At 41.7% G+C, this 113927-nt stretch overlaps 6 protein-coding genes and 1 pseudogene across 6 annotated transcripts; all 7 read right to left on the reverse strand.

Moving 5' to 3' along the window:
- Nucleotides 1-2423: 2423 nt before the first annotated feature.
- On the reverse strand, nucleotides 2424-10501 carry LOC106909708 (claudin domain-containing protein 1). The gene is made up of 4 exons (XM_014976144.2): nucleotides 9760-10501; nucleotides 8535-8642; nucleotides 8260-8397; nucleotides 2424-6850 (listed from the first exon to the last, which is right to left on the reverse strand). The coding sequence occupies exons 1-4, from the start codon at nucleotides 10049-10051 to the stop codon at nucleotides 6630-6632; spliced, it is 759 nt and encodes a 252-aa protein (XP_014831630.2). The 5' UTR covers nucleotides 10052-10501; the 3' UTR covers nucleotides 2424-6629.
- An 8823-nt stretch (nucleotides 10502-19324) lies between these two features.
- On the reverse strand, nucleotides 19325-21042 carry LOC106909707 (scavenger receptor cysteine-rich domain-containing group B protein pseudogene; annotated as a pseudogene).
- A 6041-nt stretch (nucleotides 21043-27083) lies between these two features.
- Nucleotides 27084-31582, reverse strand: LOC148154075 (uncharacterized). Its single transcript, XM_088016030.1, has 6 exons — nucleotides 31540-31582; nucleotides 31000-31174; nucleotides 28842-28968; nucleotides 27819-27880; nucleotides 27592-27740; nucleotides 27084-27160 (listed from the first exon to the last, which is right to left on the reverse strand). The coding sequence occupies exons 1-6, from the start codon at nucleotides 31580-31582 to the stop codon at nucleotides 27084-27086; spliced, it is 633 nt and encodes a 210-aa protein (XP_087872156.1).
- Nucleotides 31583-50463: 18881 nt separating this feature from the next.
- On the reverse strand, nucleotides 50464-52915 carry LOC106912076 (uncharacterized). The gene is made up of 2 exons (XM_088015400.1): nucleotides 52703-52915; nucleotides 50464-52586 (listed from the first exon to the last, which is right to left on the reverse strand). Exons 1-2 carry the CDS (start codon nucleotides 52705-52707, stop codon nucleotides 50534-50536), a joined length of 2058 nt encoding a protein of 685 aa, XP_087871526.1. The 5' UTR covers nucleotides 52708-52915; the 3' UTR covers nucleotides 50464-50533.
- A 2551-nt stretch (nucleotides 52916-55466) lies between these two features.
- On the reverse strand, nucleotides 55467-82054 carry LOC148154076 (uncharacterized). The gene is made up of 2 exons (XM_088016032.1): nucleotides 82047-82054; nucleotides 55467-59644 (listed from the first exon to the last, which is right to left on the reverse strand). The coding sequence occupies exons 1-2, from the start codon at nucleotides 82052-82054 to the stop codon at nucleotides 55486-55488; spliced, it is 4167 nt and encodes a 1388-aa protein (XP_087872158.1). The 3' UTR covers nucleotides 55467-55485.
- Nucleotides 82055-95559: 13505 nt separating this feature from the next.
- LOC106911154 (uncharacterized) lies at nucleotides 95560-102104 on the reverse strand. Its single transcript, XM_088015399.1, has 9 exons — nucleotides 101418-102104; nucleotides 100262-100318; nucleotides 98067-100159; nucleotides 97887-97951; nucleotides 97542-97723; nucleotides 96914-97368; nucleotides 96479-96540; nucleotides 96252-96400; nucleotides 95560-96129 (listed from the first exon to the last, which is right to left on the reverse strand). The coding sequence occupies exons 2-9, from the start codon at nucleotides 100302-100304 to the stop codon at nucleotides 96041-96043; spliced, it is 3138 nt and encodes a 1045-aa protein (XP_087871525.1). The 5' UTR covers nucleotides 100305-100318; nucleotides 101418-102104; the 3' UTR covers nucleotides 95560-96040.
- Nucleotides 102105-109386: 7282 nt separating this feature from the next.
- LOC148154077 (uncharacterized) lies at nucleotides 109387-111768 on the reverse strand. The gene is made up of 7 exons (XM_088015401.1): nucleotides 111698-111768; nucleotides 111518-111582; nucleotides 111173-111354; nucleotides 110686-110999; nucleotides 110230-110291; nucleotides 110006-110151; nucleotides 109387-109883 (listed from the first exon to the last, which is right to left on the reverse strand). The coding sequence occupies exons 3-7, from the start codon at nucleotides 111327-111329 to the stop codon at nucleotides 109795-109797; spliced, it is 768 nt and encodes a 255-aa protein (XP_087871527.1). The 5' UTR covers nucleotides 111330-111354; nucleotides 111518-111582; nucleotides 111698-111768; the 3' UTR covers nucleotides 109387-109794.
- Nucleotides 111769-113927: the final 2159 nt, after the last annotated feature.

The raw sequence follows: 113927 nt of genomic DNA on the forward strand, positions 1-113927 counted from the left end.
GCACAAACGAAAATTTTTGCTGCACAAACCAACACAAACGTAGCTGAGTTGATTGCCACCCATTTTGTCTGATTTGAAGAAGGTGGTTAACCTTGGATGACCTCTGGAAACATTTCTTTATATCTTTAAAATGATAGCCACAAACGAAAATTTTTGCTGCACAAGCCAGCACAAACGTAGCACAAACGTTTGACACCCATTTTGTCTGATTTGAAGAAGGTGGGGGGTTGGTTAACCTTGGATGACCTCTGGAAACATTTCTTTATATCTTTAAAATGATAGCCACAAACGAAAATTTTTGCTGCACAAGCCAGCACAAACGTAGCACAAACGTTTGACACCAATTTTGTCTGATTTGAAGAAGGTGGGGGGGCCAACCTCACTCAGGTGGGTAAAGTCGGGCTCCCTTAATGACAGCTGTTGGCACGGCTTTCATTCAAAGTTTCAGGTTTCAGCTGTTTCCAGTGAGAAGTGAAAGTGGAAACGAGCCTGTTGTTGTTGCTTCTCAGGTGGTGCTGGGCCAGGAAAAGGTGAGGCGAGCGATGAGGACGATGATAACGAGTTTTTTGATGCCCCTGAGTTTATAACCATACCTGCAGACCCACAGTTCCACAAGTCAGTGTCACTGTCTCTTTAAGAGCCTATATATTCATTTCACATATTTACTCATTTGCATACTGGCTTCTTTGTGTTTTTCCTGCTTGTTAACATAATTGCTGTATGACAGGAAAGATGAGATTTCATGGTATGACAAGGTAAGCAAAAATACGGCGCTGCTGCATTCATACAAATGTTTGACAAAATGGCTGACAGCATTTAAACTCTTACCTTAATCAATAACTCTTCATAACTAATCATAATTCCTCACAGGGGGTTTATGGGTTGATGTAAATATCCATAGCGGTCAGTGTCCAGTTCGAGTGAAAGGAGGCGCGCGGGATCCGCGCTGAGGTAAACTTTAGATATCCAGCTGCTGCAGAGCACGAGGCAACGCGCAGAGGCCAGCGATGTGATTGGTCCGGCTTTAAATGCTAAACTGTAAACATTTATTCTATAAACATATCTTTTAGGAATAAATCTGCTCTGATAGTGAAACTCTCGGAGCAACAGAAACACTTGCAGTCCGGCTTAAAAATTTATTTTATTTTCCTAAAAAAACAAAAAAAAAAACAAGAAAGGCTTAGCCTGGCGGTGGCGCTAGTAAAGCATGGCGGCCGCCAGGCCTACAATGCACTGGGGGAAACCCTGAAATTTAATAAAATCTTGGTAGCTTCAAGCAACGAGAATGGAAAACATCAACAGTAAAAACATTAAATTGCTTTCATTTGACGTATGAAGCCTAATATTGATGCAGACTTTGAGGCGAGTCAAAGTTCAGCCTCTTCCTGACTGAGTGAAAGCATTTCTCAGTTGGTTGACAAAAATGACATAAAAACGTGATTTAACTCTACTAACATTTCTGAACATGTTGCAGGCATTAAATTCAGGTTTAACAACTTTTATTCTCTTTCAAAATACATGTCCAACTTTAAATTGTCACCATGTTTTGGTTGAGATTAGTCTCAACTCAGGCCTCTAGCTCATTGTAACAACCTAAATAAATGTTTATGCTGTTGGATTCACTTTTAGTAAATGAAGTGATATTACTTTGTAAAAAGGCAAAGATTTTTATTTTTGTAGAAAATTTCTGAGTTTTGAAGCTCTGCACACAGCTGCTTCACCTGAATGACATGTGCTCTTGTCTTTCCCATTTTAAGAAGAAATTACCGTTTTGTGACACAGCATATTCCTGCACCAGGAGTTCATAGACTATTTTTTAAAAGTTTCTGCCGAATTTTATCTTCCAGAAATGGAAATTTCTTGGATTGTGTAACAGTTCTCTGCTTTTGATTTTCCAACTGCTGACTAAATGTCTCTCATCTAAAGGTTGGATTTTTCTACATGATTTTATGTCAGGTTTTTGCTGTTGCAACAAAACCAGGAATTTGTTTCAGGAAATGTGGGTTAATTCATTTATGAATGACCCCAGTTGACATTTTCATACTTCACCTGAACGCTTCAACTGTTTTAAGCTTTGAACATTTCCATTTTCATGTTTGGTTTCACTTTACTCAGGTTTTAAAACCTCAAAGTGCTTTCTCTCACAGGACCGAGACTTTTGCCTGCTCCGCCCCGGAGAGCCCCTCTTCCAGACGTTCTCAGGAGAAACAGTGAAATACCAGGGCGACGAAGCGCTCTACGCTTTCTTCATCAACGAATGCGCTTATTACGAGAAAGGCATCGCGCTGTCTCTGGCCAGGAAGAGGCGTGTGACCGTCCCTTCTATCCGTGTGCAAACGGACGAGGAAGAACGAGCGAGCGAGCAGAGTTTTGCATCAGAGGAAGAGGAGTGAAGACGTTCTTCATAAGAGACTCGTGTGAAATTATTTTTAGCAACAATTTTTATTTATTTATTTGTTTTTATTGAAATGACAACACGTACAAGCCTTGCATATGCGCACACACATTTACACACATAGAAAAAGTTTCACTTTAGGTTCACAAACATGTTTCAACAAATCATTCAGGGATAGAAGAGCCGTTTGTGTTTGATGCTTGGATGAGTAAAATACAATCCAACTCAGCAGAACTTTTATCAAATCATTCGGAAATGTCATGAAACTTTGGAAAACGATGCTCATCTGTTACCATCCAGCAAGTGTGTCTATTTCCTCCAGATATATTTATATTTATCTATCAATGCAAAATTACATGAATATTCAGGATATGATTAAAGTAATGTAAAATTGCAGAACAAATTCAGCAGTTTTTCCACATATGGCCTTAAAGTATATTCATAATTAAAAAGGGGCAGACATACTCTCCCTTATTTCTGATGACTTTCTTTCACAGCAGCGATTTTTAGCGATCAAAGAAACATCAAACACAAAGCAGGAAACAAAACCACAAAAACAGCCAGATGGACAAAACAGAAGGTTTTAAATGAAATGTTTCCCCCTACAAAATCAGATCAAATGTTACAAATGTGCATGAAAAGTAACAAAATGACATACTTTGTATATATAAAGAATAAATAAACCAGTTAAATAATAATAAAAAAAAGCCATCAATGTGGACATTTTGTCAGGACTAACATGGACGCAGTAATAATCTTTCACTTCTCAGTGACAAAGCATTCTGCGTCAAAAGCCTCTGAAGAAGATTACACAAATGTTTTTTGTGTTTTGCTTGAAACATTCAGTACATAAGGTGTGTCTGTCACACAGGTGTGGTCTCATAACTCTGAGACAGTCACTGAATTGTCATTCTTCACTGTAACTTTGAATAAGATCATAGGAGCAATTGTGAAATAGCAGAAATTATTCAAAGTTCATGACCTTTTTTTGCTTTAAGAACATACCGCTAAAACACCGTGTACTGATGTACATAAAATCCGATTCAAAACGGATTTTATGTACATCAGTACACGGTGTTTTAGCGGTATGTTCTTAAAGCAAAAAAAGGTCATGAACTTTGAATAATTTCTGCTATTTCACAATTGCTCCTATGATCTTATTCAAAGTTACAGTGAAGAATGACTGTAACTTATAAGGTTATAACGTCGTTATAACCTTATAACGACGTCTTATAAGGTCGTTATAAGACCTTATAACGACCTTATAAGGTCGTTATGAATATTAGGTTCCAGATTGGAAAGATTGAAATGTATGTATTTTATACGTTTTAAAAATCGCCTTCAAAATAAACATTAATTTGCTTATGTGTTGCTTCAGTAGCTGAACATCAACCACAAGCTTTTTGAAGCTTCAACAAGTTTCCACTATAACTCTACCTGGATGTTTGACAGCTCCTTTCCAAAGATTCGATGCTGCTTTTAGGCGTAACTCACAGGTTTCCTTCATAGCTGAGGTTGGAACTTTTAGTAGATTTGTAGCTATTGTTTGTTTTGGATCTTCATTTCGCATTACCTAACTGTGCCAAGTCTCACCCGTTCAACCTAATCTGCTCCTCTCAGAAAAATGAAAGCTGATGAGGATGTTCAAGCTGTTTCAGGAAACTACGTCCACAGTGAACCACGTTTTGAGATGGTGACTGTCCAGATAAAATTGAAGCTTCATCGAAATTTGTCTTCACCCACATTGAAAAGCAAAGTGTCTTCTGAAATTTTAAAAAATTAAGATCAGAGAAGCAGGGTTTCCCCCAGTGTGTTATAAGCCTGGCAGGACACCAGGGCTTTACTTGGCCCCCCACCAGGCTTAGCATTGCTTATTTATTTATTTTTTAATGTTTGCATTTTTTTAAGACTTTATACTTGGTGTTCAGATATTAAACTTCCAATAAAACGTAATTATCAAATTAAATTTTCTAATTTCCTGTCAACTTTAAATATCTTTTAACTCAAAAACATGACGGGTCGCTGGATGAGTGACTGCCGAGCTTAGCACGTTTTCTGGAGGAAACCTTGAGAGAAGACTAAAATCTCAATCCATGTACAAGTAGTGCATATCTGACTGCTACAGGCAGTCACTGCCATTGTTTCTGGTGTATTAAACAAAGTGATTGGAATGATGGAGGAAGAAAATGAAATCCAATTCCTTTAACTTAAATCAACAGTTAGATGATTTTGTTTGCTTTGTCGTTTCAAAGCAAACGACCAAACTGGGTAGCATTAAACTATATAGACGGCCTTCCTCAGCTTGATTGATAATTTGTGCGCTACGCCTAAAAGCTTGGAATATGGTGGAGGTGATGACTGCAAAAAGTGTAAGGTTAAAGGTCAGTCTGCCAGGTGACCTTTTACCAAATATTCCAGGGGACAGTATACGTTTGAGACTGTGAATATAGTTTTTTTTCCGTGGGTGGATTACAGAAAAATTCACAATAATTTCAAACCTGAGCTTCCAAATCTTGTTTTTACTTATTGACATTCTTTGTTGTATAATCATTCCAACTTGGAAACAAGAAAAGCTGTTAAATTAATAGTTAAATCCCAAAACGACATTCATGGCAAGGAGTGTGCTGTATGTAAACTTCTGACCAAAACTGCTCCCTCCAGTTGGAGGTTTCTCAAAGCTTTAAAATCCTCCTTGATTCACTACTACAATTCACCTTATCCTGTTTGATATGCACAATATTTATACAAATAAATAATAAAAAAAACACACACAAAGCAATTTAAAGCACACCTGCTTAGATGGATGACTGTGTCTTAAGTGACGTCTGTTGTTTTTTCCTGAAATCGTTACAACCTCTTGGCTCAGATAAGTGAACAGGCAGCATTCTGCTCAGCTCCTTATCAGATGAGGATCGTTCGAGGCGTGCAGCGTGCATCAACAGCGTACAAAGATCACAAGGAAGGAAGCAGCCGGCTTACAAAATACTTAAGTATCAAAATTATTTGAAAGAAGGTGCATGAAGGTCAAATCCTTCTCTGTATCTCAACCAAATTAATGCGTCCAAACTAAAACAGGCAGATGAATTTTCACTTTATAATTTAAGCTACACGATGGCTTCACTTTGCTGCTGCTAGTGGTTGGGGCTGCCTGTTCTTTTCCACTTCAGCAAGATACGAGGGATTGCTGCAAAGTAAAAGTCAATGTCCCACTTTCTTGGCCTGGAGGAGGGATTGCTGCAAAGTCAGTGACTTGATGCAATCAATAGTGATTTCTCAATAGTTTGCCAATTAGTGTTATAAACTGAACCCGACTGCAATCCATTATAACTACAATTTTTGCTTAGAAATTAGATCGGCATGTTTCATAAAGGGCTTTGAGATGATAATTATTGTAAATCGCTGAAATATAAATACATTGATTTGAAGATCAAAAGCAACTAATCCAAGACTGAAGACAGGGCACACTCCCTGCTGATTAACTCCATAAACGTCCTCAACAGGAACAACCTGCCAATAGCATCTGGCATCCAAGTCCTGATTTATGGCACCCTTCCACTATGAGGTATGAGGATGTTTTATGTCTTGTGGCGACATGGATCATTTAATAACTTAAAAGGTTCAACTTGGTTCAGGACAGTTCACATGCCAACTTTAAAAAAAAAAAACCTTTTCATTTCGTGCCTTTGTTTTGGGGGGTGTTTGCCTCAGAAACCTCCTCCCATGGCCTAGTTTCACATGACAGTGGGTGGTGCACTTGGGTCTAACATGTTTTTGATCTTCATTATTTTTTCAGCAGATTAAGTGACACACACAGCCAAACCACAGCATAACAAACCTCCACCTTGCTTTGCTATAGCCTGACTGTAGCAAACCAGTGAACTACTCTTGTGGAGTTTGGTGTCGTCGTTTTCAGAAGACATAAAAGAAAAGGTGTCGCTTTTAAAAGCGTTGAGGAAACCTTGTTTTTACTCCTGTGGAAGTAAATTATATTAAAGCTTAACCAGACATCCAGGCAGGTATTTTTTAATATTGTTGATTTCGAGGTTTTACCAACAAATCTAAATTTAAAAAAATCAGCTAATTTTCTGTATTTCTGACCTGGACTTTGTGCCACACTCAACTTTATCTTTCCACATCAGCAGCCCTATAGAAAAATAAAAATGAAATGAATGCAGCATACTGTAGGGTTTTTACTCTAGACTTTAAAACATAAGGTGGGATAAAAACCACATATTCACGCCACCCGGTAGGCAGTCATGCGGTAGTAGTTCTGGCTGTGACTGCGCGCCGCCCACACCAGCAGCGCGGCAGCCATCATGTGCAGGGGCGAGGAGATGAGGGCCAGGTAAAGGGACCAACCGAGGGAGCCGTCCACCTTGTCGGGAAGCATCGACACCCTGTGGAGCAGGTCCATCCCAGCCAGGTAGCAGCACACTGTGGCCAGGGTGCACAGACCTGGAAAATGCATGACGACACAGACACCTGTCAAAAGTTTGCCTTGCTAATCCGGTTTCTGACGTGAATCCTGAGGAAAAAGTATGCTGCGGTTAACTGAAACGTGAAAATATAAATTGACGTACAGGGGTAAAACCGTTTACGTTTGTCTCAACGATCCTGTTTTCTGGGTTTGCTTTTTGTTCTGTTCTTTGTCAAGACGATTCCACGGTATTTCACTGTCTGTGACTGAACTCGAATCAGTCAGTCCTGCTCCAACCCATGATGTTGCGTTCTTGGTATGCTTGTACAGAAATGGAAAGTTGATCACTTCCTAGATGAAAATCTGAAGAGGCTCTGATAAGAACTGCAACGTCGCTCATCGAATCAAACTACCAAACCACGACTTTTCACTGTAGCCAATCAATGAACTTTCTGCTCAGCATCTCATTACTCTGTTTTATGCTCCTTTGCGCTGACTTTGGGTTAGATGTTCTCCATTTCTTTATCTGTTTTACATATACAATCACTGGCCACCTTACTAGATACACATTTCTAATTGGCTATTATAAAACTAGTGAATCAAGCAGTCAAAGGGCCTGAAACTTAATGAATTAGGCATTGAGATGAGGTGAAGCCAACCCGTTGAAGTTCAAACTAAGCGCCAGAATCTGGAATAAATTGGATTAAAGTGTCTTTGCATGTAGGTCCTACTTTCTGAGAGGGATATTTATGCCCACTCAGGGGAGGAAATGAACCGAAGTACAGACGATTAGTGAGCAACAGTTTTTTGTGGCCTAAAACGCCTTGTCGATGTCAAAGGAGTACAGAAACATTAGCTTAAGAAGACAGACAGGCAGCAGAAGCTCAACTAAAACTCTTTAGTGTTAATGTCTGGAGAACACCATATCAGAAAGCTAACTTTGAGCCGATGCGCTAGCAGAAGAGCCCACCAGATGCCAGTCCTGACAGCTAAAATTAGGAAAACTAAACGTACAATTCGCACAGGCTCATCAAAACTGGACAGTAACGTAACAGAAAAACGTTTCCAGGTTGATTCGAGTTGCTCCGTTCAGGGTGTCAGTGGGGTTCTTGTGTGGCATATATTTTGTCAATGCATTTTGAGTCCCCAGCAAAAATGATGTCCAAACTTGGACTAGAAAAGTTAACTATATACTGTACTTATATGAGAGCCATTTAGATAATTTTACTGTACTGGAAGTTCTGATTTTGTGGATGTGAATTAAAGCAGAAATGCTTTCATTTTATTTGATTTTTTTTTTACAGTACTGTACATCCTGGCACATGGAGGACAGAAAACATTGACAAGTAGGTCACCCTTTGAAGAGTCTGTGCTGACATCTTAATTAGAGTTGTAAATGACAGACTGCATTGCTTGCTACCTTGAGATGCAGAAAAACCGGTCTTACCAGCCAAGAGATGAAGAACTCCAATGCCCAATGTGGGAGTGAGGCTTCTGCAAAGGCAGGCGCAAAACCCAATCAGGCCCGCCAGCACAACCAGACCGAGAGACGACAGTGGCAGCAGAAACTGGCACCTCCACAGATCTTTTCACAGGAGACACATCAAAACATGTCACTGGTAAACCACACTGTGACGAAGAAGTTACATGTTCGTTGTCATGCAAATTTCGGTCACGTAACAGAGGGTGGATTTTTGTCGTGTGTGTGTCTTCTGAACGTACAGGTGCGGAGCATGTCCTCTCCGCTGTTGTGGTTCCCTGGCTCCTTGTATTTAGGGGTGAACTGCTCCAGCAGAGTGAAGTTTCGACACTCCAGCAACATCTTCGAATCTGAAAGAGGCAGTCGCCATAGATTTAGTTGTTTACTTTGGGTACGAGTCGGAAAATTCAGTTAACAAAAACTGGAGCAAAACTGGGTGTAGTGTGTAAAAAAAAATCCCAACAATGTCACACACACACACACACAAAAACTGCCGTATCTGTAGCATCAATCCATCAATTTGCTAATCAGTGGAATAACTGTACTTATGCTTCAGTGACTAGAAAACACAAACTGCAGCCACTTCAGATGTTAATCAAATTCAGTTGAGTTATTTGTTCAAAGCTCATAAACCAATGGTATGTACCACTTCAGTAAATAAAAAGTTTCCAATAACATCATGCTCAGCCAGACTTTTTCACTTTATTGTGGTGTAAAGACCCCTGTGGCTAGGTTGGGCTTTCTCCTTATGTGCAACACTGATTACTGATATGAGACACCTGGGAACCTGGTGTTTTTTTTGTTAAACCTTGAGTGCCAACTCTGCTCTCCTCCACAGGTATGCTGCTCCCTTTCGCTTTGCAAATTAACTTAATTGCACATCACTACCATAGATTTAATTAATGGAAAACTTTGATTTTTACCTGTAGTTTGTGTTGAATGTTTTTACTCCAAAAACTCTTACACATGTGCAGATTGTGGCCTTTGAGTCTGGTCTGGTGATTTGGAACTATTTGATGCTTATTGCTTTTCTCGTAGGGTAACAATTGGAGCTCATGTTATTTTGTCGTGGTTGTGAGTCTTTGGCTGCTGTCCTGGTACCGGTGCTGCGTGCCGACGGCCACCGACAGATACAGGATGCTTGGCACGCAGGCGATAACCACAGCAGTGGCGTAGCGGTTGCGTAATAAAAACAAAACAAATAAAAAAAAAAAAAAGGCACCTCGTTAAAAGTGCTTGGGAGAAGAAACAATTGAACTGATACTAAAACGAAAAGAATGTGGCCTAACCCAATATAACCTTCATCAAGCTGCAGTGACTCACGGTTTTTGGCACATGCAATTCAGTTCATTAGAATAGATGATAGTCCAACCACTATGAGTAACACCTGCGGCGACAGGTGAAAGGTGTGCAAGCTGGGTATGTCTGCAGGTGTGCCTCGGGGCACTGGGGGTCACTGCCACATACCTGGCTCCCTGCTCCAGTGAGCAGAGGGTGGGACGAGCACGCACCGCCACCACAGCCCCACGGTCCCGTTGAGGCGGAACAGCGTGTCGCTGTAGGTCTTCTCGTCGAACTCCCCGGTCATGAACTCGTCGTAGAGGGAGCGCAGCTCGGACACGTTGGCCTCGCCGCGCACGGTGGGGCTGCTGTACTGGTACCAGTGCTGCGTGCCGATGGCCACCGACAGATACACGGTGGCCAGGATGCTCAGCACGCAGGCGATGACCAGAGCGGTGGCGTAGCGGTTGTCGACCATTGTTCACCCAGACGGACTTAAAGGGGGATTAAGTCGGCGGGGGTTGGTCTCGGCTCAGGCGGTACAGGGACGCGTTTCGGACATCCAGTCACGCCAACATGGCTGATTACGGTGGAGGAGAAAGTCGCGCAAAAAAAAAAAAAAAATTTAAAATAAAACAAACAGTAAAGGCGGGCTATTTTAATGACGGCACCTTGTCTCTTGTGCTGGACAAAGCCCCGCGGCTCGGCTTGGACACGCCATCTGTTCCGCTGTCCCACTTCCACAGATGGTGGGTGGCCTGCTGCAGCTACAGTCCGCAACAGCAGCCCCTCCTCAGCGGAAACAATGCATCAGTCCTCGGTAATAAAATGCGTTATGCCCCCAAAAAAGAATAATCAAGGCAGATTTATTTAGAGTTTATTTTTAGGATGCTCGGTGCACCCAGGATGCTGGGTACACACTATAATCCCTGCGTTTTCCTCTTCCGGTTAACCTTTCATTGCATAGGCAACGGTAATACCAAAATAAAATCCCCACTTCCTACAGAATCCAGTTATTGCTTTCATTTTTAACTGTTTTAATTTTCAGTGAACTGAGCTGCTGTAGTTTTACTTTAGTTTTCTTTTAAATTGGGAACTCTGTTGTTTATTCAGATGCTGTTATGTGACAAGAAGTATTCCACAACAATTTTAACTGACTGATTTAAGAGTTAAATGAGCAAGGGAAAAGTTCTCTGGATGAAAAATCTCCCAAACCCGAACCCCTCATATTAACTGTGATTTTGAAATTGCTGGGCTTCATTGCATTCCTGAAGATCTTTCACAGTGAGATCAGTCTTGATTGTATCTGCTGTCTTGTTTTTATATTTTTTTCTGAAACATCAGCTTTTGTTCTCAGATGGATTTTTCTCACTACCATTGTTGTTCCTATTAGTCATTCCCATTTCAATATCTGGACCGCAGAAAATCCCTTTTGTGCTTTAGGCCATTATGGAAAGTAAGTCCTGGCCTTTCTTTGTGCTACCAAAGGCAATGTCTGGTAAATAGGATTTAATAGTGGCAGAGGAACAATGACTAACAAAGAGACTCTTCACCTAAATAAACTGAAAGCCTTTCCCAGACTTACGAATGTGTCCAAACCTGATCCACTTTTGAGAAAGGTGAAACTCGTACAGTATAGTTGATCACCTGTACGTCTAGTTTCCACTACCAGATTCATTTTAGCTACGAAAACCTAAATGAGAGAACACACCTGAGTTTTGCAATCACTTTTATTTTCTAATTTTAAAGACTTAAAATGAAAATGAAACATACCAACACCATTTTAAACACACTTTGAATACATCTTTATAAATATTATAAGCTTAACAGCAGTTAGTCAAGGCTTAGAAGCATCTCAAGAAATAAGTTGCGTCCTTATTCAAAATTGATTTTTTTTCTTTTTTTTACTCATAAAAGACCATAAAATCACACAAACAGTTAATGTTCGACAAGAACATAAATGTCTTAAAGTATGCCTTCCAGGTGAATCCCTCAGCAACAAGTAAAAATAATTATTACATGTTTAAATCAAATTATTACAGCACAGTAATTATATTGTTATAGACATTAAGCTTTTATACAAGGAGTAATATGTAATAACATGCATTGTGTAATTAAGATCTTGATGTTTGTTCACATGTAGTGGACACCAGTGTACATTTGCAAACCCTGGATGATGTAGACCTGGAACCTGTCAAAACAAGTATGGGAGAAAATACGTCAGAAATGTAGCAAAATTTAAACAAACATGGACGTAAAAAAAATTGTAAATTTTGGTTAATTAAAGTAAGTAATTTTGTGAATAAATGCCAATAAATCTACACTGTTAGATCTCTAGTAATTAGTCAATGCAGGAAAAAGCAAAAGGTATAAAATAAATATTTCAGGACTTCAAACGAAAAAAAAATGTGATGGTAATAAGACATTACCTTATTTTAAACTTCATTAGGACATTAAAAATGTTTTCTTGTAGAAGGAGAAGCTTAGATTCAACTAGCTTGGAATCATTTTCTTTTCAAGAAGAAATAAAGATAAACTAGAACTGCAAGCAGTTAACGGATACGAAGCCCATCCAATAAAGTCTAGAAACAGATGTTTCTCTTTTTCGTTAAATTGCACAGCAAATATGTATCAATGCATTTCTATATATTTTCATAGAATATCTTTAGGACTTTTTAAAGATTCCTTCTTTGTGGTATAATAATGAAGAACATCTTACTTGTAGATGCAGTAACGTTGATTCCACTGCTCCTGATATCGTTAAACTCAGAGAAGAGAGTGAATGTGTATTTGGTTCCAGCACTGAGAGATGACACTGTGTGGCTAACTGGTTCATCTCCATCTGGTGCTCTGATGAATGTCTCTCTGCCATTAAACTGGAGAACAAAGCTGGTATAGTTGTTTATTTTATTCCACTGCAGAGTGATGCTGCTCTCATCTTGACTGGATGCTATGAAGCCGTCGGGATTTCCAGGAGCTAAAAACACAACATGATGGGAAGTTCATTCATGCCACTAAATCTAATTCTCCATGGAAAAGCTTTAACAATTATCCTTCACTCTAATCCAAACAGCTTCATCTCCATTAGCAGGACCCACTACAGAGGAAGGGCAAGAAGTGCCAAACTCGGCATGTTTCCATTATGATTTATTCAACTGCAATGAAAAAGCAAGAAATGGTGCAGCTCCAATACTCAATATTTGTAGTAGTACTTTGGGTTTGGGTTTTTCTTTTCAGGAATGTAATGTGTGAATTTTGGTGTACATCTTTTGACTGCATCATCTAAATCCAAAAGGTTACACAAGTAGAAAAATAGTTTTAGCAATTTAATACCAGAATGAGCTATATATATATATATATATATATATATATATATATATATATATATATATATATATATATATATATATATATATATATATATATATAAGCTGCTATCACAACTTGAGATTGACGAGGTACAACACAAATGCTACGGCATAAGGGAGGAGCCCAAAGGTAAGGTCAGGGGGGAGTTAACTACTCCCCACCCCGAGACTGGGTATGCAGCCCCAGTAATTAACGAACTATCAAAGCTGAACGAGACAGCAACTGACCTGAGAGAGAGAATCGTGGCCCGAATGAACACCAGGCAACCCCGACGCCAATTACAACGGCTGAGTGAAGTACCATCAGAAAGTCTCATTGAAGATGTGAATGCAGCATTGAGAACAATCCCTACCAACACCATAACAGAAACCAATGAGCTGATATACAACTCAGCATCAGTGATCCTTGAAATGCTCGGCTATAAGAGCAACCATGAGACCCAATATCCATCATGGAAAAGACGGTTAGAGGCTAAGATCAAGATAACAAGGAGGGAAGTGAGCCAGCTGTCAGAGCTCCTAAGGGGTGCAATGAAAAGATCAGTACCCAAGAAGTACAGCCAGATGCCCATACCTGAAGCACTCGAAACTGCCAAACAAAGGCTCCAAGCCTTGGCCAGCCGCCTAAAGAGATACACAAGAGAGAATGAAGCCAGGAGGATCAACCGGCTCTTCTCCACCCAACCAGCTAAAGTGTACTCTCAATGGCAGGGTACTAACAACAGAGCAGACCCACCAAGGCTGGAGACTGAACAATACTGGAAAGGCATATGGGAAAGGGAGGCGTCCCACAACAGCAAGGCACAGTGGCTAACCTCTCTACGAGAGGACCACAGCAACCTCCCTGAACAAGCCCCGGTAACCATCACTGTGGCAGATGTCCAAGAAAGAGTCTCGGGTATGAAAAACTGGACAGCACCAGGGCCTGACATGATCCATGCCTACTGGCTAAAGAAACTCACTGCCCTCCATGAGCGACTGGCAGCTCAACTGAACCAGCTGCTACAGAATGGGACTCACCCTGAATGGTTAACTGAAGGGCGCACAATCCTGATCCAGAAGGATCCCTCAAAGGGTTCAGTCCCATCCAACTATCGGCCAATAACCTGTCTCTCTACAACATGGAAGCTCATGTCAGGCATCATAGCGGCTAAGATAAGCGGACACATGGATAAATACATGAGCACGGCACAGAAGGGCATCGGCATAAATAGTAGAGGAGCCAAACACCAACTCCTTGTAGACCACACAGTCGCCCGAGACTGCAAAACCCGACACACCAACCTGTGCACCGCTTGGATTGATTACAAGAAAGCCTATGACTCAATGCCACACACCTGGATCATTGAATGCTTAGAGATGTACAACATCAATAGGACTCTAAGAGCCTTCATTGCAAACTCGATGGGGCTGTGGAAAACCACCCTTGAAGCCAACTGCAAACCACTTGCACAAGTGTCCATCAAATGTGGCATATACCAAGGAGATGCTCTGTCCCCACTGCTGTTCTGCATAGGCCTGAACCCCCTCAGCCAAATCATCAACAAGACTGGCTACGGATACCGACTTAAGAATGGGGCCACAATCAGTCACCTCCTCTACATGGATGACATCAAGCTGTACGCCAAGAGCGAGCGAGACATCGACTCACTGATCCACACCACCAGGATCTACAGCACTGACATTGGGATGTCATTCGGACTAGAGAAGTGTGGCCGGATGGTTACAAAGAGAGGGAAGGTCGTCCGCACAGAAGGGGTCTCACTCCCAGAGGGAACGATAGCAGACATAGAGCACAGCTACAAGTACCTGGGAATACCACAAGCAAATGGCAACCTCGATGAGGTCACAAGGAAAGGAGCCACAGCCAAATACCTCCAACGAATAAGGCAAGTCCTGAGAAGCCAGCTCAATGGCAAGAACAAGATCCGTGCAATAAACAGCTATGCCTTACCAGTAATCAGATACCCTGCCGGAATAATTAGCTGGCCAATGGAAGAGATGAAGGCCACGGATGTTAAGACTCGGAAGCTACTAACCATGCATGGAGGGTTCCACCCCAAATCCAGCACCCTGAGACTGTACACGAGCCGTAAGGAAGGAGGCAGAGGACTAGTGAGTGTGAGAGCCACTGTCCAGGATGAAACATCTAAGATCCATAAATACATCAAGGACAAAGCCTCAACGGACGATGTGCTCAGCGAATGTCTCAGGCAATGGGGAACAGAGGACGAGGTGCTGGAGGAACCATCATGGGAAGACAAGCCCCTACATGGGATGTACCACCGACAAATAACTGAAGTGGCTGATATCAGGAAATCCTACCAATGGCTGGAGAAAGCTGGACTCAAGGACAGCACGGAGGCCCTCATCCTGGCCGCCCAGGAACAGGCCCTAAACACCAGAGCAATAGAGGCTCAGATCTACCACACCAGACAAGACCCAAGGTGTAGGTTGTGCAAGGAGGCCTCTGAGACAGTCCAGCACATAACAGCAGGGTGCAAGATGCTGGCAGGGAAAGCGTACATGGAACGACATAACCAAGTGGCGGGCATAGTGTACAGGAACATCTGTGCAGAATATGGACTGGAAGCCCCGAGGTCAAAATGGGGGACACCCCCAAAGGTGGTGGAGAATGACCGAGCTAAGATCCTGTGGGACTTCCAGATCCAGACAGACAAGATGGTAATGTCGAACCAACCGGACATTGTGGTGGTGGATAAAGAACAGAGGAAAGCCGTTGTGGTGGATGTAGCAATACCAAGTGACCACAACATCAGGAAAAAGGAGCATGAGAAACTGGAGAAATACCAGGGCCTCAGAGAGGAACTGGAGAAGGCCTGGAAGGTGAAGACCACAGTGGTGCCTGTGGTCATCGGGGCCCTCGGGGCAGTCACCCCCAAACTGGAGCAGTGGCTCAAACAGATCCCAGGAACAACATCAGACATCTCAGTCCAGAAATGTGCAGTTCTAGGCACAGCCAAGATACTGCGCAGAACCCTCAAGCTCCCAGGCCTCTGGTAGAGGACCCGAGCTCAGAGGATGAAAGAGACCACCCACGGAGGGTGAGAGGGGAATTTTTTTTATACATATATCAATAGGACTCTAAGAGCCTTCATTGCAAACTCGATGGGGCTGTGGAAAACCACCCTTGAAGCCAACTGCAAACCACTTGCACAAGTGTCCATCAAATGTGGCATATACCAAGGAGATGCTCTGTCCCCACTGCTGTTCTGCATAGGCCTGAACCCCCTCAGCCAAATCATCAACAAGACTGGCTACGGATACCGACTTAAGAATGGGGCCACAATCAGTCACCTCCTCTACATGGATGACATCAAGCTGTACGCCAAGAGCGAGCGAGACATCGACTCACTGATCCACACCACCAGGATCTACAGCACTGACATTGGGATGTCATTCGGACTAGAGAAATGTGGCCGGATGGTTACAAAGAGAGGGAAGGTCGTCCACACAGAAGGGGTATCACTCCCAGAAGGAACAATAGCAGACATAGAGGACAGCTACAAGTACCTGGGAATACAGCAAGCAAATGGCAACATCGATGAGGTCACAAGGAAAGGAGCCACAGCCAAATACCTCCAACGAATAAGGCAAGTCCTGAGAAGCCAGCTCAATGGCGAGAACAAGATCCGTGCAATAAACAGCTATGCCTTGCCAGTAATCAGATACCCTGCCGGAATAATTAGCTGGCCAATGGAAGAGATGAAGGCTACGGATGTTAAGACTCGGAAGCTACTAACCATGCATGGAGGGTTCCACCCCAAATCCAGCACCCTGAGACTGTACACGAGCCGTAAGGAAGGAGGCAGAGGACTAGTGAGTGTGAGAGCCACTGTCCAGGATGAAACATCCAAGATCCATAAATACACAAAGGACAAAGCCTCAACGGACGATGTGCTCAGCGAATGTCTCAGGCAATGGGGAACAGAGGACAAGGTGCTGGAGGAACCATCATGGGAGGACAAGCCCCTACATGGGATGTACCACTGACAAATAACTGAAGTGGCTGATATCAGGAAATCCTACCAATGGCTGGAGAAAGCTGGACTCAAGGACAGCACGGAGGCCCTCATCCTGGCTACCCAGGAACAGGCCCTAAACACCAGAGCAATAGAGGCTCAGATCTACCACACCAGACAAGCCCCAAGGTGTAGGTTGTGCAAGGAGGCCTCTGAGACAGTCCAGCACATAACAGCAGGGTGCAAAATGCTGGCAGGGAAAGCGTACATGGAACGACATAACCAAGTGGTGGGCATAGTGTACAGGAACATCTGTGCAGAATATGGACTGGAAGCCCCGAGGTCAAAATGGGGGACACCCCCAAAGGTGGTGGAGAATGACCGAGCTAAGATCCTGTGGGACTTCCAGATCCAGACAGACAAGATGGTAATGGCGAACCAACCGGACATTGTGGTGGTGGACAAAGAACAGAGGAAAGCCGTTGTGGTGGATGTAGCAATACCAAGTGACCACAACATCAGGAAAAAGGAGCATGAGAAACTGGAGAAATACCAGGGCCTAAGAGAGGAACTGGAGAAGGCCTGGAAGGTGAAGACCACAGTGGTGCCTGTGGTCATCGGGGCCCTCGGGGCAGTCACCCCCAAACTGGAGCAGTGGCTCAAACAGATCCCAGGAACAACATCAGACAGCTCAGTCCAGAAATGTGCAGTTCTAGGCACAGCCAAGATACTGCGCAGAACCCTCAAGCTCCCAGGCCTCTGGTAGAGGACCCGAGCTCAGAGGATGAAAGAGAGAGAGAGACCACCCACGGAGGGTGAGAGGGGAATTTTTATATGTATATATATATATATATATATATATATATATATATATATATATATATACATTTTTTGTCTTGAAAACAGAGGTTTATATAAACTTCTTTAATACTTGGTTGAAATCCCTTTGAACTATTGAAACTTGCTTAAATCATCTTGACTAATACAATCATGCTTTTACTCATTAACTAATCTTGATAATAGTGAAATAGTTAATGTTTTTTAATGTTAAATGTATAACAATGGGAAAATGAAACTATACAAAAATGCATTGTTAGGGATTATGTTAAAAATCTTACCAGTGGCTGCTGTGAGCTGTACTCCGCTACTTCTAACGTTCTCAAACTCAGAGAAGAGAGTGAATGTGTATTTGGTTCCAGCAGTGAGAGATGACACTGTGTGGTTAACTGGTCCATCTCCATCTGGAGCTCTGATGAATGTCTCTCTGCCATTAAACTGGAGAACAAAGCTGATGTTGTTGTTTATTTTATTCCACTGCAGAGTGATGCTGCTCTCATCTTGACTAGATGCTCTGAAGCCGTATTCAGAATCTAAAAATACAATGATATGAGAAGAAAAGGATAAAACTTGGCATGCCTGACATTGTACATTGGTCATTTAGTATTGCCAAAATATTTTTAGCCATTTAACATCAGATTGAGCAAGACTGTTTTGTTTTTAGCTTCCTTTGAGCCATAGAGGTAAATACACTTCCTTAAAGGTGGCCTATTATGCTTCCTTGAACAGGTTAGAACATGTCCATGGCTGTACACAACATGCTCATTCAATTTTTTTTGCACAAAATCCTTCTTGGATCATAAGATTTCAGTTTGGTCAGTTCTGCTCCTTTCAGAATAAGTTGTTTTAGGGCCTCTTGTAACTTTAAATCAATCGGTTGCTGCTGGCCCCCAACTCAACATTTACACTCGCATGTAAAAATGGCTGCAAACAGAAGCTCAGTTATACAAACATATATATACAGTGGTTGTATATATCAATTATACAACCACTTCTGTTTATGAATAACAGAAGTGGAGACTGCTGCACAACTAACCAGGAACTGTTCACTGTGGAACATGGGAATTAAACACTACATTTAAAACAATTGGTTTGAAATTAGTGTTTAAATTGTCAAATTGAGCTGTTGCTTCCCCTGGAGACTTTATATAAATGTTTTCTCCTACAAAAAATGAACCCAACTAGTTTCTAATGTTCTATTCAACAATATTCTGTGACAGACTGGCGACCTGTCCAGGGTGACCTCGTCTCTCGCCCAGAACGTTAACTGGAGATCGGTACCAGCACCCATCCTGACCCCACTAAGGACAAGGGTGTAAGAAAATGGATGGATGGATATTCAACAATATTAAGAAATTGTACTTATTTAAGTCCTTCATAAAATCCTACTTGATGTAATAGAAATAAATGTATCATTACTCCAGTAGAGTAACTGAGCCAGTGAGTTGTGTTTTATAGTACGCTGAAGTAACTACTGAGTTTTCAAAAAACATATTTCCTTTTGTTAGTTTTTTATATATAAACAGTAATAAAATTATTTCATAAAAAGAATGTTGCATTTTTTCAGAAGTAGAAGTAATTTTTACCTGAACAGATGACACCAGCATCCTCCCAGTGTTCACAGTCGTGTGTCCCAAATCCTATGTGCCCACACTGTGTAAGTGAAGCTTCATTGCCAGAACACGACACGTCATCAAGCCAGATCTGTCCTGTTCCTTGACCAAAGAAGGCTTCACTTGTAGCTTTCAGTGCCGTTCCACAGTTCAACTCTCTACAGACCACATTGGCATCGTTTAAATCCCAAGAATCATCACAGACTGTTCCCCAGATATTGTTGTGGTAGACTTCAACTCTTCCAGAACATCGAGGTGATCCAGCACCGGCTAACCTGATCTGACCTTGAAGAAGAAACACTGTATTATTTGGCTTGAATTTAAACAATATTGCATCATCTAAAACACAAGAAAATCCAGTTACTTTCAGCAAATGTATTTTCACAAATTCCACTCATAGTTTTTATTTGCAAATCAGACTGTGCAGTTTTGAATTGAGTTTTATAACCTTGTAAAATTAAATGGCTGGGAATTTATACCTTTTGCATGTGTATGTGTACAAGTCAAAAATCCATGTTATGTATTATTCTTGCAAATTGAATGTGTAATTCATGAATTTTGCCATCTTGTAAACTAAAAAGGTTTAATCTTCCCACGGTCTTAGAGCAACACTCAGGAGCAAGCGGAAGTGTTGTCCTGTCAGACCAAATCTTGCAAAAGCACACGCAGGGTCAGAGAAACTGTGCTGGACTGTGCACTGAGGTAAAATAAACAAAAAAAAAAAAAACAAAACCTCTTAGGAGACCTCTTCTCTTAAGACCGCAAGAGGATTTAAGATCTCAAGATGAACTTAAAGCTTGAAATGAAGATTTCTTGCAAGAGTCAAAACTGGCAAGTTGCATGGAGGTCGACCAACTCAACACACAGGTCATCCTTTGCAATCGACTCTAAACTGGACCAAGAAAAAATCTCTTTAATTCTCCACAATTAACACATTACTTCACTTGAACAAGCCACCGAAGACCTCTGCCTCAGTCTTTAACCAGGTAATAAGCATACTTATTATCAGGCCCGCATTTTGTATTAAGGTTTTTTTGTAATTGATCTTATGCCATATTGTCATCATCATAAGAAATAGTGAATAACCTTTAACATTTAGAGAAAATATCAGTCTGTGGGTAATTCTTCTTCATAAAATGGCACTCTGGAAATGGAGTTACTGAAATAAATGTTGTAATGTTATAACACATTGAATAGCTTCTACTTTTCAAAACCAATCCATTTATTTCTTTGTGTTCATTGGAAGTTTTTTATAAATAAAAATGAAATAACTTGAACAAAACACTGGTTTTTTCCTGAAATAAGTTGTTTTTACCTGAACAGATGACACCCGCATCCTCATTGTGTCCACAGTCGTGTATCCCAAATCCTCTGTGCCCACACTGTGTAAGTGAAGTTTCATTGCCAGAACACGACACGTCATCAAGCCAGATCTGTCCAGTTCCTTGACCAAAGAAGGCTCTACTGGTAGCCTTCACTGCCGTTCCACAGTTCAACTCTCTACAGACCACATTGGCATCGTTTAAACCCCAATAATCATCACAGACTGTTCCCCAGGTGCTGTTGTGGTAGACTTCAACTCTTCCAGAACATCGAGAAAATCCAGCACCAGTTAACTTGATCTGACCTTGAAGCAGAAGAAGAAACATATATTAATATTCAACTTTAATTTAAAGACTTTTGCTTCTTCTAAAACACACAAGAAAACAGTCGCCTTCTGTGAATGTACATTTACAGATTCCACTCGTTTCATTCTTGTAAATCAGACTGCATTAGTTTCCTTGTCATATGTACAAATAGACTTCAAATCATAAATTGTATTACTATGCTGGACCAACATTGTTTTTAGCAATGTTGGTTAATGTCCAAATGAGAAACTTTAATACCTATGAAAGTTTTATGCCAAGAAGGACATGGATAGAGAGTCAAGATAGAGAAGTGACTTGAACACAGTTTCCTTATTTGTTCTGGAGTGAACCTTCATGTAAAGTCCATATCGTTTGTTAGATATTTTTTGGTATTATCATTTTGTTATTACTTTAGTTCATATTCAGTCTAATGTTCATCAGTATTATTGTGATTTTTAGTTTAAAGTGTTCTCTTCCTTATGTGTGTATAAACTGACCTGGAGGTTACGACTGACTGTTTCATCTTCATGTGAGACAGTTAACTCTGTGTTTCCCAGACCTTAATTCTTATCAACTAGAATACCTCCTAACTGCCTGTGAGCAGTCGTATTTTGTCTCTTGTTTATCCTCCCTCTTTGTTGACAGTTTGACCGAGATTTGAACTGAGCTCAGACCTTAGATCAGATATCACACCTGGCTGGTTTGTTTAGGTTAGAAGTTTTACGACCTTTGTTGTTCTTCCTGACTGCCCCTTTTGGTTGTTCTGCTGGACAATAAAACAGGGGCTCGCGTGGAAGGAGATCAGAATTCTCTGTGAACGGCCTGGAGAGGCCGTGGCGGAGAGTTCTCCTTTTGCAAAAGCTTTGTCTATAAAATTCATATACGTTGTCTGTGGTCTTTTATATAGGTTCGAGAAAAATACCTATCATCGTTCATTGTTAACGTCAACATTAGAAAGCTTTTTATGTTCTCTATTCTGCTGCTGAAGTTATACCCCAAAGGTAAGGTAAGGCCAGGTAAGGTATCTTACCTTACCTCACCTTACCTTACCTCACCTTACCTTACCTTACCCCAAATGTGTGCTTGCTGTGGAACAAGCTTCACTTCACAGTAGAAAAGATATATGTATAATTTTGACAGAAGGTGTGCAGCATAGCATCTCCCATTATGCAGATTATCTCCTGGTTTATATCTCCAACCAAAATCACTTCCTTCTACTCTAGTGTTGGTTAATCATTTCTACAGTTTTTTAGGCTATCAGTTATACACCAATAAGAGCGAGCCTGAGACCTAGCTAACCTCACTTTTAAAAGTATCAACAATTTTACACATCTAGAGGTTAAAGTTATCAGAAAATATTAGAATCTTTCTTATGGAGGTCTCTCTCTGTACCTTATGTTTTTCTCATGTCCTCTTATTAGCAACTGTTGGAAGGAAATATTTGGCACATTATGAGTAAAGGGTAAAACCAAGTCCTTGTATCAGGACAGGAAAAGTCACAAACTGGATCCTGTACAGTTGGGTACAAGAGTGTCAGTGATGCCAGGTTGCTAAAAATGTAACTTCAAACACATTCATGAGTCATCTATTGGCATCATGGCCAACTGAGATTGTTGCCATGGATTTGACCACATTGGAAAAAGAGTAGGGAAAACGTCTTATAATTACTGATGTACTTGGTGAAGACACAGTTGCTGTATCAACCTGGGACTTAAAAGCATCCACTGTTGCCTAGCTGTTGCTGACTGAGTGGTTCTTCATGTTTGGTAATCAAAGCCTCATTATTTTGGATTTGGATTTGAGAGCATGTGAATTCAACAGCTGTGTGACCTGTTAGACTTGAGAAAGCTACATATAATTGACATCCTGCTGGAAATGAGCAGTGTGAGCAGTTCAGCAAAGCTATTCATGACCTCCTGTGCACCTTACCAATGTTTAGGGAATCAGTGTTGTGCGTCCTGTCTCCCACAAGTGCTTTTCTCTTGCAATACTACCCTCTGAACAAAGTGCTGTCAAGCCTGTGATTTCTCTTCTGTTTGATTGTGAACCTCTATGGCCTGTAAACGTTTTATTGGTTGTTAATGGTTGTGAGGTGGAGTGCTGGTTGATTGATCATCAGACTAGATTATAACAGGAGCATTTCCAAAAGCACCTCTTTACATATTTAGGACTTTTTAAAGATTCTTTGTGCTATAATAATGAAGAACATCTTACTTGTAGATGCAGTAACGTTGACTCCACTGCTCCTGATATTGTTAAACACGGAGAAGAGAGTGAATGTGTATTTGGTTCCAGCACTGAGAGATGACACTGTGTGGCTAACTGGTTCGTCTCCCTCTGGAGCTCTGATGAATGTCTCTGTGCCATTAAACTGGAGAACAAAGCTGATATTGTTGTTTATTTTATTCCACTGCAGAGTGATACTGCTCTCATCTTGACTGGATTCTCTGAAGCCGTCGGGATTTCCAGGAGCTAAAAACACAACATGATGGGAAGTTCATTCATGCCACTAAAGCTAATTGTCCATGGAAAAGCTTTAACAATTATCCTTCACTCTAATCCAAACAGCTTCATCTCCATTAGCAGGACCCACTACAGAGGAAGGGCAAGACGTGCCAAACCCGGCATGTTTCCATTATGATTCATTCAACTGCAATGAAAAAGCAAGAAATGGTGCAGCTCCAATACTCAATATTTGTAGTCGTACTTTGGGTTTGGGTTTTTCTTTTCAGGAATGTAATGTGTGAATTTTGGTGTACATCTTTTGACTGCATCATCTAAATCCAAAAGGTTACACAAGTAGAAAAATAATTTTAGCAATTTAATACCAGAATGAGCTGATATATAAAAAAATAAAAATTCCCTTCTCACCCTCCGTGGGTGGTCTCTCTCTCTCTCTTTCATCCTCTGAGCTCGGGTCCTCTACCAGAGGCCTGGGAGCTTGAGGGTTCTGCGCAGTATCTTGGCTGTGCCTAGAACTGCACATTTCTGGACTGAGATGTCTGATGTTGTTCCTGGGATCTGTTTGAGCCGCTGCTCCAGTTTGGGGGTGACTGCCCCGAGGGCCCCGATGACCACAGGCACCACTGTGGTCTTCACCTTCCAGGCCTTCTCCAGTTCCTCTCTGAGGCCCTGGTATTTCTCCAGTTTCTCATGCTCCTTTTTCCTGATGTTGTGGTCACTTGGTATTGCTACATCCACCACAACGGCTTTCCTCTGTTCTTTATCCACCACCACAATGTCCGGTTGGTTCGCCATTACCATCTTGTCTGTCTGGATCTGGAAGTCCCACAGGATCTTAGCTCGGTCATTCTCCACCACCTTTGGGGGTGTTCCCCACTTCGATCTCGGGGCTTCCAGTCCATATTCGGCACAGATGTTCCTGTACACTATGCCCGCCACTTGGTTATGTCGTTCCATGTACGCTTTCCCTGCCAGCATCTTACACCTGCTGTTATGTGCTGGACTGTCTCAGAGGCCTCCTTGCACAACCTACACCTTGGGTCTTGTCTGGTGTGGTAGATCTGAGCTTCTATTGCTCTGGTGTTTAGGGCCTGTTCCTGTGCAGCCAGGATGAGGGCCTCCGTGCTGTCCTTGAGTCCAGCTTTTTCCAGCCATTGGTAGGATTTCCTGATATCAGCCACTTCAGTTATTTGATCCCATGTAGGGGCTTGTCTTCCCATGATGGTTCCTCCAGCAACTCGTCTTCTGTTCCCCATTGCCTGAGACATTCGCTGAGAACATCGTCCGTTGAGGATTTCTCCTTGATGTATTTATGGATCTACAGGATAAACAGCTATGCCTTGCCAGTAATCATATATATATATATATATATATATATATATATATATATATATATATATATATATATATATATATATATATATAAAACCCTCAAGCTCCCAGGCCTCTGGTAGAGGACCCGAGCTCAGAGGATGAAAGAGACCACCCGCGGAGGGTGAGAAGGGAATTTTTTATATATATATATATATATATATATATATATATATATATATATATATATATATATATATATATATATATATATCCATAAATACATCAAGGACAAAGCCTCAACTGACGATGTTCTCAGCGAATGTCTCAGGCAATGGAGAACAGAAGTTGAGGTGCTGGAGGAACCATCATGGGAGGACAAGCCCCTACATGGGATGTACCACCGACAAATAATAACTGAACTGGCTGATATCAGGAAATCCTCCAGTTTCCTGATCAGGAAACTGGAGAAATACCAGGGCCTCAGAGAGGAACTGGAAAAGACCTGGAAGGTGAAGACCACAGTGGTGCCTGTGGTCATCGGGGCCCTCGGGGCAGTCACCCCCAAACTGGAGCAGTGGCTCAAACAGATCCCAGGAACAACATCAGACAGCTCAGTCCAGAAATGTGCAGTTCTAGGCACAGCCAAGATACTGCGCAGAACCCTCAAGCTCCCAGGCCTCTGGTAGAGGACCCGAGCTCAGAGGATGAAAAAGAGAGACCACCCACGGAGGGTGAGAAGGGAATATATATATATATATATATATATATATATATATATATATATATATATATATATATATATATATATATATATATATAAAAATCCCCTCTCACCCTCCATGGGTGGTCTCTCTCTCTCTTTCATCCTCTGAGCTCGGGTCCTCTACCAGAGGCCTGGGAGCTTGAGGGTTCTGCGCAGTATCAGTCATTTCTGGACTGAGCTGTCTGATGTTGTTCCTGGGATCTGTTTGAGCCGCTGCTCCAGTTTGGGGGTGACTGCCCCGAGGGCCCTGATGACCACAGGCACCACTGTGGTCTTCACCTTCCAGACCTTCTCCAGTTCCTCTCTGAGGCCCTGGTATTTCTCCAGTTTCTCATGCTCCTTTTTCCTGATGTTGTGGTCACTTGGTATTGCTACATCCACCACAACGGCTTTCCTCTGTTCTTTATCCACCACCACAATGTCCGGTTGGTTCGCCATTACCATCTTGTCTGTCTGGATCTGGAAGTCCCACAGGATCTTAGCTCGGTCATTCTCCACCACCTTTGGGGGTGTTCCCCACTTTGACCTCGGGGCTTCCAGTCCATATTCTGCACAGATGTTCCTGTACACTATGCCCGCCACTTGGTTATGTCATTCCATGTACGCTTTCCCTGCCAGCATCTTGCACCCTGCTGTTATGTGCTGGACTGTCTCAGAGGCCTCCTTGCACAACCTACACCTTGGGTCTTGTCTGGTGTGGTAGATCTGAGCCTCTATTGCTCTGGTATATATGTGTGTATGTATATATATATATGTATATATATATTGTCTTGAAAACAGAGGTTCATATAAACTTCTTTAATACTTGGTTGAAATCCCTTTGAACTACTGAAACTTGCTTAAATCATCTTGAGCAATACAATCATGCTTTTACTCATTAACTAATCTTGATAATAGTGAAATAGTTAATGTATTTAATGTTTAATGTATAACAATGGGAACATGAAACTATACAAAAATGCATTGTTAGGGATTATGTTAAACAAATTACCAGTGGCTGCTGTGAGCTGTACTCCGCTACTTCTAATGTTCTCAAACTCAGAGAAGAGAGTGAATGTGTATTTGGTTCCAGCAGTGAGAGATGACACTGTGTGGTTAACTGGTCCATCTCCATCTGGAGCTCTGATGAATGTCTCTGTACCATTAAACTGGAGAACAAAGCTGATGTTGTTGTTTATTTTATTCCACTGCAGAGTGATGCTGGTCTCATCTTGTCTGGATGCTCTGAAGCCATCTGCATTTTCAGGATCTAAAAACACAATGAGGTTAGAAGTACATTATAAAAGTCTGACATTGTACATTGGTCACTTTGTATTACCAAAATATTTTCAGCCATTCAACACCAGAATGAGCAGGACAGTTTCTTTTTTTTCTAGTTTTCTGGGAGTCATAGAGGTAAATGCACTTCCCATTATTTCCTATTGTGTTTCTTTGAACAGGTTAGGACACATCTATGGCTATACAAAACATTGCCATTGCATCTTTTTTGCACAAAATCCTTCTTGGATAATAACATTTCAGTTTGGTCAGTTCTGCTCCTTTCAGATCAAGTTGTTTTCGGGCCTCCAAATAGGCTGGTGCTGACCCCTGACTCCATGCACCAGCAACGTCTTGCCCACTTGGTAGCATAAAGACAGTTAAATTAACACTGCATCTGAATTGCTATGGTTGGATGATGAGCCCATGCATAAAAGCCATAACATTCTTTCTTCCTCTAAATCCAAGTAGTAATTGTATATAGTCATAATGCAAAACATGTTTTTCTATTTATGGTTTTAGTCTTAATCAAAATAAGTTGGAATTGGAACTCTGACTTTGTTTCAAGTATATGTATCTGTTACAAATATGATGCATCTTGATTAATTACAAAGTCTTTAATTTGTTATTACAGGTTTCCAGTAAAGATCAAAATACATAAAATAGCAGTTTGACTCAAAGGTAACAGATAAGAGACACGGGACATTATTTTATCAAAATTATCTGAGATTGACCAAACTTTGCATAATTTACATCATGTATTTTCTTTTATGTGAATGTAATTTGGCTTACATGTGACATCCACGACAACTGAATCTGTGTCGATAATGAAAACTGTGATGTTTGAAACTGCTTGGACCAAAACGTTCACAATTTGGGTTTTATTTGGAGCAGATGCTGTTGCAAATTCAAGATTAATGTTGTTGACAATTGACCCATTGCTGCAAGCATAAGAAAATATCAGTTAATCAGTGCATCTTTACATTTAACGATAATCAGAATTTCTCTGCAAATCCTACCTGAATGAAATCACAGTGAAGCCACACAATGAAGGGAACATATTCTTGTAGAGCGGTTCAAGCTGCACACAGAAAGACAGATGTAACGGTTTTTATAAATGGTTAATTTTAAAGTTCAAAACTCAAAACTCAGCACAAAGTTTGAAATATTTGTATAATTAAAACTAAACCATTTTTTTACACACACACACACACACACACACACACACACACACACACACACACACACACACACACACACACACACACACACGTATATATATCATAGATGAGAGGAATCTCCACCTTCTGAGAAATGCTGCAGGCAGTGAACTACTTCTCGAGGATGTGAAGTCTGAATAAGCATTAGAAGAAAACCAATTATATCCAGACTATTTTTGCTTTAATTTTTATGTCTTTTTTTCCCCATGCTCTTAATAGTTTACTAGTTTGATAAAATGTATTTTGGCTCAATGCTTTTTCTTTTTCAATAATCTTTTTTTCCATTTATACCAAAGGGATATGGAGCATAACGTGATGTTTTTGAGCCTGTGTGAGATTTTACTGAAATTAAATTAAACTGATTCATGCTGATTTAAAAAAAAACTGTCTGAAGAGAGAAAACTGGACAAAAGAGAGTTTAATCTGTTCATGATTTCTGTATTAGTGTATAAGTTAGTGGCTGGACAGTTCTAATCACAGTTTAAATATTTTTGGTATTTTATTTATTGTTTTGTTTGATTTAAAAATACCCAATTGAAGAAAATGTGCTAATGCTGGACTCCTGTTGTAACTACAAACAAGCTGAGAATCGAATCAAAATTTGGATTACATAAGATGCAGCATTTCTGGATCTTCACAACCTGAATTGGCCTCCTCCTGTATAAATACACAGTCACTTTTTATTTTCTGAAAATATGTTCTTTCTTTGTTCTTTTGTAAAACTTAAAGGTTATGTCTCAAAAAACTGTTAAACTTAAAGGCAATTTCCTGTAAAAAAAAAAAAAAATGATGCCAATATTCAACTGGTAAAATAACACTTACATTGGACTTTAAAAGTGCAGCTCGATTCCTAAACGCTGTAGATGATCGGTTCTGTAAATCAGCTGTGAACGTCTCCTCAGTAGTCCGAAAAGTCAGTCGCCTTGTTATCGATGACTCCACAGTTGTGTCTGCTGTAGTGTCTGCAGTGATGGCAGTAATGCTAGAATTTGTACTGGGAGCTGTGGTTGTCAAAGGAGAGTCTGCCAGAAATAAAGGACAAAAATGCAACACAAAAAGATGTTTTAGTCAGAAAGATTAGCTTTAAAAAATTAGTTCATGTAATATAAAATCCAATGTAATATAAGCTTCTAGGTAAAAGGCAGTACATATTTCAGTTTAGAAAAATGTGCTGTTTTCTGTCTGTTTTATTTCTGGTAAGACTCAGAACAATTAGTTTTTTGCAAAACCTGGAAATTTCAAAGAATAACGTTGAAACTCTTTGAAATGTAAGGTTCTGATGCTTTTAAAAAGTCCCTTTTGTGTTTCATCAAAACTAAACAGTCACAGACTGATTGAAGGAATAATGCTTCAAAAAAGGCTACATGTTTGTGTGTTTGCATAGTGTTAGAAATCGTTTTACTTACATTTTATTTTAATGGAGCCAGGTTCAAATGTGATGTTTAAAGAAGTGCTTTTCATTGCCTCGAGTAAAGTTTCTTGTACAACTTCGTTCTTTGGGAGATTGTCAGTAGATGTAGTTTTATTAAACTCCAATCCCACTTCTGCTTCAGTGCTACTCATTCGTTGATAACGTAGTAGAGAACTTCTGCAACATAACCATAATAAAGTTCAGAAAATGTTTCTATTTAAAATTAGTTTGTAATACCACTACTATAGAAACTCTGGAGTATGATCATAAATATAACAAGTTCAGAAAATGACCTTAAAAAATAGGAACATTTATGAATTTGAGTCTATCTAATGTAAATCATAATTTCAACCATCACAATCAGCTTGTAGAAGGAGAAATAAAGCTCAAGCTTTTTAAATCTCACCGAAATCCAATGACATAGCTACGGATGAAGAGGAATCCAAACTTTGTTTTGTAGATGAGGTCACACTGTGGAACAAATACAGTTATAAGAACAATGCATAAATAGATTTGAATAATTCAAAAATAGATGTATTTTGAATATCAGATAGCACCATAAAACTTACTGTTGCTGTGACTTTTTTCTCAAGATCTTTAAACTCTTGACTGGAATTACTATTGAGTTGGTCAACAAACGGTTCAATAATAATTGCTGTGACAACATACACTGGAGTTGGAGGTTCAGTTATATTTTTTAAAATAGTTGCCTCAGAAATGGGATTTGTCTGATATGTAGTTATGGATGGTTCTGTACTTGTTAAAGCAGTAAAAACAGTGATTGGATCAGTTGTGGGTGTGGTTGGATATGTTGTGGTTGGATATGTTGTGGTTGGATATGTTGTGGTTGTGGTTGGAGATGTTGTGGTTGGATCAGTTGTGGTTGTGGTTGGATCAGTTGTGGTTGTGGTTGGAGCTGTTGTGGTTGTGGTTGGATCAGTTGTGGCTGTGGTTGGAGCTGTTGTGGTTGTGGTTGGAGCTGTTGTGGTTGTGGTTGGAGCTGCTGTGGTTGTGGTTGGTTCAGTTGTGGTTGTGGTTGGTTCCGTTTTGGTTGTGGTTGAGGGTGTTGTGGTTGTGGTTGGTTCAGTTGTGGTTGTGGTTGGAGCTGTTGTGGTTGTAGTTGGAGATGTTGTGGTTGTGGTTGGAGCTGCTGTGGTTGTGGTTGGAGCTGTTGTGGTTGGAGATGTTGTGGTTGTGGTTGGAGCTGCTGTGGTTGTGGTTGGTTCAGTTGTGGTTGTGGTTGGTTCAGTTGTGGTTGTGGTTGAGGGTGTTGTGGTTGTGGTTGGTTCAGTTGTGGTTGTGGTTGGAGCTGTTGTGGTTGGAGCTGTTGTGGTTGGAGATGTTGTGGTTGTGGTTGGATCAGTTGTAGTTGGATCAGTTGTGGTTGTGGTTGGAGCTGTTGTGGTTGTGGTTGGAGCTGCTGTGGTTGTGGTTGGAGCTGTTGTGGTTGTGGTTGGAGCTGCTGTGGTTGTGGTTGGAGCTGCTGTGGTTGGAGATGTTGTGGTTGTGGTTGGAGCTGTTGTGGTTGGAGATGTTGTGGTTGTGGTTGGATCAGTTGTAGTTGGATCAGTTGTGGTTGTGGTTGGAGCTGTTGTGGTTGTGGTTGGAGCTGCTGTGGTTGTGGTTGGAGCTGTTGTGGTTGTGGTTGGAGCTGCTGTGGTTGTGGTTGGAGCTGCTGTGGTTGGAGATGTTGTGGTTGTGGTTGGAGCTGTTGTGGTTGGAGATGTTGTGGTTGTGGTTGGAGCTGTTGTGGTTGGAGATGTTGTGGTTGTGGTTGGAGCTGTTGTGGTTGGAGATGTTGTGGTTGTGGTTGGAGATGTTGTGGTTGTGGTTGGAGCTGTTGTAGTTGGATCAGTTGTGGTTGGATCAGTTGTGGTTGCACTCGCTGGACCTGCTTGTTGTGAAAAATGAAAAAAAAGAACAAAAAATTAACAAAATAAAATCTAACAAAAGTAGAACACCTGCTCCCCATTTTTGTCACACATTACAGAGGCACCAACAAACAACTCCACTTAGAAACAAGACGTGTAATTAATGTAAATGGTTGTAGGTATTCTGTGAGATAGGAACAAATGTTTAAAGACTTCATTTTAACTTGACATACTTTACCTGCTAGAGTGACAAGAATCAGTATGATCCATCTAAACTCCATTGTGACAGTACAGGAATCTGAAAAATCAAACATTCAAAACTATCATTTCCTGAAGTTGCAAATCCAACATTTGACCGTTACTTCCATCTATTTCAATTTAAGAATACAGGAGTTCCTGTTAGCATATAGTGTGCAAAATTAGCAGGAAAATTTGAATATGGACAGTTTGGCTGTAGAACTTTTGCTAATACTTGCAAACTTATCTATTTGGTAAAACTACGGCTAATTTAACCAAGAAATAAGTCAGAAATACATCAAGAAAGACTCATGTACGTCAATAGACATTCTTGATTTTTCTTGGTTTCATTACAAAAAACATTAACATTTAAACCATCTGCAAAGTTAAATGCTAAAAGTCTTATTGATTCCTTAAACAAAAGGCTGTTTGAGGTTCAGGCTCTTTGCTTTTGGCTCTCTGTTACAGAAATACTTCATTCAAAATGTTCATGTTTGCCTTGAAGTCAGATATTCAAATGACATACAAAACATGCATGGAAAAAGTTTGGATTTCGTGCTTGGTCTGTTCAAAATTAAAAGAAGAACAAGGACATTCATGAGAACTTCATTCATGGTGGACGAGATTTTGGACATAAGTTCCCCTACTTGGTGTATAAATTCATGCCTCGTCTTTATGAAACCATTCTTATGAAAAATACAATCGGCAACTTTGAATAGACCACTGTAATATAAAGAAAACAAATGTTCACTGATAAACTGAGGTTCTGTAGATTAATCTTCCTGATTATTTAGTCTGCACAGGAATTTAGCTCACATTATAGGAGACATGTTTGACATTAAGGTATATGGAGTCATTCTCATTTTCTCTATCAAAATAATTCCTACTGTTTTATAAACCATTTTACTGAATTTGGAGTTTTGATTACTCAATATGTTTTTATGACTGAGAGAGACTGTTGTGATCCTATTTGGTACTTTGATCAATCTTCTAAATGTAGAGTCAGATGTATAATTTCACATTTTTATAACTGAGGTCTGACACCGGGGTCCAGATATTATCTTTACACCCGTCTTCCTCCAGAATATGTCTGGCCCCCCCGACATTACATAGCAGGACATTACCTGTCTGGATCACTACAAGAAAAATACAAAAAGCAGCGGTCTTAATTCAAACCTCAGACTGATCCCCTGCCTGAAGGAACCTCAGACTGAAGAACTTTCAGTCTCCAAGTTACTTAAACTGGTTATTTTAAATACCAGATCTCTCTGTGCTAAAGCTCTATTAATTAATGATTTCATCACTGAGCATAATATTGATGTTTTATTTCTGACAGAAACATGGCTGAATGACAATAATGAAGCAATCGTACCAATTGAATCAGCGCCTCCTACATACAATTTTTTAAGTGAGAATAGAAAACACAAAAAAGGAGGAGGCGTGGCTTCAATATTTAAGAATACCATGAACTGTAGTAAAATCTCTTTGGGTAATTTTATGTCTTTTGAATATCTTGGAATTGAGGTAAAAGGCCACAAACAAACTTTGATACTAACTTTATACAAAACCCCAACATATGTGGAAGGTTTCTTTATGGACTTCAATGAACTTCTATCTCTCATATGTATTGATTATGATTGTTTAATAATTGTCGGTGATTTCAAGATTCATGTTGACAACCCCCAAGACCGAGGGGCAAAAAAGCTGTTTAATATATTAGAGAGTTTTGGTTTAAAACAACATGTCAAACAAGCAGCACACACTCATGGACACACACTGGACCTGGTTATCAGTAAGGGTGTGAATATTTCCAATGTCTCTGTAACTGATGTCGCCCTGTCGGATCACTTTGCTGTTATCTTTGACAGTTCTTTATCCGTTGACCCACTTGGACAAACGGCTACTATCACAAAACGTACTTTCACAGAAAACAGCAGAAACATTTAATCAAATCTACTCTTCTTCCTCACCCTTAAGCCATAATGATGTAAATAAGTTGGTAGATGATTTTCAGTGCAAACTTTCAGATATTATTGATTACATTGCCCCCATTAAAGTGAAGGTTGTGTCTGGTAGGAAGAAATCTCCATGGAGAAATGCACAAACAGTTCAGTCTGCAAGACAACTCTGCCGTAGGGCCGAACGGAAATGGTGTAAAACTCAACTGCAAGTTTATTATGACATCTATAAAGAAAGACTACGAAACTATCACACAATACTAAAACATGCATGAGAGGCTTTCTTTGCAGATGTCATAAACAAAAACCTTAACAATGCTCGAGCTTTATTTGCTACTGTTGACAGGCTCACAAATCCTCCTGTGACGTTACCACCTGAACTTCAATCTAATGCCACCTGCAACAAGTTCTCCAGTTTCTTCTCAGAGAAAATTCAAAAGATCAGAGGATTAATCTGCACAGTACCAAAGCCAGTACCAATGCGGTGCCCATCAAACAAATGCAGGAAAAATGACCCAATTTCAACTACTTAATTATAAAACCCTTGAAGAAATTATAAGTCAATTAAGCTCCAGTTCCTGCTGTCTGGATGTCCTACCCACACATTTCTTTAAGAAAGTCCTGCCTGTCGTTGCTAATGATCTGATCCAAATAGTAAACTCATCGCTCTCTTCAGGTGTTTTCCCCCAGGCTTTGAAAACAGCAGTTATCAAACCTCTGATAAAAAAGAACAATCTAGACAAATCACTACTGCAGAATTACAGGCCGATCTCCAACCTCCCATTCATCAGCAAAGTTATTGAAAAAGCAGTTTTTAAACAATTAACTAACTTCCTAACAATAGTGAATCGCTTTGACTCCTTCCAGTCTGGTTTTCGTGCTCACCACAGCACGGAGACGGCCCTTGTAAAAGTGTTCAATGACATCCATATAAATACAGACAGTGGGAGAACCACAGTGCTGGTTCTGTTGGACCTCAGTGCAGCTTTCGACACTGTTGACCATGACATTTTACTGAATCGACTGGAGTCTTGGGTCGGACTCTCCGGTCCAGTGCTCAACTGGTTTGAATCTTGCATAAAGAACAGGGATTTCTTTGTTTCAATCGGAAACTTCTCATCAGAGAGGTCAAAGGTCACATGTGGGGTACCCCAAGGTTCAATCCTAGGACCCCTTCTTTTCAATATTTATATGCTCCCACTGGCTCAGGTTATAACAGGAAATAGGATTAGCTACCATAACTACGCGGATGATACACAGGTCTACATCACGATGTCACCAGGTGACTCTGAACCCATCCAGTCACTGAATAGATGCTTAGAACAGATACATGTGTGGATGGGCCAAAACTTTCTCCAGCTGAACAGAATCAAAACTAAAGTCCGAGAGGTTAAAGTCCTTGTCAAACGGTGTTTGACTAAAGTCAAAAGGGTTGGAGACAGCTTTTTATTTCTCTTTCTCACTGTTTGCGTTTTAATGATTTTTTTTTTTAAAACTCTTTCTCACATGCTGTTTTTATTTTAATTATGTAAAGCACTTTGAAATGCCTTGCTGCAGAAATGTGCTTTACAAATAAAATTTGATTGACTGATTGAACTACAGGATCTGTCTTTGTTTGAGATTTTTAGGGAAAGAGAGGGTAACATAGGAGGCCATTGAGTAAAACAGTAAAATTTTCAGCACCTTCAAGTTGGAGGCTTTAGCATGTTTGCCTAAATTTGGATATTACTTCTTTAGTTTCTACCCCAAAAGCGGACTTTAGTGAAACGTATCCCCCACAAATCAACGCTGCATGTGATGTTTTAAATTAAAAGGCGTTAATATGGCAATGTTCACCGAGCAAGCTGAAATGTAAAGTAATTAAATATTTTGTGTTTCATTATACTTTAAAAGTGTGATTACAGAGCAAATTTTGCTCTTTATTCAACAAGATGCGTACTGTCCCAACTCTATGTACACTTGCTGCACTTCGACTGAGTACAGACTTCACTGAGGGTTATAGAGTGTAGTGTGAGCATTGGGACCAAAGGGAAAACATTTAACATGAATTATAAACTCAAACATAAAGTAGATTAACAAGGAAATAATCAAAATACTATCATAAATTACATAAGCATCCCAGAATCATGGCATGACTATGAACAAAGGTCACATTGAGAGGGGGCAGATGTTTACATAAAGACCCCCCCAGAAGAGTAGCTCAATTGAAAAATATAATGAACAACAATCTGCAATAATTCAGAGTTCCAGAGTTAACTGTTGTTATTACCATAATTTTATCTACACATTTTATGAGTGAAAGTAAAACAATGTTGATGAAGATTTGTTGAATGTTAACAACAAATAGCTCATTTCTGCATTTCTAACTAGGAGATTTACACGATCTCATTTACACATAAAAATTGAAACTTGAGCATTATCGTTCTAAACATTTACAACGTGGCAAAAATACGTACAGTGTGGAACTAAATGAACAAAAGTACTCACCAAAAACGAAAGCTGAAATGTTTTTGACATATGCTGATGTCTTTATACTAGTATTTCCATTATCTAGACCTCACTGGTGAACAAATATTTGGAAATAATTATTAAATCGATAGACACTCGGCTTCCTTGCCCGGATTCTTCTCTATCCAGTGAAACAATGGTCAAATTCTCAGCTGCACCAGTATAATACCCCACTATGTAAATTGGACAAAAATAACTTTCTCCCTACAGCCATTATTCAAACAAGCTTCTTGCAAGTCACCTGAAAATATTTGAATATTGTCTTTAGGTCATAGTCTCTAGCATTACCAAATGTGGTTGGTCAGTGAGGCCCATAACATCTGGTTCCTGTCCTGTCAGACTCAAACTGCTGGAGGTTTTCTTCTGTTAAACTGAGATAGTCGTCCCCACTGTCACCTGACGCTTGCTCAGGATAGGAAACTCCAGATTCATTGTTCTGGTTTTCCTTGTAGATCTCCCAGTCGTTGCCTATGAGGTGCTCACCTTTTTAACTTTGAAGTTCAAGGCATAAAATATTTATTTTTACCAGCACTTCTACTTCACATAGATTAGATTAGGTTGTAATTTTTGTATAGGTTTCTGCTGCTTGAAGATATGTTAACGACTTTCCCCACTCTGACATATCCTCCTTCTGCTTTCTATTTGTGGATTGTTTGTAATTATTAACTTTGTATATTTTCTTTTTTAATTCTGTCTCTCATACTAAGCCTTAGGTTTCTTCCTGTCTGAAGGGAAAGGTTCATCTCCACCTTCACCAGTTGCTTGTGCTCAACTGGATCTCAACCCAAGAACCCAGAGTCCTGACAGAAACATTTCCCAAGTCAAGTAAATGGAAAACCAAGCAAAACTGGATGAGTAACACAAAGAAAAATCTGCAAATACAAAGTTTTAATTGACATAAATGGATTAAAGTGAAGGCGTCCGGCAGAAGACATGGGCTCTGTGAATTGCTATAGGCTTGGATCAGCAGCCTGGGTTGAGGATTAGAGACGTCTTCCACCCAGGACCTGTAAACTGGTGGAGGAGCCTAAGGAGAGGATGGAAGTCTGAAGAAGATGGAAGGACAAGGGTGGAGAAGAAGAGATGGGTTGAAGCTCGGCTGGTGAGCAGACGGAGCCGCGGATGGAGGAGTTTGAGGTTTAATGAGCCTATCAGCTCCAATGCTGATAGGCTGTGGTAGAAGCAGTAATTGGATGATGCAGGTGAGGCTGAAGAAAGTCTTCCAGCTTGTATTTATGTCTACGCTTCATTTTTGTTTATGCAATATTTGTACACTTAATATTTAATGTTTCTTAAGAAACTTTAGAAAACAAAGTTGAACAAAAGAAAAAACAGTACAACAGTTTGTTTTATATATAGTCTTATATGATTTTATTGTTTATCATAACGTTACTGTTGCTGCTTTATAATTTCTGTGGTCAAATCAGAAACACAGAACAGGGAAGTTAAAATCCAAACAGAGGCAATAGGAAAATTGTGTCAGTTGGAAACAAAACAGAGATGCAGTTTTGCATTTTGCTTTGCATTCAGTGTTGTGTTTTGCATTCTGTTTTGACTTGTTCAAATCTGATGGTGTGAAAAGAAACAATTCATTCCTATTTTATACCAGCTGTTGTGTTTCTTAAACATTTATATTTGTACTGCAGTATGTATGTAAATTATTATAGTTTATTTTAAATTTTTATTTTACAGTCACTTTATTTGGCATGTTACATCACGGGCTGCTGTTATGATGGTCACTTTTGTGCCTTTGGGATGTGTGTGTGCGTGTGTGCATGTGTGCATGTGTGTGTGCATGTGTGCGTGTGTGTGTGTGTGTGTGTGCGTGTGTGTAGGGGGTGCATCGGGATGTGGATGTTTTTAGCTGTTTGGACTCTGGAGAAACACTTTCATTTTCTCTGTTCTGCTAAAGGACAATGAAGTTTGAGTTGATCAGTCACAACGAGTTTTTCCTGAGGAATTTCTGTTCTTACCATTTACAGTAAATCAAATATTGTTTATCTATTTATGTATTAATTCATTCTGTGTGAAATGGTTAAAAAATAACAAACAAAAACCTTACGGTAGCTTTATGGTGTCTGTCGTGGGCATTAAAAACTCACTTTGTGTGCTGTCGGCCAGCTGTGAATGAATGAATGCCCTATGTGGGAAAGTGCGACATCGACAAAACACTGCTACTGGTGCCAGTTCACTTCCCCACATTCAACCACATTCACAGACTGCCAACATAGTCATATTAATAAAAATGCCACAACTTTGATAATAACATTTTGAGCTCCTATCACTCCCAGCATGCAAAAACAAAACCGCAGGTCTTTGCACAAAATCCTGTCAAAAGTCACTCCCTGTTCAGAACATGTTTTTTATTTTTGTTTTACCGTTTCCCGAATGAAGGGAGTTTTACACGAGCACAGGAAATTATGCAAATACATTTCTAAGTGATCGCATGGAATGAAATAAGAAGACCTTTATAATATAACTTAAAATGATGATTTTATATTGGCTTATTAGTTCACCCGCTTAGGCACAACAGACTGAAAACAAATCCTGGTGCAAAGCATTACTTGTTTTTTTTGTTTGTTTGTTTTTTTTTTGCACATTTTCCCTGTTTTAAATAAAGAAATAAAATGAAAATGAAATGAAAGAGATGTCTAAAGTCTAACTGAATCCAAAAAAAGACTGGACTTGAACTCAAATGGGTTAAAAGTAATTTATTTTTTTTGTCTCCTTGGGCTGGTATTAAAACAATGAGTGATTGGAATGGTTGAAAGAAATCTTGACAGAAACATGGAAAATTAGTTGATTTTTTTCTTCTGAGTTTTAATGAATAAATTCCAAGTTAATACAATAAACAGTAATGAACATATAGTTTTAAAATATGATTTTCATTGGTGAACATTCAATCAAGATTTACACTCATTGTACTATTGGAAAAATCTGTTTAGCTGTTATTAAATTAGACTTTTCTGCATATTTCACAATTTTCATTAAGAATACAAATTACTTTTCTCTGACTTTTTTACATAGTGATAGTCTGTTAACAGCAGACTATCACTGAGCAGTTTTCATGTGTAATTATTGTGTAGCTACTGGTGACACATCTCATAACTTCTCCCACAGGAAAGCGAATATACTGAATGTACAAGTTTGTATTTCATAAAAAAAGTTAAATAAAATGATTGAAAGCTAGTATATTAGGAGGCATGTCTTACAAACCTCACACAAATAAAAGGCTGGAAATTATGCTGGATTTACACCTACTTGAATAACTCTTAATATTCATGTTTGGTGAGCATAAATATAACTTACATTGTCATTACATTAAAAAAGTAAAAACAAAGAGCAAAGCTTATTTGCAATGATATTTACATAAAAAGTTGCAACTCTCAACTCAGTTGCTGAAAGGTGTTTTCATTACAGACTTAATCTCCAGGCTATTAGCTAAAGCAATACTTCCTAAAGGTTCAGGGGTATCAGTCATATAGTCTAGGCCTTTTAGTACCAACATACATTTTGATTAATATTTTCCTGTTAGGTAATAGAAACATTTAATATTCATACTGGCTCAATAGTAACAATGACAAAGCCACCATGCAGAACACGGTGATGAAACTTATCTTGTGGATTTCTCCACTTGCAACGTTTGCAGTAGTGTTAACGGCAGTTGTTGCTGCTGTTGTAGAAACTGTTGTATGTGCAACTGTAGTTGTCCTGGCATTCATTGTAGCGGTTGGAGCAACTGTGGCTGCTCTCTTAGAAGCAGGTGGTGTTGTTGGAGCATTTATGGTTGTTGTTAGAGGAACAGATGTAGTTGTTGGTGTAACTGTGGTTGCTGTTGCAGGACCAGTCGTAGTTGTTGGAGGAACTGTTGTAGATGCAGGAACAACTGTGGTTGTTGCAGATGAAATTGAGGTAATGGTAGGAGGAACAGTAGTAATTCTTAGAGGAACAGCTGTAGTTGTTGAAGCAGCTGAAGTGGTTGTTGTTGAAGAAACTGTGGTTGTCGGTGAAGTGGTGGTTATGGTAGGATTAACAGTTGTAATTGGAGGACCTGTGGTCACTGTTGGAGGAACAGCTGTAGTTGTTGCTGGAGGAATAGCGGTGGTTGTTGTTGCAGGACCAGTCGTAGTTGTTTGAGCAATGGTAGGGGTTGTAATTTGAGGTACAACTGTGGTTGTCGGTGCAAGGGAGGCTGTGAGAAGAACAGATGTAGTTGTTGGAGGAAGGGTGGTGGTTGTCACAGATGCAGTGGTGATTATGGTGGGAGTAGAAGTTGTTGTTGAATTAGCAGATGTAGTTGTGGGAGAAGCTGCGGTTGTCAGAGGTTCAGCTGTAGCCGTTGGAGCAACTGTGGTTGTTCTGGGAGCAGTTGTGCTTGTTGTTGAGGGAACAGATGTGGATGTCGGAGGAATTGTGGGCGTTGTTGGACTGACAGAAGATGTAGAGTTGGCAACTGCAAGTGGAGCAGGAGCAGCTGTAATGCAATAAAACTTATTGTAGTGATAGTTGAATATACATTTCATGTAAAAGATTTTATAGCAGAAAAATTATCTTTTTTTTTCCTTCACTAAATGGTGGAAGGAGTTAATATTCATTGCATGTAGATCACTCTAAATACCCTCCACTGATTTAAATCGTATATTTTCTCAGTATGCCAATGTTGCTGTTTTTATCAATCCAAACTTATAATTTTTTCTGTGCTGCATTAAACCATCATCCTTTGTTAGATCTTTCTTTTTTCAAGGTACTAATCTCACTAGCTCACTAATCTGTCATCAGATTAGACTTTTTGCCTGTCAGACAACTACAAAGTGTTTTCATCCTGAGGCTTCTTCCAATACGCTGTGACTCAGATCACTATAGGAGAGCTTTTCTGTCCGTAGCCCTCAACATCAACAATAACTCTTTAAATAAACTTGGGTAAGATGTTTCAATTAAATTTCCTTTAGAATTAATTAAGTATTTTTAAATTGAGTGGAATGAATCACCATCCAAAGAATCAGTTCAAAGTCTTTGTGATAACTATTTGTTTCTGTTCGTCTTTCTTTAAAATGAAGACATTTCAAAGATCCACTTCAAACCTCTCACTGTTAGAAACAGAAGACTTAATATGACTCGAAAATCCATTATGATTCCAGTTGAATCTGCAAAATCAAATACAGACTTTTATCTGCTGAAATGATGCACACACATTTACATTGTACATTAATTACTGAATATTTAAAAAAAATCTACTGCTATCAGTTAAGATTTAATTTTAATTATTTGACAAAGTATATGCAGTAACATATTTGTTAGTCTGTTACTTAAAAGGACTTTACAGAGTTGCTAAGAATGTTAAACCTACTCCTCGTATCTTACTTTACAACATACTTATGCTGACCATAACCCTAAATCTAAACTATTTTAAATTGACTTTAAAAGAAAAGGAAAGCAATAAATAAGTTGGTCGATATTTTTTTATTTAATGATTGTGTGTTATGAAAATGTATAGTGCATAGTGAAAACAGAGCAAATCATTCCTACAGAAGATGGTCAACAACCTAAAGTGCTTCAGCTGTTGATGTTGTCTGAAACCGATCCGTGTAACTATGTGACACATTTGCATAAACGTTACACAACAGCTAGAATTGTACATTTTATGCAAAGAGTGGACATTTCCTCTACATATCCCTCTTTAACCTTTTGTTAGAGAACAGTCAGAACAACAGCCTTATGATTGTTAGACAAATGTATGTATTTTATGGTGATCACCAGTGAAACTGATTTATTTCTCTCCCCAAGACATTTTTTCATGATTTAATCCAGATAAAAGTTCACATTAAGATCTTTTTAAATATTCCTTTGCTATTGGGGAAGAAAAAACGGTATTATCAGAGAGTAAGTCGATGACATTCTTAGGACACTTTGTATTAAATCAAGATTTACTCTGAAGAAGCAAAGGCAGATCATAAATGCTGGAAGAGATGTACATAAATGTACATAAACAGTAATCAGCAGGTAATAATGAAAAATCTCTTTTGAATGACAAAAAGTACTGTATTATTTATACCCAGAACATTTCCATGTTAATATTTTAGTTAGCGTTAAGTGTTAGGGTAGAGTAACGTCCCCAGAACAAGCTACACTATAGTCATGCTAGTGTCACCATAACTGGGCTTCATCAATTTGACATGCTTTACCTGTGTTGAAAATGTAATAGCTTAGAGAAGTTGTGTTTTAGAAATGATTAGTGTTCCCTGCTATAGCAGCATTTCCTAAAAATCTTTGCAAATATTTGCACAAATTCAAATCTAAAAATAATCAAGGAAAAACACATAAACACAAATAATGAGGTAGAAAAGTGGACAAAAGTACTTACTCAAATGTGAAATTCAGAAAGAATTTTCTTTATTGTGATGTCCACCACCACATGGTATTGTAACCTTATGTAGCATAAATTAAAGTCTGAAAAGTTTTTTTTTCAGGAATTTCGTGGAACTTCACTTATGTAATATCTTTAAATAGTCTGATTTCCAGGCTCAGATGGGCAGCAGTCCTCCTTCAGCTATTCCGAGAACAGATTATGTCTATTGCTTTGAAGCTTTCATGGCATCCTACTAAGTTTGACTCAACAAAAATAAATGTTTCTGCCCACACCCATTATTCAAAGCAGTTACGGGCAAAAAAAAAAAAAAGCCTCTATTTGAATGTTCTATAATCCTCTGGTCAGTTATTTGTGAAGCAGGCCAAATGCCAATATGACGAAGTTCAAAGATGTGGCTCAATATTGAGAATTACAAGGTTTCCATTCAGTTTAGTTAGCATTGACTCCCATTGTAGTGAACCCCATTTTTCACTTTTCACTTGGCCCCTTGCAATAGTTGCTCTACATCCAATGCTAATTCTTAGACATCAATTTCTGCTGGGAAAATAAGAACACACATGTCAAAAAACTTCAGCTGAATGTGGAACATCATCATCCCATCAGTGGGTGTAATGAAGAGAGCTTTCTCAGGCTGGCCTTCAGCCTCTACAGGTTTTGTGACAGAGAAACCAGACACAGGCGGAAACCCCCACACCCCAAAGAGCTCAGGCACCATGTGAATATGCATTTTTGCAGGAGTGTGATCTTGCTCAACTAAATGTGACATTCAAATTCAAAAAGAAAGGAGAAAGAGATGGATGGGGCTGAAAAATGTAAGGAGACGAATCTAAAACGTGTGTGCAGGACACATGCAAATGCAGCAAGTTAACACAGTTTCTGTGTGAAGGAGGTCAGTGATGACCAAGCAGCAGGACTACAGCAGGTCAGCAAGTATTCCCTACATGTGTGTGTTCAGGGCAAACACAGCATTAATAATTACACATGTAACACTAATTAATAAAATCATCCCCTACTGGCTGACCAATAAAAGGCACAGATTCCTTTATTGTAAGAGGAAACATTTTAGGAGAAAGCCTGTGTTCAGAATAAAAAAGAAATTTCTGAATATAGAGGCTACACGTAGTTGTCCTGTTAAACATTAATAAATTCCCTTCATAATGTAATGAAGCTTAGGCGCAAGTTCAAACTGGAAGAGTCTCGCCCCACCTGCCTCATTAATCAGCGCCTCCCTCTCATCATCCTGGACCTATCAGTGCTGTATCAAGCCACGTCATGGCCAATCACTGACCGAGCTACAGTTGATAAGAACCTTCATCCATGGCCTTCTCTTTTTGTCCCCCTCTCCTTATTTTCAGGTTTCATTCCAGAATGATCTTATCTCTCGCCCGCATCCTCCAACCTTCACCCCGTGAGGCTAATCTTAACTCTAGCATCTCATCTCCAGTAGCAGGAAGTCATCTTCTTACTTTTTAACCTATTCCCTCTTTTATCATTTTCTTGTCATCTTAGTAATGCCTAGCCGACCCCTTCCACCTGCTAAACATTATTTCATAGCATCACCTCATCACCCCAGCTGGCCTTCATCTACCAGCAACCCACCATTTAATGCCTCGCAGCATCCCCAGCTGGACTTCATCTACCAGCATACCACCATTTAACGCCTTGTGGCATCCCAAGCTGGCCTTCATCTACCAGCATCCTGTCATTCACGCCTTACGGCATCCCCTGCTGGCCTTCATCTACCAGCATCCCTCCATTTAATGCCTAGCAGCGTCCCCAGCTGGCCTTTATCTACCAGCATACCACAATTTAACGCCTTGTGGCATCCCTAGCCGGCCTTCATCTACCAGCATCCCACCATTTAACGACTTGCAGCATCCCCAGCTGGACTTCATCTACCAGCATACCACAATTTAACGCCTTGTGGCATCCCTAGCCGGCCTTCATCTACCAGCATCCCATCATTTAACGCCTTGTGGCATCCCTAGCTGGCCTTCATCTACCAGCATCTCACCATTCAACACCTTACGGCATCCCCTGCTGGCCTTCATCCACCAACATTCCACTATCCAACGCCTCGTGGTGTCCCATGTTGGCCCCTATCCATCCTACTCCTTATAGCGACCTTAGACAATGTCTTCCTCACGACTCCTCACTGATGCCCTCTCTGTATTGCCGCCTCCTTTGCTCCCCTCAAATTCCAACCTGCAAACCCTGCATAATGTAACCTCTCCTACCCGGGCTTCGGCCCCGGCTTCAGCCCTCATTTATGGGGGACTACATTCCTATGCAGCATCAGGAATGTCCATCGAGCTTATCGCAGTTCCAGCTCGACGTCCTTAGCTAAATAACTTTAATGTTTACTTGTTAATAAACCTTTTAATCGCTTTCTTTCTCTGTCTCCAGATTGAAATAGGTCTGTATAGCTTTGGAGGTTGTTTATTTGTTCCATTAAATTTGCTTTAATTTTTATAATCTGATTGCTTAATAAACTTTTGTTACTTTTAATTGTGTCATTAAATATGTACATGCTAAATGTTGATTGTGTTTTAGAAACAGATAAAAGACATCTTCAAATCAAGTCCCCAGGCTGAATTTCAATCCCAAGCCGCCCCTGGATCAGTGATCTGCAATCTGGACCTTCACATAATATATGAAGTGAAGATTTTTCTTTCATTTTTTTGCTCTGTGCCCCCATTAAAAACAAAAAACAAAAAAAACAAAGGACCAATGCTATATCTCATAATTTATTTTTATTATACTGATCACTATACAGGAAAAAATAAGCAAAATACTTTCAGAATACTGAATACAGAATATTTTTGTGTGATAAATATAACTAAAAGAAAAAGAAAAACTAGACAATCATACAGGACATTGATCAGACAGCCATACAATATTCATTGAGAGAGAAATCTTAAGGATTACCTAAACAGTCTCTGACCTAAATAATCCTTAATTACCTTCATGTTACCTTTCAAAGATCATAAATTATATTACTTTACCATAATAATTAAGTTTACATAAATAAATAAGAAAGAACTGATACGAACAAACTAGAATGGCCTGACAATTCAAATAAACACAATCACTGTTACACAGTATCAAGTTTCAATAAATGCTTTTAAAGTTTTAAAGTGTCATGAGTGAATTTTTAGAATGTCCTTCTTCACACCAGTAAAAATTGACATTTTCCAGTACATCTTCCTCTGGAAACCAGCAGGGTCATTATTGCTGGTTTGAAAGAAGCCATGACAACAGGACCAAGCTGAGTGCAGTGATGAGGCTGATGTTGTGGCTTACTCCACTCGATACAGCTGCAAGTGAGGAAAACAAACACATGACCTTATTTGAAAAGAAACTTCTCTGTTATATTGCAGATTTTGTATAATTGCAATGCTAACTTATTTTTATTTGAATGTAATTTAGCTTACCTGTGTCATCCACAAGAATAGAACCAGTGTCGATGTTGAAAGTTGTGACGTTCAAAGCTGCTTTCAGCAAAACCTCTGCAATTTGAATGTTGCTAGGTACAAACGCTGCTGAGAATTTAAGGTTCATGTTGTTGATAATGGATCCGTTGCTAAAAATGAAACAAAATATCAGTTAATTTGTCCACATTTATATTCAACAATGTTTAAAATCGCCTGCAGATCATACCTGAATGAAGTTACAATGAAGTCGCGTAACGTAGAAAACTCTCGCTGGAAGAGAGGTTCAAGCTGCAGGAAGACAAAGAAAAATATTGTTCTGTAAATTAAAGTTGTAATTTTTATACATATATCATTCATCCAAATCCTGAAATTATATCAAATACATATTCTATATTCCAATTCTAAATCAGGGAATAAATTTACACTGTACAGGTGAAGGTCTAGATTTCTTTTCTAACAACCCTAATTTGCCCCCCCTGTGGTTTTGCCCCCACAGGGTATAGAAAATAGTTTATTTCATTAAATTTTCATTTTTTCGATACAAAATAATGTAGACATGCTTGTACAGCTTTATGGTTCTGTCTCACAACATATGTCAACTTGAAAGTGTTGTTTGTTAAAGCTCTTTTCCAGATATTTTACTATCAGCTGAAATAAGACTTACATATGACTTTATAAGTGCAGCTCGACTTTTAAATGCGGCAGATGATGGGTTCAGCAAATCAGTGGTGAAGGTCTCGCCACGAGACCTGAAAGTCAGTTTCCTTGTGATTATTGCCTCCACAGTTGGAGTTATTTTGGTTGTTGGTTTAGCTGTAGTAGTTGTAGTTGTGGTTTTGGTTGTTGGTTTAGCTGTAGTAGTTGTAGTTGTGGTTTTGGTTGTTGGTTTAACTGCAGTAGTTGTAGTTGTGGTATTGGTTGTTGGTTGAACAGCAGTAGTTGTAGTTGAGTTTGGAGCCATGGTAGTGACTGTAGAATTTGTGGTGGGTAATGTGGTTGGCAAAGGTGAGCCTGCCAGAAAAAGAAAAGAAAAAAGACAATGCTGCTTAAATAAAAACGTACATTGCTCTGTTTCTGTGTTGTGTTAGACCACTTTTTACTTACGTATTACTTCGACAGAGCCAGGTGAAAATGGGACATCAATGATAGTGTTGTTATTGGCTGTATCTATAGCATCTGCTAACGTTTTTTGTACTACTTCGTTCTTTGGGAGTTCCACCAGTGGAGTGGTTTTGTTAAACTCCACCCCAACTTCTGCTTCTGTGACATTCATTCGAATTCGGGATGCTAAAGAAACTCTACAAAATAATCATAAAAAACAAGTTTAGGAAAACATTTATTCATTTTTTTAAATAAATAAATGAATAATTAATCTTACCTAAATGCAATGACATAACTACGGATGAAGAGGGCTCCGAAAGCTTTCCTGTAGAGCATGTCATACTGTAGGACAAAAAATTAAGTACAATAAGAATGTTGTATAACTGAATATTTTAATATTTCAATTGAATGTCTGATAATATGACCAAAACGATACATTTTACTAATGCACTTACTACTGCTGTGATCCTTTTTGCAAGGTCCATAAATTGTTGGCTTGTTTCATTTTTGAGATCTTCATTAAATGGTATGAAAACAACCACTCCAACATAATAAACTGCAGCAGGAGATTCAGTTGTAGTAGTTGTAGTTGTGTTAGTAGCTGGGACTGGTTGAAAGGCTGTGGTTTGGTTTGGAGTAGATGGCATCAAGGTTGGTTTAGGAGCTGTGGTGGGAGATGAAACTGTTGTGTTTGATTGAGAAGCTGTGGATGGAGCTGCTGTAGTTGTGGTTGGAGCAACTGTTGTGGTGGCTGGAGAAACAGTGGTTATGATTGGAGCTTCTGTCATTGTAGTTGTAGTTGGAGCACCTGTGGTGGTTCGAACAGCTGTTGTTGTGGTTGGAGCAGCTGTGTTTGTGGTCGGTGTTGCTGTTGTGGTGGTTGGAGTAGCTGTGGTTGTTGTTACAGCTGCTGTGGTTGTGGTTGGAGCTGCTGTGGTTGTTGTTGGAGTTGCTGTGGTTGTGGTTGATGCAGCTGTTGTTGTGGTTGGAGTAGCAGTGGTTGTTGATGGAGCAGGTGTAGTTGTGGTTGGTGCAGCTGTAGTTGTGGTTGGAGCAGTTGTGGTTGTGGTTGGAGCTGTTGTGGTTGTGGTTGAAGTAGCTGTTATTGTGGTTGGAGTAGCAGTGGTTGTAGTTGGAGCAGCTGTAGTTGTAGTTGGAGCAGCTGTTATTGTGGTAGGTGCAGCCGTGGTTGTGGTTGGAGCTGCTCTGGATGTGGTTGGAGCTGCTGTGGTTGTGGTTGGAGCTGTTGTGGTTGTGGTTGAAGTAGCTGTTATTGTGGTTGGTGCAGCCGTGGTTGTGGTTGGAGCAGTTGCGGTTGTGGTTGGAGCAGTTGCGGTTGTGGTTGGAGCTGCTGTGGTTGTGGTTGGAGCAGCTGTAGTTGTAGTTGGAGCAGCTGTTATTGTGGTTGGTGCAGCCGTGGTTGTGGTTGGAGCAGTTGCGGTTGTGGTTGGAGCTGCTCTGGTTGTTGTTGGAGCTGCTGTTGTTGAGCTTGGAGCTGCTGTGGTTGTGGTTGGAGCTGCTGTGGTTGTGGATGGAGCAGCTGTTGTTGTGGTTGGAGCTGCTGTTGTTGTTGTTGGAGCAGTTGTGGTTGTTGTTGGAGCTGCTGTGGTTGTTGTTGTAGCACTTGTGGTTGTGGTTGGAGTAGCGGTGGTTGAAGTTGGAGCACCTGTAGTTGTGATTTGAGTAGCTGTAATTGTGGTTGGAGCTCCTGTGGTTGTTGTTGGAGCGGCTGTTGTGGTGGTTGGAGTAGCAGTGGTTGTTGTAGGAGCACCTGTAGTTGTGGTTGGAGCAGCTGTGGTTGTGGTTGGAGCTGCTGTGGTTGTTGTTGGAGCAACTGTAGTTGTGGTTGGAGCTGCTGTTGTGGTTGGAGCTGGTGTGGATGTGGTTGGAGCTGCTGTGGTTGTTGTTGGAGCAGCTGTTGTGGTTGGAGCTGCTGTGGTTGTTGTTGTAGCACCTGTGGTTGTGGTCGGACCTGCTGTGGTTGGAGTAGCAGTGGTAGTGGTTGGAGCAGCTGTTGTGGTGGTTGGAGTAGCAGTGGTTGTTGGAGCACCTGTAGTTGTGGTTGGAGCTGCAGTGGTTGGAGTAGCAGCAGTTGTGGTTGGAGCTGCTGTTATGGTTGGAGCAGCTGTGGTTGTGGTTGGAGCTAATGTAGTTGTGGTTGGAGCTGCTGTGGATGTGGTTGGAGCTTCTGTGGTTGTGGTTGGAGGTGCTGTGGTTGTGGTGGGAGCACTGGTTGTGGTTGGAGCTGCTGTGGTTGTGGTTGGTGCTGCTGTGGTTGTGGTTGGAGCAGCTGTGGTTGTGCTTTGAGCTGCTGTGGTTGTGGTTGGAGCTGCTGTGGTTGTGGATGGAGCAGCTGTTGTTGTGGTTGGAGGTGCTGTGGTTGTGGTTGGAGCACTTGTGGTTGTGGTTGGAGCAACTGTTGTGGTGGCTGGAGTAGAAGTGGTTATGATTGGAGCTTCTGTCATTGTAGTTGGAGCAGCTGTAGTTGTAGTTGGAGCTGCTGTTGTTGTGCTTGGAGCAGCTGTTGTTGTGGTTGGAGGTGCTGTGGTTGTGATTGGAGCTGCTGTAGTTGTGGTTGGAACAGCTGTAGTTGTGGTTGGAGCAGTTGTGGTTGTGGGTGGAGCTGCTGTGGTTGTGGTTGGAGCTGCTGTTGTTGTGCTTGGAGCTGCTGTGGTTGTGGTTGGAGTTGCTGTGGTTGTGGTTGGAGCTGCTGTGGTTGTGGATGGAGCAGCTGTTGTTGTGGTTGGAGTAGCTGTTGTGGTCGGAGAAGCTGTGGTTGTGGTCGGAGCTGCTGTTGTGGTTGCTGGAGTAGCAGTGGTTATGGTTGGAGCTGCTGTCATTGTAGTTGGAGCAGCTGTAGTTGTAGTTGGAGCAGTTGGTGTTGTGGTTGAAGCTGCTGTTGTTGTGGTTGGAGCTGCTGTTGTTGTGGTTGGAGTAGCAGTGGTTGTTGTTGGAGCAGCTGTGGTTGTGGTTGGAGCTACTGTGTTTGTGGTCGGTGTTGCTGTTGTTGTCGTTGAAGCTGCTGTTGTGGTGGTTGGAGTAGCTGTGGTTGTTGTTACAGCTGCTGTGGTTGTGGTTGGAGCTGCTGTGGTTGTGGTTGGAACTGTTGTGGTTATGGTTGGAGCACTTGTGGTTGTGGTTGGAGCAGCAGTGGTTGTTGTTGGAGTTGCTGTGGTTGTGGTTGATGCAGCTGTTGTTGTGGTTGGAGTAGCTGTTGTGGTTGGAGGTGCTGTGGTTGTGGTGGTAGCACTTGTGGTTGTGGTTGGAGCTGCTGTGGTTGTGGTTGATGCTGCTGTGGTTGTGGTTGGAGCAGCTGTTGTTGTTGTTGGAGCACCTGGAGTTGTGGTTGGTGCTGCTGTAGTTGTGGTTGGAGCAGCTGTTGTTGTGGTTGGAGGTGCTGTGGTTGTGGTTGGAGCTGCTGTACTTGTGGTTGGAGCTGCTGTGGTTGTGGTTGGAGTTGCTGTGGTTGTGGTTGGAGCTGCTGTGGTTGTGGATGGAGCAGCTGTTGTTGTGGTTGGAGTAGCTGTTGTGGTCGGAGAAGCTGTGGTTGTGGTCGGAGCTGCTGTTGTGGTTACTGGAGTAGCAGTGGTTATGGTTGGAGCTGCTGTACTTGTGGTTGGAGCAGCTCTAGTTGTGGTTGGAGCAGCTGTAGTTGTGGTTGGAGCTGCTGTTGTTGTGCTTTGAGGTGCTGTGGTTGTGGTTGGAGCTGCTGTGGTTGTGGATGGAGCAGCTGTTGTTGTGGTTGGAGTTGCTGTGGTTGTGGTTGGAGCACTTGTGGTTGTGGTTGGAGCAACTGTTGTGGTGGCTGGAGTAGAAGTGGTTATGATTGAAGCGTCTGTCATTGTAGTTAGAGCAGCTGTAGTTGTAGTTGGAGCAGTTGGTGTTGTGGTTGAAGCTGCTGTTGTTGTGGTTGAAGCTGCTGTTGTGGTCGGAGCTGCTGTGGTTGTGGTTGGAGCTGCTGTGGTTGTGGTTGGAGCTGTTGTGGTTTTGGTTGGAGCAGTTGTGGTTGTGGTTGGAGCTGCTGTTGTTGTGGTTGTAGCTGCTGTGGTTGTGGTTGGAGCTTCTGTAGTTGCGGTTGCAGCAGCTGTAGTTGTGGTTGGATCTGCTGTGGATGTGGTTGGAGCTGCTGTAGTTGTGGTTGGAGCAGCTGTAGTTGTGGTTGGATCTGCTGTGGATGTGGTTGGAGCTGCTGTGGTCGTTGTTGGAGCTGCTGTGGTTGTGGTTGGAACTGCTGTGGATGTGGTTGGAGCTGCTGTGGTTGTTGTTGGAGCAGCTGTGGTTGTGGTTGGAGCTGCTGTAGTTGTGGTTGGAGCAGCTGCAGTTGTGGTTGGAGCTGCTGTGGATGTGGTTGGAGTTGCTGTGGTTGTCGTTGATGCAGCTGTTGTGGTTGGAGCAGCTGTTGTAGTTGGAGCTGCTGTGGTTGTGGTTGGAGCTGTTGTGGTTGTGGTTGGTGCTGCTGTGGTTGTGGTTGGAGCAGCTGTGGTTGTTGTTGGAGCACTTGTGGTTGTGGTTGGAGCTGAGGTAGTTGTGGTTGGAACAGCTGTGGTTGTGGTTGGAGATGCTGTGGTTGTTGTTGGAGTTGCTGTGGTTGTGGTTGATGCAGCTATTGTTGTGGTTGGAGCAGCTGTTGTGGTTGGAGCTGCTGTGGTTGTGGTTGGAGCTGTTGTGGTTGTGGTTGGAGCTGCTGTGGTTGTGGTTGGAGCTGTTGTGGTTGTGGTTGGAGCTGTTGTGGTTGTGGTTGGTGCTGCTGTTGTTGTTGTTGGAGCACTTGTGGTTGTGGTTGGAGCAGCTGTTGTTGTGGTTGAAGCTGCTGTTGTGGTCGGAGCTGCTGTGGTTGTGGTTGGAGCTGTTGTGGTTGTGGTTGGTGCTGCTGTGGTTGTGGTTGGAGCAGCTGTTGTTGTGGTTGAAGCTGCTGTTGTGGTCGGAGCTGCTGTGGTTGTGGTTGGAGCTGCTGTGGTTGTGGTTGGAGCTGTTGTGGTTTTGGTTGGAGCAGTTGTGGTTGTGGTTGGAGCTGCTGTTGTTGTGGTTGTAGCTGCTGTGGTTGTGGTTGGAGCTTCTGTAGTTGCGGTTGCAGCAGCTGTAGTTGTGGTTGGATCTGCTGTGGATGTGGTTGGAGCTGCTGTAGTTGTGGTTGGAGCAGCTGTAGTTGTGGTTGGATCTGCTGTGGATGTGGTTGGAGCTGCTGTGGTTGTTGTTGGAGCTGCTGTAGTTGTGGTTGGATCTGCTGTGGATGTGGTTGGAGCTGCTGTAGTTGTGGTTGGAGCAGCTGTAGTTGTGGTTGGATCTGCTGTGGATGTGGTTGGAGCTGCTGTGGTCGTTGTTGGAGCTGCTGTGGTTGTGGTTGGAACTGCTGTGGATGTGGTTGGAGCTGCTGTGGTTGTTGTTGGAGCAGCTGTGGTTGTGGTTGGAGCTGCTGTAGTTGTGGTTGGAGCAGCTGTAGTTGTGGTTGGAGCTGCTGTGGATGTGGTTGGAGCTGCTGTGGTTGTTGTTGGAGCTTCTGTAGTTGTGGTTGGAGCTGCTGTGGATGTGGTTGGAGCCGCTGTGGTTGTTGTTGGAGCTGCTGTGGTTGGAGCTCCTGTGGATGTGGTTGGAGTAGCCGTGATTGTTGTTGGAGCTGCTGTAGTTGTGGTTGGAGCTTCTGTGGTTGTGGTTGGAGCAGCAGTGGTTGTGGTTGGAGGTACTGTGGTGATAGTTTGATACGAGAATTATTAAACAGTACTGTATCACTTAGTGATTCAAGAATGTTGGTAATGTACAGAATTATAAATTTTTATGGATGTATTTTACTTTGCTTACCACATTCTCCAATGCAAACCGTTGACTCTTCCACTGAGAATTCAATTATGTTTGGTGCCTCTTTGATTAAAACATTTTCGATATCTTGATCACTCGGAAGATTTGTTGCTTCAAATACGAGGTCCAGCGTGTTGATAACTGATCCCCTTCTGCAAATATAGAGAAACAAAAACTAATTTATAACAAAGTCTCATTTAGAATACATAAATGTGTTTTTTTTTTCAGTACCTGAATGAGACAATTGTCAAACTCAAGAATGATGGAAATGCTCCTTTGTAGAGGGCATAAAGCTGCAAAGAAATTATGTGAAATTAATTATTTCCTTTCTGTTTTACAATGTTATATCTCAGAATTTGAAGTAGCAAAAACATGCTGTCATCTGATTTCAAAACAATGAGAAAGCATGTAATTAACACCATCAATTACATTATTTGAGTGGTAAAATTCATTGAATTTTCTTATTACAATATTTTGTTTTAGAAAAAAAACTAAGGTCCAAATGGCCATGTTCTTTAAAGAATGTTGTATTCATCTAACAATACTGTATACTTCCTTAGTCTTGATAAAATAGGGTTCCCTTGCCTATCTAGATTCGAAAGCAGGATCTTATTGCCAGAAGATGATAATACGCTGTTATACCAATGTTAGACAATATAATGTTATCTGAAATAAAAAAAAGTAGAAAAAATTAGGAGATTAAGAAAGTAAAACTTACACGACTCAACAAAAGTTGGGATCGTTGGTTGAAAGCAGTCGAAGAACTGATTTCAAGATCGCTGGTAAAGATATCCTTAGGAGACCTAAAGGTCATCCGGCGGACAACTGTCATTTTAGTTGTGCCAACGGTAGTTGTTGCTGTTGTAGAAACTGTGGTTGGAGCAGCTGTGGTTGTGGTTGGTGCAGCTGTGGTTGTGGTTGGTGCAGCTGTGGTTGTGGTTGGAAAATCTGTAGTTGTTGGAACTGCTGTGGTTGTTGTTAGAGCTGCTGTGGTTGTGGTTGGAGCAGCTGTGGTGGTTGGAGCAGCTGTTGTTGTTGTTGCTGGAACTGCTGTGGTTGTGGTTGGAACTGCTGTGGTTGTGGTTGGAGCTGCTGTGGTTGTGGTTGGAGCTGCTGTTGTTGTTGGAGCTGCAGTGATTGTGGTTGGAGCAGCTGTGGTTGTTGTTGGAGCTGCTGTGGTTGTGGTTGGAGCACTTGTGGTTGTGGTTGGAGCCGCGGTGGTTGTGGTCGGTGCTACTGTTGTTGTTGTGGGAGCTGCTGTGGTTGTGGATGGAGCAGCTGTGGTTGTTGTTGGAGCAACTGTTGTGGTGGTTGGAGTAGCAGTGGTTGTGGGTGGAGCTGCTGTGGTTGTTGTTGGAGTTGCTGTAGTTGTGGTTGGTGCATCTGTTGTTGTGGTTGGAGTAGCAGTGGTTGTGGGTGGAGCTGCTGTGGTTGTTGTTGGAGTTCCTGTAGTTGTGGTTGGAGCTCCTGTAGTTGTGGTTGGAGTAGCAGTGGTTGTGGTTGGAGCTGCTGTGGTTGTGGTTGGAGCACTTGTGGTTGTGGTTAGAGCTGCGGTGGTTGTGGTCGGTGCTACTGTGGTTGTTGTTGGAGCTGCTTTGGTTGTGGTTGGAGCACTTGTGGTTGTGGTTGGAGCTGCAGTAGTTGTGGTTGGAGCAGTTGTGGTTGTGGTTGGAGCAACTGTTGTGGTGGTTGGAGTAGCAGCGGTTGTAATTGGAGCAGCTGTGGTTGTGGTTGGAGCTGCTGTTGTTGTGGTTGGAGGGGCTGTGGTTGTGGTTGGAGCACTTGTGGTTGTGGTTGGAGCTGCTGTGGTTGTGGTTGGAGGGGCTTTGGTTGTGGTTGGAGCACTTGTGGTTGTGGTTGGAGCTGCTGTAGTTGTGGTTGGAGCTCCTGTTGTTGTGTTTGGAGCTCCTGTAGTTGTGGTTGGAGCTGCTGTAGTTGTGGTTGGAGCAGCTGTTGTGGTGGGTGGAGTAGCAGTGGTTGTGGTTGGAGCAGCTGTGGATGTGGTAGGAGCTGCTGTTGTGGTGGTTGGAGCTGCTGTGGTTGTTGTTGGAGCTGCTGTAGTTGTGGTTGGAGCAGTTGTGGTTGTGGTTGGAGCAACTGTTGTGGTGGTTGGAGTAGCAGCGGTTGTAGTTGGAGCTGCTGTTGTTGTGGTTGGAGGGGCTGTGGTTGTGGTTGGAGCACTTGTGGTTGTGGTTGGAGCTGCTGTGGTTGTGGTTGGAGGGGCTTTGGTTGTGGTTGGAGCACTTGTGGTTGTGGTTGGAGCTGCTGTAGTTGTGGTTGGAGCTCCTGTTGTTGTGGTTGGAGCTCCTGTAGTTGTGGTTGGAGCTGCTGTAGTTGTGGTTGGAGCAACTGTTGTTGTTGGAGTAGCTGTGGTTGTGGTTGGAGCTGCTGTAGTTGTTGTGGGAGCTGCTGTGGTTGTGGTTGGAGCAACTGTTGTGGTGGTTGGAGTAGCAGTGGTTGTGGTTGGAGCTGCTGTGCTTGTGGTTGGAGCTGCTGTTGTTGTTGGAGCTGCAGTGGTTGTGGTTGGAGCAGATGTGGTTGTTGTTGGAGCTGCTGTGGTTGTCGTTGGAGCACTTGTGGTTGTGGTTGGAGACGCGGTGGTTGTGGTCGGTCCTACTGTTGTTGTTGTGGGAGCTGCTGTGGTTGTGGTTGGAGCAACTGTTGTTGTTGTGGGAGCTGCTGTGGTTGTAGGTGGAGCAGCTGTGGTTGTTGTTGGAGCAACTGTTGTGGTGGTTGGAGTAGCAGTGGTTGTGGGTGGAGCTGCTGTGGTTGTTGTTGGAGTTGCTTTAGTTGTGGTTGGTGCAGCTGTTGTTGTGGTTGAAGTAGCAGTGGTTGTTGTTGGAGCAGCTGTGGTTGTTGGAGCATCTGTTGTTGTGGTTGGAGTAGCAGTGGTTGTGGTTGGAGCTGCTGTGGTTGTGGTTGGAGCACTTGTGGTTGTGGTTAGAGCTGCGGTGGTTGTGGTCGGTGCTACTGTGGTTGTTGTTGGAGTGGCTGTAGTTGTGGTTGGAGCAGTTGTGGTTGTGGTTGCAGCAACTGTTGTGGTGGTTGGAGTAGCAGCGGTTGTAGTTGGAGCTGCTGTGGTTGTGGTTGGAGCTGCTGTTGTTGTGGTTGGAGGGGCTGTGGTTGTGGTTGGAGCACTTGTGGTTGTGGTTGGAGCTGCTGTGGTTGTGGTTGGAGGGGCTGTAGTTGTGGTTGGAGCACTTGTGGTTGTGGTTGGAGCTGCTATAGTTGTGGTTGGAGCTCCTGTTGTTGTGGTTGGAGCTCCTGTAGTTGTGGTTGGAGCTGCTGTAGTTGTGGTTGGAGCAGCTGTTGTTGTGGCTGGAGCAGCTGTTGTTGTGGTTGGAGCTGCTGTAGTTGTGGTTGGAGCTCCTGTTGTTGTGGTTGGAGGCGCAGTTGTTGTGGTTGGAGCATTTATGGTTGTGGTTGGAGCTGCTGTGGTTGTGGTTGGAGCTCCTGTTGTTGTGGTTGGAGCTCCTGTAGTTGTAGTTGGAGCTGCTGTAGTTGTGGTTGAAGCAGCTGTTGTAGTGGTTGGAACGGCTGTAGTTGTGGTTGGAGCAGATGTTGTGGCTGGAACACCTGGAGTTGTGGTTGGAACACCTGTAGTTGTGCTTGGAGCTCTTGTTGTTGTGATTGCAGCTGCTGTTGTAGTGGTTGGAGCCGCTGTTGTTGTGGTTGGAGCAGCTGTAGTTGTGGTTGGAGCAGCTAATGTTGTGGTTGAAGCCGCTGTGGTTGTGGTTGGAGCAGCAGATGTTGTGGTTGGAGTAGCCGTTGTGGTTGGAATTGCAGTGGTTGTGGTTGGAGCAGATGTTGTGGTTGGAGCCGCTGTAGTTGTGGTTGGAGCAGCTGTCGTTGTAGTTGGAGTAGCTGTTGTGGTGGGAGCTGCTGTGGTTGTGGTTGGAGCTCCTGTAGTTGTGGTTGTTGGAGCAGCTGTTGTTGTGATTGGAGTAGCAGTGGTTGTGGTTGGAGTAGCCGTTGTGGTTGGAATTGCAGTGGTTGTGGTTGGAGCAGATGTTGTCGTTGGAGCCGCTGTAGTTGTGGTTGGAGCAGCTGTCGTTGTAGTTGGAGTAGCTGTTGTGGTGGGAGTTGCTGTGGTTGTGGTTGGAGCTCCTGTAGTTGTGGTTGGAGCAGCTGTTGTTGTGGTTGGAGCTGCTGTAGTTGTGGTTGGAGCTGCTGTAGTTGTGGTTGGAGCAGCCAATGTTGTGGTTGGAGTAGCAGTGGTTGTGGTTGGAGCAGCTGTAGATGTGGTTGGAGCTGCTGTCGTTGTGGTTGGACTTGCCATTGTTGTGGTTGGAGCAGCCGTTGTTGTCGTTGGAGTAGCTGTGGTTGTGGTTGGAACACCTGTAGTTGTGGTTGGAACACCTGTAGTTGTGGTTGGAGCTGCTGTGGTTGTGGTTGGAGCTGCTGTGGTTGTGGATGGAGTAGCTGTAGTGGTTGTAGCACGTGTAGTTGTGGTTGTTGGAGCAGCTGTTGTTGTGATTGGAGTAGCAGTGGTTGTGGGTGGAGCTGCTGTGGTTGTTGTTGGAGTTGCTGTAGTTGTGGTTGTTGGAGCATCTGTTGTTGTGGTTGGAGTAGCAGTGGTTGTGGTTGGAGCTGCTGTGGTTGTGGTTGGAGCACTTGTGGTTGTGGTTGGAGCTGCTGTTGTGGTTGGAGCTGCTGTGGTTGTGGTTGGAGCTGCTGTGGTTGTGGATGGAGTAGCTGTAGAGGTTGTAGCAGCTGTAGTTGTGGTTGGAGCACTTGTGGTTGTGGTTGGAGCTGCTGTTGTGGTTGGAGCTGCTGTGGTTGTGGTTGGAGCTGCTGTGGCTGTGGATGGAGTAGCTGTAGTGGTTGTAGCAGCTGTAGTTGTGGTTGGAGCAGCTGTGGTTGTGGTTGGAGCTGCTGTAGTTGTTGTGGGAGCTGCTGTGGTTGTGGTTGGAGTAGCAGTGGTTGTGGTTGTAACTGCTGTGGTTGTGGTTGGAGCAGCTGTAGATGTGGTTGGAGCTGCTGTCGTTGTGGTTGGACTTGCCATTGTTGTGGTTGGAGCAGGCGTTGTTGTCGTTGGAGTAGCTGTGGTTGTGGTTGGAACACCTGTAGTTGTGGTTGGAACACCTGTAGTTGTGGTTGGAGCTGCTGTGGTTGTGTTTGGAGCTGCTGTGGTTGTGGATGGAGCAGCTGTAGTGGTTGTAGCACGTGTAGTTGTGGTTGTTGGAGCAGCTGTTGTTGTGATTGGAGTAGCAGTGGTTGTGGGTGGAGCTGCTGTGGTTGTTGTTGGAGTTGCTGTAGTTGTGGTTGTTGGAGCATCTGTTGTTGTGGTTGGAGTAGCAGTGGTTGTGGTTGGAGCTGCTGTGGTTGTGGTTGGAGCACTTGTGGTTGTGGTTGGAGCTGCTGTTGTGGTTGGAGCTGCTGTGGTTGTGGTTGGAGCTGCTGTAGTTGTTGTGGGAGCTGCTGTGGTTGTGGTTGGAGCAACTGTTGTGGTGGTTGGAGTAGCAGTGGTTGTGGTTGTAACTGCTGTGGTTGTGGTTGGAGCTGCTGTGGTTGTGGTTGGAGCTGTTGTGGTTGTTGTTGGAGTTGCAGTGGTTGTGGTTGGAGCACCTGTGGTTGTTGTTGGAGCTGCTGTGGTTGTGGTTGGAGCACTTGTTGTTGTGGTTGGAGCTGCGGTGGTTGTGGTCGGTGCTACTGTTGTTGTTGTGGGAGTTGCTGTGGTTGTGGTTGGAGCAACTGTTGTTGTTGTGGGAGCTGCTGTGGTTGTGGTTGGAGCAGCTGTGGTTGTTGTTGGAGCATCTGTTGTGGTGGTTGGAGTAGCAGTGGTTGTGGGTGGAGCTGCTGTTGTTGTGGTTGGAGCTGCTGTGGTTGTGGTTGGAGCTGCTGTGGCTGTGGTTGGAGCTGCTGTAGTTGTTGTGGGAGCTGCTGTGGTTGTGGTTGGAGCAACTGTTGTGGTGGTTGGAGTAGCAGTGGTTGTGGTTGTAACTGCTGTGGTTGTGGTTGGAGCTGCTGTGGTTGTGGTTGGAGCTGTTGTGGTTGTTGTTGGAGTTGCAGTGGTTGTGGTTGGAGCACCTGTGGTTGTTGTTGGAGCTGCTGTGGTTGTGGTTGGAGCACTTGTTGTTGTGGTTGGAGCTGCGGTGGTTGTGGTCGGTGCTACTGTTGTTGTTGTGGGAGTTGCTGTGGTTGTGGTTGGAGCAACTGTTGTTGTTGTGGGAGCTGCTGTGGTTGTGGTTGGAGCAGCTGTGGTTGTTGTTGGAGCATCTGTTGTGGTGGTTGGAGTAGCAGTGGTTGTGGGTGGAGCTGCTGTTGTTGTGGTTGGAGCTGCTGTGGTTGTGGTTGGAGCACTTGTGGTTGTGGTTGGAGCTGCTGTGGTTGTGGTTGGAACACTTGTGGTTGTGGTCGGTGCTACTGTGGTTGTTGTTGGACTGGCTGTAGTTGTGGTTGGAGCAGTTGTGGTTGTGGTTGGAGCAACTGTGGTTGTGGTTGGAGGTGCTGTTGTTGTTGTTGGAGGCGCTGTGGTTGTGGTTGGAGCACTTGTGGTTGTGGTTGGAGCTGTTGTGGTTGTGGTTGGAGGGGCTGTGGTTGTGGTTGGAGCACTTGTGGTTGTGGTTGGAGCTGTTGTAGTTGTAGTTGGAGCTGCTGTAGTTGTGGTTGGAGCAACTGTGGTTGTGGTTGGAGGTGCTGTTGTTGTTGTTGGAGGCACTGTGGTTGTGGTTGGAGCACTTGTGGTTGTGGTTGGAGCTGTTGTGGTTGTGGTTGGAGGGGCTGTGGTTGTGGTTGGAGCATTTGTGGTTGTGGTTGGAGCTGTTGTAGTTGTTGTTGGAGCTCCTGTTGTTGTGGTTGGAGCTCCTGTAGTTGTAGTTGGAGCTGCTGTAGTTGTGGTTGGAGCAGCTGTTGTGGTGGTTGTAGTGGCAGTGGTTGTGGTTGGAACAGCTGTTGTGGTTGGAGCTGCTGTGGTTGTGGTTGGTGCAATCGTGGTCGTTGATACTGTATTTGCAGTTTTACAGGAATATTAGTAATGAAGTATAGCATAATTCTGATCATTTAAAGAAAATCCTGGTAAATTTTTACTTTCATAGAAATTTCACAAATTTTGGTATTGACCTGAGAATACAGAATTACAGTTATTTACGGATGTATTTTACTTTGCTTACCATATTGTCCAATGACAACCGTTGACGCTTGCACTGAGAATTCATTTATGTTTGGTGCCTCATTGATTAAAACTTTTTCGATATTTTGATCACTAGGAACATCTGATGCTTGAAATTCGAGGTCCAGCGTGTTGATAACCGATCCCCTTCTGCAAATATAGAGAAAGAAAAACTAATGTATACAAAAGTCTCATTTAGAATACATAAATGTCTTTTTTTTATTTCAATACCTGAATGAGACAATTGTCAACCTCAAGAATGATGGAAATGCTTGTTTGTACAGGGGATTAAGCTGCAAAGAAATCATGTGAAATTAATTACTTGCTCTCTGTTATGACTCAGAATTTGAAATAGTACAAAGAAAAACAATGCTCATCTGATTTCAATTTAAGTTTTGAAAATTCATTGTATATTTTTATGACACTATTTTATTCCGGCAATGAAGCTGAAGTTCAAATATTCATATACTTTAAACACATCGCACCACAACTATTTATCTGGCCCTCGAGACTCTAGAGTAAGGCCAATAAAAGAGAATCAACCTTATAATAAAACAAATAAAGTTGTCCAACATTTTGTTTTTTGTTTATATCTAAGGCATGTTATTCATTGCACATTATAATATAAAAATTATTTTGCAAGTTAGCTATATGAAAAAAAAGTATCTTGATTTTAAATTATTTTTGGCTCAGTACAACAAATGTATTCTCAGTTATAAGAACATAATTTAGTGTCACTTTGTTTTAAATTGCTTGCGATAATTAGTCTGTTGGGTATTTTTCTCGAACCTAATAAAGAACCACAGACAACATATATGAATTTTAAGGCCAAAACTTTTGCAAAATCACAATAATACTGATGAACATTAGACTGAATATGAACTAAAGTAATAACAAAATGATAATACCAAAAAATATCTAACATAGTCAAATTTAGTAAATTCAATAAAAGTTGAATTTGGGTGTAGTAAAGTCAGTAAAAATCTGGATAAATATTTTTCTACTTATAATAAATGCTTGGTTATAAAAAGACAAAAACTTTTGTTGTTCCTAACGCTTACATTATGAGAAAATTATGTTAGTAATACATTTAACCTGATTTGAAAATCAAAAGTCTATGTTGATGGGCCAAATTTCTGTCATTCTCAAACTGCTTTTGAGGGCCACGCAAACAAGGACCAAGGATCACAAATTGCCCCAGGCTGCACTTAGGACACCCCTGCTTTAGAGGGCTATAAAAATCAAATAAGTTTTTCGCATTGTATCAAATTACAATCTGAAAATGTTAAATATTTAATTTTAAAACGTACTCATGATATAATGAGAAAGCTATAATTCAGTAATAGTTAATAGGCAGCTTTATCAATACAATTCATGATAACTGGCTCAATTGTATATACTTGCTCATTCTTACTAATTTAGGGTTCTGTTGCCTATCTGGATTCTAAAGCTGGACCTTATTGCTCCAATATGATAGTACCAGCACTCTAACACAATGAGATACTTATATACCAATAATATAGAATATAATGTGTTACCTGATCTGAAAAAAAATTACAAAACAGTGGAAGATTAACAAAATAAAACTTACACGATTCCACAAAAGTTGAGACCGTTGGTTGAAAGCAACTGAAGAATAAATTTCAAAATCGCTGTTAAAGGTATCATTAGGAGATCTAAAGGTCATCTGGCGTACAGCCGTGTTTATTTCAGTTGTACGAACGGTAGTTCTTGCTGTTGTAGAAATTGTGGTTGTGGTGAGAGCAGATGTTGTTGTGGTTGGAGCTACTGTGGTTGTGGTTGGAGTAGCAGTGGTTGTGGTTGGAGCCGCAGTAGTTGTGGTTGGAGCTACTGTGGTTGTGGTTGGAGTAGCTGTTGTGGTTGGAGTTGCTGTGGTTGTGGTTGGAGTTGCTGTGGTTGTGGTTGGAGCAGCAGTTGTTGTGGATGGAGCAGCAGTTGTTGTGGTTGGAGGTGCTGTAGTTGTAGTTGGAGTAGCTGTGGTTGTGGTTGGAGCCGCTGTAGTTGTGGTTGGAGTTGCTGTGGTTGTGGTTGGAGCAGCAGTTGTTGTGGATGGAGCAGCAGTTGTTGTGGTTGGAGGTGCTGTAGTTGTAGTTGGAGTAGCTGTGGTTGTGGTTGAAGCAGCCGTTGTTGTGGTTGGAGCAGCTGTAGTTGTGGTTGGAGCTCCTGTTGCTGTGGTTGGAGGCGCTGTTGTTGTGGATGGAGCAGCTGTAGTTGTGGTTGGAGCAGCTGTAGTTGTGGTTGGAGCTCCTGTTGTTGTGGTTGGAGCAGCTGTTGTAGTGGTTGGAGCCGCTGTTGTTGTGGTTGGAGCTGCTGTACTTGTGGTTGGAGCTGCTGTAGTTGTGGTTGGATCTGCCGTTGTTGTCGTTGGAGTAGCCGTGGTTGTGGTTGGAACACCTGGAGTTGTGCTTGGAGCTCCTGTTGTTGTTGTGGTTGGAGCTGCTGTAGTTGTGGTTGGAGCTGCTGTAGTTGTGGTTGGAGCTGCTGTAGTTGTGGTTGGAGCTCCTGTTGTTGTGGTTGGAGCAGCCGTTGTTGTGCTTGGAGCAGCCGTTGTTGTGGTTGGAGCAGCTGTTGTTGTGGTTGGAGCTGCTGTAGTTGTGGTTGGAGCTGCTGTTGTAGTGGTTGGAGCAGCTGTTGTTGTGGTTGGAGCTGCTGTAGTTGTGGTTGCAGTACCTGTAGTGCTGGTTGGAGCTACTGCGGTTGTGGTTGGAGTAGCTGTTGTGGTTGGATTTGCTGAGGTTGTGGTTGGAGCTCCTGTTGTTGTGGTTGGAGCTCCTGTAGTTGTGGTTGGAGCTGCTGTAGTTGTGGTTGGAGCTGCTGTAGTTGTGGTTGGAGCAGCTGTTGTTGTGGTTGGAGTAGCTGTTGTGGTTGAAGCTGCTGTAGTCGTGGTTGGAGATGCTGTAGTTGTGGTTGGAGCTCCTGTTGTTGTGGTTGGAGCCGCTGTAGTTGTGGTTGGAGCTCCTGTTGTTGTGGTTGGAGCCGCTGTAGTTGTGGATGGAGCAGCTGTAGTTGTGGTTGGAGTAGCTATTGTTGAGGTTGGAGCTGCTGTGGTTGTGGTTGGAGCAGCTGTAGTTGTGGTTGGAGCAGCTGTAGTTGTGGTTGGAGCAGCTGTCGTTGTAGTTGGAGTAGCTGTTGTGGTTGGAGCAGCCGTTGTTGTCGTTGTAGTAGCAGTGGGTGTGGTTGGAACACCTGTAGTTGTGGTTGGAACCCCTGTAGTTGTGGTTGGAGCTGCTGTAGTTGTAGTTGGAGTTGCTGTAGATGTGGTTGGAGCAGCTGTTGTTGTGGTTGGAGCTGCTGTACTTGTGGTTGGAGCTGCTGTAGTTGTGGTTGAAGCTCCTGTTGTTGTGGTTGGAGCCGCTGTAGTTGTGGTTTGAGCAGCTGTAGTTGTGGTTGGAGCAGCAGTTGTTGTGGTTGGAGTCGCTGTTGTTGTGGTTGAAGCAGCTGTTGTAGTGGTTGGAGCCGCTGTAGTTGTGGTTGGAGCTGCCGTTGTTGTCGTTGGAGTAGCCGTGGTTGTGGTTGGAACACCTGTAGTTGTGCTTGGAGCTCCTGTTGTTGTTATGGTTGGAGCTGCTGTAGTTGTGGTTGCAGCACCTGTAGTGCTGGTTGGAGCTCCTGTTGTTGTGGTTGGAGCTCCTGTAGTTGTGATTGGAGCTGCTGTAGTTGTGGTTGGAGCAGCTGTTGTTGTGGTTGGAGCAGCTGTTGTTGTGGTTGGAGCTGCTGTAGTTGTCGTTGGAGCTGCTGTAGTTGTGGTTGGAGCTCCTGTTGTTGTGGTTGGAGGCGCAGTTGTTGTGGTTGGAGCATCTGTTGTAGTGGTTGGAGCCGCTGTAGGTGTAGTTGGAGCAGCTGTAGTTGTGGTTGGAGCAGCAGTTGTTGTGGTTGGAGGTGCTGTTGTAGTGGTTGGAGCCGCTGTAGTTGTGGATGGAGCCGCTGTAGTTGTGGTTGGAGCTGCCGTTGTTGTCATTGGAGTAGCCGTTGTGGTTGGAATTGCAGTGGTTGTGGTTGGAGCAGATGTTGTGGTTGGACCACCTGTAGTTGTGCTTGGAGCTCCTGTTGTAGTGGTTGGAGCTGCTGTTGTAGTGGTTGGAGCCGCTGTAGTTGTGGTTGGAGCAGCTGTAGTTGTGGTTGGAGCAGCTATTGTTGTGGTTGGAGCCACTGTGGTTGTGGTTGGAGCAGCTGTAGTTGTGGTTGGAGTAGCTATGGTTGTGGTTGGAGCCGCTGTGGTTGTGGTTGGAGCAGCAGTTGTTGTGGTTGGAGTAGCGGTTGTGGTTGGAATTGCAGTGGTTCTGGTTGGAGCAGATGTTGTGGTTGGAGCCGGTGTAGTTGTGGTTAGAGCAGCTGTAGTTGTGGTTGGAGCAGATGTCGTTGTAGTTGGAGTAGCTGTTGTGGTTGGAGTTGCTGTGGTTGTGGTTGGAGCTCCTGTAGTTGTGGTTGGAGCAGCTGTTGTTGTGGTTGGAGCTGCTGTAGTTGTGGTTGGAGCAGCCGATGTTGTGGTTGGAGTAGCAGTGGTTGTGGTTGGAGCTGCTGTAGATGTGGTAGGAGCTGCTGTTGTGGTGGTTGGAGCTGCTGTGGTTGTTGTTGGAGCTGCTGTAGTTGTGGTTGGAGCAGCTGTAGTTGTGGTTGGAGTAGCTATGGTTGTGGTTGGAGCCGCTGTGGTTGTGGTTGGAGCAGCAGTTGTTGTGGTTGGAGTAGCGGTTGTGGTTGGAATTGCAGTGGTTGTGGTTGGAGCAGATGTTGTGGTTGGAGCCGGTGTAGTTGTGGTTAGAGCAGCTGTAGTTGTGGTTGGAGCAGATGTCGTTGTAGTTGGAGTAGCTGTTGTGGTTGGAGTTGCTGTGGTTGTGGTTGGAGCTCCTGTAGTTGTGGTTGGAGCAGCTGTTGTTGTGGTTGGAGCTGCTGTAGTTGTGGTTGGAGCAGCCGATGTTGTGGTTGGAGTAGCAGTGGTTGTGGTTGGAGCAGCTGTAGATGTGGTTGGAGCTGCTGTGGATGTGGTAGGAGCTGCTGTTGTGGTGGTTGGAGCTGCTGTGGTTGTTGTTGGAGCTGCTGTAGTTGTGGTTGGAGCAGCTGTTGTTATGGTTGGTGCAGCTGTAGTTGTGGTTGGAGTAGCCGTTGTTGTTGTTGGAGTAGCAGTGGTTGTGGTTGAAACACCTGTAGTTGTGGTTGGAACACCTGTAGTTGTTGTAGGAGCTGCTGTAGTTGTAGTTGGAGCTCCTGTTGTTGTGGTTGGAGCTCCTGTTGTTGTGGTTGGAGGCACTGTTGTTGTGGTTGGAGCAGATGTTGTAGTGGTTGGAGCCGCTGTAGTTGTGGTTGGAGTAGCCGTTGTGGTTGGAATTGCTGTGGTTGTGGTTGGAGCAGATGTTGTGGTTGGAGCCGCTGTTGTTGTGGTTAGAGCAGTTGTAGTTGTGGTTGGAGCAGCTGTCGTTGTAGATGGAGTAGCTGTTGTGGTTGGAGTTGCTGTGGTTGTGGTTGGAGCAGCAGTTGCTGTGGTTGGAGCAGATGTTGTTGTGGTTGGAGCCGCTGTAGTTGTGGTTGGAGCTCCTGTAGTTGTGGTTGGAGCCGCTGTTGTTGTGGTTGGAGCTGCTGTAGTTGTGGTTGGAGCAGCCGATGTTGTGGTTGGAGTAGCAGTCGTTGTGGTTGGAGCAGCTGTAGATGTGGTTGGAGCCGCTGTTGTTGTGGTTGGAGCTGCTGTAGTTGTGGTTGGAGCAGCCGATGTTGTGGTTGGAGTAGCAGTCGTTGTGGTTGGACTTGCCGTTGTTGTGGTTGGAGCAGCCGTTGTTGTCGTTGGAGTAGCAGTGGTTGTGGTTGGAACACCTGTAGTTGTGGTTGGAACACCTGTAGTTGTGGTTGGAGCTGCTGTAGTTGTAGTTGGAGCTGCTGTAATTGTGGTTGGAGCAGCTGTTGTTGTGGTTGGAGCTGCTGTACTTGTGGTTGGAGCTGCTGTAGTTGTGGTTGGAGCTCCTGTTGTTGTGGTTAGAGCCACTGTAGTTGTGGTTGGAGCAGCAGTTGTTGTGGATGGAGCTGCTGTTGTTGTGGTTGGAGCAGCTGTTGTTGTGGTTGGAGTAGCCGTTGTGGTTGGACTTGCTGTGGTGGTGGTTTGAGCAGATGTTGTTGTTGGAGCCGCTGTAGTTGTGGTTAGAGCAGCTGTAGTTGTGGTTGGAGCTGCCGTTGTTGTTGTTGGAGTAGCAGTGTTTGTGGTTGGAGCTGCCGTAGTTGTGGTTGGAGCTCCTGTTGTTGTGGTTGGAGGCACTGTTGTTGTGGTTGGAGCAGATGTTGTAGTGGTTGGAGCCGCTGTAGTGGTGGTTGGAGCAGCTGTTGTTGTGGTTGGAGCCGCTGTTGTTGTGGTTGGAGCTGCTGTAGTTGTGGTTGGAGCAGCCGATGTTGTGGTTGGAGTAGCAGTCGTTGTGGTTGGAGCTGCTGTCGTTGTGGTTGGACTTGCCGTTGTTGTGGTTGGAGCAGCCGTTGTTGTCGTTGGAGTAGCAGTGGTTGTGGTTGGAACTCCTGGAGTTGTGGTTGGAGCTGCCGTAGTTGTGGTTGGAGCTCCTGTTGTTGTGGTTGGAGGCACTGTTGTTGTGGTTGGAGCAGATGTTGTAGTGGTTGGAGCCGCTGTAGTGTTGGTTGGAGCAGCTGTTGTTGTGGTTGGAGCCGCTGTAGTTGTGGTTGGAGCTCCTGTAGTTGTGGTTGGAGCAGCTGTTGTTGTGGTTGGAGCTGCTGTAGTTGTGGTTGGAATTGCAGTGGTTGTGGTTGGAGCAGATGTTGTGGTTGGAGCCGGTATAGTTGTGGTTAGAGCAGCTGTAGTTGTGGTTGGAGCAGATGTCGTTGTAGTTGGAGTAGCTGTTGTGGTTGGAGTTGCTGTGGTTGTGGTTGGAGCTCCTGTAGTTGTGGTTGGAGCAGCTGTTGTTGTGGTTGGAGCTGCTGTAGTTGTGGTTGGAGCAGCTGATGTTGTGGTTGGAGTAGCAGTGGTTGTGGTTGGAGCAGCTGTAGATGTGGTTGGAACTGCTGTGGATGTGGTAGGAGCTGCTGTTGTGGTGGTTGGAGCTGCTGTGGTTGTTGTTGGAGCTGCTGTAGTTGTGGTTGGAGCAGCTGTTGTTATGGTTGGTGCAGCTGTAGTTGTGGTTGGAGTAGCCGTTGTTGTCGTTGGAGTAGCAGTGGTTGTGGTTGGAACACCTGTAGTTGTGGTTGGAACACCTGTAGTTGTTGTAGGAGCTGCTGTAGTTGTAGTTGGAGCTCCTGTTGTTGTGGTTGGAGCTCCTGTTGTTGTGGTTGGAGGCACTGTTGTTGTGGTTGGAGCAGATGTTGTAGTGGTTGGAGCCGCTGTAGTTGTGGTTGGAGTAGCCGTTGTGGTTGGAATTGCTGTGGTTGGAGCAGATGTTGTGGTTGGAGCCGCTGTTGTTGTGGTTAGAGCAGTTGTAGTTGTGGTTGGAGCAGCTGTCGTTGTAGATGGAGTAGCTGTTGTGGTTGGAGTTGCTGTGGTTGTGGTTGGAGCAGCAGTTGCTGTGGTTGGAGCAGATGTTGTTGTGGTTGGAGCCGCTGTAGTTGTGGTTGGAGCTCCTGTAGTTGTGGTTGGAGCCGCTGTTGTTGTGGTTGGAGCTGCTGTAGTTGTGGTTGGAGCAGCCGATGTTGTGGTTGGAGTAGCAGTCGTTGTGGTTGGAGCAGCTGTAGATGTGGTTGGAGCCGCTGTTGTTGTGGTTGGAGCTGCTGTAGTTGTGGTTGGAGCAGCCGATGTTGTGGTTGGAGTAGCAGTCGTTGTGGTTGGACTTGCCGTTGTTGTGGTTGGAGCAGCCGTTGTTGTCGTTGGAGTAGCAGTGGTTGTGGTTGGAACACCTGTAGTTGTGGTTGGAACACCTGTAGTTGTGGTTGGAGCTGCTGTAGTTGTAGTTGGAGCTGCTGTAATTGTGGTTGGAGCAGCTGTTGTTGTGGTTGGAGCTGCTGTACTTGTGGTTGGAGCTGCTGTAGTTGTGGTTGGAGCTCCTGTTGTTGTGGTTAGAGCCACTGTAGTTGTGGTTGGAGCAGCAGTTGTTGTGGTTGGAGCAGCTGTTGTTGTGGTTGGAGTAGCCGTTGTGGTTGGACTTGCTGTGGTGGTGGTTTGAGCAGATGTTGTTGTTGGAGCCGCTGTAGTTGTGGTTAGAGCAGCTGTAGTTGTGGTTGGAGCTGCCGTTGTTGTTGTTGGAGTAGCAGTGTTTGTGGTTGGAGCTGCCGTAGTTGTGGTTGGAGCTCCTGTTGTTGTGGTTGGAGGCACTGTTGTTGTGGTTGGAGCAGATGTTGTAGTGGTTGGAGCCGCTGTAGTGGTGGTTGGAGCAGCTGTTGTTGTGGTTGGAGCAGCTGTTGTTGTGGTTGGAGCCGCTGTTGTTGTGGTTGGAGCTGCTGTAGTTGTGGTTGGAGCAGCCGATGTTGTGGTTGGAGTAGCAGTCGTTGTGGTTGGAGCTGCTGTCGTTGTGGTTGGACTTGCCGTTGTTGTGGTTGGAGCAGCCGTTGTTGTCGTTGGAGTAGCAGTGGTTGTGGTTGGAACTCCTGGAGTTGTGGTTGGAGCTGCCGTAGTTGTGGTTGGAGCTCCTGTTGTTGTGGTTGGAGGCACTGTTGTTGTGGTTGGAGCAGATGTTGTAGTGGTTGGAGCCGCTGTAGTGGTGGTTGGAGCAGCTGTTGTTGTGGTTGGAGCCGCTGTTGTTGTGGTTGGAGCTGCTGTAGTTGTGGTTGGAGCAGCCGATGTTGTGGTTGGAGTAGCAGTCGTTGTGGTTGGAGCTGCTGTCGTTGTGGTTGGACTTGCCGTTGTTGTGGTTGGAGCAGCCGTTGTTGTCGTTGGAGTAGCAGTGGTTGTGGTTGGAACTCCTGGAGTTGTGGTTGGAGCTGCCGTAGTTGTGGTTGGAGCTCCTGTTGTTGTGGTTGGAGGCACTGTTGTTGTGGTTGGAGCAGATGTTGTAGTGGTTGGAGCCGCTGTAGTGGTGGTTGGAGCAGCTGTTGTTGTGGTTGGAGCCGCTGTAGTTGTGGTTGGAGCTCCTGTAGTTGTGGTTGGAGCAGCTGTTGTTGTGGTTGGAGCTGCTGTAGTTGTGGTTGGAGCAGCTGATGTTGTGGTTGGAGTAGCAGTGGTTGTGGTTGAAGCCGCTGTAGATGTTGTTGGAGGTACAGTGGATGTGTTTGGAGATGCTGTTGTTGTGATTGGAGCTGCAGTAGTTGTGGTTACAGCACCTGTAGTGGTGGTTGGAGCTGCTGTGGTTGTGCTTGGAGTAGCTGTTGTGGTTGGAGTTGCTGTGGTTGTAGTTGGAGCTGCTGTAGTTGTTGTTGGAGCAGCCGATGTTGTGGTTGGAGCTCCTGTAGTTGTGGTTGGAGCAGCTGTTGTTGTGGTTGGAGCTGCTGTTGTTGTTGTTGGAGCAGTTGTTGTTGTTGTTGTTGGAGCTACAGTGGTTGTGGTTGGAGATGCTGTTGTTGTGGTTGGAGCTGCAGTAGTTGTGGTTACAGCACCTGTAGTGGTGGTTGGAGCTGCTGTGGTTGTGGTTGGAGTAGCTTTTGTGGTTGGAGTGGCAGTGGTTGGAGTTGCCGTTGTGGTTGGAGCAGCCGTTGTGGTTGGAGCAGCAGTTGTTGTGGTTGGAGTCTCTGTAATAATTTTTTAGTTAGTAAAAATGCCACAGTTTAGAGGAACAAATAAACAATACATTTTTTTAAGTTTGTTTCTTTGAATTTATTCATCATTTTACTACATTTTCATACTAATTAAAGTTTGGTTGATGTTTTCTACAAACACTGAAGTGATGTAACTCAATTCCATTATAACTTCTAATCTTCATAAACATTTCAGTGGTTGTTTTTTATTTTCATTTGTCTCACAAATATTTGATTTTCTTGAATGTATTATTTTTGCCTTACCTGGGTTGCTGACAGAAACGGTCGATGGAACTATGTTAAATTCGTTAATATTTGAAGCCTCGTTAACCAAAGTCTCGGAGATAAGTGTATCATTAGGAGTAGATGATGACTGAAATTCCAGGTCCACAGAGTTGATGATTGATCCCTCACTGGAAAAGTGTAGTACAGTTAGTTAACGTCTACAAGTGCCTTACAATGATGTTTATTCTTGGGCAAACTTCAAAGAAATTACCTGAATTTCATAGCTCCAGTCTTTTGGAATGAGGAGAATGCTCTTCTGAAGAGTTGGTCAAGCTACATGAAAAAAAAAGTATATATATATTCATATATATATATATATATATGGTACTGTTATTAAAAACAGTAATACAATACATGGAAATTGATGGAAATTGTTATGTGAGTAAGAAGGGTAAACATACACGATTCCTGATGTGTGCAGAACGTGTTTGGAATACTGATGTTGATGAGTCTTCCAAATCTGAGGTGAAATTTTCATAAGATGTAAAAGTCAGCAACCTTATTAATGCTGGAGCTCCAGTGATTGTGGTTGGAGCTGCTGTTGGTGTAGTAGATAGAGCTGCTGTTGTTGTGGTTGGAGAATCAGTAGTTGTTGGTGCATGTGTGGTTGTAGTTTGTGGAGCTGTTGTGCTTGGAGCTGTGCTGGTTGTGGTTGGAGAACCAGTGGTTGTGGTTGGAGCTGCTGTTGTGGTTGGAGCCGTGGTGGTTGTGGTTGGAGCTGTTGTTGGGGTTGGAGCTGCTGTGGTTGTGGTTGGAGCAGCTGTTGTGGTGGTTGGAGCTGCTGTGGTTGTGGTTGGAGCAGAAGTTGTTGTGGTTGATGCAGCTGTGGTTGTGGTTGGGGGTCCTGTTGTTGTGGTTGGGGCAGCTGTTGTTGTGGTTGGAGCCGTTGTGGTTGTAGTTGGAGCAGCTGTGGTTGTGGTTGGAGTTGCTGTGATTGTAGTTGGAGCTGCTGTAGTTGTGGTTGGAGCACTTGTGGTTGTGGTTGGTGCTGCTGTGGTTGTGGTTGAAGGTCCTGTTGTTGTGGTTGGGGCAGCTGATGTTGTGGTTGGAGATGCTGTTGTTGTGGTTGCAGCTGCTGTGGTTGTGGTTGAAGCAGAAGTTGTTGTGGTTGGTGCAGCTGTGGTTGTGGTTGGAAGTTCTGTTGTTTTGGTTGGAGTTGCTGTGGTTGTAGTTGGAGCTGCTGTAGTTGTGGTTGGAGAATTTGTGGTTGTGGTTGGTCCTGCTGTGGTTGTAGTTGGAGATGCTGTTGTTGTGGTTGGAGGTGCTGTTGTTGTGGTTGTAGCTGCTGTGGTTGTGGTTGGAGCAGCTGTGGTTGTGGTTGGAGCAGCTGTAGTTGTGGTTGGAGAAGAAATTGGTTTGGTTGGTGCAGCTGTTGTTGTGGTTGGAGCAGAAGTTGTTGTGGTTGGTGCAGCTGTGGTTTTGGTTGTAGGTCCTGTTGTTGTGGTTGGAGGTGCTGTTGTTGTGGTTGGAGCCGTTGTAGTTGTGGTAGGAGCACTTGTGGTTGTGGTTGGTGCTGCTGTGGTTGTGGTTGGAGCTCCTGTTGTTGTGGTTGGGGCAGTTGTAGTTGTGGTTGGAGCTTCTGTGGTGGTGGTTGGTGCAGCTGTTGTTATGGTTGGAGCAGAAGTTGTTGTGGTCAGTGAAGCTGTGGTTGTGGTTGGAGCTGCTGTAGTTGTAGTTGGAGCTGCTGTAGTTGTGGTTGGAGCCTTTGTGGTTGTGGTTGGAGCAGCTGTTGTGGTTGGAGCAGCTGTTGTGGTTGGAGCAGCTGTTTTTGTGGTTGGAGCTTCTGTGGTTGTGGTTGGTGCAGCTGTTGTTGTGGTTGGTGCTTCTGTGGTTGTGGTTGGTGCTTCTGTGGTTGTGGTTGGTGCAGCTGTGGTTGTGGTTGGAGCTGTTGTGGTTGTGGTTGGAGCTGTTGTGGTTGTGGTTAGAGCTCCTGTTGTTGTGGTTGGATTAGAGGTTGTTGTGGTTGGTGCATCTGTTATTGTGGTTGGAGGTCCTGTTGTTGTGGTTGGGGCAGCTGTTGTTGTGGTTGGAGCCGCTGTTGTTGTGGTTGGAGGTGCTGTTGTTGTGGTTGGAGCCGTTGTAGTTGTGGTTGGAGCACTTGTGGTTGTGATTTGTGCTGCTGTGGTTGTGGTTGGTGCAGCTGTTGTTGTGGTTGGAGCGCCTGTTGTTGTAGTTGGAGCAGAAGTTGTTGTGATTGGTGCTGCTGTGGTTGTGGTTGGAGCTTCTGTTGTGGTGGTTGGTGCAGCTGTTGTTGTGGTTGGTGCAGCTGTGGTTGTGGTTGGAGCTGTTGTGGTTGTGGTCGGAGCAGCTGTTGTTGTAGTTGGAGCTTCTGTGGCTGTGGTTGGTGGAGCTGTGGTTGTGGTTAGAGCTCCTGTTGTTGTGGTTGGAGCAGAGGTTGTTGTGGTTGGTGCAGCTGTTGTTGTGGTTGGAGCCGCTGTTGTTGTGGTTGGAGCCGCTGTTGTTGTGGTTGGAGCTCCTGTTGTTGTGGTTGGAGGAGAAGTTGTTGTAGTTGGAGGAGCTGTGGTTGTGGTTGGAGCAGCTGTGGTTGTGATTGGAGCTGCTCTTGTTGTTGTTGGAGCAGCTGTGGTTGTAGTTGGAGCTGCTGTTGTTGTTGTTGGAGCAGCTGTTGTTGTTGTTGAAGCTGCTGTGGTTGTAGTTGGAGCTGCTGTTGTTGTGGTTGGAGGAGAAGTTGTTGTAGTTGGAGCAGCTGTGGTTGTGGTTGGAGCTGCTGTTGTTGTTGTTGGAGCAGCTGTTGTTGTTGTTGGAGCTGCTGTGGTTGTAGTTGGAGCTGCTGTTGTTGTGGTTGGAGGAGAAGTTGTTGTAGTTGGAGCAGCTGTGGTTGTGGTTAGAGCTGCTGTAGTTGTTGTTGGAGCAGCTGTTGTTGTTGTTGGAGCAGCTGTTGTTGTGGCTGTAGCCGCTGTAGTTGTGGTTGGAGCTTCTGTGGTTGTAGTTGGAGCTGCTGTTGTAGTGGTTGGAGCAGTTGTTGTTGTGGTTGGAGCTGCTGTGGTTGTAGTTGGAGCTGCTGTTGTAGTGGTTGGAGCAGTTGTTGTTGTGGTTGGAGCTGCTGTGGTTGTAGTTGGAGCTGCTGTTGTAGTGGTTGGAGCAGTTGTTGTTGTGGTTGGAGCTGCTGTGGTTGTAGTTGGAGCTGCTGTTGTTGTGGTTGGAGCTGTTGTTGTAGGAGCTGCTGTTGTAGTGGTTGGAGGAGCTGTTGTTGTGGTTTGAACCGTTGTAGTTGATGGAGTTGATGTTGTTGTGGTTGGAGCAGCTGTGGTTGTGGCTGGAGCTCCTGTTGTAGTGGTTGGAGGAGAAGTTGTTGTAGTTGGAGCAGCTGTGGTTGTGGTTAGAGCTGCTGTAGTTGTTGTTGGAGCAGCTGTTGTTGTTGTTGGAGCAGCTGTTGTTGTGGCTGGAGCCGCTGTAGTTGTGGTTGGAGCTTCTGTGGTTGTAGTTGGAGCTGCTGTTGTAGTGGTTGGAGCAGTTGTTGTTGTGGTTGGAGCTGCTGTGGTTGTAGTTGGAGCTGCTGTTGTAGTGGTTGGAGCAGTTGTTGTTGTGGTTGGAGCTGCTGTGGTTGTAGTTGGAGCTGCTGTTGTTGTGGTTGGAGCTGTTGTTGTTGGAGCTGCTGTGGTTGTGGTTGGAGCTCCTGTTTTTGTGCTTGGAAGTGCTGTTGTTGTGGTTGGAGCCGTTGTGGTTGTGGTTGGTGCAGCTGTGGTTGTGGTTGGAGCAGCTGTGGTTGTGGTTGGAGCTGCTGTAGTTGTTGTGGTTGGAGCAGCTGTTGTTGTTGGAGCAGCTGTTGTTGTGGCTGGAGCCGCTGTTGTTGTTGTTGGAGCTTCTGTGGTTGTGGTTGGAGCAGAAGTTGTTGTGGTTAGTGCTGCTGTGGTTGTGGTTGGAGCAACTGTTGTGGTTGGTGCTGCTGTGGTTGTGGTTGGAGCTGCTGTGGTTGTGGTTGGTGCAGCTGTGGTGGTGGTTGGAGCTCCTGCTGTTGTGGTTGGAGCTGCTGTGGTTGTGGTTGGAGTCTCTGTAATATTTATTTTAGTTAGTATGAGGGCATAGTTTAGAAGAACAAATAAACAATAATTTTTTTAAAGTTTGTTCTTTGAATTCATTCATCATTTTACTACATTTTCATACTAATTAAAGTTTGGTTGATGTTTTCTACAAACACTGAAGTGATGTAACTCAATTCCATTATAACTTCTAATCTTCATAAATATTTCAGTGGTTGTTTTTTATTTTCATTTGTCTCACAAATATTTGATTTTCTTGAATGTATTATTTTTGCCTTACCTGGGTTGCTGACAGAAACGGTCGATGGAACTATGTTAAATTCGTTAATATTTGAAGCCTCGTTAACCAAAGTCTCGGAGATAAGTGTATCATTAGGAGTAGATGATGACTGAAATTCCAGGTCCACAGAGTTGATGATTGATCCCTCACTGTAAAAGTGTAGTACAGTTAGTTAACGTCTTCAAGTGCCTTACAATGAAGTTTATTCTTGGGCAAACTACAAAGATATTACCTGAACATAATGTCTGCCACCCTTAAGAAGGAAGGTAGTGCTCTTTTGAAGAGTGGCCCGAGCTACAAAAAAAGAATTTAAAGTATGTTAGGTTTAAGACAATTGTTCTTTTTTTTTTCCAGAATATCACTTACTAAAACATTAGTATAATTAAAGCATTTTGTTTAAATGTTTTCGGAGGAAATCAAACAAAGTTCTTTAAATAGTTCAAATGATTTTGTGTGTTACTGGAGGAAATTTAAGACCATATTCTAGATAAGCAATAAGCTTGATAATCTTTAGGAGATTTCTATGTCTTTCTTTAAATTGTAAAAAACTTACAATTTTTTACAATTACTATTTTTACTATTACTATTACTATTTTTAGTTTGCACAGATATGCAAAAAAGCCTTTATAATGAAAAAGTTATGAAATTCTGCAGCAAAAATCAATTTTCAAACTCACAATGGAAACTTAGTAAGAATTGTCAACATACACTATTTTTAATGTTTTCAGAGCGTTGTTGGAATGCTGATGATAATGGGTTTTTCAACTCCGAAGTAAATGTTTCATTAGACCTAAAGGTCAGTTGCCGTATTAATGTTGGAGCTGCTGTAGTTGATGTTGGAGCAACAGAAGTTGTTGTAGGAGTACCACTATTTGTGGTTGGAACGTTAGTGGTTGTGGTTGAAGCACTCGTGGTTGTGGTTGGAGCAGCTGTTGTTGTGGTTGGAGCTCCTTTTGTTGTGGTTGGAGGAGAAGTTGTTGTAGTTGGAGGAGCTGTGGTTGTAGATTGAGGAGCTGTTGTGGTTGGAGCCGGTGTTGTTGTGGTTGGAGCTCCTGTTGTTGTGGTTGGAGGAGAAGTTGTTGTAGTTGGAGGAGCTGTGGTTGTGGTTGGAGCAGCAGTGGTTGTGGTTGGAGGAGAAGTTGTTGTAGTTGGAGGTGCTGTTGTTGTGGTTTGAGCTGTTGTTGTGGGTGGAGCTGCTGTGGTTGTGGTTGGAGCAGTTGTTGTTGGAGCTGCTGTGGTTGTAGTGGGAGCAGCAGTTGTTGTGGTTGGAGCTGCTGTTGTTGTGGTTGGAGCAGCTGTTGTTGTGGTTGCATGAGAAGTTGTTGTGGTTGGAGCCGCTGTTGTTGTGGTTTGAACCGTTGTAGTTGATGGAGTTGATGTTGTTGTGGTTGGAGCAGCTATGGTTGTGGTTGGAGCTCCTGTTGTGGTTGGAGGAGAAGTTGTTGTAGTTGGAGCAGCTGTGGTTGTGGTTGGAGCTGCTGTAGTTGTTGTTGGAGCAGCTGTGGTTGTTGTTGGAGCAGCTGTTGTTGTGGCTGGAGCAGCTGTAGTTGTGGTTGGAGCTGCTGTGGTTGTGGTTGGAGCAGCTGCTGTTGTAGTGGTTGGAGCAGTTGTTGTAGTTGGAGCTGCTGTTGTTGTGGTTGGAGCAGTTGTTGTTGGAGCTGCTGTGGTTGTGGTTGGAGCTGCTGTGGTTGTGGTTGGAGCCGCTGTGGTTGTGGTTGGAGCAGCTGTTGTTGTGGTTGGGGCAGCTGTTGTTGTGGTTGGAGCCGCTGTTGTTGTGGTTGGAGCTGCTGTGGTTGTGGTTGGAGCAGCTGTTGTTGTGGTTGGAGCTTCTGTGGTTGTGGTTGGAGCAGCTGTGGTTGTGGTTGGAACTCCTATTGTTGTGATTAGAGGAGAAGTTGTTGTGGTTGGAGGAGGTGTTGTTGTGGTTGGAGCAGCTGTTGTTGTGGTTGGAGGTGCTGTTGTTGTGGTTTGAGCTGTTGTTGTGGGTGGAGCTGCTGTGGTTGTGGTTGGAGCAGTTGTTGTTGGAGCTGCTGTGGTTGCGGTTGGAGCTGCTGTGGTTGTAGTTGGAGCTGCTATGGTTGTGGTTGGAGCAGCAGTTGTTGTGGTTGGAGCTGCTGTTGTTGTGGTTGGAGCAGCTGTTGTTGTGGTTGGAGCAGAAGTTGCTGTGCTTGGAGCTCCTGTTGTTGTGGTTGGAGCTGCTGTGGTTGTGGTTGGAGCAGCTGTTGTTGTGGTTGGAGCTTCTGTGGTTGTGGTTGGTGCAGTTGTGGTTGTGGTTTGAGCTCCTGTTGTTGTGATTGGAGGAGAAGTTGTTGTGGTTGGAGGAGCCGTTGTGGTTGGAGCAGCTGTTGTTGTGGTTTTAGCTGCTGTGGTGGTGGTTGGAGGTGCTGTGGGAGTGGTTGGAGGTGCTGTTGTTGTGGTTGGAGCTGCTGTGGTTGTTGTTGCAGCAATTGTGGTTGTGGATGGAGCTGCTGTGGTTGTGGTTGAAGGAGCTGTGGTTGTGGTTGGAGCAGCTGTTGTTGTGGTTGGAGCAGCTGTTGTGGTTGGAGGAGAAGTTGTTGTAGTTGGAGGAGCTGTTGTTGTTGGAGCAGCTGTTGTTGTGGCTGGAGCTGCTGTTGTTGTTGGAGCTGCTGTGGTTGTGGTTGGAGCCGCTGTGGTTGAGGTTGGAGCAGATGTTGTTGTGGTTGGACGTGCTGTGGTTGTAGTTGGAGCTGCTGTTGTTGTGGTTGGAGCAGTTGTTGTTGGAGCTGCTGTGGTTGTGGTTGGAGCTGCTGTGGTTGTGGTTGGAGCCGCTGTGGTTGTGGTTGGAGCAGCTGTTGTTGTGGTTGGGGCAGCTGTTGTTGTGGTTGGAGCCGCTGTTGTTGTGGTTGGAGCTGCTGTGGTTGTGGTTGGAGCAGCTGTTGTTGTGGTTGGAGCTTCTGTGGTTGTGGTTGGAGCCGCTGTTGTTGTGGTTGGAGCTGCTGTGGTTGTGGTTGGAGCAGCTGTGGTTGTGGTTGGAACTCCTATTGTTGTGATTAGAGGAGAAGTTGTTGTGGTTGGAGGAGGTGTTGTTGTGGTTGGAGCAGCTGTTGTTGTGGTTGGAGGTGCTGTTGTTGTGGATTGAGCTGTTGTTGTGGGTGGAGCTGCTGTGGTTGTGGTTGGAGCAGTTGTTGTTGGAGCTGCTGTGGTTGCGGTTGGAGCTGCTGTGGTTGTAGTTGGAGCTGCTATGGTTGTGGTTGGAGCAGCAGTTGTTGTGGTTGGAGCTGTTGTTGTTGTGGTTGGAGCAGCTGTTGTTGTGGTTGGAGCAGAAGTTGCTGTGCTTGGAGCTCCTGTTGTTGTGGTTGGAGCTGCTGTTGTTGTGGTTGGAGCAGCTGTTGTTGTGGTTGGAGCTTCTGTGGTTGTGGTTGGTGCAGTTGTGGTTGTGGTTTGAGCTCCTGTTGTTGTGATTGGAGGAGAAGTTGTTGTGGTTGGAGGAGCCGTTGTGGTTGGAGCAGCTGTTGTTGTGGTTAGAGATGCTGTTGTTGTGGTTTTAGCTGCTGTGGTGGTGGTTGGAGGTGCTGTGGTTGTGGTTGGAGCAGCTGTTGTTGTGGTTGGAGCAGCTGTTGTGGTTGGAGGAGAAGTTGTTGTAGTTGGAGGAGCTGTTGTTGTTGGAGCAGCTGTTGTTGTGGCTGGAGCTGCTGTTGTTGTGGTTGTAGCAGTTGTTGTTGGAGCTGTTGTGGTTGTGGTTGGAGCCGCTGTTGTTGAGGTTGGAGCAGATGTTGTTGTGGTTTGAGGAGCTGTTGTTGTGGTTGGAGCCGCTGTTGTTGCGGTTGGAGGTGCTGTGGTTGTGGTTGGAGCTGCTGTGGTTGGAGCAGATGTTGTGGTTGGTGCAGCTGTTGTTGTGGTTGGAGCAGAAGTTGTTGTGGTTGGAGCTGCTGTGGTTCTGGTTGGAGCTGCTGTGGTTGTAGTTGGAGCTGCTGTAGTTGTGGTTGGAGTACTTGTGGTTGTGGTTGGAGCTGCTGTGGTTGTGGTTGGAGCTGCTGTGGTTGTGGTTGGAGCAGAAGTTGTGGTTGGAGCAGAAGTTGTGGTTGGTGCAGCTGTTGTTGTGGTTGGAGCAGAAGTTGTTGTGGTTGGAGCTGCTGTGGTGGTAGTTGTGGTTGGAGCAGAAGTTGTGGTTGGTGCAGCTGTTGTTGTGGTTGGAGCAGAAGTTGTTGTGGTTGGAGCTGCTGTGGTGGTAGTTGTGGTTGGAGCAGAAGTTGTGGTCTGTGCAGATGTTGTTGTGGTTGGAGCAGAAGTTGTGGTTGGTGCAGCTGTTGTTGTGGTTGGAGCAGATGTTGTTGTGGTTGGAGCACTAGTGGTTGTGGTTGGAGCTGCTGTGGTTGTGGTTGGAGCTGCTGTGGTTGTGGTTGGAGCAGCTGTTGTTGTGGTTGGAGCTGCTGTTGTTGTGGTTGGAGCAGCTGTTGTTGTGGTTGGAGCAGCTGTTGTTGTGGTTGGAGCAGAAGTTGCTGTGCTTGGAGCTCCTGTTGTTGTGGTTGGAGCTGCTGTGGTTGTGGTTGCAGCACTTGTGGTTGTGGTTGGAGCAGCTGTTGTTGTGGTTGGAGCAGCTGTTGTTGTGGTTGGAGCAGAAGTTGCTGTGCTTGGAGCTCCTGTTGTTGTGGTTGGAGCTGCTGTGGTTGTGGTTGCAGCACTTGTGGTTGTGTTTGGAGCTGCTGTGGTTGTGGTTGGAGCAGCTGTTGTTGTGGTTGGAGCTTCTGTGGTTGTGGTTGGTGCAGTTGTGGTTGTGGTTTGAGCTCCTGTTGTTGTGATTGGAGGAGAAGTTGTTGTGGTTGGAGGAGCCGTTGTGGTTGGAGCAGCTGTTGTTGTGGTTAGAGATGCTGTTGTTGTGGTTGGAGCTGCTGTGGTTGTTGTTGCAGCAATTGTGGTTGTGGATGGAGCTGCTGTGGTTGTGGTTGAAGGAGCTGTGGTTGTGGTTGGAGCAGCTGTTGTTGTGGTTGGAGCAGCTGTTGTTGTGGTTGGAGGAGAAGTTGTTGTAGTTGGAGGAGCTGTTGTTGTGGTTTGAGGAGCTGTTGTTGTTGGAGCAGCTGTTTTTGTGGTTGGAGCTGCTGTTGTTGTGGTTGTAGCAGTTGTTGTTGGAGCTGCTGTGGTTATGGTTGGAGCTGCTGTGGTTGTAGTTGGAGCTGCTGTTGTTGTGGTTGGAGCAGTTGTTGTTGGAGCTGCTGTGGTTGTGGTTGGAGCTGCTATGGTTGTGGTTGGAGCCGCTGTGGTTGAGGTTGGAGCAGATGTTGTTGTGGTTTGAGGAGCTGTTGTTGTGGTTGGAGCAGCTGTTGTTGTGGTTGGAGGTGCTGTGGTTGTGGTTGGAGCTGCTGTGGTTGGAGCAGAAGTTGTTGTGCTTGGAGCTTCTGTTGTTGTGGTTGGAGCTGCTGTGGTTGGAGTAGAAGTTGCTGTGGTTGGAGCAGATGTTGTGGTTGGTGCAGCTGTTGTGGTTGGAGCAGAAGTTGTTGTGGTTGGAGCTGCTGTGGTTCTGGTTGGAGCTGCTGTGGTTGTAGTTGGAGCTGCTGTAGTTGTGGTTGGAGTACTTGTGGTTGTGGTTGGAGCTGCTGTGGTTGTGGTTGGAGCTGCAGTGGTGGTAATTGTGGTTGGAGCAGAAGTTGTGGTTGGAGCAGAAGTTGTGGTTGGTGCAGCTGTTGTTGTGGTTGGAGCAGAAGTTGTTGTGGTTGGAGCTGCTGTGGTGGTAGTTGTGGTTGGAGCAGAAGTTGTGGTTGGTCCAGCTGTTGTTGTGGTTGGAGCAGAAGTTGTGGTTGGAGCAGAAGTTGTTGTGGTTGGAGCTGCTGTGGTGGTAGTTGTGGTTGGAGCAGAAGTTGTGGTCTGTGCAGCTGTTGTTGTGGTTGGAGCAGAAGTTGTGGTTGGTGCAGCTGTGGTTGTGGTTGGAGCTGCTGTGGTTGTAGTTGGAGCTGCTGTAGTTGTGGTTGGTGCAGCTGTGGTTGTGGTTGGAGCTCCTGTTGTTGTGGTTGGAGCAGCTGTAGTTGTTGTTGGAGGCGCTGTTGTTGTGGTTGGAGCAGCTGTGGTTGTGGTTGGAGCAGCTGTGGTTGTGGTTGGAGGTGATGTTGTTGTGGTTGGAGCTGCTGTGGTTGTGGTTGGAGCTGCTGTGGTTGTGTTTGGAGCTGCTCTGGTTGTTGTTGGAGCCGCTGTTGTTGTGGTTGGAGCCGCTGTTGTTGTTGTTGGAGCTGCTGTTGTTGTTCTTGGAGCTGCTGTGGTTGTGGTTGGAGGTGATGTTGTTGTGGTTGGAGGTGATGTTGTTGTGGTTGGAGCAGCTGTGGTTGTGGTTGGAGCTGCTGTTGTTGTTGTTGGAGCTGCTGTGGTTGTGGTTGGAGGTGATGTTGTTGTGGTTGGAGGTGATGTTGTTGTGGTTGGAGCAGCTGTGGTTATGGTTGGAGGAGTTGTATTTGTTGTCGAAGTTGTAGTCGTGGTTGGAACTGCTGTTGTTACAGTGAGTGTGGTTGCAATTGGAACAGCTGTAGTTTGTACTGGAATAGCTGTTGTAGTTTCTGTAACAACCACAGTTGTTAAGTGAGGGTCTGTAGTTGTGTCTGACGTGGCAACAACTGCTGTCGTTGTGTCTGGAGTAGTCTTGGCTGTGTTTGGAGCTGCTGTGCTTGTCATTGACGTCACTTCATTTGTTGTTGTATTAGTAGTTGTCATGGTCGGAGGATTTGTAGAGTTTTGTGCAGTCATCATCTTCTGAGCTGCTTATTTTTTAGAGTGGAAACATTTTAAATAATCAATATTTGCATCATATGCTGTTGTATTTAGGCTCTGAATTTGTAATGTCATACGTACCTGTTAGTATTAGTAGTAGTGGTAACACTTTTTCAGGACCCATACTTTTTCAATCTTAATGCTGTAAATTTAGGCAAAACAAACAACTCATTCAAACGTTAGTGAATCAGGGAAATATTCCATCAGTACTTAATATCATTTAACATAGAGACATTTCGGTAACACTTTATTTGAATGGGGGTGAGTAAGACTGACATGACACTTTCATTAACATGACATAACACATGTCATGAACATGAATAAGCCTTCATGAATATTTATGACTGTTGTCATAAAGCGTCATTCGGTTAGTTATGACACTTTTAATACAAAGTTAACATTGTTCAAAATGTCTTTGTTATGACAACTTGACATTAACCAAGAAATCATTATTGATATAAATTTGTTATAAAAGTATTACTGATTGCACTTTAAACTTTACCTTTAATAACATAAAGTTACCTGATTTTTAAACAGTAATGATTTCTTGGTTAATGTCAAATTGTCATAACAAAGACATTTTGAATAATGTCACCTTTGTATTAAAAGTGTCATAATTTACCGAATGACGTTTTATGACAATAGTCATAAATATTCATGAAGACGTATTCATGTTCATGACAGGTGTTATGTCATGTTTATGACAGTGTCATGACAGTCTTATTCATCCCCCTTCAAAGAGAGTGTTACCGACATTTCCAAGTCACAAAGACTTGGAAATAGTAGAAATATCTGCTTTCCTATTCACATGTATTCACCTATACTAATGCTTGCTTAATTTAGGCTGTCAAGTCATTTTATTAAATACAGAAATGGTTATGGTAATTAAAAACATATAAGTAAGCTTTATTATTATTCATAGCAATTTTTGAGACTTTCGTACAATTTATAATATTCTAAAATTCAATTATAAATGTGGTGATGTATTTAGTGTAATTTTTCAAAACACTTATGTAGCTTTTCAACTCCAGCAGTTTCACTATGTAAGTTTCAGTAAGCTGCAAAGATGATGGCCACATGCAGCTTCAGATTAGCAATTGGTAAAAATCATTCAAAATTAAAAAAAAAAAAAAAAGAGGTATGACTGAGCTATATTTTCATTAATCTTTGCTTCAGATTTTTTTGAATATATGTTTATAATTTAGAAAGTGAAAAAAAATTCAACTTTGAAACATATTTTTAACTGCAATTTTTTATTTTTTTTTTATTTTTTATAAATGTATGTGAAATGTCACAAAATTGACTACACTGCTTCTTAGAACAGAATTGGCTTCTCTGTACTGCACTTATGCTCACCTCGGCATACTCAGTACTTTAATTGTCTCCAATTACTGGACAGTTTGAATAATTTTCTGATTAATTTGGTTAACATATATTTGACCACTTAGAGGCACTCAGGCAATGTACACAGCACTGAGGTTTCTTCGTGTTCAATTGTTGAACACGAAGAAATAAAAATGAATGCTTAATTCCTCTAGTATGCCCTCATGCAAGTGCATGCTGCAAAATCTACATATTTTATGTCAGTAAACAGACACAACCCAGTACAGAAGCAGAACACAAGCTTCTCAATCATGAGAAAACCTGATGCTTCAATAAAAAAGATAAAATGGGCTGACTAATGGGAAGATACAATGTTGAAGTGTGACAGCAACTGTAATGTACAATATTAGTGAAAATGTTTATCGGTCTTCTAACTACCCCTACAAGGATTGGTTAAGACCATGAATGTTATATGCCCTCTTTAATATTTCAATAACTTTAATGTTATGATGCACTCAAATGTAAAGTGATGGGAAAAGCCTGCATCAAAACTTTTGTCTTCAGTTTGTTGAGCCGTTCTATAGTAAATTATAAAATGCTCGTTGCGCTACAGGTAGACAGGGGAAAATAAGCAGCTTCAATTTGTCGCTCCGTTCTGAGTCAGCCAGCTGTGCCATTGCTTCTACATATAGAAACATCACCTGAGAAACAACCTCAAGCTGCAGGTACAGCCTTCGGTTAACTCTCGAATCCACAGACTACCTCTGTGCCCTCTGCTCTCAGCTGTTTCTACCAGAGAGACTTACTGTGCATATTTACTTGTGGGAGTTATAATTAGAGCAGGTCTGAATCTGATGGTTTGATACCAGTTTCCTCCTCACCACTGCACCTTAGAAACAGGTATGGATGAAATGTAGAGACTGCTGTAAACCCTCAGCTGCGAGAGGAAGGTTCAAAACTAGATAAAAATCTACACATCACACACACAGAAGCCTAAAATATTAATAATTTGAACCAGAGCCTCGTGTATGGAAGGCCGCAAGTGTCAGTTCAGTACTTTAAAAAGTACAAAATTTGATTTTTTTTGTATGTAAAACATTATAATACAACTGGAGACATGTCTGTCAAATAAAAATAATCCATAATTATCTCAAACAAATTATGATTTAAAAAAAAAAAAAAAAATAGGTCACATGTAGTGCATGGAAGAGGGTTAAGACCACCGAAAAACTAAATTCTGAGTTAAAGATCAGAATTTTGAGAAAAATGTCAGAATTCTGACTTTAATCTCAGAATTCTGAGAATAAAGTCATATTTCTTTTTTTTTCAGTGGCCCTGATTCTGTTCCATACTTGAGTAATAACTTTATATATATATATATATATATATATATATATATATATATATATATATATATATATATATATAGCACATGACTACTCATAGTCATGTGCTCCTAAAGTTTAGTAATTTATTTTTATCTCTCCATATTATCAACCAGATACAATAAAACATAAAACACATTTTCATCTGTGTCTATTCTGCCACTGAGGTCCTGTGCAGCTGTTAGGATTTTGTTAGACACAGGAGCAGTTAAAATGATTCCATAATCTACTTTAGTAACATAACTTGGAAAAAAAAAAAGAATTTACCATGCATTTGATTCAAATTTAGCTCTGATTCCCAATTTAATATATTTCTGAGTAATAAATTGAGAAAACAGTACTGAATTATTTATATGAAATGTTACCAGTTTTATTCAAATTATCACATAGGCTATGACACGTATTTAATAACTCGGTAATCATTTATAGTCGTTCGCAGTCTACAACAGGAATAACATGTCGAACCTGTTCTAAAGAGGAAAACTAAAACAATTTAAAGCGCTGAGCAGAAAGGAAAGAGCAAAGAGGAAGATGAACCACGCCTCATTAGCGCCGATAATTATTTTTAGCTTGCATTGAGGAGGTGTATTAAATTCATTATTATTATTTTTTTTAACTAACAGTCTTCCACAATACCGTCGTGGGTCTGAGCAACGCTCTTGCGGTCACAAGTCTTCAAACCACAAGAAAGACACAAAAGCGCTAAAACATGCAGCAGCTGATGCTCTGGAGACTGTGACGTCGCCGGGAAACTTTAAAGACATTTTCGCTGAGACTGTTTAACAACCGTGGAGGGGTTTAATGAAGCCAGTTCAGTTAGCCTAGATAACGCCAAGAAGTACAATGCGTCGCGGAGCTTCTCCGGCGTCCTGTCGCTGTACCCACTTTTTAACAGTGCATTCGGCAATGTTTTGGACAAAATGAAGAAACGGTTTGGGCAACTTTGAACGCGGGAGCAATAAGCTGACCACGGACAAAAGAAATATTACCATCCAGATGGAATTCGACTTTGAACATGATAAAAGGAAGCCGCGGAAACTCAGGGATGTCCGCACCACTTTACGGCTGAAGTGGACAGACAGCAGAAGTTGGAAACGCTACTGGAACCCTGCAGGCAAATTTAACCAAATTTATTCTTCACTGTCCTGTTTCAGAAAGAAATAATGTCTATTTCAATGTGCAAAAACACATATGTTAGTAACTAGTAATTAACTACATTCTAATTTAATTATTTTTATTTTTCTGTTGCAGGCAAAGGAAACCAGGGATGATTGCAACGCGTTGTGAGATGTAAAACCATCAATTCTTTAATTATTGAGCCACTCACTCCCCAAACCCACAAGGTGGATGTCAGGACTGAAAGTTGTCATGTTCCAATTGTATTGAGGAAAAAATGATTTAGAGGTAAGAATTTTTTTTTGTTTTTTGACAAATGAATTTTGATTGGTTTTTACACAGTTGGAGCTAGAATCTTGTCTGTCAGTTGTGAAAGCAGTCTCTGAAGCAGCTAATTACCGGAAAGTTGTCCATGAGGAATGACAAGATGCTACTCTGGGTTGGCTTATATCTCAATTACACTTGTTAAATTGCATCTAGAATGTGGCTTCTAATTTTGCTCTTTTTTTTATCTTTCAGCTCCAACTCATCCCATCATGCATTACATCCTACATAGTAGGGTAGGTTTTTATTAATAAAGGCCATCTCTGTCTTCGACAAAAACTCAGAACGTCTGTAATCTCCTTTTATGGTTTTCTATCAACAAAAAATGGAGGTGTTAAATATGCCAATGCAAAAAGTGTTAGAATGTATCCAGGAGAATGAAGAGATGAAGAGACCGGTATTTTTGGTACTCTGTGATTCTGCCTGTGTCTCTTCATCTCTCCCAATGGATGGAGAGCTCAGATAATGATCCTGCCCAAGTGGTCAAATTCAAGTCGACGTTCAAAACAGACCCAAAGACATGCAAAAAATTAAAAAAAAAAGAAAGAAAAAAGCCTCTTTTGCCAATCTGAAAATTGCTACTGTACTGACATCCATATTCAGGTCAATACAGATCAGAGAGGGCTGAACTCTGGGATTAATCTGAACTAAAATGTGAATATAAACTCCACATATTAGAATATTGTTGAAACGCTTAGTACCTATTTTAAGTAACCTAGCTGTTCCACAAAGCACAAAAATATATTTAGAATGACTGCTAAAGTAAGAATTTAACAAAAATGGGAAAAGATGCTCATGACTTCTCTTCTACACAAAAGCAGTTTCTATGAAAAAGTGAGAAAAAGCAAAAAAAAATAATTTTTCCAAATTCTGTAACTTTGATAATACATATAAAACAATAAACTAAAGTAAAAATCTGTTTTGATGCTCCTTAATGTGGTGGAACCTTGACATAATTTTGCCTATTTTACTCATTATGCCCTTGAATCAGCGCAAACTATTTTTAAATGTTTACAAATTCCTCAATTTAAAACTGGTCTCTAAATATCTAAAAACAAATCTATGTCAATAAATCATATCTAAAAGGCAAATCTTTTTTTTTAAATTGCCAGTTTATTGTATTTAAACCTTTAAATCTTAACGCTACGGTCTGAAATGTACTTACCCAGAGCAGTAAATCAATTCAAAGGTTCCTAAAATCTCTCATGCTGCTCTTGAAACTTGTTTTTCTAGAGCTTGTTCAGCCTTATATATTAGCTCTAAGTTGATGCCAGAATGACGCAGATATGAAATTTCTTTTGAAACAATATAGGTATTTCAGGAATGACGAGGTAAAAAATCCGGCTGTGCAACTACGCTTTTTTTTCCCTAAGTTTCCTTCATCTATACCACATTCACAGCTCAGTGATATTACTTCATTCACCCCAAGTAAACAATCCAGATGTTGTTGCTTTTATTTGTGGATATGTTACAGTTCTAAGTATGTCAAAATATAAAGATAAGACTTTGTTGTGAATAAAAACGGGAAAAATATTTTTCTTTTTGTTTAGTTTCATTTTGCTAAGATGCATGGCAAATTTGGTGAATGCAAATTGTGAGTGAGAAAATGCCAGAGGTGTGGCTATAATACCATCTTTTGTGCAACGTTGACAGCTCAAGAGAATCCAAATTTAGAATAGACGCACTCTGTTCAGAAATCCATTATTAACTTGTGAAATTCTTATTTAACAGGTTGGACCAGGTTCAAAACAAACCGTACTTAGGTTCACAAAAGGGATCTCAAGAAGTCCACATTTTGTGATCCCTAAATGAGAACTTGTTTTTTTGTGTAAGGTCTTACAAAAGTTATGTCATAACATGGCAAGAAATGTCAGTTTAAATTTAAAATTTATTTTAATAAGAATCTGAGTAAAAAAGAAAAAAAAAAGCACCATGGATCCATTGTTAAAGTCCCCAATGTCAGTTGAGAATGTAATTGTAAAATACATTTACGAACAGTCAAACATTTTACGATAAACTTTAATGTATAATTCTTTAATTACGATGTGTGAAATCACAATTCACACGTGTTTGATTTAGACATTTAACTGCATAGAAAAATGTTTTAACAAGTATAATCATTCAACCACAAGAAAAATTCAAGAGGAAACTAAAATCAGTAATTGCTTGGATGTGTTTGGAAATACTTTGGCTATGTGTCATTGGCAGACGGGTATAATCTTGCCACTTCACAGTTTGCTGCATTTAATAAAACGACTGCTGAGCCTCAGATTAAAATACTGATCTATGACTGGAATTATGAATAACAGAAGTGGGATGTTGTTTTTGGTTGTTCCCATTCAAAAGTATGTCAGGTACAGTGAATCATTCCTAATGCATTTTCCATCCGTCCATCCGTCCATCAGTGTTTCTAGGCCAGCAGAGGCGCATCGTCCCTCCAGTGTGTCTTGGGTCTACTTCTGGGTCTCCTCCTGGTGGGACGTGTCCAGAACCTCCGCCACTGGCTCGTGTCAATGTGGAGAAGCAGCAGCTCTACTCTGAGTCCCTCCCGGATGACCGAGCTTCACCCTGTCTCTAAGGGAGAGCCCAGACACAATGCGGATGAAACTCTTTCTGGCCACTAGTATCTATGATCTCATTCTTTCGGTTCCTACCCAGAGATGATGACTCCAGAGGAGGGTTGGACCGTATCTTGACCAGTGAACTGTGAGCTTGGCCTTTTGACTCAGCTCTCTCTTCACCCCAGTGAACTGGTACCGAGTCCACATCACTACAGAGCCAGCACAATTTAGCCTATCAATTAAATCAGGTTTTCAGCTAGTGGAAGATGTCAACACTAAAATCATTCATAGTGGAAAATGGAAACATCTAATTTGAGATTTTGGCAATAGCTTTAACATATGGCCTTAAGTCATACATTGTAGATTAAAACTAATAAAGGCTTCAGATTAGAACGAGTTCATTTGAAATAAATCGGTTATTTGACATTAGCAGAACTGAAGGTCATCGGCAACTCAAGGAAAATCGGTTTGTTCATCACTAAGACAGAAGATTTTTCTGCTAACAGAATAAAAGGAAACATGAAAACAAATAGAATGAGGAGCAAAAAGATATTTAAAAATCTTAAGATTCACCTGCTCGTTACATAGAGAGGAAGAGTCAAAGTGGATGTGCGATAATGAGTTAATTATATTAATTAGTTGCATATCATGTGCCTGGATCAAATGTAGTCATATTCAGTAAATTAGAATATGGATTCTGATTAGTCTCATTTGTCAGATTAAACATATTTGTCATTAGACCAACAATTCTGCATTAAGATTTTTTTTATTGGCCTGATGTAACATTCTAATCTTGAATGTCATGTTTCCATTAGTTTTAAACAAGAAATCATCATAATTAACTGAAATTGAAACGTTAAAACATCAGTCTATGTGGAATTAAACTATATAATGTGTTTTACTTGTGAGCTGAGTTACTGAAATACTTTTTCTTAATATTCTAATTTATTGAATATGACTGTCATTTTGCATTGAGTTATGCAAGAAATATACACTAGATGGCACTATTGCTTTGAGAAATGTATGCCATAGGACGTGCAAAGCACAAGAATGACACGACAAAGAAACTTAGGTGATATCTTCTCTTCCGAGACTTGAGATCCAACATTGAATATTAATATTAATATTAGCTCCATACAGTGCTTCTAAATTTTCAAATTAATTATTAATTAAACAGAAAAGAAAATTCAACATCAGCTCTACGCATTCAGCTTGAAATGCTCTCCAGTGTATTTACATCAAAATATACAAACATAAACCACAAGGAGGGGCTAGAAGACTTCTAGTAGAAGTCTGTGGGTTTTGAATTAATAACTAATGTAAACATGACAGTCATGGGCATTGCATTCTAGGCTTTTACACATTTTGCACATATCCCAACTTTTATTGTTAAACGTTGTTTTTAACAAACTTTTCTGTTTTGGCTGTTTAATGACTAGTGATGCGATATGTGAAACTTTGAACACCTGATAGTTAACAGAAAATAATTACAGAACGATATTTACCCTTATTTTAATTTTATATGTAGATGTGGCAAGAACAAAAGGAGATCATGTAAGAGAAGCCACAGCGAAAAGGTAAAAAAAAAAAAAAAGCTTAGCGTTTATGACTCGACTCATTGGGAGATGGTTTCCTGTGCTTTTATGATTCCCCAAATGGCTGACTTACGGTGGCCGACAGGTGCAAATGCGCAGCAAAAGAGAAAACATGCAAACAAAAGAAAAGACACACGCACAAGTTAAATGCGGCAAACAAAAAGCAAATAAAATGCAGCAAACAAAAAAGAAGACACCCCCGAATGAAATGCAGCAAACAAAAAAGAAAACACCCCCGAATGAAATGCAGCAAACAAAAAGTGTTGAAAACGGAAGTGCTCCAGACCACTAGGGGGAGTCTAACAAAAAATAGCTGTGTCCGAGTTCAGGCTCTGCATCCTTTCAAGGGCCCTGAGAAACTGATCCTTCGAAGCATAGACATAATAAAAGAGTAGACCCCCCCCCCCCCCCCCCACGATTGGCTGCTCCGGCGCAAATACGGTCTTGGAGCGGTCGTCCCTCCTGCTTTGCTCAACCAAAACAGCAGAAGATGCCTTCAGCACTGCGGAATATTGTTGATCGGATCGACGGACTACTGACGTGAGGGCTCGACAGACTTTTCGCAAGTAAGATGGACATATTACTGTGTATTTTTGTGATTAGAATATTACTATACTGTATTTATGTCCACTGGTGAAATACCAGCTAATGCTAGCTATAGTGCTTGGTGTTCAGCCCCCGCTCTGACAGCTAACCGAGATTCCGTAAATCTTAAAATGTTTCAGTCATTCTCCAACATAGAATATTGTGATAAAGTTCATTATTTTCCATAATGTCATGATAAAAATTAAACTGTCATATATTTTAGATTCATTGCACACCAACTGAAATATTTCAGGTCTTTTATTGTTTTAATTTTGATGATTTTGGCAAACAGCTCATGAAAACCCAAAATCCCTGTCTCAAAAAATTAGAATATTATGAAAAGGTTCTCTGAACGAGCAATAAAAATAATCATCTGAATCAACAAAGTAACTCTAAACACCTGAAAAAGATTCCTGAGGCCTTTAAAAACTCCCAGCCTGGTTCATTACTCAAAACCGCAATCATGGGTCAGATTGCTGACCTGACTGCTGTCCAGAAGGCCATCACTGACATCCTCAAGCAAGAGGGTGAGAAACGGAAAGAAATTTCTGAACGAATCGGCTGTTTGCAGAGTGTTATATCAAGGCACCTCAGTGGGAAGTCAGTAGGAAGGAAAAAGTGTGGCAGAAAACGCTGCACAACGAGAAGAGGTGACCGGACCCTGAGGAAGATTGTGGAGAAGGGCCGATTCCAGACCAAATTAAATTTTCATCTCCATAAAACTTTTCAGCAGATGGAAGCATGAAGTGCTCCAAAATCTTCTGATAGCTGCTGCATTGATCCTGCCCTTGATAAAACCCAGTGGACCAACACCAGCAGCTGACATGGCACCCAGACCATCACTGACTGTGGGTACTTGACACTGGACTTCTGGCATTTTGGCATTTCCTTCTCCCCAGTCTTCCTCCAGAGTCTGGCACTTTGATTTCCGAATGACATGCAAAGTTTGCTTTCATCCGAAAAAAGTACTTTGGACCACTGAACAACAGTGGTCCAAAGTGCTGCTTCTCTGTAGCCCAGGTCAGGCGCTTCTGCCGCTGTTTCTGGTTCAAAAGTGGCTTGACCTTTGACCTGGGGAATGCGGCACCTGTAGCCCATTTCCTGCACACGCCTGTGCACAGTGGCTCTGGATGTTTCTACTCCAGACTCAGTCCACTGCTTCCCCCAAGGTCTGGAATCGGCCCTTCTCCACAATCTTCCTCAGGGTCCGGTCACCTCTTCTCGTTGTGCAGCGTTTTCTGCCACACTTTTTCCTTCCTACTGACTTCCCACTGAGGTGCCTTGATATAACACTCTGCAAACAGCCGATTCGTTCAGAAATTTCTTTCCGTTTCTCACCCTCTTGCTTGAGGATGTCAGTGATGGCCTTCTGGACAGCAGTCAGGTCAGCAGTCTGACCCATGATTGCGGTTTTGAGTAATGAACCAGGCTGGGAGTTTTTAAAGGCCTCAGGAATCTTTTTCAGGTGTTTAGAGTTACTTTGTTGATTCAGATGATTATTTTTATTGCTCGTTCAGAGAACCTTTTCATAATATTCTAATTTTTTGAGACAGGGATTTTGGGTTTTCATGAGCTGTTTGCCAAAATCATCAAAATTAAAACAATAAAAGACCTGAAATATTTCAGTTGGTGTGCAATGAATCTAAAATATATGACAATTTAATTTTTATCATGACATTATGGAAAATATTGAACTTTATCACAATATTCTAATTTTATGACCAGCACCTGTATATATATATATATGTGTGTGTGTGTGTGTGTGTGTGTGTGTGCATAATCATGCATAGCCTAATGTATATTATTCAGTATTAATGATTATTTATTTATGTTTGTATACTTATATAAGTATGTATTGATAAGACGAGAGCGGTCCATTAGGCGTCTGTCCTTTTATTATGTCTATGTGAGAAACGCCCCGATCTACAGAAGGCGGGTCCTTCGAAGGCCACGAATATGGACGACCAGAAGAGAGAAGCTGTAGCCTCCGGCTAGCTGCCTAGCCTCCATCTCGGCGTTATGTTGCTTAGCAACCGTGACAACGTGAAGCACAGAGCAGCGAAGGAAAAAAAACGGACTCAGTTGTTTTTTTACTCTTTATTTCTGTATTATTCTTCACCTTTTGTAATAAAGGTTGTTCCATAGTAAAAAGAAAATCTGTCTGATTCTAAAATGTTTAATGTATACAAGGGATATTATTCATTTTCAAATACTCTCCAGATCTCAGGTAGTAAGACATTACAGTTAAATAAACTATGTTTGAAGGCTTAACTTTAATCAGTCAAACCCATTTGCTCAGGAATAAATTAAATACTTTACTTAACCAAAAGATTTTACTACTACCTAACTTAATATCTACATGGAGCGCCCGGCCAGCTCACAGCTTGCGAGTGAAGCTGGCTGTTAATGCAGCGGGAGAAGACATCTCCGAAAACGTCGGAGCATTATTGGAAGTAGGTGATTTATTAATGAACCGAGCAGATATTTCAGATCTATACATCTACATTCTCGCCTAAAAACATTGTAAAAAATAATTTTGTGTAATTTTAAGTGTAATACAGCAAAAATTATTTTGTCGCCATTGCTGCTTTTCTGAACACCCGCTTTAAAGGATGCAGAGCCTGAATTCGGACACAGCTATTTTTTGTTAGACTCCCCCTAGTGGTCTGGAGCACTTCCGTTTTCAACACTTTTTGTTTGCTGCATTTCATTCGGGGGTGTCTTCTATTTTGTTTGCTGCATTTCATTCGGGGGTGTTTTCTTTTTTGTTTGCGTCTCTCTTTTTGTTTGCTGCATTTCATTCGTGGGTGTCTTCTATTTTGTTTGCTGCATTTCATTCGGGAGTGTCTTTTTTGTTTGCTGCATTTCATTCGGGGGTGTCTTCTTTTTTGTTTGCTGCATTTCATTCGGGGGTGTTTTCTTTTTTGTTTGCTGCATTTTATTTGCTTTTTGTTTGCCGCATTTAATTTGTGCGCGGCTTTTCTTTTGTTTGCATGTTTTCTCTTTTGCTGCGCATTTGCACCTGTCGGCCACCGTACTGACTGCCTCAACAGCTCCTTCTACACTGGTTGTTAAAAAATAAAAATAAAGCATATATATATATATATATATATATATATATATATATATATATATATATATATATATATATATATATATATATTCTTTTTAAACAACAAGAAGAAAAAAACAGTGCAATGGCAGCTGCTTTTCCATTAATCATAAAATTGCACATATATAAATATAATCAGCAATAAAACGCGCTAGGAGGTCCTGTGCCCAACAAATACAGAGCAAATGGCGAAATGAGCTAATGGCAGATATAAGATGCATACTCCAAAATATGCAACCACAGAAAATAAATGCAAGCAAAAAAATGCTGCAATTACAAATAAAATGCTGCAACCACAGACAAAATGCTATAACCACAATCAAAATGCTATAATCACAATCAAAAGGCTGAAATTACAAATAAAATGCTGTAATCACGAAAAATGCTGCAAACACAAGGAAAAGGAGCAAGGCAGAGAAATGCAGCATAGCAAAAACAACTGCAAACTCGTTTCACAAAACGGACGTGTTCCAAACCACTAAGGGGAGTCGAACAAAGAACAAATCATATCGGACCAGGCCCTCAGGAAAAACAAGAAATGCAAGCGGTATGTGTACACTATTAATTTGCCATAATAAGTTGTTGCAAAATGTTTTTAGGTGAGAAAGTAGTCTTCATAGCTCCATCTACCCACTCAGTTCATCCAAAATGAGGCTGCTGTGAAATGTGCTCCGGAGTTTTCGGAGCAGCGTAGCTCTGCTAACAGGGCTTGGCTCAACGGGCGGGTGGAGTGTGTTTTCCTGCTAACCGCTTTGTGATGTCGGCAGGCCACTCTGTTGTTTTCCGCTGCCTGTTATGTGTTTGTAGCAGCTGAAAGTGTGAAATGAAATATCAGTGATTCTTGAGAATAGGGACAAAATGGGTTTTAATTTTCCCATATTTTTTTTTTATTATTATTATTTCTCAACCTTATGTATGCAAATATGACAAATAATGTTTAGGAAATGTAAAGATGCTAAGGTGCTTGCTCCCAGTTGCAAATTTTTTTATTTTATTTTTTTTTAATTAAATTTTTAATCGACCTGTCACCACCATCTGACAAAAATAAATATAAAATGATTTTTAAAATACCCCATTAGTGATATTTTTACGCATTTTACAGACAATGCTTCTCAAGAAATAAAATAAATATTATTTAAAACAAAAAACAACAAAAGGTCCATCTGACGGAGTTGACACTGCATGATGGAGTTGACACAGAACTGAAGGTGGTGACAAACTAGTGAGTAAAATGAAAAACTTGATACACGTGAAGTAATGCAATTTATGTAAAATATATTAAAATGAATTAATTGCACATTTAAGTGAGATTTGACAACAATTTCACTGAAAGAGTCACAAAAACTGATGGAGTTGACATCTGACGGTTGACAAAAAGCCAAACTACCTCAATTTATATGATGTTATTCTGAAGGAGGCCATATTGTAGCTCATCAGGTCCATTAAATCTACCAAAATTAAGTTTTTATTTCACAAAATTTCATCAAAGTTTTGAAAATAGTCAGTTATGGAGTTGACACATCATGGTTGTGAGACAAGCAACTTAGGAATAAAACAGAAGAAAAAACTAAAGAATAACATAAGCTAACCAGAGCTAACTAGCCCTCTTAGCAAAGGAAGAGAAAACATAGACATAATATATTATGTCTATGAGAGAAAAGACGACGTCATGGGGTCCTCAGAAGTTCTGGTGCCCCCTAATAATGCCTGATTTTTTTACATTCTTTTCATGTCTGACGGTGTTGACAAAAACTATGGACAAATTTCAACGGAGTTTGGAAAATATCTAAAAATAATTTTTAATTCCATTTATCGATAATTATTTATATGACTAATACTTAATTGTCATAACATATAATTTTTGTATTTCTTTAATTGTTTTAAACTATTATAATGTGTTGAGTTCTGCTCCTGGACAAGGGATTTTACAGGCATCATCTACCGACTACAATGTTTAAAATAAAAAAATATTCAGCAAACACAAGAAAAATATACATTGTTGTGCTCACATGACCCAGGTTAGTTTAGTTAGATATTTGAAAAAAATATATTTTGTGTATATTTTATTCAAATTTGGTGCTTTATCCATTGGACTTGTTTTGTCCCTATTCTCAAGAATCACTGATATTTAATGTGTTGGTATTTGTGCCGTTTGTAAATTCATAGTAACAAAAGTGTTTTAAGACATTACCCCTTAATGATCAAATGGAACACTTTTCACTTCTGGTTGTGTGTAAGAAATACACACTTCCCTTTGGCTTCTTACGTGCAGTGTGAACTTTTTTTTACATTTATATGTTATTGTTTTATGTAGGTAACTCTTCAGGAAGAGAGGGCACAGTTTCAGGTTTGGATGCAGGCTACCAGAAGCTCCCAGTGATACTCTTCCTCTTCCTGGCCTGCCATTGTCATTGAATTCAAAAGTTTACATACATAGTGATATAAATGTCCAACCAGCATTTACCCCAGTGATATGTCCAAATGGACAACATCCCTCAGCTTACAGCCAAAATGGTTATAAAGTAGGTGAAGGACCACAAAGTCAGTGTTTTAGTGTGGCCATCAAAGCCCTGATCTCATTCCTATGGAGAAATTGTGGGGAGATCTGACAAGGTCTGTGCAAGTGAGGTGGCCTACAAAATGGACTCAGACCCACCAACTCTCATCAGGAGGAATGGGCCAGAACTCCAGCAAAATGTTGTGTGAAAACTTGTGGAAGAAAACCCTAAAGGCTTGACACAAATCATGTAGTTTAGTAAATCGAAATAATTTTGGTAATACTAACTAAGGTAAAACAAGATAAGTTTGGTTTGTAACTTCAGACAGAGAGGAAAAAAGAAGATAATTTAAAATATAAAAACAATTCCATTGCATTATTGTCTTATTTTTATTAAATTGACAGGTATACACTTTACAGAATACTTAGTGTTATAAATACAATTAAAAGGAAAAGAAAAACTGGACAATCATACAATACCAATGTATTGTATGATACCAACAATATCAATTGTTTATTATATAAATAAGCTGTCTTATTTACCAAAAATAAGACAGCTTATTTTTGGTAAATCCTACAATGTTTATTGTCAGAAATATTCACCAAACTAAATAATCCTTCAAGAAATACCCCCAGGTTTAATTTTAAAGATAATAAATTAATTCAGTGACACAGAATAATTAGTTTTGCATAAATAAATAAAACAAAATTGACATGAGGAAATGATCAAGTTTCAATGAATGTTTTAAAGTTCAAAGTGACTCTTGGTCCGGAATTAGAACAACATTCTTGTTCATACAAGCAATAATTGAGATTTTCATGCAGATTTTCCTCTGGAAACCAGCAGAGACGTTATTGCTGTGTTGAAAGAAGCCATGACAACAGGATCAAGCTGAATGCAGTGATGAGGCTGATTGTGTGGCTTGTTCCACTTGATGTTTCTGTGTGTAAAATAAGACAAAAAAAACCTTTTACATCAATAAACTCCTTCTTGATGTCATATATCTTGTATCCTTAATGTGATAACTTATATTTTCTATAGTTTGAATGTAATTTAACTTACGTGCGCCATCCACAAAAATGGAAGTGATGTCAATGTTGAAAGCTGTGACGGTTGAATTTGCTTTCACCAAAACATCTCTGATTTGGGCGTTATTAGGTTGGGATGCTGTTGCAAATTCAAGGTTAATGTTGTTGATGATTGATCCATTACTGCAGAGGTAACAACATCAAAGTTAATCTGTGCACATTCATATTAATCAGTCTTCAGAATTTATATGCAACTCATACCTGAATGAAATCACAATGAAATTGCGGTAAGAAGAGAACGCTGCCCGGAAGAGTGGTACAAGCTGCAGAAAGACAAAAAAGTGTTTTTCTATTAATGGTGAATTTTAACATTGGATACTTCAAAATATAATTGCAGAAATCAGGCTTGAAGCTCGTGAAAAAGCAGTAAAGGTAATTCAAATCAATCCGGAACAATTTCTCATGTCATATTGCCAGCTCGTCATATTGGCTTGATAAAACCTAATTGTTTTTCGATTCATGCAAAAAATAAATATGGAACATGTTTTTGAGTCTTTGTGACATTGTATGGATATTTTATATTTGCTGCCAAAGCACACAGATATGAAGAAAGAAAACTTGATGCATTATTTCATTTAGGTAAAATGTTTTAGGCACTAATGCAAATATTTCACAGCCATCTCAAATAATACTTACATGGGTCTTCAAAAGGTCAGCTCGATTTATGAAAGCTGTAGATTTTGGGTCCAGCAACTCGGTGGTAAATGTCTCTCCTGCCGACCTAAAAGTCAGTCGCTTTGTCACTGTTGACTCCACAGTTGTAGTTGTTGTTGTTGTGGTGGTTGGTTTAGTTGTAGTTGTTGTTGTTGTGGTGGTTGGTTTAGTTGTAGTTGTTGTTGTTGTGGTGGTTGGTTTAGTTGTAGTTGTTGTTGTTGTGGTGGTTGGTTTAGTTGTAGTTGTTGTTGTGGTGGTTGGTTTAGTTGTAGTTGTTGTTGTTGTGGTGGTTGGTTTAGTTGTAGTAGTTGTTGTGGTGGAGGGGGTTGTGGTGGTATTTTTAGTTGTAGTTGTTGTGGAGGGGGTTGTGGTGGTTGTCATAGTTGCATTAGTAGTTGTAGTATTTGTAGTGGGAGCAGAGGTTGCCAAAGGTGTTTCTACCAGAAACATAAATAACATAAAATTAGCCATTACTTGTCACAAATTGAGTCCCTGTTGGTTTTCATCAAAATTAAACAGACAAGTAAACTGGTCAAAAAGACAAATATCAATGCTTCTAAAAAGAGCTACAATGCTATGTTCTTGTGTAGTGTAGAACTCTTTTACTTACTTATTAGACTGATGGTGCTAGGAATGAATGTAACGTTGAACGTAGTGCTGTTTATCGCGTCGACTAGGGTTTGTTGTACATCTTCATTTTTTGGGAGATTTTCAGTAGATGTAGTTTTATTAAATTCCAGACCCACTTCTGCTTCAGTACTATTCATTCGTGTAAAAACTAGTAGAGAACTTCTGCAACATAACCATAAATAAAGCAAGTTAAGAAAAAAACTGAAAATAAAAAAGTAGCAACCTATAGTATTTTGGCTCTTTTTATTCATATAACGCAAATCATCATTAAAATCATAATTATGCTTGTAGAAAGAGAAGAAGTAACAAACATTTTAAATCTTACCTAAATGCAATGACAAAACTACGAATGAAGCGGAATCCAAACTTCTTTCTGTAGATGATGTCATACTGTGGAACAAAGCATTGAGTGAAACCATAAGAACAATGTATAAATCTGTATCATTCAAAATAGATGTTTACTGAATTTTTGCAAATATAAAGCACATTTACGTTTGGTACTTACTGTTTCTGTGACTCTTTTCTCAAGATCTTTAAACAATTTGCTGGATTTATTTTCCAGTTGTACATCATATGGTTCAATAATGGTTGCTGCAAGAACATACACTGGAGCAGGAGGTTCAGTTGTAGTTTTTAAAGTAGTTGTCTCTGTGGGGGCATTTGTGGGTGGATTTGGGGGAACAATTGTGGAAAGAGATGGGGCTGCTGTTGGTATGGTTGGAGATGCTGTTGTTGTAGTTGGAGCAGCTGTTGTGGATTGAAGTGGTGTGTTTGTGGTTGGAGCAGCTTTGGTTGTAGTTGGAGCAGCTGTTGTTGTGGACGGAGCTGCTGTGGTTGAAGCAGCTGTGATTGAGGTTGGAGATACTGTGGTTGGAGCTGCTGTTGTTGTAGTTGGAGATACTGTTGTTGTGGACAGACCTGATGTGGTTGTAGTTGGAGCAGCTGTGGTTGTGGTTGGAGATGCTTTGGTTGTGGTTGGAGCAGCTGTGGTTGTGGTCGGAGCAGCTGTTGTTGTGGTCGGAGCAGCTGTTGTTGTGGTTGGAGCTGCTGTTGTTGTGGTCGGAGCTGCTGTTGTTGTGGTCGGAGATGATGTGGTTGTGGTCGAAGCTGCTGTTGTTGTGGTTGGAGCTGCTGTTGTTGTGGTTGGAGCTGCTGTTGTTGTGGTTTGAGGAGCTGTTGTTGTTGTTGTTTGAGGAGCTGTTGTGATTGGAACTGCAATGGTTGTGGTTGGAGCAGCTGTTGTTGTGGTCGAAGCAGCTGTTGTTGTGGTTTGAGGAGCTGTTGTAGTTGGAACTGCAGTGGTTGTGGTCGAAGCAGCTGTTGTTGTGGTTGGAGCAGCTGTTGTGGTTTGAGCAGCTGTTGTGGTTGGAGCAGCTGTTGTTGTGGTTGGAGCTGCTGTGGTTGTGGTCGGAGCAGCTGTTGTTGTGGTCGGAGCAGCTGTTGTTGTGGTTGGAGCTGCTGTTGTTGTGGTCGGAGCTGCTGTTGTTGTGGTCGGAGATGATGTGGTTGTGGTCGAAGCTGCTGTTGTTGTGGTTGGAGCTGCTGTGGTTGTGGTTGGAACCGCTGTGGTTGTGGTCGGAGCAGCTGTTGTTGTGGTTGGAGCTGCTGTTGTTGTGGTCGGAGCTGCTGTTGTTGTGGTCGGAGATGATGTGGTTGTGGTCGAAGCTGCTGTTGTTGTGGTTGGAGCTGCTGTGGTTGTGGTTTGAGGAGCTGCTGTTGTTGTGGTTGGAGCTGCTGTGGTTGTGGTTGGAGCTGTTGTGGTTGGAGCTGCTGTGGTTGTGGTTGGAGCTGTTGTGGTTGGAGCTGCTGTGGTTTCAGGAGCTGTGGTTGTGGTTGGAGCTGCTGTTGTTGTGGTTGGAGCTGCTGTGGTTGTGGTTGGAGCAGCTGTGGTTGTGGTTGGAGCAGCTGTGGTTGTGGTTGGAGCAGCTGTGGTTGTGGTTGGAGCAGCTGTGGTTGTGGTTGGAGCTGTTGTGGTTGGAGCTGTTGTGGTTGGAGCTGCTGTGGTTGTGGTTGGAGCTGTTGTGGTTGGAGCAGCTGTGGTGGTGGTTGGAGCAGCTGTGGTGGTGGTTGGAGCAGCTGTGGTGGTGGTTGGAGCAGCTGTGGTTGTGGTTGGAGCAGCTGTGGTTGTGGTTGGAGCTGCTGTGGTTGTGGTCGTAGTCGCTGTGGTTGTGGTTGGAGCTGCTGTGGTTGTGGTAGGAGCTGCTGTGGTTGTGGTTGGAGCAGCTGTGGTTGTGGTTGGAGCTGCTGTGGTTGTGGTTGGAGCTGCTGTGGTTGTGGTTGTCGCAGCTGTGGTTGTGGTTGGAGCTGCTGTGGTCGTGGTTGGAGCCGCTGTTGTTGTGGTTGGCGCTGATGTGGTTGTGGTTGTTGCAGCTGTTGTTGTGGTCGGAGCTGCTGTGGTTGTGGTTGGAGCTGCTGTGGTTGTGGTTGGAGCTGCTGTGGTTGTGGTTGTCGCTGATGTGGTTGTGGTTGGTGCAGCTGTGGTTGTGGTTGGAGCCGCTGTTGTTGTGGTTGGCGCTGATGTGGTTGTGGTTGGTGCAGCTGTTGTTGTAGTCGGAGCAGCTGTTGTGGTTGTCTGTGCAACCGTCAGCGTTGTACTTGCTGTCGGTTAGTTATTTTTGGAAAAGTTTTACTTTATTACACTGTTTTTTTACAGCTTCTTATTCACACAAACTTTTTAAAATTTTACAATCATGAACTTACCATTTAGTATCAGTAGTATCATCAAGATTCCTTTCGGACCCATTTCCAATCTTTGTCCTGAAAAAGTTTAACACATCAACACTTGTGACTTTACAGACTTCCACCAACTGAATAGACTTTTGCAGATGCACTGAATTTATAACAGATATTTTAAAACATAAACTAGAACACAATTGTAAGTTTTTTATATTACTTGTAAATAATAAATTATATCTAAATTGTAATAAATTGTATAAATTGTAATTGATCAATTATTATACATAAATTGTTTAAATAAAGAGACAAAATGAAGCAGCCTTTGTCTTCTTCAAGAACAGAAGAAGACAAGGAAAATTATTCCACACAAGCTATGAGCATCTGACTGTCCATGCTCAAACAATTATCAAAACAGAAAACACATCAATTTGATGTATTCATCTACAATATCTTCTTTTTAGTTTTTTCAGTTTTTTAACAAAAACAATGTTCTTTAACTATTGGAAATTAAAATAAGCAGTACATATAGCCATATTTATTTAGCTAAAAAAAACTTTAAATATAACTTTTTTTTAAAAATGAAGAACTAAACGTGTTAATGTTTCATGTAAGGTTTTGCCCATGTATTCTGTAGATTATATTTTGTCATCAACATTTAGTTCCCAGTCATAATCTACACTTTATTACCCATTAAAAGTTGTTAAATTGTTTTGACATATTTTAATCTATCTTAAAGTCTTCCCATTCACCATTTTATCATGTGTGGAAAATGTTACACTTTTAGCAAGCTTGCCAATATTAAAGACACATAAATATGCGTAAAAATTGAGTCATTCATTCCAATTTACATTTGCATTAAATAGAAATGTATTTCTGACTGCATCAATATTTTTTTACCTTTCTGTCAATTTATAGGAAATTTATTGGCAAAAGCACTTCACACAGTAGGCTTTTTTGTTTTTGAATTTTGTCTTTGGGGGGATGAGGTCAGGGGGTCATAGTCATTACAAGTACAGCTAAACAATGACAGTGAGAACCTCAAACACAAATCACATCAAGATAATTTTTAAAGAAAAGCTAAAACCTTGATTTCTCATGCAGGTGTAAATTACAAAGCCTTGTACTAATGTACCTTATTGTGAAATCAATCATGCATTATTAGACCAAGAAATGTACTTACCCAAAGCAGTAGCAGATTTCAAAAAGTTCCTCGAATCCTGTCCTGCTTCTCCTCCAACTCTTGGTTAACCAGTCTGCTGCTGAACCTTATATATCACTTGTCTATTGCAAGCATGACGCAGGTTGAAATTTTTTTTTTTTGTACTGTTGTTGGTGTCAAAACATCTCACTGAGCAACGGTAATTTGGTTGCATTCCTTTTGTCTAACCATTCCATCATAGTGAACAAACCAGACGTCATTAACTTGTCTTGTTTATGGAAAGGGGTGTAACACTGACTAATAGAAGAGGGTTTCATAGTTTCATAAGTCATTGTACTGAATGACTTGGTCGTTTTAATAATTTTCACTTTAATTTGCCCCACAAGTTCTTTTTTTTAAAAGAAATTTGTATGTCTCATTTTGTCTCTCTTTTTCTTTTTTTTTTTTAGCACAGATGCTATGAAATCTACATCCTACAAAGTTGAACAGACTGTTTTGTACAAAGGTTTAAGTTATTTATAAAGTGTCTGATGTATTTAAAGACTAACTCAAACAACAATACCTTTAGACAGACCTCTTGTTAAAGATGAATAGCTTTTAAACTGCAACTGTGTTTTCATGAGTAGTATTCACAAGGGTAAGAATGCAAAGGTGTGGCTGCATCATTATGTTTCTCTCACACTGAACACTTTAACACCTCGTGTTTAGTTTTTTAAACACTATAAAACTTGTTTATATTGCCAAAAACTTGTTCAGTGGAATAAACTTTATATTCAACAAAAATAATACTGTAGGTCAGCACCTCGCAATCCTGGAATGTATTTTAAAACGCGCATAAGGGTCTGACAATATAATCAAAGACGTTTCTGTTGTAGATGTCACTGAGAGATTTCTCAAGTTTAAAACAAAGGTTTTTGCTACATTCAATTTTATTTTTGAGCTATCGCAGTTTTAAATGAGCTGGATCAAAAAAGAAACAGAAAGTTCACAATATTTGAAAAGAGTTACACAAACCACTTAGCGACAAGTAAAAACACAAATGCAAAAGTGAATGAATAAAATTTCATACAGATATTATATTTCCCAACATTTAAGATAACCTGTATGTATATGCCTAAATTTAGTTAAGATATGTGTGTAGTGGTTAAAATATAATAATAATAATAATAATAATAATAATATGTTTAGTGATAAGCACAAAACATTTATACCTACTTGTTTTCTGTAAGACTAATATGACATTTGTTTTACCAGCAATATCCAAGACACTAAATCCAAAACCATATAAAATTATATACCAAATCTTTGATTTCAAATATGTGCAAATGTTATCAGGAAGTTTTTTTTTTAATTATTATTTATACATGCAATGTCATTGCATACTTAAATATAGAAATTGTTTTTGGGAAATCTCTTCATCTGGAGATATAAATAGCAGCAAATTTGGCCAACCCACTGCAAACGTGCAGGAAGAAAGTTCTATGAAACAGAACAGCAGCCTGCTTACGGTAACATCAGCATCAGCTGAATGTTACCATAACATTCAGGGTTAGGGTTGTCTTCAGTGCTTGTCTTCAGCACTGAAGACATGTATGTCTTCAGTGCTGGTATTAGAGATTTATATTTTATTTCCTTGAGCGCGTGAATGACGTCAGCAGCAAACAAAGGATTCCTTTGTTCAGAAAAAGCCGAGCAAAAGGTGTCATTCCCTATTGGACGCCTTCATGTCGATTTTCTCAAAAATGACTGAGAAAGAAATGCCGCACAACTGAAAGCGTCTTTTATTTGACATTGGAAGTGAAAATAACTAATTCCACCTGGTGGTACTATTAGAAGTTTTAAATTTACTTTTAAAAAACTTTTTTTTTTTTTCTCACAGTTTGACTTTACATCAGACTAAATTCTAACCGGGTACAAAAATAATTATTTGTTCGCTTTCTAGTTGTTTAATGCCAGAATATTTAGAAAGACATTTTCTAAGGATTGTTTTATTACTTTATTCAGTGTCCAAGTGTTAGATTTGCTTAATTTAAAAACAACAACAAAACATTTAATTAATGTTCTATATTACAACAGATTTTAAGAAGTCTCTGGTTGAAGACGCCTTGTCTTTCCTTTGGCTTTCGTTATTTGTTTGTGAAACAGTTTTCCTTTTTACGATGAACTTGAGAGGCTCCAGAAATGTCCCCAGGACAGGGACAGCCTTCATTTTCAGCGTTTCCAGCGGCTGAGATGGTTGCTCTCTCACTGTGCTTACAAAGCTGCCCTTCGCTGTACTTAGCATCTCTGACAGACGGCAACAACTGCAGAGTCATTTTGTGCGGACGTGTCCGCTGTGGTTTAAGACTACCTGGTCATACATACAAGCCGTCAGCATCACAAAGTAAATTATCATAGTCTTTTTTTATCATTTCACTGTAAAAAATAAAAATAAAATAATAATAATAATAATAATAATAATAAATAAATAAACAAACAAAAAAGACATAGATTTTACGGTAAAATGCCGGCAGCTTGAGTTGCCATAATTCCACCGTAAAATTACGGTTAATTTTCTTTCTTCTTTTACAGTGCACTGTAAAAGATGCACAGTCGCATTACGTCAAAACAATCGGAATTGGGTCACTTCAGGCTGCAGTGTAAACGCACCCTAACTATACAAATCTAGACACCCTGCATGCTATTGTTTACATACGGAAATTTCGTGCATGCTGACAACGCTGGAGGGCAAAACGACTATTTTACATGTCATCCAGAGCCGTTAACTCAATGAAACTTGGAAATGTAGGTGTTATTAATTTAGTTCTATGCTTCACAGCAAAGGGAAAAACTGCCGAAGGACAATTTAAGATCGCGTCTTTCTCGCTCTCTGTATCGGCCAAGGTACAAGCAAACTCGTTGCCATAGCAACTGACAACGCCATTAATGTTTCAGGATTCAACACCAAAAAACACTCAAACATTTCCCACACAAAGAACACAACATTCAGTTTGTTACAGTTGTGTGTTTTTACGCTTAATGTTTATTTTGTGATTATTAATAAGTGACCGATGTGGTAGATTATAGCTATCGCTGCTATTAGCTAATCTGCGGGTTATGTTTCTTGTCTGCATTCTTTGCACATACAAACTGTGGCTCATAAAACGCACTTGTCATTAAACTAAAATAATATTGTCGTCTTACCTTTACTTATAAATGAAGTCCATGCGCCGCTCATTTTGCACAAAAGTATCAGTTCAACCAAAGCCAAGCCAAGACTGATCTAGCTTCTTAGCAAATCATTTGTCATAAAATCCAATCCGAGTCCACACAGTGCCACAAGTTGAGAAAAGAAGGTAAGTAAAGCAGAAAAGGCCGTTTCTAACAGGACATCCACAAAGCCAGTCTTTCCGTTTGAAACTAGCGGGCACCCTTCTGTCTCGTAGTTTGAAGTAAACCTTTCAGCTCCGGTGTTGGTCTTCATTTACTTATTTCCTGCTTCGATTGAAAATCCACTTGAGAAAACTGCTTAAGTGTAAAAATGTAGTCATCCATATTGACGTCGGAAGAGAGGAGAAAACAATAAATATATCGCTGCACTTGACTTCTTTGCTTGCTTGCTCGCCGTCTCTTGTTCTGCAGACGTGGAGTCCAAGACCAATGTCTGGAATCATGAGCGCCCCCTGCCATGAGGCAAGAAAACTGCCTGCCTCACCTCGAATCTGTTCTCTGCTGTTTATGATAGCTCCTCGGCACATATCTGAAAATTTAGAATGAAAGCTATACACCAACTCATCTACATCACTACTGCTTAAGAAGAGTAGATTTGATTAAATGTTTCTGCTGTGTTTTCTGTGAAAGAACGTTTTGTGATAGTAGCTTTTTGGCTAAGTGAGTGAATCTTTATTGTTTCTTTCAAAGATAACAGGGAAGTGATCCGAGAGGGCGACATCAGTTACAGAAACATTGGAAATATTCACACCCTTACTGAGATCCAGGTCCAGTGCGTGACCTCGATTGTGGGTTGTTGAATTAGACCAAAATTATCTAGAATATTGCACAGCTTTTTTGCCCCTCTGTCTTGGGGTTTGTCAATATGAATGTTGAAGTCACCAACAATTATCAAACAATCATAATCAATACATATGAGAGATAAAAGTTCATTAAAATCAGCAAAGAAGTTTTCTACAGATGTTGGAGTTTTGCATGAAGTTAGTGTTAAAGTTCGTTTATGGCCTTTGACCTCAATACACAGATACTCAAAAGAGGTGAAATGGCCCAAAGAGATTTTGTTACAATTTATGATATTCTTGAATATAAAAGCCACGCCTCCTCCTTTTATATGCTTTCTGTTCTCACTTAAAACAATTGTAGTTAGGAGGCGCTGATTCAATTAGTACAGGTGATTCAGTATTGTCATCCAACCATGTTTCTGTCAGGAACATAACATCAATATTATGCTCGGTGATGAAGTCATTAATTAGTAAACCTTTTGGTGTTAACGATCAAATATTTACAAGAGCCAGTTTGAGTGAGTTGGTGGGAGATAGTTCCAGAGATTGACTAGAAAATGACAAATAACAGTAACTTCATTAACTGTAAACCCTGCTGTTTAACACAATAACAAAATGACAAACTCCGTAGATTATTCTCAACTAATAGCATAATATTTTAAACCAAGTGTGTGATTTGTGACACTTCAGTTAAAGTTGATTTCACAATTTGTATGCTTTTGGACAACACTAGAACTGCTCGTTATTGAAGTTTCACAAATCAGATAAAGGTTTCACAAATCCCACACTTGGTTTTAAATATTCTGCTATTAGTTGAGGATTATCTAATCCAGGTTTGAAGAGTCTAGGTGTTGTAGTTTTTTAGTTAGAGTAAATTAAAGATGCTGACGAATTGGAAGCTATACAATTAAAAACCAACTTCAGCTTTGTTCAAGCAGCAGGGCCTAATATGTATGACTTAATGTATGACAAATCTGTAGTCGGCATAAAATTAAATAATCCCAAATACATATGTAGCCGGGGCATATTGCCCTCCCCGAATGTGTGCTGCTGCGCCCTCTTCCTCTTGTCCAAATATGGAAGACGCTGTGATGGAGCGCAGCTGGCTCGTTAGGGAGACAGGTAATCGGCGTTTACATTTAAAATCAGGTAGATCGCTGAGGAGATGAGATACAGGCTGATGACTCGTGCAGAGATATGTCTAACATTAATCCTGAGATGAGTTTAGAATTTATTTCTGATTCCTCCACTGATTGTTGTAGGAAACATACTTTAGAGAGTGACGTCAAGAGCGCCGTTTAGTGGTTTCACTTTAGAGAAGGTAAGGGCTAGTGATGGGTAGATGAGGCGTTATGTACCGTTTCGATCCATAGCAAAACTGTGTCGATTCTGTCTAGACACTGTCACTGAATACCGACACCTGCTGGACATTAAAAATTCCTACAGGCAACGTAGTGATTTGATGACCTAGTCTATACAATAAGATTTAAGTCGTTGTATTTTATTGAATATTATATTGTGTAGTCTTCAGTTAAATTTGAAATATATTTGACATGCAGTCGATAAAAATGTGAACATACCATAAAGTGAATATTTAAGTTAATGTGTTTGGAATGAGGATGCTTGTGGACTGTTTTTTTTCTCCCCCACAGATATTTAAGTTTTTTACATTTTGAAATTTGGCCTGTTACGCTTTTTTGACAGAACTTCCTACGACAGAGCGATGGATCTCGTCAAACGAGCCTCCGGTCGGGTTCTGCGCTGATTCTGGCCAGTTTTTTCCAGCAGGCATTCAAAGTTTCAGTTTCCATCTCCTAAATGGCCAATCTGTATTCAATAACGTAACTTTATTGGCACTCGGGTAGAGAAGAAGCGCGGAGACTGTTTTTACCAATCATGGGGTCAATCAGGACGCAGAACACTGTGGGGGGGAAAAAAAAAAAAAAAAAAAAAACTGCACAAAAAAAGCTGCGATACCGTGAAAGATGAACGGCGTTATAGCGAGGGTTCACTATTTATGAAATAATTTATAAAAAGCAACTGAGTAATTTGTAGACTGGCTGTATGTAGTTCATCCTAGGTGTATCTGGCACCTCATTCTCATGCCTGGCCTAGTAATGCCTCAACATTGAGGAGGCGGATTTATTTAAATAAGACAGTTTAGTCAAACATATGCGGCACTTAACCTGCAGAATAATATGAAAGCAAACAGAGTCATTTTCAGCTGAATTTGGATTCAGATAGATCAAGTAGAAACTGGCAAGAATCGGATGAAACAACAAAATTGAAAACAAATTTATTTTCCAATATAAGATCAAAATGGTCCCACACTGCGGAAACCTTTCGTTTGAGGCTGCTCCATATGTGACGCTGTACCGTAAAAGATCAAGAATTTGTTTGGCAAATGCTTTTGACAGATTCGCTTCCTTATAAACTCAGTTTGGCGCATTAATGTAATTTCCTGTATCGGTCCCGTGACTTGAAACCAATACGCGGACCGACACGGGTTTTGGTCTGTGGGCTTGACGCATGCGCCGACTAGTAGACCGGACCCATCACTAGTAAGGGCCGTTTCTTATAATCTGGCTGTTTAATGTTCTTGTCTAATTGGATCTCTTTTGTGTGTAGGTTGGCCTGCTGCTGTTTCAGTTTTTTATTTTTTCAGTCTTTGATTTGTTTCAGTTTTGTTTTAGTTTACTTATTTTTGGATAGTTATTGTTGATTAAAATGACTGTCTTTCCTTTTTTTTTCTTTCTTTTTTTCTTTTGTTTAGGGAAAGGGAGTTTCTATTGTCCAGCCCCCTGGCTTGTTTTAAACCGGGACCTATGCTGTCCCTGGGTCCTAAGCTGTTTTTAGATTGAGGAGACTAGTGGAAGGGGAGTTTGTTTGTTTTTTTCCCCCCTTTTGCTGTATTCACCAGAAATTTCTGAGTGTGTTTTTGTTGGGGAACACTTAGGTGCATTTAGTTGTATTTGTGTTTTCTTTATTATTCCTCCCCCAAACAGTGTAATTTTATCTAATTGGGTTTTAATTATTTTTCTGCTGGATCCCAGGGCCAATATAGACTCCCACTTGTGGTCACTTGGTATAATAAAATAAATCGTGACTATTTTTGCTCATGAAACATTTGTGAATTCAATAAACTGTTTTTAATCTGCATCAGTGCCTCTGTCAATTTTTACAAACTTATCTGTGTGATCTGGTTAAAAAGAGGATCTAAAGCTGTTACCCAAGGTCACACATAATTTAATGAAAGCCTTTCATAATGATGGTGGCGTCAGTTATAGGAATTCGCCTTGCAATCGGTGGATTGCCAGTTCAATGCCTGTTCAACCTTTGAGATTTCAGTGCGATTTTAAAATGGTATAAATTAAGAAACTAAAATGTCACAAGATCATTCTAGTCTTTGTAAAATTTACTTTTGCAATCTGGTTACATCATAGATATAAACATCAGCAAAATTTCAAATTTTAGCCGATTAATACAGTTAATTTTAGGGTAATTAACTGCTGGCAATATTAAAAAATATGTCTATAAATTTTACAATTACTTAGATTTCTACAATAGATTTCTGTATTTACGACATTTCCTGACTGTCAAAATCACTTGAAATGTATGCTCATTGGGTTATTGTAATTCCATGTATTTTCTATGGTAATTTTTATTTTATTTATTTTTTTGCAGTGTTTGTGTGGCCATCAAAGCCCTGATCTCATTCCTATGGAGAAATTGTGGGAAGATCTGACAAGGTGTGTGCAAGTGAGGTGGCCTACAAAATGGACTCAGACCCACCAACTCTCATCAGGAGGAATGGGCCAGAACTCCAGCAAAATGTTGTGTGAAAACCTGTGGAAGAAAACCCTAAAGGCTTGACACAAATCATGTAGTTTAGTAAATCGAAATAATGTTTAATTCTAACTAAGGTAAAATGATAAGTTTGGTTTGTAACTTCAGACGGAGAGGAGAAAAGATAATTTAAAATATAAAAACGATTCCACTGCATTATTGTCTTATTTTTATTAAACTGACAGGTATACACTTTACAGAATACTTAGTGTTATAAATACAATTAAAAGGAAAAGAAAAACTGGACAATCATACAATACATTGCTCAGACAGCTTATTTTTGGTAAATCCTACAATATTTATTGAGAGAGAAATATTACTAAATAATCCTTCAAGAAATACCTTCATGTTTAATTTTAAAGATAATAAATTAATTCAATGACACAGAATAATTAGTTTTGCATAAACAAAACAAAATTGACATGAGGAAATTATCAAGTTTCAATGAATGTTTTAAAGTTCAAAGTGAATCTTGGTCCGGAATTAGAACAACATTCTTGCTCATACAAGCAATAATTGAGATTTTCATGCAGATTTTCCTTTGGAAACCAGCAGAGACGTTATTGCTGTGTTGAAAGAAGCCATGACAACAGGATCAAGCTGAATGCAGTGATGAGGCTGATTGTGTGGCTTGTTCCACTTGATGTTTCTGTGCGTAAAATAAGACAAAAAAAACCTTTTACATCAATAAACTCCTTCTTGATGTCATAGATCTTGTATCCTTAACGTGTTAATCTATATTTTCTATAGTTTGAATGTAATTTAACTTACGTGTGCCATCCACAAAAATGGAAGTGATGTCAATGTTGAAAGCTGTGACGGTTGAATTTGCTTTCACCAAAACATCTCTGATTTGGGCGCTATTGGGTTGGGATGCTGTTGCAAATTCAAGGTCAATGTTGTTGATTGATCCATTACTGCAGAGGTAACAACATTTCAGTTAATCTGTGCACATTCATATTAATCAGTCTTCAGAATTTATATGCAACTCATACCTGAATGAAATCACGATGAAATTGCGGTAAGAAGAGAACGCTGCCTGGAAGAGTGGTACAAGCTGCAGAAAGACAAAAAAGTGTTTTTCTATTAATGGTGAATTTTAACATTGGATACTTCAAAATATAATTGCAGGAATCAGGCTTGAAGCTCGTGAAAAAGCAGTAAAGGGAATTCAAATCGATCCAGAACAATTTCTCATGTCATATTGCCAGCTCGTCATATTGGCTTGATAAAACATGTTCAAACCAATTTTTTTTTCATCATTGTTTTCGATTCATGCAAAAAATAAACATGGAACATGTTTTTGAGTCTGTGTGACATTGTATGGATATTTTATATTTGTTGCCAAAGCACACAGATATGAAGAAAGAAAACTTGATGCATTATTTCATTTAGTTAAATGTTTTATGCATTAATGCAAATATTTCACAGCCATCTCAAATAATACTTACATTGGTCTTCAAAAGGTCAGCTCGATTTATGAAAGCTGTAGATTTTGGGTCCAGCAACTCGGTGGTAAATGTCTCTCCTGCTGACCTAAAAGTCAGTTGCTTTGTCACCGTTGACTCCACAGTTGTAGTGGTGGTTGGTATAGTTGTAGTTGTTGTTGTTGTGGTGTTTGGTTTAGTTGTAGTAGTTGTTGTTGTTGTGGAGGGGGTTGTGGTGTTTGGTTTAGTTGTAGTAGTTGTTGTTGTGGTGGTGGTTGTCATAGTTGCATTAGTAGTTGTAGTATTTGTAGTGGGAGCAGAGGTTGCCAAAGGTGTTTCTACCAGAAACATAAATAACATAAAATTAGCCATTACTTGTCACAAATTGAGTCCCTGTTGGTTTTCATCAAAATTAAACAGACAAGTAAACTGGTCAAAAAGACAAATATCAATGCTTCTAAAAAGAGCTACAATGCTATGTTCTTGTGTAGTGTAGAACTCTTTTACTTACTTATTAGACTGATGGTGCTAGGAATGAATGTAACGTTGAACGTAGTGCTGTTTATCGCGTCGACTAGGGTTTGTTGTACATCTTCATTTTTTGGGAGATTTTCAGTAGATGTAGTTTTATTAAATTCCAGACCCACTTCTGCTTCAGTACTATTCATTCGTGTAAAAACTAGTAGAGAACTTCTGCAACATAACCATAAATAAAGCAAGTTAAGAAAAAAACTGAAAATAAAAAAGTAGCAACCTATAGTATTTTGGCTCTTTTTATTCAAATAACGCAAATCATCATTAAAATCATAATTATGCTTGTAGAAAGAGAAGAAGTAACAAACATTTTAAATCTTACCTAAATGCAATGACAAAACTACGAATGAAGCGGAATCCAAACTTCTTTCTGTAGATGATGTCATACTGTGGAACAAAACATTGAGTGAAACCATAAGAACAATGTATAAATCTGTATCATTCAAAATAGATGTTTACTGAATTTTTGCAAATATAAAGCACATTTATGTTTGGTACTTACTGTTTCTGTGACTCTTTTCTCAAGATCTTTAAACAATTTGCTGGATTTATTTTCCAGTTGTACATCATATGGTTCAATAATGGTTGCTGCAAGAACATACACTGGAGCAGGAGGTTCAGTTGTAGTTGTCTCTGTGGGGGCAACTGTGGGGGCATTTGTGGGTGGATTTGGGGGAACAATTGTGGATAGAGATGGGGCTGCTGTTGGTATGGTTGGAGCAGCTGTTGGAGCAGCAGTGGTTGTGGTTGGAGATACTGTTGTTGTGGACAGAGCTGCTGTGGTTGTAGTTGGAGCAGCTGTGGTTGTAGTTGGAGCTGTTGTGGTTGTAGTTGGAGATGCTGTGGTTGTAGTTGGAGCAGCTGTGGTTGTGATTGGAGCATCTGTGGTTGTGGTTGGAGCTGTTGTGGTTGTAGTTGGAGATGTGGTTGTGGTTGGAGCTGTTGTGGTTGTAGTTGGAGATGCTGTGGTTATAGTTGGAGCAGCTGTGGTTGTAGTTGGAGATGCTGTGGTTAAAGTTGGAGATGCTGTGGTTCTGGTTGGAGCAGCTGTAGTGGATTGAAGTGGTGTGGTTGTAGTTGGAGTAGCTGTGGTTGTGGTTGGAGATACTGTGGTTGTGGACAGAGATGCTGTGGTTGTAGTTGGAGATGCTGTGGTTATAGTTGGAGCAGCTGTGGTTGTGGTTGGAGCTGTTGTGGTTGTAGTTGGAGATGCTGTGGTTGTAGTTGGAGATGCTGTGGTTATGGTTGGAGCAGCTGTAGTGGATTGAAGTGATGTGGTTGTAGTTGGAGCAGCTGTGGTTGTGGTTGGAGATACTGTTGTTGTGGACAGAGCTGCTGTGGTTGTAGTTGGAGCAGCTGTGGTTGTAGTTGGAAATGTTGTGGTTGTGGTTGGAGTAGCTGTGGTTGTGGTTGGAGCTGATGTGGTTGGAGTTGGAGATGCTGTGGTTGTAGTTGGAGCAGCTGTGGTTGTGATTGGAGCAGCTGTGGTTGTGATTGGAGATGCTGTGGTTATAGTTGGACCAGCTGAGGTTGTAGTTGGAGATGTTGTGGTTGTGGTTGGAGCTGTTGTGGTTGTAGTTGGAGATGCTGTGGTTGTAGTTGGAGATGCTGTGATTATAGTTGGAGCAGCTGTGGTTGTAGTTGGAGATGCTGTGGTTGTGGTTGGAGCAGAAGTGGTTGTTGTTGGAGCACAAGTGGTTGTGGTTGGCACTGATGTGGTTGTGGTTGGTGCAGCTGTTGTTGTGGTTGGTGCAGCTGTTGTTGTGGTTGGAGCTGTTGTTGTTGTCGTTGGAGCAGCTGTTGTTGTGGATGGAGCAGCTGTGGTTGTTGTTGGAGACACTGTTGTTGTGGTTGGAGCGACTGTTGTTGTGGTTGGAGTGGCTGTTGTGGTTGGACCGGCTGTTGTGGTTGGAGAAGCTGTTGTTGTGGTTGGAGCTGCAGTGGATGTTGTTGGAGCAGAAGTGGTTGTGGTTGGCACTGATGTCGTTGTCGTTGGCTCCGCTGTTGTTGTGGTTGAAGTGTTATTGTTGTGGTTGGAGCTGCTGTTGTTGTGGTTGGATCTTTTGTGGTTGTGGTTGGTGCTGCTGCTGTTGTGGTTGGAGCAGATGTGGTTGTGGTTGATGCAACCGTGGTAGTCGTTGGAGCCGCTGTTGCTGTGGTTGTTGTTGGAGCAGAAGTTGTTGTGGTTGGAGCTACTGTGGTTGTTGTTGCTGCAACCGTGGTTGTAGTTGGAGCTGCTGTTGTGGTTGGAGCAGATGTGGTTGTGGTTGGTGCAGCTGTGGTTGTGCTTGGTGCAGTTGTGGTTGTGGTTGGCGCTACTGTGATTGTGGTTGGTGCAGCTGTTGTTGTGGTTGGTGCAGCTGTTGTTGTGGTTGGAGAATCTGTTGTTGTGGTTGGAGCTGTTGTTCTTGTGGTTGGAGCTGCTGTTGTTTTTGTGGTTGGAGTTGTTGTTGTTGTGGTTGGAGCTGTTGTTGTTGTGGTTTGAACCATTGTTGTTGTGGTTGGAGCCGCATTGGTTGTGGTTGGAGCTGCTGTTGTTGTGGTTGGAACCACTGTTGTTGTTGTTGGAGCCGCAGTGGTTGTGGTTGGAGGTGGTGGTTGTTGTTGGAACTGCGATTGTTGTGGTCGGAGCAGCTGTGGTTGTGGTTGGAGGTGCTGTGGTTGTGCCTCCAACCACAGCATCATTCATGGTAGATGAAGCCCAGATGAAGGATGCTGGCTTTCATCTACCA

The sequence above is a fragment of the Poecilia mexicana genome, unplaced genomic scaffold (genome assembly GCF_051168715.1).
Source record: "Poecilia mexicana isolate PSO_F unplaced genomic scaffold, ASM5116871v1 scaffold_18, whole genome shotgun sequence".
Classification (NCBI taxonomy): domain Eukaryota; kingdom Metazoa; phylum Chordata; class Actinopteri; order Cyprinodontiformes; family Poeciliidae; genus Poecilia; species Poecilia mexicana.

Bases quoted from the DNA above. Each gene is read 5' to 3' on its own strand.
- LOC106909708 (XM_014976144.2), bottom strand. From the start codon at position 10,051: ATGGTCGACAACCGCTACGCCACCGCTCTGGTCATCGCCTGCGTGCTG. The intron at 8,643-9,759 runs GTATGTGGCAGT...TGCCTCTTTCAG, and splicing joins TCACTGGAGCAGGGAGCCAG to ATTCGAAGATGTTGCTGGAG. The intron at 8,398-8,534 runs GTACGTTCAGAA...TCCTGTGAAAAG, and splicing joins AGAGGACATGCTCCGCACCT to ATCTGTGGAGGTGCCAGTTT.
- LOC148154075 (XM_088016030.1), bottom strand. From the start codon at position 31,582: ATGGAGTTTAGATGGATCATACTGATTCTTGTCACTCTAGCAG. The intron at 31,175-31,539 runs GTAAAGTATGTC...CAACCACAACAG, and splicing joins GATTCTTGTCACTCTAGCAG to CTCCAACCACAACCACAACA. The intron at 27,741-27,818 runs GTAGGATTTGCA...TTATGCTTGCAG, and splicing joins TTCACTGTGATTTCATTCAG to CAATGGGTCAATTGTCAACA.
- LOC106911154 (XM_088015399.1), bottom strand. From the start codon at position 100,304: ATGGGTCCGAAAGGAATCTTGATGATACTACTGATACTAAATG. The intron at 100,160-100,261 runs GTAAGTTCATGA...ACTAACCGACAG, and splicing joins GATACTACTGATACTAAATG to CAAGTACAACGCTGACGGTT. The intron at 97,369-97,541 runs GTAAGTAAAAGA...TGTTTCTGGTAG, and splicing joins TAGCACCATCAGTCTAATAA to AAACACCTTTGGCAACCTCT.
- LOC148154077 (XM_088015401.1), bottom strand. From the start codon at position 111,329: ATGAATAGTACTGAAGCAGAAGTGGGTCTGGAATTTAATAAAACTACA. The intron at 111,000-111,172 runs GTAAGTAAAAGA...TGTTTCTGGTAG, and splicing joins TAGCACCATCAGTCTAATAA to AAACACCTTTGGCAACCTCT. The intron at 109,884-110,005 runs GTAAGTTAAATT...TTTTACGCACAG, and splicing joins CATTTTTGTGGATGGCACAC to AAACATCAAGTGGAACAAGC.